Source organism: Leopardus geoffroyi, chromosome C1, assembly GCF_018350155.1.
Source record: "Leopardus geoffroyi isolate Oge1 chromosome C1, O.geoffroyi_Oge1_pat1.0, whole genome shotgun sequence".
Lineage (NCBI taxonomy): Eukaryota > Metazoa > Chordata > Mammalia > Carnivora > Felidae > Leopardus > Leopardus geoffroyi.
Window position 1 is genome coordinate 106,132,109 of NC_059328.1, and position 121,896 is coordinate 106,254,004.

Genomic DNA, 121,896 nt, shown 5'->3' on the forward strand with positions numbered 1-121,896 from the left:
GTGGGGAGGAGTGACAAAGTAGTGATTTTAGGTTCACCAGTTTGATTTTAATTTTTAAAAAATGTTTATTTATTTTGAGAGAGAGCCTGCGCACCAGCAGGGGAGGGGCCCAGAGAGAGAGAATCCCAAGCAGCCTCCCTGCTGCCAGTGCAGAGCCCAGCTCCCCTCCACCCAGATCTCATGAACCTTGAGATAATGACCTTAGCCAAAATCAAGAATCCTGGGCTTAACCCCTTTCGCCACCCAGGCGCCCCGCCCAGTTTCATTTTATTTATTTTTTTTTTTAACGTTTATTTATTTTGGGGACAGAAAGGGACAGAGCATTAATGGGGGAGGGGCAGAGAGAGAGGGAGACACAGAATCGGAAGCAGGCTCCAGGCTCCGAGCCATCAGCCCAGAGCCCGATGCGGGGCTCGAACTCACGGTCTGTGAGATCGTGACTTGAGCTGAAGTCGGACGCTTAACCGACTGAGCCACACAGGCGCCCCCAGTTTCATTTTATATACTGTTCCAGTCCCTGCTACATAACCACATTGAAAAGGAAACTTCTGGAATTTGGTTTCATGCCCACAGTCAATGGAATTTTTCTGCTGCATACGAGGTGGGCAAGAGCATCTGACAATAAGAAAACTTTCAGATATCTGTCCAAGTTCCCACAGAGTGAGTGACCCACCTGAAATACCATACACCACAGGATTTGCACATCTGTATGATTCTTTTTTAAATCTGGGCTTGAAGACAGATTTACCTTCACTCTCTGTGTGGCCACGTAAAATCACTACACCACAAGACATATTTATAAAACGGGTGGAGTAATGCCTGCTATACATGGCTGCTTTGAGAAATACGCATGTTAAGAGATCCCGCGTTCACTGTTAGTTTCATATGGGCTTTTTGATAAAGATACAGAAAAAGGACAAGAGAATTTCTGCCTCCTCGCTCAGGATCAGTGTCTTGAAGTGGTTCCACATACCCACCTCCCAACCAACCTCCCCGACCTTGAATTTGTGCGTCAGAAACTGATCTAGTCCAGACTCTACTGCGCGGCGGCGTCACGCTGCGACGTCACGCGATTCCACAACTCTGGGTCCCAGCCGTCAACCACAACGAAGGTAGAAGGGCCTTGACCTCATCAACAGGGCTACTGGAGGTGGCCGGCAGGAAGAAGGTGTGCCCACAGAGGGATCACTTCCGCTTCCGTTGGCGCAAGCGCTGTCATTTCTTCTGCCACCGTGACTAAGATGGAAGCGTTCTTGGAGTCGCGGTCCAGTCTTTGGGCCGGGGGTCCGGCCCCGGGGCAGTTTTACCGCATCCCGTCCACGCCTGGTGCCTCGGTGGATCCGGCATCCGCTCCCTACGGGGGTCCAATGACGCGCACGCAGTAAGCTCTTGGCGTCCGAGCCTGCGCAGGGGGCGGGACGGTGGGACCTGGTGCGGCGGGCCGGTGCTTAGGGAGCCGGGAAGGCGAGGTGAGGGCCGCAGGGCAAGCGAACAGCGAGGAGCGCGGGGCGGAGAGTCCCGGAGAAGCAAAGGAGGCCTGGAAAATCAGAAGCGGAACCCACTGCGCAGAAGAGGGCTCCGGCTCTTCCAACGTTCCTCCCCTCGCCAGACCTCCCTCTCTCTCTGTGCAGGAACCCCATGGTGACCGGGACCTCGGTCCTCGGCGTTAAGTTTGAGGGTGGAGTGGTGATCGCAGCAGACATGCTGGGCTCCTATGGCTCCTTGGCTCGTTTCCGCAACATCTCTCGCATTATGAGAGTCAACGACAGCACCATGCTGGGTGCTTCCGGAGACTATGCTGATTTCCAATATTTGAAGCAAGTTCTCGGCCAGATGGTGTAAGTCATCTGGAGAAGAGGGAGTAGATCCCAGGTGGGGAGAGGAACTTACTGTTTTGTTTTTAGAAATCCCCATAGAAGTCCTAGAGTGGAGGAGCCTGAGGCTGCAGCAGAGGGCCGGAAAGTTGCTGGGGTTCCGTGGAAGATGAGAGTGCTTACAATACATAGTTTTTGGCGTTAGGGGGGTGTAGAATGAAGAAGATTGTAACTTTTGTGGGGTGGATGGAATTGCCGATTTCCATTCTCCCTCTTTCCTCACAACCAATTCCTTTGAAGGATTGATGAGGAGCTGTTGGGAGATGGACACAGCTATAGTCCCAGAGCTATTCATTCCTGGCTGACCAGAGCCATGTACAGCCGCCGCTCCAAGATGAACCCCCTGTGGAACACCATGGTCATCGGAGGCTATGCTGATGGAGAGAGGTTGATTTGAATACAAATAACTTATTTCCCCACCCACCCAACTACTAATGTCTATGTAGCATCTTCTCTCTCCCCCCTGAGGGAATGCCACTTCTCAGACCCTGTTGTCCCATCCTTCAGCTAAAGTACCTAAGAAAGCCTCAAATGAAATGAGTTCTTTGACCTGTTGTGTCCTGTTAGCTTCCTCGGTTATGTGGACATGCTTGGTGTAGCGTATGAAGCCCCTTCACTGGCCACTGGTTATGGTGCATACTTGGCTCAGGTATGTAGGGGAGAGGGGTTGGAAGACCCAAAAGGCGATGGGGGCTTGTGGTTGTCTGCTTGTTCTTCCTGTGAAATTCCAACGTGGACTAGGCTAGGATCCCTACTGCTGGACACGTGGTTTCTTTGTAGTCTGGAGGCTGTATGTCGTACTTACGTTCCAATGACAGAGTGGTGGCTCAGAGATTCACTAGACATGTGCAAAGAGGAAATGCCCTAGAACTTGCCCTTCAAGTAGGTCTTAGCACAAGTAAGCAGAATTCATTCTGGGGAGGCAGGAGGTGGAATGTCACCTTTTTAACCCATTTATGCTGCTTTTCACACCGTGGAATTGAGACAGGCTGGTATTCAGCCTCTGGTATCTCCCATGTTTTCCCCATTTCCCTAGCCTCTGCTGCGAGAAGTTCTGGAGAAGCAGCCAGTGCTGAGCCAGACCGAGGCCCGAGAGCTGGTGGAACGCTGCATGCGTGTGCTGTACTATCGAGATGCCCGTTCCTATAACCGGGTAAGGAGGGATGTGAATAATAAAGACGACAGGACTCTAACTGGCATGTTCTCTATAGTTGGGATACCTGGGTCTTTGCTTTTGAAGAATGGATTGCCGAATCTCCTATTTTCAGATTAGGGGAAGACTCTCTACTTGACCTTTGAGCAGGTCCCAGGAACTTCAGGTGGGGGTGGGCATTTTTATTGAGAGCTCTGCTTTCTTTCAGTTTCAAATTGCCACCGTCACCGAAAAAGGTGTTGAAATAGAGGGGCCACTGTCTGCAGAGACCAACTGGGAGATTGCTCACATGATCAGGTGATTGACATTAAAATTACAGAAGAAAACATAAGTGGTAGAACAGATGGGAGTCTCCTTGGCTTGCACTAAGCTGGGTTTTTCTGGAGGTCTCCTCCAAAAAACCTCTTTGGCGGGGAGGGGGGTTTGGGTTGGAGGACAGAGTTGCTTTTAGGAATTAATTCCTCCCCCTGTGGCTTCACAATTTTATTATGTTCTCTTCCTTTTTAGTGGCTTTGAATGACATACAGATGCATTATCCAGAACTGAAAGTTGTGCCCTTCTTCTCACTTTGAACTTGGCTGGTTCAAAGGTATACTTTTCTATTGTAAAATAAATAAATCCTTTGAAATGCTGGCTGAGTGGTTTTATTGTCTGACCAGGTCACAGTAAGAGTGAAGCTGCTAATTACTGCCACATACCATCTGCATTCCTGGTCAGAGAACCCTTTGGCTCTTGGTTCTCATAGCAGATACCGGATTCTCTGCAGGACAGCACAGGAAATCTGCCACGGTCTTCATTTGGGCCTATGCCGAAAACAGCTGTGTAGAAGCCAGGCTTAATTTTTGTGGGATAACAAAGGGCTTAACATTTTTCTTCAACATTTATACCCACCCATGTGCTAGATTCTTTTTTTTTTTTTTTTTTTTTTTTTTTTTAAATTTTTTTTTTTTTCAACGTTTATTTATTTTTGGGACAGAGAGAGACACAGCATGAACGGGGGAGGGGCAGAGAGAGAGGGAGACACAGAATCGGAAACAGGCTCCAGGCTCTGAGCCATCAGCCCAGAGCCCGACGCGGGGCTCGAACTCACGGACCGCGAGATCGTGACCTGGCTGAAGTCGGACGCTTAACCAACTGCGCCACCCAGGCGCCCCCATGTGCTAGATTCTTAAAGAATTTCTGGTTTAATGTTGGTTGCAAATGTGATTTTAGTTAAAACACTGTTTCAAAGATAGAAATAGTGTCTGGTAAAGCTGCCCCCAGCGGGACCTGACAGCTCAATCCCTCACCTAGGGCCACCTCCTCACCCTTAGTAGAGGAAATACTGAGTAAATTCAGCATTTAACCTAAATGTTTATTGTCCAGATCTACGATCAGAAAACCTCTTAAAGGTCTTAGGTGTTCAGGGGCACCTGGGTGGCTTAGTCGTTTAAGCATCCCACTTCAGCTCAGGTCATGATCTTAGGGTTTAAGCCCCCCTTCAGGTGAGCACTGCTTCTCTCTTTCCCTCTCTCTCTCTCTGCCCCTTGCCCCCTTGTGCCCTCTCAAAAATAAAGTATTAGGTGATCATTTAAAAGTTTAGGGGCACCTGGGTGGCTCAGTCAGTTGAGCATCTGACTCTTGATTTCAGTTCAGATTGTGGTCTCAGGGTTCATGAGTTCAAGCCCCAAGTCAGGCTCTGCACTGACTGTGGAGCCTGCTTGGGATTCTCCCCTCTTTGCTCCTCTCCCGCTTGTTCACTCACTCTCAAACAAGTAAACTTTGAAAAAAAAGTCCTCTAAGTTTAGCTGTGACTCAAATCATTTGGGGCATTAAGCCAAATTCGACTCCCAAAATGGTGTTAAACCAGAATTTTAACGTTTATTTTTTGAGCAAGAGACTGACAAGCATGAATGGGGGAGGGGCAGAGAGAGAGGGAGTAAGATTCTGAAACAGGCTCTAGGCTCTGAGCAGTCAGCATAGAGCCCAAGTGGGACTTGAACCCACGAACCTACGACCTGAGTCAAGGTTGGACGCTTAACTGACTGACCAACCCAAGGGCCCCTAAACCTGAATTTTAAAAATGAACACCCTAGGTGATTCTGATGCACATCCTCTCTAAACTGCTTTGAGAACTAGTATAGGCAGCAAGCTCAAAGTATTTTTTTTTTAAACTCCAACTATTCCAGAACTTCAGTAAGGTAAGAGTAGAGGGAGAAATCAAAGTATCTCCATTTTATCCATGTCGCAACAAACTAGTAAATGAAAGTAAAAGGAAATCATGAGTTTTCTGTCTTCCACATATTCAGTCTCAACACAGAAAGTAGTCAATAAATACTTGTTTATTGATTAAACTGAATTATAAAAAAAAAACAAAAAAACAAACAAAAAAAAAACTTCCTTCTACTACTAAGCCATGCGGGCGGAATCCACAAAGATAACTTCCTGGCCAAAACCCAGCTGATCCACTGTTGGTCTTATGGTCTTAAAAAAATTACCCATCAGGAAAGTCAAATAATGCAGAGGCCAGAGACCCAGCTCTGCTGAGGCTGGGGCTGCTGCGGAGACTACCAAAGAGGATTCGGTCACTGTAGATAGAGTTGACCATAGTTCTTGAACTTTCTCAAAGGCAAAAGGATGACTTCAAGGTCCGTGTTCTGTCAAAATGGCATCAGGCAGAAAGCTGGGGAAGAGCAGGCCAAGAGCAGATGGATCTTCAGTTCACTTTCCAGATGCCATGGGTTCATGAAGCTGGCCAAGCTGTTCATGGGTGGGAATCACTCCAGTTCACTATATTATAGTGTGCTGGGGTTAAAAAACCAAAAAATGGAGGTGAGGAGAAAGAGGTGGTAACAAATGTCACACCTGTACCACCAGGCCCATCACATCTTGAGCATGTCCCAGTCTGTGAAAGCCTACTACAATAGGGTTACCTAGGAAAAAAAAACAAACCACATTGTTTATAAATCCATTTCCCCTCATTTTATTAAATGTTCCACTTATGTACACTTTAAAGATGAACCACTGACAAGCCCGTGCAGGCTGTCTCCTTGGCTCCCAGGAGGGACATGTTGCTGAAAGACTTGGGATGGATAGAAGGTGTAGCTGTGGGAGAGCTGGGCTTGGGTTTTTGTTCCTTTTCTCTGTATGTTACACAGTACGTTTCAGTTTATAACCATGAGTACATACAATTAAAAAAAATCCCTCATGCAAACTGTAGAAAAATTTTCTTTCCTTGAAGCTGGCAGTGAAAAATAAAGATTCATGTCTTTTTCTTTGTGCACACCCCTGTGTTTCCTCTTCAGGTCCCCTTCTTCTCTAAGCATTAAGAGAAATGAGGAAAGCCACAGGGTTAAAACAGGATTTCAACAAGTGGTTTGTCTTGTTTTATGAAGTTCAACATGTAACTTCTTGTACAGTTAGCTCCTGGCTTTAGGACATGTGATCTCTTGAACAGGCATGCTGTCCACTTAACATGTTGAAGACCCATACACTGGGAATGGCCTCCACCCTAACACTGTGTGATCACCTCGGTACCTCTTGCTTGCTAATGACACGTGTATGATCCTTTGTCCGGAGTGATGGGGTGAGCATGGGAAGAGGGGCCAAGGATCCCAATGCAAAGAATATTGGTTCTGTCATGTTTTTGTTGGAGGGAAGGTGGTGAAGAAAAACAAATCTAATTCATCATTCTGGATGAGAGGTGGTTTCATGCATTTTTAAAGCCACAAGTTTATATCTCAGAGTTGCTGTAGAAACCAACATCTCTGGAGAGGGAAGGAAAGAAAGGAGAAGGAAGAGAGAGTTCAGTGGGATTTTTTTTCCATTTTCATTTTTATATAAAAGTGTTAAGACCACAATGAAAAAAGTTTTTTTTTATCCATATATATAATAAACCAGTTTGTGAGCTACATATTTTTGTCTTTCCCATCTTCAGAAATGTTCTCACATTGACAATGGTTGGAAAGCATCATGCCCAAAGACATTGCCACACAGTAAAACAAACAAAAAAACCCAGATGTACTATGATACAATTGAGGTAAAAGGGGAACAAAAATTTAACATTCGCCCACAAAGAATATTTTTTTCTTTTTCTTGATTTTGTCAGAAAAATACCAAACACAGTGATTTAAGTTTTAAAAAAAAAGTCACGAAAACCGGTTTTTAGCAGAAGTGAACGACCAATGGGCCAGCTCCTTGGCTCAGACGGGATCACCACTGGTATTCCTAATAATCCACAAATCCACAGGGAAGCAGAAGTCAACATTGCGGGGGGAGTGGGGGCATAAAATTAAAAAATATAAACCAAATACCCCACCTGGCATATCCCCTTTTCCCTAAATCCCTCTACCCACCCCCTCACGGTTCCCCTCCCTCCCCCCCACCCACACTCCACACCCGCTCCTGACCCCAGCACTCAAATCTCCATCAGATCTAGGTCAGCTTCTTCAAATCCATAAAAGGACTCGGTCTCGCTTTCACCCTCAAAGAGCTGGTGAAGGCTCTCAGGCTCAACTGTCTCTTCAGGAGATGATCTGGGTCGGGGAGTGGAAGCTGAGGGCTCCTCAGACTGTTCCCCACTCAGCTTCAGCTGCTCCTCTAGGGAGGCGATGAGCTCCTCCTGCATGTCAGCGTTTCTAGTGGGTGAGTTAATGTTGCCATCAGGGCCAGGTAGGACACTGGCCACGAGGAAGGACCGCTGCACCAGCTCTGGACAGTTCCCAATGACGCCCAACACCTCAGCCAGCCAGACCAGCACCAGTTGAAGCAGGACGTCGGAATCACATGCAGTATCTGCCATTTCCCGAGCCTGCTCCTTCCACTTTTTGTGCAGAAAGTTCTTGATGGTTCGTTTGATGCACACATCTAACGGCTGGATTTTGGAGCTACAGCCCGCCGGGACCACTGCAGGCAAGGTGCTAGAGGCACTTAGCATAGCCAGCACCTCTTCCGACAAGTGAGTGCGATGACAGTCCATCACAAGCATGCCTTTGCTGCGCTGGCACGCTGTGTGCTTCTGCCACACTCGGGCTGACCACAGCTCCATGATCTCGTCATCACTGTAGCCACTCTCCTTCACCTCCAGCAGTATCGAGTCCGGCACGTTAGCAGGCTGATCCATTTGTCCTCGGTAGAAAACCAGGGTGGGGAGGACAGTGCCATCGGCCAGAATGGCCAGCACCATGTCACACCAAGGTTCCCCCGTGCCCACTGTCTGCAGGGCATTCTCCTTTCGGTCATCACTGCTTAGCACCTCTGTATCTAGGAACAAGGAGATCTCATCAATAGCCACAATCATGGACAAGGGTAAGTCCTGGTTGTGAATCTGTCGTTGCACGAATTCAATGAAGAGTCCTGCATTCTCTGCCACATCCTTAGGTAGGGTGTGGGCCACAGCTCGCCGGGCATGGGGGGTCAGGTGGTGCCGGAGCATGAAGCGCACAGCCCACTCATAAGAGATCTTAAACCCTCCCTCCAAAGAACGTCCTATTTTGGTAGCTTTCTGGAACAAGGTCTCCTCATTCACAGGTAGCTGCTGCTCTCGCTGGGTTAACACCCACTCAGCCAGCTTCTCTTCTGCTTCTAAGCTCAGATATTTGCCCTCCAGATTCTCCCCCTGGGAGGCCTGGAAGCGCCGAAGCCAACGACGGATCCGTCGCTGTGGATTTCGGAAGTGTTCAGCAGCCTGTTCTGTATTGCAGCACAGGGCAAACAGGACCACTCGAAGCTTCTTCACAGACAGCTGCTCCTTCTTTCCAACTCCACTGCCACTACCACCCCCTGTGGCCTGCTCAGGCTCCTGGATGACCGGGCTACCTTCATCCTGGTCATCCACATTCAGACATTCGGCCCCCTCTGTGGCCAAGGGTGGGAGGGCTAAAAGCTGGGGCTGAGTTGGGGTTGGCGGTGGGGTTGCGGTTGAGGCTGGGGATGGGAGTGCTTGGGCCAAAGGAGGCGGCAGCTCTTCAGGCTCAGCTGGGGTGGCCCCCACAGATTTCACAGTGGCAGTTTTATTAGAGGGGAAGGCAGGAGGAGGATATATATTCTTCAAGCTCCGGTCATGTACTCGGTCACGAGTGTGGCCATGTCTAAAGGGTTAGCAAAGAGAGGAAAAGAAAGCTCAGTTCAACCAGGAAAATGAAATACCACTGGCAGTGATAATAAAAAAAGATGAATCACACTGGAAAGCAGAAACTAAACCATGAAGGGAGTTTCTGTTACCTTGAGTGAGATATCCAAGTGAGTCCTATGGGAAACGGGGCAATAAAAAAAAAAGTTAAACTCAACGAAGAAACAAACCCTCCAGTCTTATATAAACTTCACGTTGGAATGCTTCCAATTTGGTGATGTCTATCTAAATAGTGGATGAGTCAGGCCAGGTAGAGATGCTCCTCACTCACACAGCAAGACCCGTACCCTTAGCTTTTTTTTCTTGTCCCACTCACCCCCACCTGTACTACTCACCCCGTGGCAGGACGCTGCTGGATCTGTGAGAGGGGTTGAATACCAAATGCTTGGCCATGGCATCTCCCACAGAGGTAACAAAGGTACATGAAGTGCAAGCCAGCTTGATTCCACTAAGGAAGAGAATCAAGAGCATACAAAACAAATATAATAGTGACACTGGGAGTAAGTTCTGAGGCTTAATAAAGCGAGTGTCCTTTCTCTTCTCTCTCAAATTAATTCACATGCCCAAGCCCCCACGATAAATGGATTAATGTAAGAACTTGAAAAATTAAGAGTCCATCAGTAAGTTTTCCCTTACCTCACAGAATTTTTAAACAAAGCCAAATACTTGGGGCTCTTGCGTGGAACATGATTGCTGAGAAAGACAAAGAAAAAGTGGCATGAGTTAGGGATTCTACTCGCCAGAGGTCAGCAGTCTCTGACAATGCCCCCCAACAAAAGAGATGCCCCTTCAGTCCGTCCTCACTTCAAACTAAGCCAGTTTCCCTGTCATACTAATATTCCCTATTAGTGTGCATAAAAATCACCAGGAGAGCTATTAAAACACACACTCTGATTAAGTGGCCTGGGGGTGAGGGACAGAGGCTGAATTTCTAACAAGCTCCCATCTATTGCTGCTGGTCCCTGGGCACACTCAGTAGCAACGTCCTACAAAATTAGAGCACTATCAAAGCCATATGAACATGGGTGTGACCTGGGGCACCTGGGCGGCTCAGTGGGTTGAGCATCCGACTTCAGCCCAGGTCATGATCTTGTGGTTTGTGAATTCGAGCCCTGCTTCCGGCTTTGTGCTGACAGCTCAGAGCCTGGAGCCCGCTTCAGATTCTCTCTCTCTTTGCCCCTCCCCAGCTTGTGCTCTTTCTCTCTCAGAAATAAACATTAAAAAAAAAATTAAAAAACAACAACAACAACAAAAAAACCCCATGGGTTTGACTCTTACTCTGCTAGGAGAGATAGACAAACAGCTCTAAGAGTTGGAAGGAGGGAGTGAAAGGAGTTCTGGAGAATCTGAACTCCCACATAGGATCACTAGTTTAACCGTGACTTACTTGATCATGTGGTTGGCATAGGCTCGAGAGCAGCAGGTGCTATAGCGACACAGAGAGCAGTGAACATAAGTGGGGAAATGATTAGGGAAATCTGGGATCTCAAAGCTGCACTCTAGACATGTCTGTCGGCCCATGACACTCCTGTCAAGAAACAAGGAAAATTCTTGTTATCGCCCCAGGAGTCTTCAGATTGTGGGGGCTGCAGACAACAGATGCTGCTAAGATACTACCAGATTACACTGGCTATAGGAATAGTCGTGCCCACCCGGCCCCCAGCCTCCAGAAGAAGGCACTGACATTTTCCTAACAGCTCTCTTCTGGATGTTGCGCCGGACAGGGGGATAAAGGAAGACAGGCAGAGGGTCTGTTGAGGAGGTCAGTGGTGCTGCCTCCTGCAAGGTGCTGGGAGGTGCATCATTGGAGGAAACAGGAACAGTTCGTGGCTGTCCTCGGGAAGCCCGGATTGTCACCTGTGAGCCAAGGGAAGGAACAATTAGACACCACCCATGCCGAATCTCAGGATAGTGACAATCTCTATTCCTCCCCTCCTGGAGCTATAAAAGAAACACTGACAAGCTCTTTACCTTGGTGCCTGGTTTCAAACCTTCTAGCTGCTTGGGTTTACGGAAGGTTTTATGGTGCTGAAGCTTGTGTTCAATTTTGTCCTTTGCAAAGAGAAACTGCAGCCGGCATTTGTTGCAGTGATAAACATTCCTCTTCTGAAGGGAGAAAAAGAAAGAGCATCCCTTAAAGGTTCCCCCAAAACTTTCTTCCTTGATAAGAAGGTAGATCAATGCTAACAATAATTCTTTCCCCCGCTTTCTGTGATTAACTAAAAGAGGAAAAAAGAAATACACAACACAACACCAAAACCTACCACTGAGAATCATCACCTCCCAGGGTCCCAAACAAAGGCAGACTCAGGCAGGATGTCTAGATGCTCGAACCATCCCTTCCTGACCTGGTTTAATAATGTGGATTAGTGGCTAAAGCTTTCCTTGCCCCTGCTTTGTCTTTACAATGTGGACAGTGCTACCTACCTCCAGATATTCTTCTTGTTTTTTTTAAACAGCAATATATGATTAAAAAAAAAATCATACTTTTTATTCTGTACTGCTTCATGTTTTAAGTTTGCCTTCCGTCCCTTTGCACAGAAACCATGTGTTACCAGTTTCCTGGGTATTCTTTCATGGACAGTCTATGCACATAACCACGTAACACACACATACATCTGTAATCACCACCTCCCTGTTTGCCCTTTCGTTTTCTTAACACAAATGATAGTATTTTTTCCATACCCTGCTGTCTTTCCTTGCACACATCACTGTATACAGATATGCCTCCCTGTGAGACAAGTTTGAGGATCCAGACTGCCTACTCTTAGGTCCTTCAGCAATAGGACCCAGCCCTATAGTCTTCTTCCCAGGGTAGCAAGACTCCATTTCCTGAGTACAAGGGACAATATCCATGCTGCTCTTTGGAAACACCTGCGTGGGGGATTACCAGCAGTCACCCCTGTGCAAACGAGTGTGTGAGCCCAGGAGGGAGCTCACATGTGACAGTGGGAGCACATGTGTGCACACCCAGGCAGGTGCATCCCTCTGGTTCTCCATTTTGTGTCTTCTCTATGCACTTTCACTCTCCTCCTCTAGTGGTTCCTTTCTGGCAACAGTTTAAAATTCCAGCTTAAAAACAAAACACAACAAAAGCAACAACAAATTCTTCCTTGCTAACCTATCTCTTCCCCTGGTTCCGCCACCCTCAGTCCTGAAACTTTTAAAAATAAGTTGTCTCCATTTCCTGACCTCTCCTTCATTCGTCCTGCCCAAGTCTAAATTCCACTTTGCTAACTGACCACACAGCTCCTGACTATGTTGCAAAATTAAAGGTTGGCCTCTTAAGTTTCTATGCTGACATCTTCCTGCAACATTTTGATCACATCCTTTTCTTCAAAACACTTTCCTCCCCTCAGCTTCCTCAACATCAGTCTCTTCTGGTTTTCCTTCTAGGACTATGGTCTTGGCTTTGTAGACAGAGTCTTCGGGGGTTCTAAGCATTCATCTTATTCTCAATTGGAGGTGAGGGAGCACAGCAACTTCTACATGTAAAATCACTTGATTTATATAGGGTGCTTGGGTGTCTCAGTCAGTTAAGCATCCGACTCTTGATTTTGGCTTGGGTCATGATCTCATAGCTCATGAGACTGAGCCCCAAGTTGGACTGTGCACTGAGCCTGCATAAGATTCTCTCTCTCTTCCTCTCTGCCCTTCCCCCACTTGTGCACACATATGCACTTGCTCTGTCTCAAAAAAAAAAAAAAAATCACTTGATTTATATAATAATGATTCCTAAGTAGTTTTTCCACGGCCTAGGCTTTTCTCCCAGGCTTCAGACCTGTATATCCAACTCCCTGTTTAATAGACAACTCCAGCTGCTGTCCACAGATACGGCTAACTCAGAATATCCAAACATGTTATCCCCCTCCCACTGCCAACTTTACTTTCTGCAGTGTTTCGATCTCAATAGTCTCACCGTTCGTCCATTTTCCCCAACACAGAATTTTAGGCACTATTCCTATCTTGTTCCTCACTACCTTCACTTCATCCATATCTACACTGTAAATATCACTTACCTTCTCAGTATCTCTCCACTCTATCCTCTTCTTCCCCTCAAAGCCAGTAGCCACTACCATCACTCACCTAAACTGAAAGAGCCTTTGGCCTGTCCTCCTAACTCTGGTTTCAATCTCCTCCAACAATTCATTCTCCTAATGCAGCCGGTATAATCAGGACTAAAAGTAAATTTGAATAGATCACTCAAGGACTTAGAAAAAATCCTTTTAATGCCTCCGCAATGACTTATAAAGTTTAAACACCTTGGGTGCCTGGGTGGCTCAGTGAAGCATCTGACTTCAGCTCAGGTCATGATCTCACAGTTCGTGAGTTTAAGACCCACATCAGGCTCTGTGCTGACAGCTCAGAGCCTGGAGCCTGCTTTGGATTCTGTATCTCCCTCTCTCTCTGCTCCTCCCCCGTTCATGCTCTGTCTCTCTCAAAAATAAATAAAAATGAAAAAAAAAAAAAGTTGAAACTGCTTTTCATGCTTACAGGATTCTCCACCACCCGTGTCCTAGCTTCTGACCCCCCCCCCCCCCCCTTATCCCCTACACTTCAACCACATTGAACTTTCTTTAATTCTTTGAACCTCCGTCCTCTCACTCTGTGCTTGGAGGACATTGTTCATCCCACTTCACGTGGCTCACCTTCATCATCCTACAGGTCTCAAATACTCTTCTTCCAGGAAGCCTCAGCAGGCTTGCAGAATAGGTATACGCTGTTCTACAGCCTATACTTCCCCTAACACAACACTCTCCATGCTCTATTGTACTGTTTAACTGTCTTGTTAGCACGAAATTTCTGGCACCTAGCCCACTGCATGGCATATAATCGAAATCTGATACGAAGTTTTACAAACACATGTGTAGTACCTTCTCTACCAAGATTATCTGCCTAGCTCAGCCCTGGCCTCAGCATCCATAAAATTAAAAAAATGAGAATATGGGAATCGCTTGGTGCCTGGTACCTGGTGCCTCATGTAATGCTGTTGGAATGCATTGCCATTTTTGAAGACCTTCAGGCAATAAGGGCAGAGCAGATGCCGAGTATCCTCATGGATCATCCGAAAATGGACATCTACCTCAGAGTAGAGTGAGGAGCGATATTGACACACCTATGTCACATAAGAGGGAAAATAAGCTAAGAGCGAAGTGAACAACTGAGGCCTTAAAAAAGAAGTAGCAACGAAAATGTCAAAATAAGAGAAAAACTAAGTTCTCCTAAATGTATAGAAATCAAATTATTATTCTTAGTCTGCAATGCAGGGCTGTTTGTGATAAATTCAGCTGTGAATGAAGATAAAAACGGAGAAGGACAAGAACGTCTGAGAACAAGTCATATTGTGGCTACAAGGAGTAAAGTTTTCCTGGTCCATCTCCAGAGGGCAGCTCAGGAGACACACTTCCACAGCATGTGTGTATGTTCTCTGATGGGTTCCCTGGCTGGGTGCCTGCACATGTTCCTTTGATGTTTTTCTCTGGCACAGAAAATCCTGAAACAGGACCTATGTTTATTTTATTTCTTCTGGATCTCCCCAGTGTCCCTAAAACTGAGTGTGTACAGGAGGTACTCAGCAATGTTCATTAGTGAATTCTCTGTATTTAGCCTGAGAGCAAGGTGGCTAAGGCTCCCTAGAGAAAGAGGCAATACCTGGCAGACATAAGGCATCTCTCCAGGCTTATGAGTATCCTTCATATGCTGGAGAAATAGTGGCTCACTCTCAAACGCCCACTCACAGATCTTGCACTTGGCTGTAAGAAGAAAAATAATCAATAAATCCACCTGATAATAAGACCAAAGTCCCGCTGACTCATAATCTTTATTTTCTCTGACTTCTCTATCTTCATTTTCAATAATCAGTAAAATCACTGAGTTTCTTCTTTCTTTAAAATGGTTGTCTTAATGTCTGTGTTGCTGATGACAAAATTTTATGTCTCTAGTTCAGACTTTTTACCAAAGTCCTGTTTGAACTATCTACAAAACATTTTTAATTGGCTATTCTGCCACCAATTCTAACTTAATTCAGCCTCCTCTTCCTGATTTGTTTCCCTTCTCACTTCCCTACCTCCTCCTGCACTTAGGCACGGTCTCTGAATCTAAACACCTGTGTTCTGCCACCATTATTTCACAATGCATCAAGGAATGGTCATTTTGCTATTCTCACAGACAAAAACTTGGTAGAAACCCACAGGATTTTCTATTACTAATCAGCTGGCTTCCGAATATCTCGTATCTCTCTCCAATAAACAGTGTCTATGCTTTACATACCATTGCCAAGTGAATTCTCCTAGAATACTACACTACTTCATTTCTCTGCTCAAGAATAGACACTATCTCCACAAACATTCACCAGACATCTACTGAATGAGTATAAGAATTGATCCTTAAAAGACCGACAATCATGAACAGAAGTTCTTGCCTTGTTACGAGTTGTTGAGATCATTAAACTTTGAAATTAGTCATTCTGTCAAGCTTATAACGTTGCAATTGTGAATTTTTATCAAAAATATCAAAAAAAATTCAGAATTGTTATGTATTTTGAATTAAACAAAGTTATTTGTTTTTCTTACTGTCACTGGAATTATTTTCAAGTTTTTGCAAATATGGAAATAGTAAATTTGAAGCTTTAATCATTTACTGGACAATGTCCAGCACCTGCTTGCCCCAAATAGTGAAACTGAAATAATTCTTTAAAGTAAACTAACAAGGGGGCAGCTGGGCGGTTGAGCATCCAACTCTTGATTCTGGTTCAGGTCATGAACCCAGGGTTGTGGGATGGAGCCCCGCATCGGGCTCTGTGCTGAATGTGCAACCTGCTTAAGATTCTCTCCCTCCCTCCCTCCCTCTCTCCCCTCCCCCCCAACCCCCGCTCTTCTCCCTAGCTTGCACACTCTCTCTCTCAAATGAATAAAAATTAAAACAAAACAAAACAAAACAAAACCAGGTGTTATTAATCCGGGGTCCATGGAGGAGGCCTCATGGAACTTCAGTATCCCCTGAAATTTTTCCAAGAGTACAATGTTTATTTTTCTGAAAAAGCATTCACAAGTTTGTGTTTATCTCAAAGGGGTACGACAACCCATTTAGAAGTACTGCCTAAAGACTCATTAGGTGCTACAAGGACAAAATAAGTAAAAAATTCTGTCTAAAAGGATGGAGAGAAGCTGTGAGCTACATAAGCTGAATGCTGTAAGAACTGCCAGCAGAGGGTCCAAGAGTAGAATGAAAACAGCACACAGGTATGGAAGGTACATGACAAGTTTGTGGAACAGTAACTAGTGGCACGACAATGTTTTCTCCTGTGTTTTTGTCCTTCACCTCTTAATTCAAATCGCTTGTCCATGAGTTACTTTTTTTTCTAGAACACCTTAAACTACTGGTGCTTTCCAACCTTCTGTCCTAGACTTTCTTATTCTGTGTTTTCCCTAGGCAATCTCATTCAACCTTGAAGGCTCTTCCCACAACCTATACATCAGCTCTCTTGGTATAGCTGTCACACATCATCAATAATAACATTTATTAAGCAGTTTCTAACACATAAACACCATGCTAAGATTTAATCTCATACCAAGAATACCAGTGAGATAAAAACCTATGCCATCAGTGAATTTAAGAGGTCTCTATTAACCATCCACATCTGTTCTAGTTCTACATTGGAGGTGGTATAGAAAAAAATCTGAGAGAGAATTAACTGATTTTGCAAAGCAGCCATCCTAACACGGTCCCTTCCAGTACCATTACACTCATGTCTTTAATACCCAACACAGTCTCTTACTTTGAGAAGATAGGAGTGAGCTACTATAGCTTCTGCTTCCTGTTCTCCAAATTTTGAAATAAAGGATAGAGACCTTATACCTTTCTAAGGCTCAGCCAACCTCACCATTCCATATATTCTAAGACCTTATCAAGCAATCAGTTCCCTCTTTGTAGTGTCTTTTTCCACACAGGATCCTCCCAACATCTGACCATGGTTAAGTTGCCTGAAGCATCCTTCCCTCAACTCAACCTCTTCCTCAGTCTACTGCCCTTAAACAAGTGTTTAAACAAAATATAATGCTATTAAGATTATACTGTTACTGTAAGTAAGTGTAATGATTCATTGATGTTTTGGGGACAATTCAGGAAATTTGAAAATGGACTAGGTATTAGATGATATTAAGGATATATGGTGTGCCTGGGTGGCACCAGTCGGTGCCAGTCGGTTGAGCATCCAACTTCGACTCAGGTCATGATCTTGAAGTTTGTGAGTTCGAGCCCCACATGGGGCTTTGTGCTGATAGTGCAGAGCCTACTTGGGATCCTCTGTCTCTCTCTCTCTGCCTTTCCCCCACATATACTCTCTCTCAAAGGCACTATAGCTGTATATTGAAATAGATTTTTTTTTTTTTTTTTTAAATTTATTTTTGAGACAGGGAGAGACAGAGCATGAACAGGGGAGGGTCAGAGAGAGGGAGACACAGAATCTGAAACAGGCTCCAGGCTCTGAGCCGTCAGCACAGAGCCCAATATGGGGCTCGAACTCACGGACCGCGAGATCATGACCTGGGCCAAAGTCGGCCACCCAACCGACTGAGCCACCCAGGCGCCCCTGAAATAGGTATTTTTTAGAGATACATACTAAAACTTTTGAGAGTGAAATGTCATTATGTCTATAATTTAAAAATACTTCAGAAAGGGTGCCTGGGTGGCACAGTCAGTTAAGCGTTCAACTCTTGGTTTTGGGTCGGTCATGATCTCACAGTTTGTGAGTTCAAGCCCCACATCAGGCTCTGCTGACAGTGAGGAGCCTACTTGGGATTTTCTCTCTCTTTCCCTCTCTTTGCTCCTCCCACTCTCTAATTAAATAAATAAACCTTTAAAAAAATAAAAACACTTCAGAAAACACCTTCAGAAAACAAAAGGGAACATTTTTTCAAAATTAAAAAGAAAGCAATGTGTCCCAAAATATGAACGTTAAAAAATAAGCTACTTTTGGGGTGCCTGGGTGTCTCAGTCAGTCGGTTAAGTGTCCAACTTCGGCTCAGGTCATGATCTCCCTTGTTCCTGAGTTTGAGCCCCGCATCGGGCACTGTGCTGACAACTTAGAGCCTAGAGCCTGTTTCGGATTCTCCTCCCCTGTTCACGCTCTGTCTCTCTCTCTCTCAAAAATAAACAAACATTAAAAAAATAGTAATAAGCTTTTATGCAGGATCTGCCACTGGTGCAGAACAGAGGAGTTAAAAAAGAATCCAAGAATAAAACGGATACATACTAAAATATAGAGAAAATATTTACCTCTTTGGGTCAATGATTTCTCAGGTTTTTGATCAGTATAAATTTTAAGTCATAAATTACTCAAAAATTAAAAGTCAGACATAACAAGAGTGGTTAAGTAGACAAAGACTGATGAGGTTCTGATGGTCTGGGGTTTCCCCCACAAGGAAAAACTTATCTTCCTATGTACAGTCATACTTACATGGAATTAACAAAAACCCACCAGCAGATTCTGTATAAAAATGAGGTGTATGCAGTGGTTGTTGCAGATGAGTTATTCAGACTTTCCAAGACTCTGGGGTCCTAATCTAGACCAAGTTGGCTATTTTGCCACTAACTGCATAGTAGTTGATTCCAATATCCATTCTGTTCCCAAATTATTAGTCTGAAGTTCCATCTCATTAATTTTTAAATCTTGATTGCAGGCTGAAATGATTATATTTTGAGTATACTGAGTTAAAATTTCAGCGGTGCCTGGTTGGCTCAGTAGGTAAAGCATGAGACTCTTGATCGCAGGTGAGTTCAAGCCCCACGTTGTAGATAGAGCTTACTTAAAAACAAAACAAAACAGGGGTGCCTGGGTAGCTCAGTCAGTTAAGTGTCCAGCTCTTGATTTCGGCTCAGGTCATGATCTCACCGTTCATGAGATGGAGCCCCGTGCTGGGCTCTGCATTGACAGTGCACAGTCTGCTTGGGGTTCTCACACTCCCTCTCTTTCTCCCCCTCCCCCACTCATGCTGTCTCAAAATAAATAAAAATATTAAAAATAAAAAAAAACCCTGTAAAAGAAAACCAAACCAAACCCAACAATAAACAGTTAAAAGGAAAAAAAGAAAACATTCTTAAATGTTTTATTTTTGAGAGAGAGTACGAGCGGGAAGAGGCAGAGAAAGGGGGACAGAGAATCCAAAGCAGGTTCTGTGCTGACAGCAGAGAGTCCAGTGTGGGACCTGAACTCATGAACCATGAGATCATGACCTGAAGTTAGACACTCAACCGAGCCACCCAGATGCCCCCCCAAAAAAAAGAGGTTTTTTAAAAAATTAAAAATAATTTCACTTAAAAAATTTTTTTTAATATTTACTTTTTAAGAGACAGAGAGACAGAGTATGAGTGGGGAAGGGGCAGAGAGAGAGAGAGGGAGACACAGAATCTGAAGCAGGCTCCAGGCTCTGAGCTGTCAGCACAGAGCCTTATGCGGGGCCTGAACCCACCAGCTGTGAGATCATGACCTGAGCTGAAGTTGGACACTTAACCGACTGAGCCACCCAAGGAGCCCCTCACTTTTTACTTTTTAAAAATGGCTACTAAAAAAAATGAAAATTGCATATGTGGCACGTTATGTTTCCACTGACCAGCATTAGCCTAAGCCACAAATGGCAATCCCTTTACCCTTGCCAGTATGACCAAGGCCAAGGAGATGTAATGAGAAAACAATTCTGCTTAGTAAGAAACAGATTCAGGAAAGACACAGGAAGATCAGGTCTTTCTTCGTCTGTGCTATTTTGTGCCTGAAGATAAGGCCCAAGATGAACATAGCCACTCTACTACAAGTCAGAGACAAGAAACTGCTGAGAAGTAGAACACTCAAGTTCTGGCCTTGCAGCTTACTCTACCTCAAGTCCTCTCAATTAAATGATATAATGGGGGGTGCCTGGGTGGCTCAGTCGGTTAAGCGGCCGACTTCGGCTCAGGTCATGATCTCGCGGTCCGTGAGTTCGAGCCCCATATCAGGCTCTGTGCTGACAGCTCAGAGCCTGGAGCCTGTTTCAGATTCTGTGTCTCCCTCTCTCTGACCCTCCCCCGTCCATGCTCTGTCTCTCTCTGTCTCAAAAATAAATAAACGTTAAAAAAAAAAATTAAAAATAAATAAATAAATGATATAATGGATATCCTTAACATTTAATCCATTTTTTTTTTTTAATTTTTTTTTTTCAACGTTTATTTATTTTTGGGACAGAGAGAGACAGAGCATGAACGGGGGAGGGGCAGAGAGAGAGGGAGACACAGAATCGGAAACAGGCTCCAGGCTCTGAGCCATCAGCCCAGAGCCTGACGCGGGGCTCGAACTCACGGACCGCAAGATCGTGACCTGGCTGAAGTCGGACGCTTAACCGACTGCGCCACCCAGGCGCCCCCATTTAATCCATTTTTAAGTCAAAGAATTTTAATCTGTAGCAAAAGCATCCAGATAACATGGCATATTTCTGTTTATGCATTTGCTCACACAGTTTCCCATCACTCTTCTTACTACTTTTCATTCCTCTAAATCCTTCTTGTATTTAAAGACCCTGAAAGTCTTTTGTTTTTTAAGACCCTAAAAGCTTAATAAGCATGACTTTCTGGGAAATCTAGCCTCAAAGATCTTTTTTCTTCTCTCAACTATTTCACCCATCACTGGTATCATACAATGCACGTGTTTATAATAAATATATGGTCTTGTTCTCATTTTCCTATATTTTCATAATTTTTGTCTCTGCAACACAACCAGAAATCCCCTGAAGGACGACATAGGAGATATTCTAGGAGTCTGGATTCAACTCCTCACAATGGCACCTTACTAGAGATGTATGCTCTGAAGTAAATGGCCTAATTTTTGTAAGCCTGTGTTCAGCCTGTATTTCCTCATCTGCAAGATGTCAAGTGGAGGTAACACTCCACATCTTATCTCACATTTCATTGAAAGCACTATCTTAATGGTAAAGCACTTTATAATGTTACCTTTTGTCCTATGTAAAAGCTATCAGGGCACTAACTAAAGTCGAGGTCCAAATATAGATGACTGCTCCTCCTATAAAAAAGATCTTGGGGCGCCTGGGTGACTCAGTTGGTTGGGCATCCGGCTTCGGCTTGGGTCATGATCTCACTGTCCATGGGTTCAAGCCCCGCATTGGGCTCTCTGCTGACAGCTCAGAGCCTGGAGTCTGCTTTGGATTCTATGTCTCCCTCTCTCTCTGCCCCTCCCCCACTCACACTCTGTCTCTCTCAAAATAAAATAAAAACATTAAAAAAAAAAAAATCTAGGTAAGGGATCCATCATGTTATATTATATACATTACAACACATTACAGTGGTCCTGAACCAAAGCCCCTAACACTTCAGGATCTAGCACTGAACTCAATTCAGGCTTGAAGGGAAGTCTAAGTTGTAAGAATAGATGATGAGTGAAATAAGGAATTGACTTGAAATGTGCCAAGAGCTTCCTCTGTACTGATACTCATATATAAATAATGGGGTCCCCCCAGTGCCATTCAATGAATGAAGAGCAAAGTCTACCCCTAGAGTTTAAGAGTTTCCAAACTTACTAGTCGATTCATAAGGACTATGAACATTTTCCAAGTGGCACTGGAGCTGGAAGGGCGTGGAAAACTGGCGATAACAGTGTTGGCAGATGGTATGACCATCTACCTCACCATTCTGCTGATCAAGTTCTACGTGGTGTTTCATATGGTTCATGAATCTGTAGCACAGCACACGGGGAAAGTACAGAAAACAAAAAAATGAGCCTTGGAATCCCAGAACACACATTACATGTGTCCCCTCCCGCCCCCATACATACAACTTCCCCAGTTTGGGACAGTCTTTTTCTGAGCCCAGAAAAGGGTTCCTAAGAGTTCTGTGGAAAGATGTACTGGTTTCCTTCACTCCACCCAAAGTTATCTATTATTACCACAATACCTCCTCCTTCTAAAGTACCATTTATTGACTTAATGATAATCCTTATCCAGAATGGATAATAGGACTGTTGCCCAAAGAGAAAAACTTAAACACCTAAGAAAATTTCAGTCTTCTTTTGTCCAGGGTAACCTCTGAAGCTACACTTACCGAATGTTGTTTTTTAGCCTTTTGGTACAATGTGGACATCGGAAAGACGTGGCGACCTTAGGGAAGTTTGTGAGTTGGGCCACTTTGCCACCATCCCGTCCATAGTAGAAGTCATCTACTAGCATGATGAGTTTGGTCTGGACAGCATCACCCACATTCTCATTTGGCTCTGGTACTTTGGTAGGTGGGGACAGAGCAGGAATAGGTGTGGAAGAGGGTGTGGAAGCAACAGGAGCAGTTTTCTCAGGGGACGGGGGCTTTGCTGCTGATGGGACACTGGGTTCTGAATCCAGAGACTTTCCTTTCTTCTGGTATTCCACCATTTCTGGGCAACAGTACTATAAAGGAAGATCATTGTAGTTATCCTGGGGCCTGGGATGTGTTAACTCCCCAACCTCATGGTGTGGGAATGGTGTGATTCTAGGTATTCTCAACCAGGTTTCACCCTTCGGTGTTCTACAGTGTTTCCAGGACTCCCACTTTTTCTAGTGGATATGTATTTACAGCCATATGCCACTCCAAACCCCGTACCTTATACTTCTCCCTCCTGCTTTAGATCCTTTAACCACCCACTAGCATAACCTGCCTCTAAACTCCCTGCTAGGAAATTTCAACCTTTGTGTCTGGACTAATACCAAAAAATGAAAAGGCTAGAAATGGGAACTGGTTAATGACTGACTCCTGATTCAGCCAATGACACAATAAATAGAAGATAAACCAAGGCCAACTTGGCTTGAGTCCTGATTATCTAACAAACCTGTCCACCTGTGCAATTTCAAAATCAATCATGACCAAGGAATTAAGGTCACATATTAAGGTTCTAATCTACTAGAGGTTCTTTAAATGTATCCTTCCACATTCCAAAGTATAAAACTCTTCCAAAATAGGCCAAAGGAGAGCATAAAGCTTCCTAATCATTTCAGAGCCCCCGTTTCACAAGTTCCCAACCCTATAGGAAGTATACAGTGGTAGCCATTGAAGCTGGATCCCCATCACAGGTGGTAGGTTATCACTTACACACATGTGACCTCTCAAAGCTTCGGTAACACGGAATTGAGCATTACATCGTGGACATATTTTCCGTCCACCATCCTGGAGGTCGAACACTGGGATGGAAGAGGTCACTGGAAGAAGTGAAAAGCATTGATAAGCTTAGTATGATGATATGTGAAAAAGATGATTGGCCCTTTGAAGAAAGGTTAAACACTTCCTGAAGAGCACATTAATGTTTATCAGCAAGCATGAGAGATCACTATGAGGAACATTCTTTTCATCATTCTTCTACCTCATGGCCAGCAAATCACAGCTCACAGATAAAATCCAGTCAGATGCCAACTTTTGTTTGGTTCATGAGCTAGGAATGGCTTTTACTTTTTTAATTTTTTTGTTAAACAATTTTTTCTTTAATTGTCGTAAAACATACATAAAATTTACCTCTTAACCATTCTCCAGTGAACAGTTAAGTACGCTCGCATTGCTGTACAAGCAATCTCCACCAGGACTCTTTTCCTCTTGTAAAACTGAAAGTCTACACCCATTAACTAATTCCCCATTCCTCCCTCCTCTTAGTCCCTGGCAACCACCATTATACTTCCTCTCTGTGAATTTGACTCCTCTGGGTACCTCATTTAAGTGGAATCATACAGTATTTTTCCTCTTGTTACCAGCTTAGTTTAATACTTAGCAGAATGTCTTCAAAGTTCATGAATGTTGTAGCATGTGTCAGAATTTCCTTCCTTGAACAATACACTACTGTATGCATATATCGTATTTTGTTTATTCATCAGCTGATGCTCACTTGGACTGCTTGGAAGTCCAACAGTCTTTTGGCTATTGTAGGTAATGCTGCTTTGAACATGGGTTACAAATATGAGTCCCTGCTTTCAGGTCTTTTGGGTCCTACCCCAGAAGTGGAATTGCTGGGTCAGATGGTAATTTTATGTTTCACTTTCTGAGAAACCATCACACCAATTTACATTTCCAACAGCAATGCACAAGGGTTCCAACTTCTATACATCCTCACCAACATTTGTTATTTTGTTTTTTGGGTAAGAGCCATCATGATGGGTGTGAAGTGGGATCTCAACACAGTTTTGATTTGTATTTCTCTCATCATTAGTGATGGTGAGGATCTTTTTGTGTGCTTAGTGGCTATCTGTATATCTTGTTTGGAGAAATGTCTGTTTAACTCCTTTGCCCAGTTTTTCATTGAGTTGTTTGGTTTTTTTGTTGTTGTTGTTGTTGAGTTATGCTTTATAGATTCTGCACTTGATCTTAGCCAAAAGGCTGAGAAGCGATGTGCTTTATATATTCTGGATGTTAACCCTTTATCAGATATATGATTTTCTAATATTTTCTCTTATTCAGTAGGCTGCTTTTTCACTCTGTTCATAGTGTTCTTTGATGCCCTTTTAAAAGTTTAAAATTTGAGGTTGTTCCATTTATCTATTATTATTATTATAATATTCTTTTGTTACCCGTGCTTTTGGTGTCATGTGCAATAAATCATTGCTAAATCCAGTATTATGAACCTTTCCCCCTATGTTTTCTTCTTTTATAGTTTTAGCTCTTATGCTTAGGTCTTTGGTTCATTGAGTTAAACTTTTATATATGGTGTATGGGTCCAACTTCATTGGATATGAATGCCCAGTTTTTCCAGTACCATTTGTTAAATGTTTTTTACATTTTTAAATGGCTAAAATGAAAGCGAAAGAAGATATTCTGACACGTGGAAATTACATAAAATTCAGAGTTCACAGTTTTAGTGGAGTTCGGTCATGCTTATATGCATATTGTCTGTGGGTGCTTTTGCACAACAATGTGTAGTTGTAGCAGAGACCCTATTTACTGCATAAAACCTAAAATGCTTATCTGGTTCTTTAGAGAAAAAGTTTGCTGAGCCCTGCTCTAGACCACTGAAAACTCTCATGCTCATATCCTGTCTCCACCTGGAAACCTCCCTACCAATTCCTAACTTTTAAACCTTGTGCAGAAATCCACCTCCTCCATGAAGCTTTCCTTTGATTACACCATCCATCTCTGATCAACCAGTCCATTTCACTCGTCTCCACAGCACAAGAGACACAGAATGGTTTCCTTGTAGCTGATTTAGTTATACTTTTCACAGTGGCCATCCTCTCTCCTACACTACAGTTTCTTGTGAGAACAGACTGTGGCAATTATATTCTATTTTACATCTCTATTTCAAGGCATAGAGTTCTGATATATCGAATGCTTTATTAATGTTTCTGAATGACTGGTCAGGTTACTGTACCTTTCATTGAAGACTCAGGTCCGCTAGTTCTCTGGGAGCCATGGGCAGAGCTGTTGTTGGATACCACCACTGGCCCAGGACTCTGGCCCAGGGAAGGGATGGTGTTAAGGGTATTCACCAGTTTGGCTACTTCATTGCTATTTTCACCTGTAACCCCGGGTCGCTTCACAGTGACAAAGCTGGCAATGCTCACTGCAGGTGGAGAGGGGAAGGAGGGAGCTATGTTGGCCAAGTGATAATCATCTGTTCTCCACCCACAGCCCTGCCCAGTAAGGCCATCTCCACTTCCCAAGGCTCACCTAGCTTGGGATTGGGTGTCTGGCTGGATTGGCCTGGAGGCTGAGAAGCCAGCTGCCCCAGTGAGGTTGGCTGTGTGGCGGTGGGAGTGGTGGAGGTGCTGGGTGTGGACTTGGTTTGCTGGGACTGCGACTGTGGGACGGTGCTTCGAATGGTCAGAGTGGCCGGGATGACGGTGGTGAAGGTGTTGGTGGTGGGCCGCACAGGCATCGTGGAGCCTGGCCTCACTGGGGTCATCTGAGAGAACACTTGTGGGACTCCAACTGTCGGCTTAACAAACTGGGTACCTGGAGCTTCAAAAGAGAAACAAAGTACCACATCTTGGTCAATGAGCTCACCTTTAATACGTTCTACCAGTGTTTACCGGAAATACTGGAATAGGAAAAAATAATTTCTCCAAACTATTTGGTGGCCATCAGAGGTTACCAAGAGTAGCACGTTAGACATTTTTAATGTCTAAGAAAATAGGTATGCAAGCAGATAAAAGAACTTAGCCTAAGTAACCAGCCCTATTAAACTGAAGAAGGAAGATTCCTATCAATTCCTCCCCAAACACCTTACCACACTGCCTTTTCCATCCCAAGAATACAATTAGGAGTAGCTTGACCTCAATACTGAAAGAACAAGGATGAGTACAGACTAGGAGGCAGTATGGGTATATATAGGCCAAAGGGCAAATGTGGTCCTGAAAAAAGCTATCTTTCTTTTTCAGGACACTAAAGGAGTCCTCCATTCTTTTCTATGCATTCAAAAAGACTGACTATGCCATTCTATTGGGATGTCCCAGAGGCGAATGTCCTGGCTCAGCTGCAGACAATTCCATGGACAGGTGTATAAGAAATATCAGAACTAGGTAAGATAAGGTCATGAGACTGAAGGCCAAAAACACTCTGTGGGCTCTGAGAACAACAACGACAACTTAGACCAGCTTATGGAGGTACCTTCACAACAACGAAATTAAGATCTCTTTTGGTCTGAATTGTAGTAAACTTACAGACACTTAATAAAGAACTGTGGGGAAAATTACAAGATTTCAGAAAATTATTTTCAATTCAGTTTCTTAAAAAAAAAATACTAACTAGTCATTGGCAATATTTATCATCAAAGGTTCGGTCATTTGTTTTATACCCAAAATCTATGCTATAAAATTAAAGGGAAAGAAAGTTTATAATCCCACCATGTAAGTGAGTAAACTTACAAGAAATTGGAAATTTGAGAGTTTGCATTAACAATATTCCTTCAGGATAACAAACTTTACAGCTGACAAAAACACCAGAAGCAGAAAAATGACTATATAAACCCTTCTTTAAAGGGTGGTAAAAAGTTAAAAAGAAAAATAAAACCACCATCCTGGCCAAAGGTTAGATATCATTTTTAAAAATTGGGCTTAAATCAGTGTGATCTTATATTTTTAGATTTTCCTTAAGTATGCTTTTTAAATGACCAAGAATACTTTGAGACAGTAAAAACAAATCTTCTGGATGCCAGTTTATTTCAAATGGGTAGACATTTTTCCTTACCTGGGACTAGTGTTATTGGTCTAACTGTTTGGCCTTGCTGTACGTTCAGCACAATCCCAACCTGATTCATCGCATTTTGTACAGGCCGGACATTTCTTACAGGAAATCCCTGCATTAAAAAGCAAAATGATCTTTAACATGGAGATTAGCTAACACTGGCAGATACTACAGTAAGACTACATCCAAAAAATTCCCACTCTTACCCAGTGGTTCTTTTTCTAGAGGTAGAGCTTTTAAATGACCAAGATGGAGAAATTTAGGAATTCTGGCAAAAGTTTTGAGTGACAAAATATCAAAACTGAAGAATAAGCTCTCGTCCATATGAGCAAAAATGAAAATCTACTTCCTGTCTTAAAAAAACAGCTTAAAAAATACCTCATCCACAAACTGGCCCCTAAACAGATAAAGACATAGAAGGGGAAAAAAGTGACACTCTAAGAGTATTCACTGTAGTGATTCAACACAAACCAATTGTTAAGAAATTGTTTCCAAAGTCCACAAACCTCTGGCAAATCTGTAAGAGGAGAGTTTGTAACTCAGGAAGCCACAGGCCAAGAGCAGCACTTGCCTTTAGGTTCCACATCCAGCATCAGGCTTTCAACTTCAACTGACATTATGTATCAAATAATCTGCCTCCTTCTCTTCCAAAGTTCTCCCTGCACTTCACCAATTTCACACACAGATTTCCAAAAGTCAATTAACTCACCCATTATAAGAAAATCAACCCAAGCAAAGGGCAAGAAGCTTTGAGGGCCAAGTATTAACACTTCCTAATCTAAGCTTTCCAACTAATTTCTGCCCAGATCTCAATCAAACCACTTAACAGCCCTCTGAAGGATAGGAAAAAGATATTACCCAGCTGTATGTTATATTGGGCTTTCCATAAAAGTTAGTATCAAATTATAAAACAGCAAATGAGAAAGCCAGGACAAAAGACAGGACTTAAAACTCCAAAGGCTCACAGATTCTTTCTCTCCTTCCCTATCCAGCCCCAGAATTCAGAGTCCTACTCACCTGCGTAGTGATGAATATTGGTTGTGAGGCCACAGGAGAACTAGTCACATGATTGGCATTCTGCATGACCTGGACAGGCCTCAATACTGGTTGAGTAACCATTGTACCCAGACCTGGGGTTGGATTCTGGGTTAGGATGAGCGGCTGTCCACCTTGTTGGACCAAAGAATTGCCAGCTAAGGGTAAAAGAAAAAAAAAATGTAAGAGAAAACAAAGCCACATTTTACAAGAAACACTGGGGTCTCAGATAAGAAATGCGGTCTCAGATATTAAAATATCCAAAACTGTCACGACTCACCTCAGGTTTAACATCACCAACCTCACCAAAAATTTAAGCTTCACCCAAATCTACATCTAACAGAAAAACAGGTAGATAGGGGAGGTTCACTAATATCTCCCCCGTATATCTTAACTAGGGATGTCTTAATTTAGTAAGACTTTTTCTACATGGCTATCATTTGGACTCTGATGATTTAATATACGATTTAACATAATCTCTCCATACCAAACTAGCAAAACAAAGTAACATTTTTTTTTTACATATTTTAACTAAGTGAAACTTATTTTGTCAGAATGTAATTTGCTGTTAGAGAATCCACCTTAATATTTTTAAAAGAGAAGTATTCACCAACAAACATTAATTCAGCAAGTACATAACATCTAAAGAATGATGCCTCTTCCTAGTGATTTCAAATCTTAGAAATGCAACAGATTCTCTAAACAATCAGTGGCTTTTACAGATACGGGAACAGAGAGATTGTTGACAGGCTATCCCTCTCTTTTTTGACATCAGAACTGATAAAGACTTGGCTAAAAACTAACCAACACCCAGTAAAAATGGTATGACTTCATGAAGCAGATGATTCATTCAAAATAAATACTAATAAACTGGCCACTGAAACATTTTAGGTTGTTTTCATTTGTGAAAAAAGTAATTTTGTAAATGTTTTAAAGTTTTTTTTTTTTTTTAACTACATTGGGCTAAAAAAATCATTAATACTAAACTTTACTCATTTACAAAGAATACCCCAAAACCAGACAGAAAATTTCAGAGTTGATATACCTAACTCAAAGATCCAAATAAGATACTATGCCTCAACTTTTTGACTCAAATAACCACAGTGGGATGGGTTCCTCTGAATTGTATGTCCTACTTGACAGATGGAGTCAGTGCAGTTAGCTACAAAGCTAGACCACTGGTACAGGTGGCTATTAATAGGCCAACAATGGCTTGTCCCACTTTTTTCCAGAAATTGAGTGCCCATCAGTGGACTAGACCTCATAGTTATGAGGCCAGCTGAATAGTGATTATGAGAGGTTGACAAACAGAATTTCCAAGTTCTATCAATGCTAATTATATTGGCAATTTGCTATTTTAATTTAAATGTTTTATTATGGAGAAGTTCAAATACACAAAAATAGAATATCATAATGAATGTACCCCATGTACCCATTACTCAGCTTTAACAATTATTAACTAGTACCAATTTTGTTTTATCTGTACCTGCCACCCACTTTCTATAATCTAATAACTCTAATGAATTCTAATAAAATATTTTAAATGATTCTACATTCTTAAGTTTTTCTTTGAAGAAATTCTGCCAATTCATGGGTCTTACAAAGTTCTATCTCCAGAGGATAAAAGAAGCAGGCAATCAGAATCCTTAAAACTTGAAATGCCTATAAAAGTATCAACCAACCAGCACCCTGCCTCAAATAAACTTGGAACCATAGCCATAAACTGATTAAATACGGGTTAGTGATTCAGCAGCTTCTCTCACAATATGCTGTTTTTTACAAATCTGAAGGTCTTCATGTTTCCTTTATTTTTTGTTTACTTACATAGTCTTAAAACCCAGGGATGAGAGCTAAATTGAGTCAAAATGGGCTAAACAAGAGTTGAAAGCCATTATTAGTTATAGAATAAGAAATCTATTAACATTAAATTCACATCATTCACAGCTCAGAATTAAGCAGTGGTTTATTTCACTACATACTATGTCTTTCCAATGCAAACATATACGATCAGTCAATACTACAGAAATCATTTCTAAACGCTGAGTGGTAGATTCTGAAGAACAAAAAGGATTGCAAAAATGTTCCAAAATTTTATTCCTGATACTTTCTTAAAAAAAAAAAAAAAAAGCTTTACTGAGATAACATAAACATACCATACGTATTACCCATATAAAGTATACAATTCAGAGGTTTTTAGTATATTCGAATACAAGCTTTGTGCAACTATCACTTCTATTTAATTCCAGAACATATTCATCATCCTAAGAAAAAAATCTTGTGCCCATTAGCAGTTTTTCCCTATCTCCTCTCCCCAGCCCTGGAAACCACAGATCGTATAAATGGAGTCATACAGTATGTTGCCTTTTGTGTCTAACTCCTTTCATTCAGCACATTTTCAAGGGTTATTCATGTTCTAGTATACATCAGTATTTCATTCCTTTTTATGGCCAAATAATATCCCACTGTACAGATATACCACCTTTTGTTTATCCATTCAACAGCTCACGCTGTTCCATTTGGGGGCTATATGAATAATACTATGAACATTTGTTCAGGACATTTGTGTGTGAACATGTTTCCATGTTTCGGGTATACAGCTAGAAGAATTGCTCAGTCATGTAAGTACACTTAACTTTTTGAGAAATTGACAAACTATTTCCCAAAGTGGCCATACCATTTTTACATTCTCATCAGCAATATAGGAGTCCCAATGTCTCCACATTCTCACCAACACTTGTTATTTGTCCACCTTTTTCATTATAGCCATCCTAGTGGGTGTAAAGTGGTAATCTCACTGTGGTTCTGATATGCATTTCCTCAGTGACTAATGATGGAGAACATTTTTCATGTGCTTACTGGCCATTTATATATTCTCTTTGGAGAAATGTCTATCTAGATCCTCTGCCCATTTAAGAAATTGGATTGTCTTTTTATTATTGAATTGTAGTAGTTCTTTATATATCCTAGTTATCATGTCCCTTATCATATATATTATTTGCACAATTTTTCTCCCATTCTATGGGTGTTTTCACTTCTTGATTATGCCCTTTGAAGCATAAAAGGTTTTAATTTCTATAAGGTCCAATCATTTTTTTCTATGGTTACATATGCTTTTGGATCCTAAGAATCCACTACCTAAATCAAGGTCATAAAGATTTACACCTATGTTTGCTTCTAAAAGTTTTACAGTCTTAGCTCTTACACTGACCATTTAGTTAACGCTTATAAACGGTAAGGAGTGGAAGGGCCACTCCATCCACTTCCATGTGGGAAAAGTACCCAGTTGTCCCGGTATCATCTGCTGAAAAACTATTCTATACCCATTAAATAGGAAAGTGTTGATTACATTTTATTCTTAAGCGATTATCATTCTCCATGGAACAGGTATTTTGGAGTACAGAACAAAACTGTGTCCATATCCTTTCCACTATTCTTTCAAAATAATCTTTACCTTAATTATATTTTAACACTTGACTCATAAAATACACACATTTAAAAGGCTTTTTAAAAATTATTTTAACATTTATTCACTTTTGAGAGACAGAGCACAAGCAGGGGTGGGGCAGAGAGAGAGGAAGACACAGAATCTGAAGCAGGCTCCAGGCTCTGAACTGTCAGCACAGATCTGGATGCGGGGCTCAAACTCACAGATGTGAGGATCATGACCTGAGCCTAAGCAGGATGCTTAACCGACTGAGCCACCCAGACACCCCTAAAAGTTCTAAAGTACAATGATAAACACTCTTGAATCCATCACCCAGCACAGGACTAGACCATTACAAAAACCATCAATGTACTCCTCCTCCGTCTCAACTCCTGGCCTCCCTCCCACATTTAAAAAAAAAAAAAAAAAAAAAAAGTTCTTCAAAATCAAGAGTCAAGAAAATGCTTTCTATATAGAGAGGGCAAAGAAAACAAGAGAAATAGATAAATTATAAAAGCTAAATCTGCCCCCAAAAGAATTTTTTTTATAATATAATTATTGGTGGAGGCGGCTATTGATAACCAGGAGCCCAACCAGTTTTAAATATTTGTTTGTTTATTTATTTATTTATTTATTTTTATTTATTTATTTATTTATTTATTTATTTATTTATTTATTTATTTTTTTGAGAGAGAGTGGGGGAAGGGCAGAGCGAAAGAATCCTAAGCAGGCTCTGTGCTGTCAGCTTGATCCCACGAACTCTAGATCACGATCTGAGACGAAATCAAGAGTCTGGTACTTTAACCCACTGAGCCACTTAGGTGCCCCAAATCCACTCTATTCTGAAGTCTCATCCTTAAACCTAGACTAGCATCTCAAGAATATCAGATAAGGGCGCCTGGGAGGCTCAGTCGGTTAAGCATCTGACTTCAGCTCAGGTCATGATCTCACAGTTCATGAGCTCGAGCCTCACTTAGGGTGAGCCCCACTTCTCTCTCTTCTCCCTCTCTCTCTACCTCTCATGGGATTCTCTCTCTCTCTCTCTCCCTCTGTCTCTGCCTCTCTCACTTATGCCCCCTCTCAAAAAAGAAAAAAAAGAATATCAGATTTAAAAAGTTACAGAATTGCCTGTATTATGCAAAAAGGGGGGTGGCTAGGCAAATTGGATTTATTAATGCATGCTTATCTATGCATGAAAATGTTTTGGAAGAATACACACGACATATGTAACTGGTTACCAGTCTGTACCCAATTTTTTTCCCACTAACATGGGTTAATGTTTTATTTATTTATTTATTTTGAGAAAGAGAGAGAGAAAGAATGGGGTAGAGGGACAGAGGAGAGAAAATCCCCAGCAGGCTCTATGCTCAGTGCAGACCCTTGATTCCATGACCCTGGGATCATGAGCTGAGCTGAAATCAAGAGTCAGATGTTCAACTGACTGAGCTACCCAGACCCCCCATGGGTTAACATTTTAATTTAAATACTAGAAGTATCTGTATATAGGTAGATTTTTTTTTTAACTTTGTACACAGCCCTAGGTGGGCTCAGAAATCAAAAGTCCATTCAAGGAGTCAAGGAGACTAGGTCATGTCAGTGTGTCCTCATAAGCCTTGGAATATCGTACGATCAAAGAAAAATTTAGTTATGCTGGTTGCTAACAGCACTTTGACAGATTATTTAAAGAGAAATACAGGAAAGCAATATAACACAGAGGAAAGGACACAAACTGAAATCTAGACAATTCAAATCCAGTTTAGTCACTTACCAACTATTTGACTTTAAGCACATTGTTTAGACTCTCTAGGCCTTTGGTTTCCACATCTGTAAAATGACAGAATCCTCTGGATAGTGGTTCCTCATCTTTATATATATGTAAGGGCCCCTATCTATAAGTTCAAAAAAATTCTAAGGATGTTTCATGTAATAAAAATAGTATTTTCAGTACCCAACAACTGAAAAAAATGCCTACAGAAATTAGATTTAAGTTCAATAGTACCTAAAGTTGGCAGCAATATGAAGAAAGAGCTATTGGTGGGCAATTATTCAGGGCAATCTATTAGGACAATTTGAGACCATCTATCAAGTTTTAAATGCCTGATCCAAACAATTTCACTTTCTACTGCAGATATGCTTACACAGTGCACACGGATACAATGCCTGAGAATGCTCACCAAGCACTGCTTGTAATCACAAAAAATAAGGACTGTAATAAATATCTAACAGTAGAGGAGTAAATGGTTATAGCCAAAAATAAAACCACCATATGTACTTCTAATGGAAATATAAACTGATATAACATTTCTAGATGGCCATTCCAGGAAAAATATCAAAAGCCTTAAAAACTATGCTGACTTTTGATCCAATAATTTGACATTTATAAATATGTTCTCAGAAGTAAGGAGGTGAGAAAAGACACAGAGACAGAGATGCTCACAATAGCTCTTTAAAGTACAAGTATAGCCCTTTACAACTATTGTTAATAATAAGTAACCAAACAACAGGAAATACAGTTGACTCTTGAACAACACGGGTTTGAATTGTGAAGGTCCACTTGTACATGGATTTTTTTTAAGTTTATTTATTTTTATTAAAAAAAATTTTTTTTAACATTTATTCATTTTTGAGAGACAGGGCATGAGCGGGGAAGGGGCAGAGAGAGGGAGACACAGAATCTGAAACAGGCTCCAGGCTCTGAGCTCTCAGCACAGAGCCCTATGCAGGGCTCAAACTCACGGACTGTGAGATCACGACCTGAGCTGAAGCCGGATGCTTAACCGACTGAGCCACCCAGGTGTCCCTAAGTTTATTTATTTTTGAGAAAGTATGTGTGCATGGGGGAGGGGGGAAGAGGGCAGAGAAAGAGGGAGAGAGAATCCCAAGCAGGCTCCATGCTGTCAGCCAGAGCCTGACATGGGGTTTGATCCCATGGATCAAACCATGAGATCATGACCAGAGCAGAAATCAAGAGTTGGACACCCAACCAACTGAGCCACCCAGGCACCCCTGGATTTTTTTTTAATAAATATAGAATAGTACTATGTTATCTCTCTTTTTTATGATTTTCTGTATAACATTTTCTTTTCTCTAGCTTACTTTATTGTAAGAATACAGTATAATACATATTACATACAAAATCTGTGATAATCAACTTATCAACAGAAGGCTATCAGTATTTAAATTTGGGGGGAATCAAAAGTTATATGTAAATTTTCAACTATGCAGACAGTTGGCACCCCTACCCCCCATGTTGTTCAAGGGTTAACTGTACCAACAATGTTACAGACATACACTGATTAAAATGGGAAGATATTCATTACATACTAAGGGGAAAAAGGAGGCAAAGAGTAATGTAGAGGCTGTATGATCCGTTTTTATAAAAAGTAAATCACAACATATACCATATGGGAGTATATAAAAGTACATATATGTACAAAATAAGAATTACAAATAGTTATCTCCAGGTAGTGAGATCACAGTTAAAAAATTTTTTCCTTCCTTTTATTTTTTTCAGTTTACTTTTTCTACAATACACACATTATTCTTGTATTAATACAGTTATTTTGTTTTTAAAGGAAATAAAACAATTAAAAATAAGCCCTCTGCAGCAACACAATGATTCTATAAAGGTGCTTATTCTAGTTTAGGAATCTTAAGATATAACTTGCCTTCAGAGTGTAAAAACAGTCATCAGAAATGAATAGAAACCAATACTACGCAGCTCTAGTCAATAAATACACTAGAAGGACCACTCTTTCACCACTTCCTTCAAGTAGAAAACAACCCTATCCTATTTTCCATACCCAGGAACCAATGACCATATGAATCTGCCAAAGAAAATTCAGAACAAAGCTGCCCTGGGAGAATTCTTACCAAACTAGTGGGGCTTATTCTACTTAAAAAAATAACAAAAACAATCAAACAGCACCCCCCGCCCAATCTTTTTAATAGTCAGGAATTTTGGGTTTACATTTTCTCTCCCACAAATTACCAGCAGCAAGATCAGCTGCCCTCAGACTTGAAAGACCAGCATCAATTCAGCACTAACTCAGAAGGAACAGCAACACTACTGAATCACTTCCATATCACAGAATCATTACTAAATTCACTCCAACTAGTAGAACCATCTCAGTACCTAAAACTAAACAGGTACATCTGTTCCTAAGACCTCTTTATTTCTCTCTCTCACCCCTCTGGCCCAGGAAGAATTTCCCAATAATCCCACTTACCATTGTTGTTGGCAATTAGTGTGACAAGAGTCTTCTTTGTACTGTCGCTGTTCTGTGCCCCGCTGCTACTAACGGTGGTGGATGTAGAGAGGTGCCCAGCAACAGAAGCATGGGCAGCGATGGGCACTGGAGCCGAGACTGGCTGCTGGCTCACAGAAACTGTGGGGAAGGGGAGGCATAGTCACTTGGAGACAGGGACAGATGACACTAAAGGATATTGTTCTAATCCCTTTCATCTTGTTGTGGGTCTCTACAGCCAAAAAGTTTCCTGCTTTCTTTGCAAATCCAACTGTTCATCTGATTTCTCCTCCTACTTGTCCCTCGCTCCACCAATTAGACACAATGCCTTCTTCATCTCATATTTCCTGGTTAATTTAGATCGCGAGCTCACTGAACCAGTATTTTAAGGTTTTGCTTATAAAGCACAAGCAAATCTCTAGGACTCAAAGGTTTATTATCACCACTATTGGTATTTATAACCATGCATACATAATAAGCCGTACACAAGATCCTGAACTGTGTCCTGTTTCAGCCTAAACCAATGCCATCTTCAGGTCTCAAGGTAGGAAAGATAAAAATAAAGAAAGCAACAGATACAATTTGGCAGGGGGAAAGAACCATCACCCACTCTCTGAATTTAGGGCAATCTAGAATTTGACCCTGCAACATCACGTTTTTGAAAGAGCAGCTAACAAGCCTATGTTTGTAAACTGTTCATGAAGGCAGACACAAAGCAAACTCTGTTCAGCTCACAAAGGAAACCAAGGTCAAGTAAAACAAACAAAGAAGAGAAAAATGACTACGGGATCCTGTGTTTGGGTACATAAATGAACACTGCCACACACACTACTTTGCGTTCTTGTTCGTACATTTGGTAGGAGGACTGCTAAATGATTGCTAAGTATTGGTTAACTCAACTCTCAATGTTTTAAATAAATTGAGCATAGTGTTTCTAGCTTCACATATGAAGAAACTGAGGTATTTTTACAGACTAAAGCATAGAAGAAAAAAAAAGCACCAGCGCCACAACGAGGCATCCATCCTTGGGTTCTTAAACGAGGCATCCATCCTTGGGTTCTTAAAAGTCTTTCTCCACCTCACACTTTCTTAATAAAAATGCCATCCAACTGAGTCAGTTTAAATAACAATCCAAGATTAAAAGAGTTTTTGTTACCTGTAGTAGTTTTATCCACTGAATTATAATCTTCAACGACAGAATCCTCAATGACATCGCTGATTTTCTGCCATGGCTCCAGCTCCTCCTCCTCACATTCCATAAAGAGGTCGGTGTCCGCCATGCTACAAGAAAAAAGGACCAAATAAGATACTGACCTCAATGAGGTGCCTGGGTGGCTCAGTCAGTTAAGCGTCTGACTTTGGCTCAGGTCAGGATCTCACGGCTTTTGAGTTTGAGCCCCATCAGGCTCTTGTGCTGATAGCTGGGAGCCTACAGCCTGCTTCTGATTCTGTGTCTTCCTCTCTCTCTGCTCTTCCCCTGCTCACACTGTGTCTCTCTCTCAAAAATAAATAAACATTAAAAAAAAAAAAAAAAAAGATACTGGACCTAAGAAGATATTGACCTCAAAATGAGAAGTGGTTTTATACAAAATATGGAATCAGATTCTTCGATCTACCCTTATGCTCCCTCTACCCTTTCCCCTAACCTCCCCCTACTGCCACATTTCGAAGGATCTAGAATTATAACTTTTGCTCTCTTAAAAATATTTATTTTGAGAGAGAGAGAGAGCACACACACAAGTGGGAGAGGGGCAGAGAGAGGGAGACAGAGAATCCCAACCAGGCTCTGAGCTGTCAGTGCATAGCCTCACTGGGGATCAAATCTCATGACCTGAGCTGAAATTGAGAGTAGGATGCTTAACTGACTGAGCCTCTCAGGTGCCTCATTGTAAGTTTTATTCTTGAAAACAAATTATGAAAGAGCTCACAGCAATTATTCAATAAGAGGAGTATAAAAGTTTAATCTGTAATACCCAGGGCTATGATCAGGGTGAGGCAAATCATCCAAGTACAGGGTCTTTGATTAAAATGTATGTTTTGGGGGTGCCTGGCTGGCTTAGTCAGTGGAGCACATGACTTTTGATCTGAGTTGTGACTTGAGCCCCACTGTGGGTACAGATATTACTAAAGAAGAAAATCTTTAAAAACAATAATAATAGGGGCACCTGGGTGGCTCAGTCAGTTGAGTGTCTGACTCTTGATTTTGGCTCAGGTCACGATCCCAGGATTGTGGGATTGAGTCACATGTCAGGCTCCAGGCAGGGCGTGGAGCCTGCTTAAGATGCGCTCTCTCTCCCTCTGCCCTTTTCCTCCCTGCTCATGTGCTCTCTCTCAAAAAAAAAAAAAAAAAAAAAAGTAAAAAAGGTATATTTTGCTCATTATGAACTTTTTCGTATTAATAGTACTCTTTTACTATGTTAAAATACTCTTTTATTCCTGAGCCTTTTTGCAGTCTCTTAAATTTTACACCCAGGATAAGAACCTCACTTGTCACACTACATTCCCAGTTTACAAACTTAGGCTGTTAGCTGCTCTTTCAAAAAGGTGATGCTGCAGGGTCAAATTCTAGACTGCCCAGAATTCAGAAAGTGGGTGGTAGTTCTTTTTACCTCCAAATTGTATTCTTGTACTCCACCATGACTTGGGAGCGAGCCTTTAATTTGAAAACACCTAAGTTACATGCTTTTTCTTTTTCAAGTTTATTTATTTATTTTTAGAGAGCGGGAGAGGGGGAAAGAGAGGGAGAGACGGAGGGAGGGGGAGAGAGAGAGAGAGGGGGGGGGGGGAGAATCCTAAGCAGGCTCTGCACTGTCAGCACAGAATTCAATGTGGGACCTGATTCCATGAACCACAAGATCATGACCTAAGCCAAAATCAAGAGCAGGATGGACACTCAACTGACTGAGCTACCCAGTCACCCCTACATGTTTCTTATAAACACAAAGCCTGCACCTCTGCAGTGCAAACAAAGAGCTATTGCTAGGCGCACCTGGATGCCTCAGTTAAGCATCCACTTTTTCTTTTTTAGTTTATTTATTTTGAGACAGTGCAGGAGGGGCAAAGAGAGAGGGAGAGAGAGAAAATCCCAAGCAGCTCCATACTGTCAGCACAGAGCCAAATGTGGGGCTCAAACTCACAAATCACAAGATCACGACCTGAGCCGAAACCAAGAGTAGGATACTTAACTGACTGAGCCACCCAGGTGTCCCAGCATCCATCCGACTCTTGATTTCACCTGCGTAGGGCTCTGGGCTGTCAGCACGGAGCCTGCTTGAGATTGTCTCTCTCCCTCTCTCTCAGCCTCCTCCTCTCAAAAATAAGTAAAAAATAAAAATAAAAAAGAGCTACTGCTATTCTGCCCCCCAACATCAGTAGACTAAAGGTCAACTTCTTTGTCTTGGAATTATAATAGCATTACTGCTCAATGCTCAAATAAATCTTTTAATGCAAAGGCTCTCACAGTGCCCTTAGTATTTCAGAAACTTTTTTTTACCACATCTCTATGCCAAAAACCAACCTAAAACTAGTCTAAATAGTTGGGTCCATAGAACGTGACAGGATTCATTTTTAAGGTGCCCAACAGATGGCGTTGTACCCTTGAAAATTTAAAATATCCAGGCAGCGTGATGGGTACTGAGGAGGGCACTTATGATGAGCACTGGGTGTTTTATGTAAGTGATGAATCACCGAATTCTACTCCTTAAACCAATATTGCATTGTATGTTAACTAAAATTAAAAAAAAAAAAAAAATCCAGCCAACGCCCCACTGAGTTGGCTACAACCAAGTGCCCACAGTTTCAATGGCTAAAGTGCCTAACTCGATTCTAACTGGTCTCTAAATTCTAATTATTTTTGTCTTCCCAGGCCAGGACCATAATGGGGAGAAAATGTGAGCAAGGAAAGAAAAACATATAAGGTATCAACTTAAATTTTCTTAGTTTCATATTTAACATAAATATACAAAACACAATGCTAGCCAGAAACAGAATTAAAAAGAAGGGCGGGGTGCCTGGGTGGCTCAGTTGGTTAAGCTTCCAACTTCAACTTTGGCTAAGGTCATGATCTAACAGCTTGTGGGTTCAAGCCCCACATCAGGCTTTGTGCTGACAGCTCAGAGCCTGGAGCCTGCTTCAGATTCTTTGTCTGCCTCTCTCTCTGCCCTTCCCCTGCTGTGTTGTCTCTCTCAAAAATAAACTTAAAAAAAAGAGCCAAATCCATACCACAGGCAGTCCTTGAGCAAAGACTACACAACACAAACTTCTGTAGTGTCCAGACTAGTTTTACTGAAAAAGATATCATTCTAAGCAACTTTTTAAACTATTTAATCTTATACCAGTTCTCTACTATGTAACTTTCTTAGAGCCCATAACCAACAATTAATGCATGGATATCAAACACCTGGCAGAATGAATATAAACTGTGGATGATAAGTTCTGGGGATGATTCTCAAGCACTTTCTTTCAACTCTGACCAGCTGCAAGCAAACTCCCCATACATATGCTGAGCATCAGAAGAAAACTTTCCTTCAGAGTAAATAGAGGTAGCTGAATGCAAATTGTGGTTTTCAGTGTCATGCCTATGTATATTTTAATAGCATATCCAAAAGGCTGGTCTTTACCTAAACTACTTCTAATATTTTAAGGGACTGAGTGCATGTTTCATTTTATGAAGCAATAAATTTTTTAAAAATATTTTTTAATGTTTACTTATTTTTGAGAGAGAGAGAGAGAGCGAGAGCCCGTGAGCACACAAGCAGGGGAGGGGCAGGGAGAGGGAGACCCAGAATCTGAAGCAGGCTCCAGGCTCTGAACTGTCAGTACAGAGCCCGATGCGGGGGGGTGGGGCGGGGGTGGGGGGGCGGTGGGAGGGCTCGAAATCACAAACTGTGAGATCATGATCTGAGGCAAAGTCAGATGCTTACAACCACCTGAGCCACCCAGGCAATCCAGCAATGAACCTTAAGAATAATATTCAAAGTTTCTTCCGGGGAGCCAGGGTGGCTCAGTCAGTTGAGCATCTGACTCTTGATTTCAGGTCAGGTCATGCAGGGTCGTGGGATTGAGCCCCGTGTGGGACTCTGCGCTGAGCAGAGAGTCCACTTGAGATTCTCTCTCCCCGTCTCTGCCCCTCCTCCATGGGTGTGCCCTCTCTCTAAAATAAAAAAGAAAGTTTCTTCCATCTGATCAAAGTTAAACAATGCTAGTCCTCCCATGAAAAAGATACTCTAATAAACAGAAAGAGTGGGAACGGTAGATTTGAAAAAAAAAAAAAAAATGGCTAAGAAAGATGTTTGTGGCCTAACTACTTTTTATCAAGACAGAAGAACTCCCCATTTATATGTTCTGCCAAGGCATCCAATGTAAATTAAGATTCAAAATGAGCAGAAAATTCAACTCAAAATATTTTTCAAGTTCTTTACAGCAAACAAGACAAATTAACCAATAAGGCTTGTCAACCCAGAAAAAAATAAATAACCAATCTGCTGACTGAGCATATTTCACATCCATCCAAACATCTCTGAAAGACAGTGAAACCAAGTTTTTCAAACAGTCCTCAATTCTGACCTAGACTGTTGTCTCTGAGCGTGATCCTTCATTTTACCATCTATAGTTCAGGGTCAAAAAACTGTGGAAAAGACAGGCCCTACCACAATAGAGATATCAACCTAAATACTTCACAAACTTGAAACATGCAAATTTAGCACCCTTCTTGTAGTTTTCCAGTTATCAAAAAGAAATCTTCATTAATATGAAGAAATGCCATACTTAATATCTCTATCAAGATGATCATGAGAAAACACGGTAACTCTGTGGTGCTCAGTGACCCATGGCAGGTAGCACATAGTTACCTTTCAACTATTTTTGATTAAAGAAGACAGGAATTACTAAATGCCCAGTACTGCAATGTATACATCTTCCCAAACTATCATTCTACTCACGTTAACCTATTTCCACACCAAATCTTTTAATTTAACTTCTCATAAGGAAAACAAAAACAAAAACACCTGGATTTTTTTTTTTTTTTTCTGTCTCTTCTCTATTACTTTGCTTTAAGTGTATTTCTGACTTGGATACTTCTCACATTAACAAACAAACATGTTGAGATTCAATCCTTACCCGAGTTAGGGGCATTTTAATTTCTTCTGAAAAACTGCCAGGCAAAAATGTGAATTTCAGAAAAGGCCAGCACATAGGGAACACAGTGCCACATCAAGAGGAAAATGTGAGATGGACAGAAAATTTGAGAATCATACCAAAACCAAGTGAAGGGGCAAACTTTCATCATATTATAACTGTGAGTCTCTGAATCAAGACTGTTGTGATTCTTTTCTTCTATTTTTTTAAATGTGATATAAATTCTAATTAAATACAAAAGTAGAGATGTATCTATCACCCACCTTCAAAAATTATCAACCCAAAATTGTTTTATCTATGCTTCCCTTCTTCATCTTATATTGAAGCTAATCTCTACATTATTCATAAATATTTTGGCATGGACCTCTAAAAGATAAGGACCTGAAAGATATAACAAAAGAAAAAAAATAGTACCATTGCATGCCTAAAAATTGGTAGTCCCTTAATATCATTTAGTCAACATTCAAATTTCAATTTCTCTCAAATACCATACTTTTTTTTTTCAATATATGAAATTTATTGTCAAATTGGTTTCCATACAACATCCAGTGCTCATCCCAAAAGGTGCCCTCCTCAATACCCATCAACCACCCTCCCCTCCCTCCCACCCCCCATCAACCCTCAGTTTGTTCTCAGTTTTTAACAGTCTCTTATGCTTTGGCTCTCTCCCACTCTAACCTCTTTTTTTTTTTTTTCTTCCTTCCCCTCCCCCATGGGTTTCTGTTAAGTTTCTCAAGATCCACATAAGAGTGAAACCATAAGGTATCTGTCTTTCTCTGTACCATACTTTTTTAAAGTTTGTCTGAATTAGGATCCAAATAAGGTCCATATATTATGATTTGATAAGTTTAAGTCTTTTAATTTATAAATCATTTTTTTCCCTCCCTTGACATTTATTTGTTGAAGAACCAGTTCATCTCTTGTAGATTCTACAACCTGGATATTGTTGATCACATATCCATAGCGTTTACTATATGCCTCTGTCCCCCTGGATATCCTGAAATTGACAGTTGGATCTAGTGGCATGATTATATACAGGATGAACTCTCCCTCCCCCCCGAAGACTACTCTTAAGGGTAGAGTTTTCTTCCATCTGGGGGCATGCTCGATGCTGGATCTAATCATTCTAAATCTGTCCTTCCTTCATTTATTAACTAGAACACTTTTATTTAAAAAAACAACAAGTAGGGGCACCTGGGTGGCTGAGTTGGTTGAGCATTCAACTCTTGATTTTAGCTCAGGTCATGATCTCAGGGTTTTGTGAGTTCCAGTTGACTGTGCAGAGCCCACTTTGGATCCTCTGCCCCCTCTCTCTCTGTCCCTCCCCAACTTGTGCTTGTGCTCTCAAAATAAACTTTAAAAAACAAAACAAAAAACCCAAAAAAGCCAAAACATTTATATTATTTGGTTACCCATGGTGCAGTTCACATAGTAAAATCTTGATTCCTTCTATCTTGCTTTTTTTCCCTTTATTTACCAGTTTTCAAAATAATGATGCAATAGTATTTCACCAAAGTGAATAAGCTTGCTCTTAAACTATCATTATGGTATCATATTTTAAACATAATTTACGTGTTTTGGTCCACTGCAGTTATCTTTATTGATACTCAAAAGTGTCCTATTTTGGCCAGTCAAACTTCAGCTGGCTTCCCAGTCCTTCTGACACCTTAGTAAAGTGTCTACTAAAATCCTGGCAATCTAATAGCTCCAGGATCAGTTCACATTATTTCCTTCCCCAGACCTAGAATATGCCATTTCTTTAAGGAGCTCTGATTCCTATTGGTGGGAAATGATGTTCCAAGACCACAGTCTAGATGCTCGGGACCTTTCTGCTCATTTTATTTTTTAAAAGATTTTTAAAAGTTTATTTATTTATTTATTTATTTATTTAGAGAGAGAGAGAGAGAGAGAGAGAGAGAGAGAACGAGTGGGGGAGGGGCAGAGAGAAGGGGGGCAGAGGATCCAAAGCAGGATCTGTGCTGACAGCAGATAGCCTGATGTGGGGCTCAAACTCACAACCCCAAGATCAAGATCTGCATGCTATTCCAACTGAGCCAGCGAGACGTCCCTCTGCTCACTTTTAATATAAAATTAGGGGCACCTGGGTGGTTTAGTCAATTAAGTGTGACTCCAGATTTTGGCTCAGGTCATGATATCACAGTTCATGAGTTCAATCCCCACATCTGGCTCTGCGTGGACAGGTGGAGGCTGCTTGGGATCCCCCCCCCCCCCCGCCTCTCTGCCCCTCTCCTGTTTGCTTGCTCTCTCCCCCTCAAAAAATAAACTACAAAAAAAATTTTTTTAATATAAAATTATCTCCAGGGGCATCTTGGTGCCTCAACTGGTTGAGCATTTGACTCTTAATTTTGGCTAAGGTCATGGTCTCACAGTTAGTGGGATCAAGCCCCAGGATCCGCAGTAAGTGTGGAGCCTGACTGGGATTCTCTCTCTCCCTCTCTCTATGCCCTCCCCTATGTGTACACACTCTCTCTCTCTCTCTCTCTCTCTCAGAATGAATAAACATTTTAAAAGATAAAATAATCTTCATATCAACCACCGATTATTAGTCAGCTATCTTCAATTTCACTCCCATGGCATTTGGCAGAATGTTCCACATCCACAAAGAACATGTTTTAGAAACTAAAAAAATTCTATTTTCTCCTTAAATTCTTTGAGATTTCTCAGTCTTGTAACATATTTACTGAGCAAAAAATTCTCATTAATCTCATTACTTCCACTCTTCCCCTATCCCCAACCCCTTCCCTTCCCCTAACAAGAAGGCTGGGTCATTTTCCTGAAGGGCAGAATTTACATGTACAGTTGACCCTTGAACAATATGGGTTTGAGCTGGGCAAGCCTACGTATAGATTTTTTTTTTTTTCAATAAACGTACCGGAAAAGTTTGGAGATTTGTGACAATTTGAAAAACCTCACAGATGAACTGTGTAGCCTAGAAATGTCAAAAAACAAAATAAGAAAAAGGTAGCTATGTCTTGAATTCATAAAATATATTTAGATACTCATTTATCATTTACTACCATAAAATATACACAAATTAAAAAAGTCAAAATTCATCAAAATTTACACACCTACAGACTGTACATGGTGGCATTTGCAATAGAGAAATGTAAACAAACATGCAGTATTAAATAACTGCATTAAATTAACTGTAGTATATATTGTACTACTGTAATAATTTTGTAGCCACCTATTACTAACTGCAGTGAGCTCAAGCATTGTGGTATCCCAATGTCCCCTTAAAACATCACTTGAGCAGCTGATCTCTCCAGTAAATTGTGTTATCACAGTAAAAAATGATCTCTCACAGTTCTTGCTATTAGCAGTTAAGTTCTTGGGAAGTCAAAAGTTATACGTAGATTTTTCACTGGGGAGGTTATCGGGCTGTTAATATCCATAACCCCCACACCTTTCAAGGGTCAACTGTACTTAAAAATTTTTAAGGACAATCAAAAAGGATACATTTAGTTTAATCAAGTCCTTTTGCAAGCAACTATTTTTTGAAAGACAGTCTTTTTTTTAATGTTTATTTATTTTGAGAGAGAGCAGGTATCCAAAGTGGGGAAGGGATAGAGAAAGAGACAGAGAATCCCAAGCAGGCTCTGTGCAGTCAGCACAGAGCCAGGCACGGGCTCAATCTCATGAACCCATGAGATTATGACCTGAGCCAAAAATCAAGAGTCAGACACTTAACTGACTGAGCCACCAAGGTGCCCCTAAAGACAGTCTTTTCTTGAATGCCAAAACAACGACAGATCATCTCAAAGATATCAAACAAATTTCTTAACTATTCCTAACAAAAACTTTATCCACAGCATATAAGCTCAAATAGCTAGTAAGGTTCCTTTCCAAGGTGGAAGGGGGTGGGAGGTTTAGATAAAGCAAAAGGCCTACAACTTGACTTATAAACAAAGACCTTATTTCTCCCTTCAATAAAATTCCCAAGAGAGATAAAAAATTTCATCATGTCCCACTGTTCTCCAGCATATACCAGGCACACAGTGGAGCCTACCTGAGGAAGAAACTTGGGTTTGACAGCTGTTAAAGGGAAACCAAATCATAAAGGACATGATTAAGGAATCTTCTTCACACATGCCAGTGGATTTTATCCAACTCAATGATACTCAAAAATGGGGACTACTTGCCCTCCAGAAGACATTTGGCAATGTCTACAGAAATTTCTGGTAGACATAACTATAGGTAGGGCTGGGGAGGGCTGTTACTGGCATCCATCTAGTGGGCAGTGGCCAGGGATGCTACTAAACATCCTATAATACACAGGTCAGCTAGGGACTTACCTGCTCTAAAACATCAATAGTGCCAAGATTAAGAAACTCTGATCAAATGGAATCCATGCTCTGAAATGGACATTTTTTTTCAATGTTTAATTTTATTTTTGAAAGAGAGAGAGAGAGCACGCGCACGCACAAACAGGGGAGGGGCAGAAAGAACGAGAGACAGGATCTGAAGCTAGCTCTGTGCTGAGAGTGGAGAGCCCGATGTGGGGCTCAAACTCACAAACCACGAGATCATGATCTGAGCTGAAGTTGGACACTTAACCGACTGAGTCACCCAGGTGGCCTTGAAGGGGAAATTTTTTTAAAGCTATCATCCCACATTCTATGCATAAAGAACTATCATTTCTTGGGTGCATGAGTGACTCAGTCGGAGCATCTGACTCTTGATTTCGGCTCAGGTCATGATCTCAGGGTCACAGGATCAAACCTGCATCCAGCTCCACACTGAGCATGGAACCTGCTTAAGATTCTCTATCTCTCCCTCTGCCCCCTCCCCAACCCGCACTCTTTCTCTCTCAAAATAAATAAATAAACATTAAAAAAGAAGAAGAAGAAGACATGGAAATTAGGTTAAAGGACTTTGGGAAATTATATCCACAAAAATTATTCACTAGTCAATATTGACAATAACATACTGATAGTAACCAATAAAATTAATAGTAACCATAATTTTAGAGGATTGACTGTTTTGAGGAGAAATTAGGTACTTCGGCAAGAAAAGAATGGCACAGAAGTTGTCAAATGAATATGAAGATAAAATCAAGTTTCACAGATAGATGATTATAACGTGAAACAAACCTTATAATCATCTCACGAACCGTGACATCATGACTTGAGCCGAAATCAAGAGTTGGATGCTTAACTGACTGAGCCACCCAGGTGCCCCTAATCTCCATTTCTAAATTTCTGGTTTTGACCCCTTTACAATTCCACTATGGTTTGCTTCTGCTAAATATATCTACCCTCCTTGCCTGTCCAACTTCCAACTCATTTTCTCAGAGGGCAGTGAACCAAAAGGACATGAAGCAAACTTACTTCTGCATTCTTTCTCAAAGTCTTGTTGTTATATTTGAACTGTAAGTTACAAAGGTAGCTCTATTATCTCAAACACCAAAAGTTATGACAGTACTTAAGTTTAAACAGAAAAATGTTAGCAGATAATTCAGACTCTGCCTCTCATCAACTGGTGTAAACAACAAACAAGCCACTGACAATTATGGTTAACCTTAATCAAATCAAGGGGTGCTTGGGTGGCTCAGTTGGTTGAGCATCTGACTTCAGCTCAGGTCATGATCTCATGGTTGGTTTCTAGGTTCAAGCCCATATCGGGCTCTCTCCTGACAGCTCAGAGCCTGGAGCCTGCTTTGGATTCTGTGTCTCCCTTTCTCTCTCTGCCTCTCCCCTATTTGTGCTCACTCACTTGAAAATGAAAAATAAACATTAAAAAAACAAAAAAACCCCAACAAATCAAGTATTTAAATTTAACTTGCAGTTTGTAGGAAACACAGCAATAGAGGAATAAGTTAAGCAGCCGCACAAGAAAATAATGAGGTAAATCCAGGTGGGACATTCTATAAAGAAATAATCAGACAAATGCAGAATAGAGAACATTCTATAAAAGTAGCAACATGTTCTCTTTAAAAATGTGACACACACACACACACACACACACACACACACACACACACCCCAAACTAAATTAGAAGACACTAGGGGTTGGGGCACCTGGGTAGCTCAGTTGGTTGAGTGTCCAACTCTTGATTTTGGCTCAGGTCAGGATCCCAAAGTTGTGGGATCAGACTGGTGTCAAACTCCATGCTAAATGTGGAGCCTGCTTGAGATTTTCTCTCTCCCTCTTTCTCTCTGCTCCTCTCCCCACCCCCACCTGAACACACACGCACACTCTCTCTCTAAAATAAAAAAAATAAAAAAGAAACTAAAGAGCCATAAGAAAATGCAACACTTGAACCTTTATTGGATTTTGATTCATATAAAAGCTATAAATGACATTTTGGGAACAAATGAAACATTTGAATATATAGACTACATAATATTTGGTAATTACTTTTAGTTTTTAAAAATTTTTTAAATTTCATTTCCAGTATAGTTAACATACAATGTTAGTTTCAGGTCTGCAACAAAGTGATTCAACAATCCTACACTTTACTCAGCACTCATCAAGAGAAATATACTCTTAACAAAAACGATAGGGGTGCCTGAGCGGCTCAGGCAGTTAAGCGTTGGACTCTTGATTTTGGTTCAGGTCATGATCTCAGGGTTGGTGAGTTTGAGCCTTGCATTAGGATCTGCGCTGACAGAACTGCAGAGCCTGCTTGGGATTCTGTCTCTTTCTCTCTCTGTCCCTCCGAGGTCCCTCCCAACTTGGGAATTTTTTTTTTGAATTTTCTTTAAAAGAACAGTTATGTTAGAGTTATATAGGAGAATGTATTTATTCTTAGCAAGTGCCTGAAATATTTAGTGGAAATGTCACGATTTTCAAGTGGCTTAGCAAACATATGCATATTTTAGTGCTTTCTTATAGACATTAGTATGTTAAAACACCATTGTGTCTAGGTAAGAGGTTCACACCTTGTACTCTTTCACTTTCACGTGCATGACGTTTTCTTTAAAAAAAAAAAAAAAAAATGTTTATTTACTTTTGAGAGAGAGAGCGTGAGTAGGGAAGGGGCAGAGAGAGAGGGAGACACAGAATTTTAAGAAGGCTCCAGGCTCTGAGCTGTCAGCACAGAGCCCGACCCGGGGCTCAAACCCACGAACCATGAGATCATGACCTGGACCGAAGTCAGATGTCCAACCAACTGAGCCACCCAGGCGCCCCCGTGCATGAACTTTTCTTAATAAAAAAGTTGCGGGAAATCAGATGAATAAGGTCTGACAATCTAATGTAAAACATGACTATACTTGATAACACTGTACCATATCACTGAAATTTGCTGAATAGAACTTAAATGTTCTCACATGCAGAAAAAATAAATGTGAGGTGATGAATGTGTTCATTAACTAGATGGAGGGAATCCTTTTACAATGTACATGAAATCACCATATGTACACTTGAAATATCTTACATTTTGGCAATTATACTTCAATAAGGTTGAAATTTAAAAAAAAAAGTTGGGCGTAAAAACCACCTATTCATATTTTGGTTATGATATTTTTGCACTACCATATTCTGCCACTATCCTTTTGCCATTTACTAAAATCAAACTGGTAGCCTTGTTGATTTTCTATTTAACTTGTTCTTATTTCTAGGAGCAATTTTCACATAGATTCGCATATACACATTTCTTAAAACATACATAATTAATGTTAGAAAAAATGTATTTAAGGTGGATTATGTTGGCTACCAAGGAGGTACTGTAAGAGGAGACAGACTCTGCCATCTTCCATTAAGCCAACCCATTATTTGACATCTTAGTAACCTATTTGGTCTCTGTATTTTACAGCAGTAATTGTAGGGACAACCTAATTTTTGTATACTTAGACTTTACTCAATAATGTGGCTCACACAGGACTATTAGCAATTCCCACAGTCTTAAGTCTTTGTCATTCATCTTTCCACCCATAATATGGGTATACCAGACATACCTTTCTAGGGAGAAGTGAACTACACCTTAAGCACTGGCAAATATGGTAATCTATACTCAGATCCTAGCTAATCAGTAGAAGTCTACATAATTGAAAAGATACAAAGAGAATCTTTACAAACAACCTGTTATTTAAAAGCGACAAGGTGTGCCTGGGTGGCTCAAACGGTTAAGCATCCGACTCCTGATTTCCACTCAGGTCATGATCTCACAGTTCCTGGGGCTTGGTTTGTGGGATCAAGCCCAACGTTGGGCTCAAGCTGAGGCTGCTTGGGATCCTCTCTGCCCCTTCCCCCTTCCCATTCATTCTCTCTCTCACACACAAAATGAATAAACATTAAAAAAAAAACAAACAAACAACTGGCTGGCTCAGTTACTTGAGCGTCGGACTTCGGCTCAGGTCATTATCTCACGATTCCTTCGTGATTTGAGCCAGCAGTTGGGCTCTGTGCTGACAGCTCAGAGCCTGGAGCCTGCCTCAGATTCTGTCTCCCTCTCTCTCTGCCCCCTCCTCTACTTGTACACACACACACACACACACACACACACACACACAATGCTCTCTCTCAAAAATAAACAAACATTACAAAAACAAAAATTTTAAGAACATACCCTCTTACTCTAAGGTAAGAAATAATAATCCTCAAAACTGGCATCTGTTTTCAAGTTATCTCAATTTTTGTCTAGATTAATTCTAGAAAACCTATAGAGCTGACTACTTAATATGGCTATAAAATTACCGTTAAACCTGTAAGAAGCTTTGTCTTTTGCATGACTGATTTCATCCCTTACAGAATCTAACAGTTGTAGAACCTCACATATAATATTCACAATGTGTTCCTCAACAGTGTTAATAACCTAATGCTCCCAAACACAAAATACTTTCAATTTACCAGGCAGCAAATCTATCAAGAAGCACCCAGATAAGAGCTCTGTGCTCTTTACTAAAACAACAACTAAAGTAAGCAGTAAGTTCTCTATTTTTAAAGGGTTCAATATTCAGGGGTCCCTTTCCCAAGAAGCTTTTCTTCGCTGACAGTTGTGTGACCTATATTCCATTTCTACTCCCTTGATTTCATTTAACTCTTCTAAATACTAGTAATATGTTAGTCTATTTCCCTTTTCTCCTCCTGAGTTATACGTAAAAATGTTTTTTTGTGGATATGGCTTTATTATCACAAACCCGAATGCCAAGAATCTATCAAAGTCTTATTACATTGATATGATAAAGGCACCAAACAGCTCTAGGGTTTGTAATTTAAATCAGAAATCACCACCCTCAGGGTGCCTGGGTGGTTCAGTCGGTTAAGTCCGACTCTTGATTTCGGCTATGGCCACAATCTCATGGTTTGTTGGTTGAGGATCCCAGGCCATCAGCCTGGAGCTTGCTTGGGGACTGATTCCCTGCCTCTCAAAATACATAAATAAACTTTTAAAAAAAGCATTGGGGGTAGCTGGATGGCTCAGTTGGTTAAGCATCCAACTTCGGCTCAGGTCATGATTTCATAGGTTGTGAGTTCGAGCCCCACGTCAGGCTCTGTGCTGACAGCTCAGAGCCTGGAGCCTGCTTCAGATTCTGTGTCTCCCTCTCTCTCTCTCTGCCCCTCCCCTGCTGTGCTCTCCCTCCCCCTCTCAAAAATAAACAAACTTAAAAAAAATAATAAAATGAAAAAAAAGAAATCTCCACCCTCAACAGAAAGACATACAGTAAAACCTTGGCTTGCGAGCATAATTTGTTCTGGAAACATGCTTGTAATCCAAAGCACTCGTATATCAAAGCGAAATTTCCCCATAAGAAATAACAGAAACTCAGATGATCCATTCCACACCCAAAAATACTCATGTAAAAATGATTACAATATTGCAATATAAAATAATAAAGAAAATACAAAATATAAAGAAAAATAAATAAATTAACCTGCACTTACCTTTGAAAACCTTCGTGGCTGGTGTGAGGGAGACAAGAGAGAGGAGGGTTATTGTGTAGGACGACTTTCACTATCACTAATGGAATCACTGCTATGTATTGGCTCAATGCAATCTTTCTCTTTTCGTGCAACTTTAACAAGGAACCTATCCAATGACACTTACTTTTGCCTCCTTTTGAGGATTTCGCGGAAATGTGACATTGCATTGTCGTTAAACAGATTCATCGCTTGCACTGCTACAGCCTTATTCAGGTGGTGCTTTTCTACAAAATTTTGCACTGTTTCCCACATTTTACACATCTCCCTAATCTCATCTGAAGTGAGGGATTCCTCTGCCTTTTTTTCCTCTGCAGACGAGATCTCCTCCATAACCTTTTGCTGTTGCTCGCGATGCAGATCCATCAGTTCATCAGTGGTCAGCTCCTGACCATGTTCCTCCACCAGCTCCTGGATGTCATCCTCGTTCACCTCTAGGCCCATGGTCTTCCCCAAGGACACAATTTCATCGACAACTGGCGCCTCCTGTTCATGAGCAAGCCCCTCTAGGTCATGTCCAAGAACACAATCAGGCCACAGTTTTCTCCAAGCAGAACAGAGGGTTCTCTTGGTGACCCCATCCCAGGCTTTATCAATGATCTTGAGGCAGTTCACGATGTGGAAATGATTTTTCCAAAACTCTCGTAGAGTAAGGTTTGTTCCTTCGGTCACCTCAAAGCATTGCTGAAATAGTGCTTTGATGTAAAGCTTTTTAAAGTTTGAAATGACCTGCTGATCCATGGGCTGGAGGATTGGAGTGGTGTTGGGAGGAAGGAACTTGCCCTTAATGAACTCGAATTCCTCCAGTAAGTCGTCCTCAAAGCCTGGAGGATGAGCAGGAGCATTATCCATGACCAGCAAGGCTTTGAGTGGCAGATTCTTTTCTAAAAGGTATTTCTTCACTGCAGGACCAAAGACCTCGTTGATCCACTCAATGAACAACATACGAGTGACCCAAGCCTTGCTGTTGGACCGCCACATAACGTTTAACTGGCTCTTCTGAACCTTGCATTTCTTGAAGGCTCGTGGATTCTCAGAATGATACACAAGCAGGGGCTTGACTTTAAAATCCCCGCTTGCATTAGCACAAAACAAGAGGGTGAGATGGTCTTTCATGGGCTTGTGACCAGGCATTGCATTCTCTTCTTCTGTAATGTAGGTCCTCTTTGGCATCTTTTTCCAAAAAAGCCTCGTCTCATCGCAGTTAAAAACTTGTTCTGGCAGGTAACACTCAGAAACCATGAGCTTCTGGAACTCAGTAGCGAATGCCTCAGCTGCCTTAGCGTCCAAACTTGCAGCTTCTCCGTGCTTCGCAACACTACGGATGCCACTTCTCCTCTTAAAGTTATCAAACCATCCCCTGCTTGCCTTGAAGCCTTCTTCTTTTTCTGTTGACGTACCTGGCAGTTTACTTACAAGGTCAGTGTACAAGGCCTTTGCCTTCTCACAGATAAAATTCTCAGTCACAGTATCACCTGCTAGTTGCTTCTCGTTTATCCAAACCAGAAGCAACTTCTCTACATCTTCCAGAACACGTGGCCGTTGCTTTGATATTCTCGTGACTCCTTTTGCTGCATCTAGCCCCCTTATTTCTTCTTTCTTCTTTAATATTGTACAAATGGTCGACGTAGACTTCTTATAAAATCTTGCAATTTCAGCCACTCGCATACCTCGTTCATACTTCTTGATGATCTCCTTCTTAACTTCCACTGTAATCATCTCCTTCTTCTTACCACCTTTCTTTTCAACATTTTTCCGCCTGGGGGCCATTGTATACGCTTGCACGGATGTTGACTACAGTACAGTATTAATAAACTCTTGTTACCGTATTTAATGTAATTGGCAATAAGGCAGCAGAGGAAAGGGTCTATATCTGCAGGCAGCCTGACCTAGAATGAAGCAAAGCATTCCTAAGCTTACTCTTGTATGGAAAAGCAAAGGACTGTCCATAGGTGCTTTGAAGTGACAAAACATACACTAGTGCCAGCTGTGGGCACCTTCCAACGTTCTGAAAGATCACTGATTTCTGCCAGATGCTGCGGCCTGAGACCGAGCATCTGGACATGGGAGACCATCACCCACAAGCCCGTAGAGAAAGAAGAACCACTGGCTGAGTTGTGATCATGTGACATTCAGTGTCACATACTACTTGTATTGCAAGACATCGCTAGTTTATCAAGTTAAAATTTATTGGAAATGTTTGCTCGTCTTGCAGAACACTCGCAGAACAAGTTACTCGCAATCCAAGGTTTTACTTGTATGTAGAATAAAGACTGAAAAGTTACCTGGAATATACTTTAATACAATACCAGGCGTTATTTTGTAGTTTACACTCATCACCTCAATGAATTCTCACAATTATACGTCCTAAGTACTACATTTTACAAATGAGGTTTAAAAGGAGGTTTAGAGAGATTAAGTAACTTGCCCAAGGTTAAAGTTAGTAAATAACACACCAAGACTCGAATCAAAGTTTTTCTGTAAAATTCTCCCCCAAGCCACTGCCTCTTCCATTACTAACTCCAACACACACCTGTAAATTCTCCAGAAGTTCCTACATTGAGGCAGATTTGGATGCTCTCAGAAGCAGAAGCATAGAACAACACCCAGTGATTCTCAAATGTTTTGGTTTCAGGACCACTTTACATTCTTAAAATTATTGAGAGGACCTCAAAAAGTTTTTATTTATGTGGATTCTATTTTTTGATATCTACCATGTAAGGCCTTAAAACAAAAAAAGTTAAATACTTATCAACACAACAATAACAAACCATCAAAGTTAATATAAAGAACATTTTCAATTAGAAGTTATCTTTTTCCCCCAAATAATTAGAAAAGTAATATTGTTTTACATTTTTGCCAATTGTTTAGGCATAGCTTAATAGAAGGCAGTTGGATTCTCATAGCTGCGTATGCATTCAGTCCGTTTGCTGTATGTTGTTTTTGTTAAGTATACGACTATCTAGCCTCGCACAGCAGAAAAAAAGAAAAGTCTTCTGAAAACCTTTTTAGATAGCTGTGTATATTGACACAATACTAAAACTCAAAAAATGGTAGTTTCTTAAATAAGTTACATCTTGGAATCTGAATCCCTATCAACCCACTTTTTGTATTTTCTTACATTAAAATCCACTGATGTACCTTGCATTTTGAAAGGATCATTTACCCATGATATTTTGAAACATCACACATTGGTCACTTGGAAAATACAAATTTACTGAAATGTCCAGGTTCCAAATGTTGACACATTTCACTAGAATTATAAATACAATTTAAAAAATACTTAAAAATCACAGTCATTAACACTGATGCTACAAGAAAAGTCTTTAAAGTACTGGGAAGCTGTCAAACCTGAGAGGTCAACTTTTTTAAAAGTTTATTTTGAGACAGAGAAAGATAGGGTACACACGCAAGATGTCAACTTTGAACAAATTCTTATTTTCACGCTCAAATTTTTATCATTGGTAACAAATACTTAGTCAACGGTTTTCCTTGAAGTGACAAGCTCACTTCATTTTCAGAAAATATCTGCCAGGGGTGCCTGGGTGGCTCAGTTGGTCGGACTCTTGATTTCTGCTCAGGTCATAATCCCAGGGTCGTGGGATGGGGCCCCACATCAGGCTCTGTGCTGAGCATGGAACCTGCTTAAGATTCTTTCTCCCTCTGCCCCACTCATGCTCAGTCTCTTTAAAAAAAAAATCTACCAAACATTAAAGTGTGAAAATAACTAGTCAGTCGTTCTTTCAAGTAAAAATGCAGCTCATAACTCAATCTCACAAGTGCTTTTTCTTATGCGAAGGATCATACCTCCTTAGGCCGCAAGTGTCTTTTCTTTAAAAACTAAAAAGACATCCACTCAAGGGTTGAGATTTTAAAATTTATTTTAAAAGCACCTGCAGGACAGGGGCAAACAGAGAGGGCGGCATCCCTGCTGTCCAGGCAGAGTCCCATGCAGGGCTCCATCACAGGAAGGGTGGGATCATGACCTGAGAAGAAATCAAGACCCCGACACTTAACGACTGAACCAACCAGGTGCCCCAATTCATAAATCATTTTTACTGCTTCATCAAGGACATTCTCACATGTAATGTCATGCAACCGCCTTGCTTTGTGCTAAGGCACCACCAGCAGTTTTACCCAGCTTTGCTTTTGGATCATCAGTGCAAATGTCACTGAAAAGAAATGAGTAACATCTTAGTATCACCTATTTTGAAAATAGTTATGACCTCTCAGCTCCCCTGAAAGGCTTTATGCTAAACCAAAATTCTCAATGTGGTAGTTGCCTTAATTAGCCTCAGCTAAAGGACTGTGGGTTAAAAATGTAGAGAAGATGGCACCCCCCCCATCCTGCCCAAAGAAACTTAGGGATGAGCCCCCCCCCCAAAAAAAAACCCCAGCACTTTCAGCAATCTCCAAGGTACTTTTTATGTATCCCTAACAAGTATGCAAACCAGTTGGAATTCAGAGTCCAATTCCCAGGGCCAAGAGCAACCCACGGGTCTGGACATCGGTTTATCAACAAGCAGCCTCCCCTACCCCCCCCCCCCCCCCACCCCGCTTCCTCTCTAGCTAGATGGGAATCCTTAGAAAGTAAAACTCCGTTTCTGTGGGGTTCTGAGCTGCGGTGGATAGTGTCCAAGAGTGTAGAAGGCTAGGCTACAATCTGCACCAAGAAGGCGGTTGTTCTGAGATAGTAAAACGGTCTCCCAATTTCCATCTCGAAAACGAGATTGGGTTAAATGACTTCCAAGACTCTTCTCAGCCCCACCTTTTTCTGAGCTGAGAGTGTCCAAATAAGTGAGAAGAAATACGTCCAGTGTTATTAACAGTTTGGGGAAATCCCGCGTCTGACGGGAGGAAATCTGGGTAACTCGCAGAAAGAAGGGAAAGCAGGTGGATCAACTACATCACTCTTTCCAGTAGGTGATGAGAATCTAGAAAAAAATAGTCCCTGGGATAAACATGGCGCCCACCGCGGCAGAATATAAACAACAGAAATAAAGCTATTCCGCCCCATCCCATTTTATAAATCACGGCGCCATCGCAAAAATATTTTAGGTCCGAGGGAGGAGACTTTGTAAACTAACTGCACTGCACTAAAGCCTAGGATGTACTATTGGACCGAGCAGAGATTACATAACACAAGGGAGCGGCACAGCGATCACTCATTTACTAGCTCGAGCTCAAAAAGAGCGCCCCACTCCTTCGCCGGCGGGGACGCGGCGGGAGAACCGAGCGCTACCCAACCCCCCGGGACGTCACCTCGGCGGCGCCTCGCCCCCTCGCCCGCCCCTCCCGCCGCGCCCCGGCGTCTCGCAGCCGCCCGCGCCCCCGCCCCCGCCCCCTTCCCCGCGGGCCGCCGCCCGCGCCCGCGCCCGCCCACTCCTCCGAGACGCCTCGCGCCAGGCGTGCGTGTGGACGTCGGATGTGTGCGGGGCCGTGGGGCGCGAGTGCGCGCGCGCGCCGCGGCGGACGCCGGGGGGCGGGGGTGGCCGGCAAGCAGGCAGGGGCCGCCCGGCCCGGCCCGCCGCGCGATTCCCGCGGTTCCCGGAGCGCACGCACTCACTCTCGCGCTCGCGCGCCGCACCCCACGCCCGCCGCCGCCGCGGGCCGCGCCGCCACTCGCGGGGGGCGGGGGCGCGCGCCACCGGGCCCCCGCCCCCACCCCTCGCGCACCCGCCCCATCCCCCTCTCATTGTCTCGCCTCGGAGCGCCTCGCCGAGCGAAAAGATAACGGAACCCCCGGGAGAAGGGGGTGGGGAGAGAGAAGGCTCGCCCGCTCGCTCACTCACCTCCCGTGGTCGTCGCCGCCGGTAGTCTGACCCGAGGAAGGCGCCGTCGCCTTAAAGGGACCTTGCACCCGGCGCCGGGAGAAGGGGGTGGGAGCAGGGGAGGGGACGGGGGCTTGGGGGAGACGGCTGAGAGGGAACCGTGGAGAGCGCGTCTCCCCGAGGGTGAAAGGAAACCTCCCTCGGGTTCGAGTGATTTGGGGTGGATTTTTTTCCCGAGGGGGGCGGGGGGGCCCCGAGGGAGGGGGGTGGGGGGGCCAAGGAATGCGGCTCCGTGTACGGGAGCTGGCGCGGGGGAGAGAGACGCCGACTCCCCCCACCGACCCTCTCGCCCCGCGGAGGGATACGTCTCGTCACTTCCGCCCTCCCCCTCTCGTGGCCTTTCAATTGGTTGGAGTGCCTGGAACGTCATGAGCTCATCCTAACCCTTGCCCGGGCTTCTTTTCTAGTCAAGTTTGTCTGGGCCTGCAAATAAATAAATAAATAAGATCATTATTATTATTTTTTAATGAAATAAGGAATAATTAGCTTCAGAAGCAACATCTAAATTTTGGTGAGAAAAATGGGATTTCCAGACAAAATATTCCCAATTCATTTGCCTGGACTTCCCAAGGAAATTTTGGGAATCTCCCCACTTTCCACTCAAGACTTGTACCTAACCTAGAGGGGACTCTCATACCTCAGGCCAGATGGTGAGGCCCAGTGGCACCAACAACTGTCATTGGAACAAAGGCAGCAAAATGGCACACACGCTTCCTCAAGAGACATTCAGCCAAGGAGCCTTATGGCAGTAGCCTTAAGAACTTTTAAAAGCTAATTTTACCCTAACCCTTCTGGAGTCTGTAAAGAAATATCACATGATTGTCTATCCAAGTAATTCATGTATGGAAACTGCTTTGAAGTCATTGTGAAAAGACTCAGCAGAGATCCTCGATTCTAAAAAAATCCATAGATTCGATATCGGTGCTTTTTGCTCCAATCAAGGCTGAGATGGATTGGCCCAAAGAAATTGATTAGTCCATTCAAGACCATCCACCTGTAATTTTTCCCCAAACAAAAAGTAACTTCTTTTCCAGGTAGCTAAGAAATTTCGTCCTTTTTCACTTACTGAGATAATATTTTAATATTTTCTTTGGGTATGTGAGGATGTTGTTGCTCTCTAAGCAATGCACACATATTTGCTCCAGACCAAATGTAAATCAAAGTACTATGTGAGAGACTGGGGAGATTCAAAATCATATTTATTCATTTTTTTAAATATATGTATACTCCATCAGACTGAAAATAGGCAATGGAAGTAGGCATTCCAAATTGCACACATGTGTGTGCATGCGATGCCACCCATTTTCATGCCACTTCATCCCATATCATACCAAGAACATGTGAATAATTTGAACTTGTCATTTTTAGCAAGAACTTTATTATTTGGATTAAAGAAATCAATAATCCTTCTGAAAGTACTTCTGAAGCCTTTCCAGACCTGATCTGGAAAACCCCATGGTGGAATTATGGAATCAATCACCAGAGGACAAATTCTACACGAAGCTCAAATCCTATTTTATGCTTTCCTGCAATAATTGTAATTCATTACAATGTTATTTGCCTATGAAATATTCTTGTTGAAATGTATTTTGCCATGCTGCAGTGCCAAATGCTCTCTGCCAAATAAGGTCTAGTCCAGCAGACTGTACCATGTACTGTTGACCAATAACCATTAGCATACCATACTGAAAATGCATCATGCATCCATTCACTTATTCAACACATTTTTATTGAGTACTTTGCTATATTCAGGCACTGTTCTAGGTGCTGGGAGTACAGCAACAAAGAAAAAATCCCGGAACTCATGAAACTCGTACTCTAGTGAGAAGAGACATACAAAATACACATAAACAAATTGTTCCAATATCTATTGTTGAATAACAAATGGCCCTAAACTTAGTGTTTTAGAACAACAACAATTTTACTATTATCTCTCATGGTTCTGGGAGGTGATTAAGCTAAGTTAAGCAGTTCTCATTTGGAGCCTCATGCAGGGGCTGGGGCTGAAGTCATCTCAAAAGCTTCCTCAAACATCTAGAGGTTGGTGGTGGCTGTTGGTCAGAACAGCTGGCTGTTTGGCCTCTCCATGTGGCCTAGGCTTCCTCATGTCACAGTGGCTGAGTTCCAAGATTGAGTGCCTTATAATGACCAGGCAGAGATTGTATGGCTTTTTGTGACCTAGCCTCAGGGGTCACACAGCATCACTTCTGCCACAATTACAGGCTGCCCTCCATTTGAGGCCAGCCTCAAACATCTCTCAAAGGAAGTCGTAGAAATATCACATTGTAAGAAGAGTATGTGGCATAGGAAATCTTGTTGTGACCATCTTGGAAAATATAACCTACCACACATTACATAAGTAAATATACGGTAGGTGATAATGTGATAGGTGCAATGGATGGGGAAAAAGGCAGGAGAAAGGGGGATTTGGGAGTGTGGTACAGAGGTGGGGGTGGGAATGTTGTTATTTTATGTGGGGTGGCTGGAAAAGTCTCCATTTTTTTTTTTTTTCAACGTTTATTTATTTTTTTTGGGACAGAGAGAGACAGAGCATGAACGGGGGAGGGGCAGAGAAAGAGGGAGACACAGAATCAGAAACAGGCTCCAGGCTCTGAGCCATCAGCCCAGAGCCCGACGCGGGGCTCGAACTCACGGACCGCGAGATCATGACCTGGCTGAAGTCGGACGCTTAACCGACTGCGCCACCCAGGCGCCCCTCCATTTTTTTTTAATATACATATTTTATTTTATTATTTTTTAAAATTTACATCCATGGGGCGCCTGGGTGGCTCAGTCGGTTGAGCGTCCGACTTCAGCTCAGGTCATGATCTCGTAGTTTGTGGGTTCAAGCCCCGCGTCGGGCTCTGTGCTGACACCTCAGAGCCTGGAGAGCCTGCTTTGGATTCTGTGTCTCCTTCTCTTTCTGCCCCTCTCCCACTTGTGCTCTATCTCTCTCTGTCTCTCAAAAATAAATAAACGTAAAATAATTAAAAAAAATTTACATCCAAATTAGTTAGCATATAGTGCAACAATGATTTCAGGAGTAGATTCCTTAGTACCCCTTATCCATTTAGCCCATCCCCCCTCCCACAACCCCTCCAGTAACCTTCAGTTTGTTCTTCATATTTACGAGTCTCTTCTGTTTTGTCCCCCTCCCTGTTTTTATATTATTTTTGTTTCCCTTCCCTTATGCTCATCTGTTTTGTCTCTTAAAGTCCTCATATGAGTGAAGTCATATGATATTTGTCTTTCTCTGACTAATTTCACTTAGTGTAATTCTCTCCAGTTCCATCCACGTAGTTGCAAATGGCAAGATTTTATTCTTTTTGATTGCTGATACTCCATTGTATGTGTGTGTGTGTGTATGTGTGTGTGTATATACCACATCTTCTTTATCCATTCATCTATCGATGGACATTTGGGCTCTTTCCATACTTTGGCTATTGTTGACAGTGCTGCTATAAACATGGGGGTGCATGTGTCCCTTCAAAACAGCACAACTGTATCCCTTGGACAAATGGAAAAGGCTCCATTATTAAGGTGACATTTGGGGGCAGACCTGAAGAAAGTGAAGCCAATTTCAAGTTTTACTCTTATTAAAAGTTAAATCATTGGAGGATTTTGAGCTGAGGAGTGACCTAACATTTTTAAAGGAACACTCTGGCTGCTGGTAGATGCAAGGAGTATGTGCAAGAAGATGACTTAGGAGACTAGTGCAATAATTCAGGTGAGAGATGATGCTGGCCTGGACCCAGGTGGGGACCGTGAGCTGCTACTTCAACTGAGTGAGTTCTGTGGTGTGTCGTTTACTTCTCTGTGACCTATATTTCGGTAATTTCATTTGTGCCCTGGAAGACAGCTTTGACCCATAATGGCTAATAAAATGTGTGAATGATGGTGCTCTGCCTGCCACAAAGAAATAAAGGAAGAACTTCATGCTGATCATAAACGAGAGTTTTTTGGGTTTTGGAGGCACCTTTGAGGATCGAGTTCAGGAAGCAAAGGTAAGGACCAAAAGGCGCTCAGGGAATGGGGTAAGCTCTTTGACATTATAAGAGATGTCCTAACTGTGCCACAGCCTGGGAGGATTCATCAACTGTTGAATGATTAATTGCCAGAAGAAGTCACTAATAGAGACATAACTTCAGGGGATGTAAAGAGAACTCTACCACCTTACAACACTGGAGGAACATCTCCAAAAGGACTCAATACTTAGTGCTCCCATTTCCAGAAATGTAATCCCTGTGCTAAAGAGAGAATGCCCATATTTATTTGGACAGTGTTGGAACATTTTGATGTCCTCAGCTGACACACAATTTTTAGAGTGAATAAGCCTGATAGCTGTGATTTCTTATATCTGACCTATCTGGGTAATGATGGGAAACCAAAGCAGTGAGCAAATAACCTGGATTAAATCCTTAGAATTCAATTCATATGTGCCTCGACAACGTGTTGGGGAAGGGCCTGAAAGCCATTCCAGTTTGGTGTATTGAAGAAATTGTACCCTAATACTGCTGCTAAAAGTCTACCCCAGTCTTCAGTAGCCAACTTAGAAAAATTGAATCCTCTCCATATGGATTTCTAAGAAAGAAGGTCAAAAGTTAATGGAAGTCCCAAGTTGGGCATTTCACAGTTAGATAGCTGGAGAGTGTTTCTTTTCTATAGTTTATGGAAACATTTGCTTCCTTGGCTTATGGTTTCTGCCACAAGTTGAAAATTGGAACCACCTGTAGCTTAGAGAGTGTCAAGGTAGAGAGACAAATGATTTCAACATGTCTTCGAAAGCAGTGATTCATGGGTGCCCCTTTGCCATTGTTTTGTTAATATCCAAACCCAATCAATGACTGCTTAGGTTCAGTGTGAAGCTGACTGCTACTTGCCAGGGTGGGGGAGTAGAGAGGATGGTGAGGTCAGTCCAGGCAGAAAGCAGCTTTGTGGGGAACAACGTCAGGTTTCTTTTAAAACGAGCATCTTACTCTCTGCAACATACATTCAGGTCAAAAACCAGAAACTCAAAGGAAGCTACTCATTTTGGAAGATATAAGAGCTAGAAAAAGAGTGGAGAAATTTTCATCATTTGAGAATCTCCCAGCCCCGAAGATGGACAGCTGATTCAACTTGAGCCTGCGAGTCAAGAAAAGTCAACACATATGGGCAGGAATAGATGCCTAACTTGATAGGGAAGTCATCATAACATAAAGGGCAAGTTTGACCAGCATCAAATAAAAAGTGGGAAACTCAGAGGCTGCTGCTAGGTTTTATTTAAAAGATTATTTGCTACTTCCTTAAGTTTAAAGGAGCTGAGGACTTTCCTGGGCATTCAGAAAATTCTCATGAGGTGAGGAATAAGTGGAGGAAGTTTTCAGATTGGGTTCCTAAAATAAGCGTTGCTCATTAACTTTCAATAAAAAGGAATTGAAGGCTCTGTCTTCAAAATATATTTTGTGGGGTGCCACAAAATATATTTTGTGGTTCAGTCAGTTGAACATCTTTATTTCAGCTCAGGTCATGATCCCAGGGTCGTGGTATTGAGCCCTGCGTCAAGCCCCCCCCCCCCCACCCCGACATTGATCCCATGATGAGTGTGGAGTCTGCTTAAGATTCTTTCTCTCTCCCTGTGTCCTTCTCCTCTGCTAGCACTCTCTGTCTCTCTCTCAAAAAAAAAAATCAACATATATTTTGCAAGAAATGTATTAGCAGCAATTTCATCAGTTATCAAGACTTCTCTGTGAGTTGCTGTATGATTTCATGGAAGGTAATAATTTCATTAAACTTTGAATTATATTAATATTATCTAAGAGATTCTCCTGGGGCACCTGGCTGGCTTAGTAGGTGGGGCATAAGACCCTTGAGCTCAGGATTGTGAGTTCCAGACCCATGTTGGTTGGGTATAGAGATTACTTAAAATTTTTTTTTTTAATTAAAAGAAAAAGAGAGAGAGAGAGAGACACCCAGAAGCAAAGCTACATTTGTTTCATCTAGGTTGTTGCTACGGACTTGAGCAAGTATGGTTATCAAGTAATTAAACTGATTCCATAAAGCTTCATGGAAAAATTAATTGGATTATTTTAGAGACACATTTGTTATGTGGCTTGTTCATTATAATAGATTGAAAAGTGAAATTTAATTAAATTTTCCTTTTTTTCTCTAGTATACATTCTTTTCTAATTTAGCGGTGTTTGTATTTTATTGTAGTCATGAATAATTTCCAGAACACAACTGTGGTCATTAAACAACTTGATTCATTCTTGTGAAGGACATAAGGATTAATATTGTTTTACAGATGAGACTCAGCCTCCAGAATTTAGTTTCGAAAGCTTCTGGTATAGATAAATGATCACATCCCTTGGGGTCTTGTCTTGTTGTTGAGTATGTACAGTAGGAGTTAGAGGTAGCAAGGAGGCCATCTCCTAAGACAGACAAGGATACATTTTTTTTTTCAACGTTTATTTATTTTTGGGACAGAGAGAGACAGAGCATGAACGGGGGAGGGGCAGAGAGAGAGGGAGACACAGAATCGGAAACAGTCTCCAGGCCCGAGCCATCAGCCCAGAGCCTGACGCGGGGTTCGAACTCACGGACTGCGAGATCGTGACCTGGCTGAAGTCGGACGCTTTAACCGACTGCGCCACCCAGGCGCCCCAAGGATACATTTTTTAAAAATGTTTATTTATTTTTGACATAGAGAGACAGAGCGTGAGCAGGGAAGGAGTAGAGAGAGAGAGACATTGAATCTGAAGCAGGCTCCGGGCTCTGAGCTGTCAGCACAGAGCCTGATACAGAGCTCCAACTCATGAACCGTGAGATCACAACCTGAGCCGAAGTCAGACACTTAACTGACTGAGCCAACCAGGAGCCCCGCCAAGGATACACTTTTAATGCCTTTTGTATTGCCTGAGAAATAAAGGTAGTAAGACCTGAAGATGTGAAAGTACCAAGATCTACCAATTTAATTTTTTTTTTTTCAACGTTTTATTTATTTTTGGGACAGAGAGAGACAGAGCATGAACGGGGGAGGGGCAGAGAGAGAGGGAGACACAGAATCGGAAACAGGCTCCAGGCTCTGAGCCATCAGCCCAGAGCCTGACGCGGGGCTCGAACTCACGGACCGCGAGATCGTGACCTGGCTGAAGTCGGACGCTTAACCGACTGCGCCACCCAGGCGCCCCAAGATCTACCAATTTAAAACAATTTTATAGAAGGAAAACGATTCAGCCAGGAAATAGTTCTCATTTCTATGTTTGTGTGTAAATGCATTGATGTGTAAGTCCTGTAAGTCAGGTGTGAATGCGAGTTTCTTCTTTCCTGTGCACCCTGATAGCTGCTTCTCCTATTCAGAGATCTCATTCCTAATCTAGAAAAGTGAACCTTAACCTTTTCTGCATGATGGATCCCTTGAAAACCTCTATGAAAGCTATGGATTAGCTCCCTCTGAAAAATGCACATTTGCACATAACATTTTGCAAATACTTTCAGACTTGAAGCTCATTCATGTGCTTCTGTATTAACCCCAGGGGGAGAACCTCAGGCCTTGAGCCCATTGGAAAAGATCCTTCACTCCCTCTTTTTTCCAGAGAAGTTATATATTTCTCAGTAATCATATGAACATGTGTGCCCCCAAACTGCGTGCTTATTCTCTTTCTTATTATTAGTTATCATTATTCAGCATTTATTATTATTATTGCCATTATTGTTTTTTCCTTTATCTTTGCCCAAGATATTCTTCAATATCTGAGAAAGTTCTGGAACCCTAAGACTCAAAAGATGACCAGATGGGCTAGCTACCTCAGCCAGTTGAATTACCATCGGAATTGAGGAGGTTATCTCCAGTTCACCATGTGGACAAATACACCGGCCCTTCTGGGATGCCTGGCTGACTTCACCTGATTCACTGGCTGTCACTCACTGAATAGTCACATGTTCTCTACATTTCCCAGCTTCCCTTGCAGCTGTATTAGGTAGGGTCTCAAGATTGGGTCCTGGCAAATGGAGATAGGAGTTTAAGTGATGGGTTACTCTTGGTCCAGAGCAATTAAAGGTTGGTGTGGCTCCTTTCTTCCCATTTAGTGAGATGGTAGAACAAGATGGAAGCAGCCTAGATCCCTGAGTCACACCAGGAAGGAGAGCTGAACTCATGAGTTGCCCAAAAATACCCTGGACTTTACCAGAACAACAACAGCAAACCTTTATTGTGCTAAGCCACTGAGATTCTAGGATAAACTTGTTAATTTAGCATAGCCTAATTATACTAATACATTGGTATAAGATTAGATAAAAAAAATAAATTACCACAGAATACTTTTATGACTAAGAATGGGAGTCAATATGGCTAACTGGATAGACTTTGTTATTACCTGCTTTGGAGGGTTATTGTATTAGAAGTATAATATATAAAATCTGAGGATGGTACTTGACTTATATTACTCCACAAATGGTGGGTTTTATTATTAGTTCTTAAGATATCCTATACCATAGGGGCACCTGAGTGGCTCAGTTGGTTAAGCATCCGACTCTTGGTTTTGGCTCAGGTCATGATCTCATGGTTTGTGGGATCAAGCCCCACGTCGGGCCCTACTCTGGCAGTGTGGAGCCTGCTTGGGATTCGCTTTCTCCCCTTCTCTCTGGCCCCGGCCCCGCTCGTGCTGTCTCTGTTTCTCTCAAAATAAATAAATAAACTTAAAAAAAAAGATATCCTATACCATAATGTAAGTGTTTTATGGGACATGATAAAATTTGACTACATTCTGATTCTTTCCCAGATTTCTCACCTTAAGGTATCTCTTCTAAATAGTTTGGGTCTTGGAAAAAAGCAACTTTTATAAAACTGCTAGAAGTAATAATTTCCAAGAAATAAGTAGTTTATTATCTTTAACCAGCCAGATATTTAACAAAAGCCTATTATTTCTTCCATATTTTAATGAACAAAACAACATAACAGGTAACAATATTACCAAGTGCAAAGTTGTGTGGTCCAGACAATTACAGAATAGAACATACAAACAATGCTAATGGTGTGAGACACACAGCATCTTCTGGAAAGAGAAAGGAAAGCAAAATTCAGGCTCAAGTCTTCAGAGAAAGCTTCTTGAAAGGAGTGGGGCTCAGATCTTGTCTTGAAGCATGAGTAGAATGTGAATAAATGAGGGAAAGGAAGGAGGGCATTCTAAGAGCGCAACAGAATGAGCAACGTACTGATCAAACCCATAAAGTTCAGATAAAATAACAGATTGAATCATATAAAATCGCTGGAGGGTTTTTTGTAGGGTAAAAAAAACAATCTAGTATCAGTAGCTTTCTGTTTTTGAACTAATAAAAGTGGCCTTTGCGGAGTGGTACACAGTGGAATTTTCAACTGTATTGGTAATGTTTTCTTTTTTACGCTGAGCGGTAGGTACATCAGTTCCTTGTATTACTTCTTTCTTGTGGTTCTTAAATATTTCACAATTATCTCACTAGAATAAATTAAAGAGGAGCAAAAAAGAAAGTTAAGTCTCATCAAATAATGGAAACAATCCTTGTAGGTAACACTCATTCTCTTTAGAAAAAGAACACTTGGTTTTCTCAGTATTCTCAGATCTTTGCTCTTCTCCCCAGTCTTTTTCCAAGTGGCTCAGGGAGCAAGCACAACTTAGGCCATTGTATGCCAAAGGCGAGGATCCAAGAGACCCCTAAGGGCAGTCAGTGTTTTCTGACTCCTCTGGCCTTTGGAGCAGTTTCCCTTCCCTACCTGGCTGCTCTCAGCCCTGCTGGTGTTTGCAGCTGAAAGGTTCAGATCATGTGGATATAACTTGTGAGCTGGCTTCCCTTTAGTTGCTCAGGCTTGCGGCTCTCTCTCAGCCTCCCCTCAGCTCTCTGTCCTGACTACACTTTTACCTGATGTGCTATGCCAGAGAAAGATGTAGAGCATCCTGTGTTTCCTCACAGGGGCCCAAATGGGAGCAGGTCCCTGCTATTCCCTCCAGGTGTGACTCACCACATCATCTCTAGATAGAAACCTGGAAAGGAGACATTGGGATGGACATTTCCCTTCCCCTCTTATTCTCTCTCCAGCTCGCTCTTTCCGTTATCCCCTAGGTCCAACAAACACAGGCTTCCCTGCCTTCTCCCACTCCATGTCCTTTCACAGAGCAGCAGACATCATGGCCTGGGAGTCATACCCTTTGAGAGACCTTCCTGAGTTAAGTCCTCCAAGCTGGGATCTTCAGGGAGTTAGCAGACATTTTTTTTTTTTTTAATCTTGAAAGGAATTTAGGAAATCTCCTGTCAAGCCACTAACCTGGCTTAGAAACTTCTTGTCTTGCTATAAAATTCTATGTTGAATGTCAAAAGCTGAGTATCTCAGGATCCCCCCCCCCCATTCCTTCTTTATTTTTTCTTTAAAAAATTTTTTAAAAAATGTTTTTATTTATTTTTGAAGGAGAGAGAGAGAGACAGAGCATGAGCGGGGGAGGAGCAGAGAGAGAGGGAGACACAGAACTCAAAGCAGGTTCTAGGCTCTAAGCTGTCAGCATAGAGCTGGATGAAGGGCTCGAACTCACGAGCTGTGAGATCATGACCCCAGCCAAGCCAAAGTCATAAGCTCAACCGACTGAGCCACCCAGGTGCCTTGCCACCCCCCCATTCCTTCTGTAACAAGTCCTTATCTCCCCCAGGCAGATGGATGTCAAGGGTCAACAAGGGATAAAGTCATTTATTCATAAAGGAACAAGAAAAGCACACTGTTATTCAAAATATTACTTTCTAATTGCACTAAAATTCTCCCCTCCCCTGTTCCTCTCCTTAATAGATCTCCAACAATCGCCCCATTACCCCCACAGGTCAAATTCTGAGATTTATTGCTAGGGGTGATACTCAAGATGTTCACAACCAGCTGAATAGCATCCCTGACCCATGATGAACATGTAGAGGAAATAGAACCGGTTAAATAAGTTCCCAGTATTTGCTTTTCTCTCTTCCAAGGCACATCTGTGTACAACCTCCAGAATGTTTTACCCAGGGGCTCTCCTTCCTTAGCCTGCGTTTGCAATGACCCCTCCTGCCTGGTAGGCAAGCTTGGTGGAGTGTGCCTTGTGCACTTCAGAGGCAAGTTAACAAGGCATGACTTCAAGGAACATAAACTATCTCACTGATGTCACAACTGCCTTATAGGCAGGAGGTCTTTGGGGGAAAATGTTCAGGTCCAATATTCAGAGAGTCAGTGAAAAAAAGTAAAAGGAGAGCATGGCAGTGGTTGAAGAATCATGCCAAGCTCTAACTAGCACCTCGTTCAACTTTAAGCTTAGGGTCTTCAACTGTGAAACAAGGTTAGAATTTAAGCACATAAGATGCTTAGCACAGAAAAGTGTTGAGTCAATGTCAGCTATTAATGTAACTGTAATATTTATTATTATAATTTATTGTTGTTGTTGTTACTGAGCCAGTGGCTTACTATTGACTATGAGGAGTATTTCCCTACCATCAGCACCCTTAGCCACACACACACACACACACACACACACACACACACACACACACACCTGTGGGACTTCTGATACAAATATTGAACTAATGAAAATGGCAGAAATGAATGAATGAATGAATGAATGAATGAATGAAGTGTGTGTAATGTGGGCAACAGAGTAGTAAAGATAGAAAATTCAGTCACAGACCACAGCCTTGGTTAGCAAAAGAGTTTTCTCTATGCTGACAAGGGACAAAGTCAAATTCAAGCAGTACAGCCTTTCATATTATCTATACAGGATATACAACTTTAAACATAAGCAATAAGGGAAAAAAGAAAAATACATATTTTAAAATAAATATAAATTTAAAAAAATAGATATGGGGAGTATTTGATTACATAATATCCCAGCAACCCAGGCTTCTTGCGACTGCGCTGGAGACAGGGTCTTCAGACACATTTGGAATGTAGCCATAAGCCCAGGTCACAGAGTAGAAGAGGGGCCGTAGAGAAAGGGGCGCTTGGCAGAACTGCTTTCATATTTTAAGTTATAGCTTTCTTTACTGAAATAATAGCTGTAAGAAGATAAATTATTCACAAATAATAGCAGATGCTGAGATGTGAAGATAAGCAAGAGAGATAATTAAAGGCTGCTTTCTTTAAAATGAGATAAGTATAGAGGCATAAATCAGACTGTCTAGTGCAGAGGTTTTCAAACATTATTTGACACCAAGCCACTAAGAAATTATTCTACATTTCGGCTTGGTACATGCAAACACACACAGTATTCTCTTACAACACAGGTTTCATGAAAGAATATTGATCCTTACTATGTGATAACTTTTCTATTCTTTTATTCTGGGTTCTTCTTTCCTTTCTTCCCTCCCTCCCCTACTTGCCTAGTCTCTCCTTTCCTAATATTCTCGTCGAACTGATTTTGCCACTCGCAGTTTGAAAAATACAGGTCTAGTGGATTTTCCTAATCACTAAATATTTCTATAGGTTGTTTACTCTCCAGAATGCAGTAGAATTCAGCAGACTGCCCCAAGGAACGGTCTCAAGGCTTGCCTTTTGTCTCTAGGATTTAAGAGGTCCTTCCCAGGGGGACCTTGCTTCCGTGTAAGACAGACATGAGAATCTATGCAAGGAACTGCAAGGTCTGAAGACAAGAACCATTTGTCTGGTGCAATCTATATTAATTGTTTTAAATCTCCATCTTAAATATGTAGCACCACCGCTCACCTTTTACACCTAATCCAACACACAACTCTGGTTTGGGAGCACAACTATTCCTTGACAGGCACGAGGGACATCTCTCCCAAGGCCGTGCTCCCTCGGGGGCCCCCTGCCGCGCGGCCCTTCCTGGGCCTCGGGTTAACTTTTCCCTCCAGTTTGGTGGAAGGTTACAGTAGAAGAAAATAGTCCCCACCGTCCAGAAACTTTTCAGGGGGAAAGAGGTGCTGGGCGTGCGAGTGCGCGGGCTGCGTGGGCCGGTATGGCCGAGCAGCGACAGGCCTGCAAGACCGGGCGAGGAGGCGCGTGCCGAGGGGGCGCCGGCGGCGGGGGCGGCCGGGTGGGGAGCGGAGAGAAAGACCTGAAGTCCCGGGAAGGGCAGCGTCGGCCTGTGCGCCGCTGCTGTGCGCCCGCCTGCCGGGAGGGGGCGCTGGCGGCCGGAGAGCGAGGATGGGGCCGAGGTCCTCCCCACCGCCCCCCGGAGGCTTAGTCCCCGGTCGCCCAGAGCCGCCTTTTCTTATTGATAATTTCTTTTTGTCATCGTTGATCTCTTGGCCCCAGACTGTGTTCAGGGAGCCATATTGAGAGTGTAGAAAATGAGGTGACCTGGAGAAAAAATTAAAATGTGATTTAAAAAATAGAGTTCTTCCTACTTCCTTGTTGTCTCTCTCATTAATTTAGATGTAAGTTACATTTGGAAAGGCCTCAAGATCAGGTTTTCCAAGGCTTTGTCTTCTGCCCTCACCTGACACTTAGAATTAGATTTTGTTGTGATGGTAATTTTGGCAAATGGAGGTTAACTCCCGCAAACATCACCCTGGTAAGTAATGAATATTTCCATGGGTGAAGACTGAGTTTTTGTTTTACTTCATTTTAATACATGTCTCTTCTTTAAGTGGGTAAAACTATACCTAGGTCAGCCCAGGTTAATTCAGATTATTTTTTAAAAACCTCGATGGTAGGTACTTTACCTAGTTTCTTCTTATTCAGATTTAAGGAATTTTGTTTTATTGCTACATGCATTTTAAGTATCCTTTGTTCTTAGTGTAGACAGAAAACGGCCTGTCTCTCTCTCTCTTCTTGGTTGGCATGGTCAACAGACATTTGGGGAGTACTTAGTTTAGGACGCTGTTGGGCACTACAGATTAAACAATCTGACATACCTGTTAATTTCATTAGAAATAGCATTTTGGATTTCATATACATATAGTCTATACCATGCTATGTATCAGAAATCTTTGTGAAACGTAAACTGCTTAAATGTGAGAATCCTGTTTTATTCTTCAGTAAAATGGAGTTAATCTCCTTATAGTGTTGTGCATTTTAAGGGGTTTGAGATATAATAGGGACTCATTAAATGACAACTGTTAGTATTGTTTATCTCCATATTCTCCAAAGTGCTTTGCACATGGCAATCAATAAATATTGGTCAAATGAATGAACATGCCATGTCCCATACTATGCATGTAGTATACTACATACCAGGATGGGAGCTCTCTAGCACAATGACTTCATTTCATCACTGAAGCTTGGGGTGGAGGTATCCGTCCTGCAGCCCTTTTACCAGATTTGGACTCTCTTGACCTTGGAATGTAGACCACTTCAAATTTTCAGGGGAAAAAAAGTACGTAGTTAACAAATAGGGCCTAACCTCTTGTCAGTATGGAACTTGAGAAGTTTGTTTAAATATGGAAACATTAAACTCACTTGACACAGATCAGAGGGAAAAAGGTTTCTATGCATTTTTCAAGTTATTCATGTCAAAAGCGATTAGTGGGCCCTGGCTTCCATTACATCATTCATTAGGAGAGTGACGGCTGGAAGCTCCGCAAGTCACATGATTCAATGAAGGCGCTGACTGAATTTTCTTTGTGTTTCTGCCCTTAGCTATACTGAGTTTTTAGTATGTTTGGAAAAGGTGAAAACAGAACGTGGAGATGGGGTTACTTGAATGCTGTCAGACTGCGAAGCGGTGGAGACTTGAAGAGATTTACTGAGCTGTTTCCTTAAAGACTTTAGTGAATTAATTAAAAAGGTTCTGAGAGATAAAACATGCCAGACCCCTACTGGGTAATAAAATTATTCTTTCCTGTTGATGTGACGTGACAGCTGAGCACAGCGCGTGTAAAGCTTCAGGGGGAATAATACAAGGGCAGTGCTGATGTGTTCAAAGACATGCAAGTGTTCAACTCTGTCTGGCCCTGACCAATGAAGTCGGCTGGATCCCATGCTCGTTTTCTTTTGCTCAAGCACCTGAGCTCAATAGAAGCTTAGACTTTGGTGACGTGCTGAACTACTTGGTGAAAATGAAAGCGCAACTTCAGAAGACCTTCACAGATTCTGATGAGTAGGTACTATGTTTCATGTTTTAGTCGTTGCTTTTGGAATGCATACCTGAAGATGGTCCTCAGTTATCAAGCCAGACCTGTGCCACTCAGTTTCCAGAGCTGAAAAGTGAACTGTAAGGAGACAAATATCCCTAGAATGTTCGAGACAAGTAGATGAGTTACAGAAATAGTCTAAAAGTTTTGATCAAATTATGGGCAATGTTTGGGTCTAGCTGGTATAGAAATGGTATACATTCTTTTCCAGGCAACAGTGAAATCAACATTGTCAAAAACGGCAGCCAGCATTGAAGCTGCAAACCATCATTGTTAATATATAGCTATAGTCTGAAATTGAATATGCTGTGGCTGAATATAACACATTCATTCAACACATATTTATTAAGTGCTAGGCCTTGGAGATGCCTCAGTTTTTATAGTCTATAATAGTGCTGCTCAATAGGAATATAATTTGAGCCACTTGGGTATTTAAAAATTTTTAGTAGCCACATTAAGAAATTTAAAAGAAACCAGTAAAATTAATTTTAATACTATATTTTATTTAATCAAATATATCTAAAATATTATTATCTTGCTATGTGCCCGACATAGAAATTATTATTTTTTAAATAGTTTATTATTGGGGCGCCTGGGTGGCTCAGTCAGTTAACTGTCCGACTTCGTCTCAGGTCATGATCTCATGGTTCGTGGGTTAGAGCCCCGCGTCGGGCTCTGGGCTGACAGCTTGGAGCCTGGAGCCTGTTTCAGATTGTGTCTCCCTCTCTCTCTGACCCTCCCCCAGTCATGATCTGTCTCTCTCTGTCTCAAAAATAAATAAACGTTAAAAAAAATAGTTTATTATTATTTTTAGTAATCTTTACATTCAACATGAGGTTGAATGCTCTTCTGACTGAGCCAGCCAGGTGCCCCGTGACCTATATATAAAATATTAATAAAATAGTTTATGTTCTTCAGATTCCGGTTTTTCTAATTTGGTGTGTATTTTATACTTAGAACATTGCATTCGCCATGTTTTAGGTGCTCAAAAGCCACGTGGCCAGTGGTTACCATATGGTACAGTCGGGGTCTAGAGGGAAATACAGGTGAGTAAACAGGTGATTTCAACTAAATGTAAGAAAAGCTATGAAGAAACAAGTGTAAGGTATAAAGGTCCCCAAATCCTACAATTCTCTGTGCTTCTCTGCATCCTTCTCCCTGCCCTGTGGAATGTGTGGCTTGAACTCAACACCCAGAGATCGAGAGTTTAATGCTCTACTGACGGAGCCAGCCAAGTGCCCCTCTTCTTCCTGCTTTAGTAGAATTTAAATGGGTTTAGATAAAATTTAAATGGGATTAAAATTTTGTGCTATAGTTATTTACTTCTGTGGTTCAAGTTCTCACTTAAAAATCAAAAGAGCTTGACCCTGTATAGGATTAAATTGAAGTGCTTTTTATTTCAGCATGGTCTTCAGTTAACTCTTCTTGTAGATTAGAGACTTCTAAAGAAAAATACGTATTACCTTCTCCTTCTGGGAGGAAAACAATCCCCTTTCACATTTTGTAAAGGAGAAAATGGTGCAGCTACTTACACAGGATCACCTACTGATTTAAAACAAGTCAGAAGAACCCCACTTGCCCACGATGGTACCTCTTTTAGGTAGACTGCCGTTGCCTCCTAGCAGTAAGGACAGTGAGGTAAATTAATTATTCAGTATCTTCGGAGGTCAAGAAATAAAGGAAACCCCTAATTAAATAAACCTTCAGGGTGCTGAGAGCTTATAGTTTCCTTAACTTTGCATACTTCCTTTGGAGGACCAGTTCTCTTGTTTGAAGGAACAGCCAACCCAGGCATATGGGCTGTTCCCTTTTACTTCTGGGAAAGTGGAATAATGTCTCCAATATAGACAAGTCTGCCAGGTGTCCACACTCTTCCGACCTCCGGTGAGAGAAGTGATAACTCAAGAAGTACTTCCAGCACAGAGCCACAGTAGACAGCAACACAAGACAAATGAGGGAGGGTCTCATCTTCGAAAACATGTTTCTATACAGAAAAGACCCCTTTCCAAAAAGGTTTGGTGTTCAGATTCAGAATCAGCAAACACTTGTTGAATAGATATTACATACAAGGCACATCTTTCTACTGTACCATTTTAATGGGGTGCCTGGGTGACTCGGTCAGAGGAGTGTGCCACCTTTTTTTTTAATGTTTATTTATTTTTGAGAGAGAGAGACAGAGCTCGAGCAAGGGAGGGGCAGAGAGAGAGGGAGACACAGAATCCAAAGCAGGCTCCAGGCTCTGAGCTGTCAGCACAGAGCCTGACACAGAGCTCGAATTCACTGACCACGAGATCATGACCTGAGCCGAAGTTGGACTCTGCCACCCAAGCGCCCCAAGCGTGTGGCTCTTGATCATGGGGTTGTAAGTTTGAGCCCCATGATGGGTGTAAGGATTACTTAAATACGTAAAAAAATTTTTTTTTAATTATACCTTTTTAGGGGCATCTGGGTGGCTCAGTCGGTTGAGTGTCCAACTTTGGCTCAGGTCATGATCTAATGGCGGTTTGTGAGTTCGAGCCCCATGTTGGGCTTGCTGCTGTCAGTGCAGAGCCCACTTCAGATCCTCTGTCCCCCTCTCTCTCTGCTCCCCCTGGCTCCTGCTTGCACTCTCAAAAATAAATAACACATTTTAAAAAATTATGCCATTTTAATATTTGAATCTAAGAGAAGCTCTTCAACTTTTTCCAAAATGGGATTTCATGCAGAAATGAGATCCTGCAGAGTGAGGACTGACTATAGGAATACTTTACTACTCATCGTGTGTCAACTACACTCAATTTTGAAAAACTCCAAATCAAAAAACTTTAGTATTAAGGTACCTCTGCAAACGGAAACAAATTTCCTGACCTTTGACCATTGTTCTATGAACATACAAACTCTGTGTACCACATTCCATCCCAGCACGTTGTTCCTACCTTCTAGCTACAAAGGTGTACTGAGAATGTCTTTCTGAACAGAATTATTCTCATGAGGGAAAAAGTAGAAGCATGTATTAGTTAGGGTAACTGCTACAACAAATAGACCCAAGTAAGGAAAATGGCCCAAATATAATAGTTTCTTTCTTTATCCTTCTCCCCCACCTTTCTTTTTCTCTTTCTCTCTTTCTTTCTCAAGATTTTTATTTAAAAAGAAAGATTTTTATTTTTAAGTTATCTCTACACCCAACCTGGGGCTTGAACCCACAACCCCGAGATCAAGAGTTGATACTTTACCAAGTGAGCCAGCCAGACGCCCCCAATTGTTCATTTCTTGTTTCTTGGATGTCAGAGCAGCCCTCCTCCATGCAGCCGTGTAGGAACCCAAATTAATGAAGGCCTGCAAAAGGCTTGGAAGAACACACATGGGAAGTTTTGTGGGCCTAGAAGTATAGTACACCCCTCAAAATAGGCCTTTTGGACTGGTACCAGTTTGGTGCAGTTACTGGGGTATGACAAGATAAGTACAGAAATGCAAAGTAAGCCTTTAGAAAGTTTTATAAGTGTTTTGATTGAATGATTTTATGTCTGCTGAATTGGGGCTCAATTTATGTCTTTTAAAAATGTCTTTGCTTTAAAATTTCATTTTTTCCAGTAACTGTTTGTAGTGTATTTTACAAAAGTTTTGGTCTACAATGAATTAGAAGGAAAAAAAAAAAACAATATGGTCTGAGAAGCATGAGTACACAATACTTCCCTTCATACTCCTTCAGCTAGAACTTCGTCTCATAGTCATGTCTAACCATAGTGAAGGTTAGAAATGTGGCCTAGCTATATGCAAAAAGACAAGGGGAGAACAGAGGTGTTGGTGAGCATTAGAAGTCTCCGGCACTCTTAGCTCACACACCCGGAAACACAGCCTAAAGTGTGAAATGGAAGAGAGAGAACTAAGTCCTCCAGTGAGGCTGAGTAATGGGAGGTGTATTGTCTTAGTTTGTCCGTTGCCAGCCATTGGAATTACTTACAATCCAGAAGGATGTGGCTGTGAAGGCCACAAGGGGAAGTGTTATCTTTATTTACTGTGCTCATTTCTCTCACACTCTTTTCTTTCCATTCTCCCAGCCATGCCTTAGTTCATCCTTTCTTAAACTATCAAAATAACCTCCTAACAGAAGTTCCTACTCCCAGCCGCACATCTTTCACCCCCATCTAATGTGAACCTTGTCATGATACTCTTCCATGATTCCCCATCACTTATGGGCTTGAGTTAGACTTCTCTCATAAAAATCCCACAAGGCCATTAATATTCCAGTCCCTTCCTACCTGTTAGGCCTCATCTCCTGGCCAGATGGACGAATGAAATCCTGCCTTTTGCTCTTTTGTGACTCCTTGTGACTCTTCGAGTCTTCCCAAAGGAACCAACATCCATCTTGCTCTCTTGTTGTCACAGGACTCTCTCTGAGCTTTGACAAGACTGGGGAGGAAGCCAGAGAGGAAGGCTCAGGTCAGCAGAGGGCTTAGCTTAGCCCATCTGTGGGAGAAAGATGGGGCATTCAAGAGGAAGAAAGGCAGTTAACAGGTTCAAGGGAACCTTACTTAGCTCAATTCCTAAGTCCCAAGTCCATCCCCAGAGCTAGGCGTGTCAGCCTACCATAAAAATGAGGCCCAGAAAACTCCAGGAGGTTGATAAGACTTTCTAAAGTATGATAAGAGTCTCTCAAGAGAAGAAATGGAAGGTATAGCCCCCTCCCTCAAGGAATTCATCATATAATACATCCATTTGAACAATCAGCAGGCAGGATTGTATATGGTTAAGAGCATGACTCTAGAGTCAAGCTGTGTGGGTGTGAATGGTGGTTCTGTCACTTACTGTGTGACCTTGGGTAACTTATTTAACTTCTCGGTGCTTCAGTTTCTATACTTAAAATAGGAGTGATAATGCTACCTACCTCATAGGATCATCATGAAGATTAAATGAGGTAATATTTCTAAGGTATTTAGAATACTATCAGGCTCATAATAAATGATTCAGTGCTTTTAAATAAATAAATATCTATAATTAGAGATTTCTAGATAACATATATGTGAAACACTCATTGTGTGGCTTACCTCTGTAAGAATTCAGAAATGGGAAAAATGATAAGAAAAAAGAAATTAAGAAGGGCTTCACTGAGGTAGTAAGACTATAAGGAGTGAGCAGGATTTGGGAAGACAGAGGTGTGGCCAGATCCAGGCGAAGGAGTAGAGGCAGAAACTGGCATGGTACAGGGGCAGGTGGTGGGGAATGAGAAGAGACAGCAGGGCAATAGAATTGGAATTGGGGGGCAGAAAGAGGTCAGGTCAACACCAGATTGTATAGGATTCTGAAAGACTTTAAGAGACAACAGATCGTTGTTGACATTTTTTCAGAGGGAAATGACATGATGAAAGTGGTGTTTTGGCAAGATTCATCTGGCAGTGGTTTTCTGGAAAGACTGGAGAAGAGAGAAGATCAAGAGAAGAAAGGATAGTTAGGAGGTAGTTATAACAATTCTGGCTTGAGGTGGTGAAGACCTGATTTAATCTTGCACTGACATGAGGAGATGAGGGGAATTTGTGAAATATCTGGTTTTAAATTTCTTTTCAGAAAGTAAAAGAGTAAGATATGCTTAGAGTCTTAAAAAAATTGAATAGGACATTAAGGTATAAAATGAAAAGCAGAAGTCTCCCTTGTCTTTGCCATCCTTAGTCTGGCTTTACAAAGATAACCACACTTAAAGGTTTCTCGTGTACTTCAAATAAGTTTTAAGCATATACCTGCATAAGAACAGTGGGCTATTTTTCCTGGTGGTTATGTTCTGTAAAGTTGCCTCCAGCACTGAATTAGCAAATACCACACCGTCGCTCCTGGGGGAAACACAGGGTTGGGTTCTCGAGAGTTTCTGATCATAACATTTACAACTGATCAACACATTATTTTGTTATTTATGTGTTTCTGTTTAAAGACACCTTATTAAAAAAAAAATAAAGACACCTTATTTAATATGTATTGTTGATTCATTAATGTTGAACTCATGACCAACAGTACTATGACTCATGCCTGAAAGGAACTTATCTAATGCATATTTTCTCTGGAAAGCACATTGAAGCTCTCTTGTGCTTGGGAACACTAGACAGCCCTTCGGCACGACGGCTGGGGGAAGGGCATTTTAAACAGTGAAATCACCAACAGAAAACACCAAAACCATGTGAAAAACATGATACTACAAAGACCATGAGTAGGACACTTGTTTGTTGGATCAGAACTAGAAGAAGGCAGAGCATTGCTTTTTTGGGGCTCAGCTGGGAATCAACCTGTCCTGTGATTCAGATTGTTTGCTGCTCTGCCCACATCTGTGGATGACCATGAAAGTGTTATGAGTATTGATTGGGGGCTACAAGTAACTTTCAGCGAGTAGGCAAGTTGACAAATACAGAACCCACAAATAATGAGGATGGACTGTGTTTGGAGAAAGGACAAGCTTCATGGCCATATGACCTGTACAGTGGCACATAGCTGCACTCATTGTGCATATATATATATACCTATATACTATATATGAACACAAACACCATATCTTGAAACTACATTCAGACACTGTCTGTAGTAGCACTGCTCTAAGCCAAAGGATACACTGTATTTCAAATAATGATCTTTATTGCCTTCTTGCTCTCCAAAAAGTTTGTACTGATTTTCACTCCTAGCAAGAAGATCTGGGCATTTTCTCACAGCTTGCCAACTCAGTAAATCTCCAAATTTAAAAAATTTGCCAATCTGATTGTTGTAGTTGTTTTGATTTGCATTTATTTAATCATGTGTGAAGTTGAGCATATTTTCTATATGTTTATGTTTAATCATTTTTTTTAATTTAATGTTTTATTTATTTTTGAGACAGAGAGAGACAGAGCATGAGCAGGGGAGGTGCAGAAAGAGAGGAAGACACAGAATCCAAAGCAAGCTCCAGGCTGACAGCTCAGAGCCCAACAACGCGGGGCTCAAACTCATGAACTGTGAGATCATGACCTGAGCCGAAGTTGGACACTTAACCAACTGAGCCACCCAGGCACCCCAATGTATTAGTCATTTTTCTTTTTCTCTTTTTGTGATTTGCCTGTTGCTCTCTTTTGTTCATTTTCCTATTAAGTTGTTTGTCTTTAGTATTTCTTTATATAAATTAACTAGCTCTTTGCTTATGTATGAGTTATTATCTCTGACTTATGAGTCTTTTGATTCTATTTGAAGCATTTTTGGGGGGACTACTTCTTAATCCCCTTCCCCTATTTCTCCCATCTCCTCACTTTTCCCCACTGGCAACCACCAGTTTGTTTTCTGTATTTATGAAAGTGTTTCTGTTTTATTTTGTTTGTTTATTTGTTTTTTATTTTATTTTTTAAAGATTTCATTTTTTAAGTATAGCTCAAACTCACAACTCCAAGATCAAAAGTCCCACTCTCCACAGATTAAGCCAGCCAGATACCCCCATTTGTATTGTTTTATAGATTCTGCATATAAGTGAAATTATACGATATCTCTTTCTCTGACTTATTTCTTATTTAACTTCTTTGTAGAAATTTTTTAAAAAATATTTTATTTTTAAGTAATCTCTACAGCCAACGTGGGGCCCCAAATTACAACCAGGCCCCCTCTGTCTTTCTTATTTCACTCAGCATAATACCCTGTAGGTTCATTCATGTTGTCCCAAATGTCAAGATCTCATCCTTTTTATGGCTTCATAATATTCCACTTTATGTATATAGCACATCTTCCTTATCCATTCACCTCTTGATGGACATATAGGTTGAGAACCTTGCAAATGAGAGATATTTTAAATTTCAATCAACAGCACTTGATGACAATTAAATTTTTGTTTAATGTTTATTTATTTTTGAGAGAGACAGAGACAGAGTACAAGTGGGTTAGGGGCAGAGAGAGGGAGACAAAATCTGAAGCAGGCTCCAGGCTCTAAGCTATCAGCACAGAACCTGATGTGGGCTCAAAATCACAAACCACGAGATCATGACCTGAGCCACAATTGGATGCTTAACTGACTGAGCCACCCAGATGCCCTGATGACAATTTTGATGTCGGGAGCCTGGGAGATGAAGATGGGTGTTTCCAGGTTTGGACACTAGTAACAATGTTCTTTCCAGGCTCTTCCAGTGGGGGTCCTCCAAGCAATAGGCCCTTCCCGAAAAGCCTAGGGAGCCAAAGTTTCAAAATCAAGAATTTATTAGAGTTTACTGCTTTTATTTTTATTTTATTTTATTTTATTTTATTTTATTTTATTTTATTTTATTTTATTTTATTTTATTTTATTTTATTTTATTTTATTTTAAGAGAGAGAGTGAGATCAGGAGACAGGCAGAGAAAAAAGGAAACAGAGAATCCCAAGCAGGCTGTGTGCTGTCTGTGGGGAGCCCGAGGCAGGGCTCAGTTCCACAAACCATGAGATCATGACCTGAGCTGAAATCAAGAGGCCAATGCTTAACCAACTGAGCCACCCAGGTACTCCCCCCACTTTTATTTTGAGAGAGAGGGAGAGAGAGAGAGCATGCTAGTGTATTTTTTTTATTATTTGCTTTTAAAAATAAACTCTACCCTCAACATGGGGCTCGAAATCACAACAGTGAGATCAAGAGTCACATTGCTTTACTGACAGAGGCTGCCAGGTGATGCTGTTTTTTTTGTTTTTTTTTTTAAATAATTTAAGAATTGTTTCAGATTTACAGAAACATTGCAAAAATAGTAAATACTATAAGAGTAAGTGTTCTTATATGCCCTACACCCAGTTTTCCCTATTATTAACATCTTTTTAAAAAGATTTTTCGTGGGGCGCCTGGGTGGCACAGTCGGTTAAGCGTCCGATTTCAGCCAGGTCACAATCTCGCGGTCCGTGAGTTCGAGCCCCGTGTCGGGCTCTGGGCTGATGGCTCAGAGCCTGGAACCTGTTTCCGATTCTGTGTCTCCCTCTCTCTCTGCCCCTCCCCCGTTCATGCTCTGTCTCTCTCTGTCCCAAAAATAAATAAACGTTGAAAAAAAAAAAAAGATTTTTCGTTTTCTTTTTTAATGTTTATTTATTTTTGAGAGAGAGAGAGGGGAAGAGAGAGAGAGAGACAGAGAGAGAGAGAGGAGGGGCAGAGAGAGAGGGAGACAGAGGATCCAAAGCGGGCTCTGCGCTGACAGCCTGGGAGCTTGACACAGGGCTCGAACTCACAAACTGAGAGATCACGACCTGAGCTGAAACCAAGAGTCAGATGCTTAACAGACTGAGCTACTCAGGCACCCCCTATTATTAACATATTAGTGTGGTACATTTATCACAATTGATGAGCCAATAGTGCTGTGTCATTATTAACTAAAGTTCATGCTTTACTCAGATTTCCTTGGTGTTTGGTCTCACACTCTGTTTCGGTTTCAGGACCCCATCCAGGATAACATATCATATCTATTTGTAATGTCTACTTAGGCTCCTCTTGGCTGTGACAGTTGAGTTTCCTGCTTTTTATCACTGCCATCCCACAACAATTCACTGACTAATGTGAGCAAAACCCTCTTGGAGCCAGCTCTGCCCAGGACACAGAATCAGCAAACAGCTGACTGTAAACTGTCATCTCTTCTCTCCCTCATGCCTCGAACCCCTTTCCCCGAGGCTCTCAGGCATTCCTGTCTCCCCGTACATTCATTCCAGTGCCCTGTTCATTCCTCCTTTGCCCTCTGATGTCAAGGTATTGAAGGTAGGTCTTCCTTTGAAGTAAAAGGTTGCTTTCTAGAGAAAGCAGAGGTTCGGATCCTCACCCCCCCCCCCGCCCACACACACATATTCCTCTAAAATTGGCTTATTTGTGTGTGTTTGTTTACACCCTTAATTAGTCTAGCTGGACGTTTTTTTTGGTAGCTAATCTCTGGTATGGTTCTAAGCAATACTGGAAGGAGACACTGAGGACTGTAATTAGTAAAGACAAGGAAGTTGAGAAGGAGAGCTGGTGTGAACTGGGGAAGTTAAGGTGCCTCGTTTGCATGCGTCTGAAATAAAGGTGAGATGCACAAGTGCAGAAGTCCTAGAGGAAGTTAGAAATACAGGTTTTGTACACCAACAAGAGGTCAGCATTTATTTATTTATTTTTAAAATTTTTTTTAACGTTTATTTATTTTTGAGACAGAGAGAGACAGAGCATGAACGGGGGAGGGGCAGAGAGAGAGGGAGACACAGAATCGGAAACAGGCTCCAGGCTCTGAGCCGTCAGCCCAGAGCCCGACGCGGGGCTCGAACTCACGGACCGCGAGATTGTACCTTGAGCTGAAGTCGGACGCTTAACCGACTGAGCCACCCAGGCGCCCCCAAGAGGTCAGCATTTAAATATGATTCTTGTTTTTGTTTTAATGTTTATTTATTTTTGAGAGAGAGAGCACAAGAGCGGGGTAGGGGCAGAGAGAGAGGGAGACAGAGGATCCAAAGCAGACTCCACGCTGACAGCAGAGGGCCCAACACAGGGCTCAAACCCACAAACTGCAAGATCATGAACTAAGCGAAGTCTGACACTTAACTGACTGAGCCACCCAGGTGCCCCTTAAGTATTTTTTTTAATTAATTAATTTATTTTGAGAGAGAGAGAGGGAGAGAGAGAGAGAGAGAGAGAGAAAGCGCGCATCAGCGGGGGAGGGGCAGAGAGGGAGAGAGAATCTCAAGTAGGTTTCGAGCTGTCAGCGCAGAGTCTGACACAGGGCTTGATCTCACAAACCGTGAGATCATGAAGAAGTCAGGATTTCAAATAGAGATGTGAGTTATCTGCTTTTGCAGGTGTCAGTAGAAGGCATGGGAGTGAGGGAGAAGAGTCACGGGCACAGGAGAGAGAGCCTCGCCTGTGGTTAGGGGACTGGGCAGGAGTACCCGTGATGGAGACAAGGGAGGCACTGGAGCAGTGGTGTGGAAACCCATGGGGGTGGGGGACAATTGTGGAAGAGTAGGAAGCAGAGGAACAAGACACATTCAGTAGAAGGGACACCAAGAAAAAGGTCATCAGTTTCTGAGTTCAACTGTAGAGGAGGAACAAAGGGACTTGGAACCATTGGGTTTAAACTGACACAGGCACTGATGTAGAGAAAGGAAAGAAATAGTGTGATAGCTACAAGTTACAAAGAGAAGGGTCTATGGTTCTCCTATCCATTTTTCAGGGCAGAAGGAAAGAAACTCAGGGAGGGAATTATTGAAGATGATGGAGGGAAGGGGAAATTGGTGGAAGTTAGGTTCTTGTGGTTTCCCTGCTTCATTAGGATATAAGCTCCTGAAGGCAGCTTCTGAAAGCAGAAATCTGTTTTGATTTCTGCACTATTCCAGAAGCCTAGCACGGTGCCTGGCACCTGGTAGGTGTTCAAGAGACATTGCTGAAGAGTTGAGAAGAAGAGGAATTGTCTAGACACTAGAGAGACTGGCTTTAGAATGAAGGATAAATGAATATATGTATGTCTCCCTGTTAGACCACAGGGAGGAGTGAGGAGCTGGAGGTAGATAAGGAACTCGTGCCTGAAGCAAGCTCCTGGGCTGGGAGACTTGGTACCCAGTGAAGATGGACTGCAGGAGGGCAGGCTGGGCAGGGAACTGAGGGCAAAAGGATCCTGGTTCCATCCAGGGCAGCCACGAGCTGGCCTGGGACACCAGCTGGGCTCTTTTCCCAGCCCTTTGCATTCCAGCTGAGTCCTGTGCACAATGAAGAAAGGGAACTGACAGTGCAGTGACATGATTTAGGTTAATGAACCACTGGTCACCTGCCAAGAGGGTGGGAAGTTGTTTTTCTTTCTGCCCGCTTTTGTAGAAAAGAAGTTTTATGAATGATTCATCTCATCTCATTATTCAGAGCACAAATTCATGAGCTGATAACAAGAGATTAAAACCCAAGGAGAACATTTCCACCCCCACCCCACCCCCACCTACCACCAATTTCTGGTGGATGGATATGTTCACTGTCTTGACTGCAGTAAGGATTTTATGGATAAAGATATCTCAAAACTGTCAAATTGTACATTTACATTTATGCAGTTTACTGTATGTCAATTATACTTCAATAAAGCTGTTTAGAAAAGGGAAAGAATCTCATAGAAAAATTTTTATAATTACAAAGTTTGTGTATTTTAATTTGTGCATGCTTGCTTGTATATATCAATTCATCTAATTTATCTTTGCAATCAAAGAGAAAGTCACTTTTTTAAGTGTTTATTTTTGAGGGGGGGCACACAAGTGGGGGAAGGGTAGAGAGAGAGGGAGACACAGAATTCGAAGCAGGCTCCAGGCTCCGAACTGTCAACACAGAGCCAGCCACGACACTTGAACTCACTGTGAGATCATGACCTGAGCCGAAGTCCGACCTCAACTGACAACAGACTGAGCTACCCAGGCGCCCCAAAGAGAAACTCATTTTGAAATAAAATAATTACTTTGGAAAAAACAAAAGACAACCAAGGAGACAAGATACAAAGAGTATGATTGTAGGATAAAGTAGCCACTTCCTGGGGGGGGGGGGGGGTGCGGATGAGATAAGAGGCAGAGAACTGGGGAGAAAACTCTTCAGTTAGCTGCTGTGAGAATGTTGTGTTCTTTTTGTACTTTATTTAACTGGCTGACTCCCTCCTTAAGACCATGCTCTCCTGGTCCCCATCAATATACAGAAAACCTTCCCTTTTACAGCCTAGAAAGAAAGATGTTTTTCTCCTAGGGAATCAGTTGCTCTGCTAATCTGCTGGTCCCAAGGTCTCATTTCTTAGTTCTCCTGAGGCATTACAGAACTTGAGAGACACCAGTACAATTCACTGAATGGATGGACCCAGCAGCTGGTGTCCCTGTCCCCAGGATTCAGTGAGGAATGAGACTCTTGCTGAGGCCCATCCACTTTAAACTTCTCTGAAAAGCTTTTGGAAATTCAAATTTAAGTGGCTAAGGATTTAAATTACTCCCAATTGGTCTCTGCCATCCAGTGTAGTCTTAGGGCTTTTATGCCAGACAATATGGGTGAAACAGTGCTAGATTCTTTTTTTTTTTTTTTTTTTAATTTTTTTTTTTTTTAACATTTATTTATTTTTGGGACAGAGAGAGACAGAGCATGAACGGGGGAGGGGCAGAGAGAGAGGGAGACACAGAATCGGAAACAGGCTCCAGGCTCTGAGCCGTCAGCCCAGAGCCCGACGCGGGGCTCGAACTCACGGACCGCGAGATCGTGACCTGGCTGAAGTCAGACGCTTAACCGACTGCGCCACCCAGGCGTCCCTGCTAGATTCTTAATCCTAAAGAGGCAGAGTTGGTTCTTGATCTTGACTTCCAATTCAGAAAGGCTAGAAACTAAAATCCCTGGGGCAGGGATGACAAGTCAGTATTTACTTTGTGCATTGGAACTGGTCTCCTTAATAGAGTACATTCATAAGTAGCCAACTCATTTCCTAAACAGGTGCCAAATTTACCAAAAATCTCCACAGGATTCCAGGGGGACCCTGGATGCAAGGGTGCCAGTAAGTGCCTTCTAATTCTTCAGGCTTTGGCTCAAAAGCTACCTCCTCAGAGAGACTTCTCCAACCATTCTCTATACCTAGTCACCATCATGACGCCCCTTTAAAATTTTCTTCATAGCATGTATCAGCATCTTACCAATTAGTTTCTGTCTCTCCTACACTAGAAGAGAATCTCCATGGGAACAGGGATGTTACCTCCTGTGTTCACCCCTGTATCACCGCAATAATGTGGAATAACGGCTTCCCAAAGGTGGTCACGTCTTCATCCTTGGAGCCCCTAAAATATGCTACCTTGCATGGCAAAAGGGACTTTGCAGATGCAATTAAGTTAGGGATGGGGACTCAAAGATGGGGAAGTACCTGGATTAGCCAGGTGGGCCCCTGTAATCACAGGTGTCCTTCTGAGATGGAGGAAGGAGGATCAGGTCAGTGAAGGAGCTGTGACAACAGAAGAGGCAGCCAGGAAGTGGGAGAGAGGCTTGAAGATGCTGCGTTGCTGGCTTTGAAGATGGAGGAAGGTGCCATGAGCCAGAGTACAGACAGCTTCTAGAAGCTGGAAAAGACAAGGACACAGATTCTCCCAAGAGCCCCTAGAAGGAATGCAGCCCTGCTGACAATTTGATTTTAAGATTTCTGATCTCCAGCCTGTAAGACGGCAAATTTGTGGTAATTGGTTACAGCAGCCATAGAAATTCAGCAAACACACTGACTGACCAGCTTCTTTATATCAGGGACCCTGGCCTCTAATAAAAAGGTACCAGGGCGCCTGGCTGGCTCCGTTGGGGGAGCATGCGACTTCTTGACCTTGGGGTCATTGAGTTTGAGCCTCACATTAGTTTTAGAGATTACTTAAAAATAAATAAACTTAGAAAAAATACTTTGCAACTTTATAGTGTTGTACAGTAGCAAAATGTGTTCGTATTCTTAATCTCATTTTATTTTCACAATTCTTATCCTTATTTTATAGACAAGGAAACAAAAAACTCAGTTACCCAAAGTCCCACAGCTTTTAAGAGACAGAAAGTAGGTACAGAACCAAAATCTTTATCTTCTCCTTATTTTGCGTAATGTGTAATTATCCTTATGTCAACAATGAAGGACAAATAAAAAAAATCATTTACAATCCTTTCACTCTAATAGACCAACCAGCTTAATTTTTCTATGTCTCCTTCCAGGTCTCATCTACATAAATACACATTTTCAAAATTTTTGTGATTGGGGGTGTCGCTCAGTCAGTTAAGCATCCGACTTCAGCTCAGTTCATGATCTCACGGTTCATGAGTTCGAGCCCCACATCAGGCTCTCTGCTGTCAGAACAGAGCCCACTTTGGATCCTCTGTCTGCCTTGCTCTCTACCCCTCACCCCCTCAAAAATAAACATTAAAAAAAACTTTGTGATTGTAATGTGTGTGTGTGTACACACATATACATGTAGTTTTCATTTTTTGTTTAACATTATTTTATTGCCTGAGTGTGTCAGTTTGGGTCCTTTGGGAAAGATGCTGAGACAAAGTTAGGAATGTAAGGAGTTTATTAAGGGTAACACCTGTGAAAGAGGGAGGAAGCAGGACAGGGCAAGGGGACCTCCAGTCACCATGCAGATGTGACAGACTCTTGGCCCACCCAGCACAGAGATCGGCACAAAGACTGCCAGTTACAGGAGTGCCATGTTGAATGGAAATGGCTAGGTGCTAGGACCCAATCACACTCAGTCATTGGCTGGGGCTGCCAGGGAAGAGTGTGCTTGCAACTCGAATGTAACAGTGCACCCTGAAGGTGCCGCAGCTTGAAGTGGGGGAGGCTGCACTTCTGGCAGCTGAACAGAAAGTACTCTCTTGGAGGGAATCCACATGGGCACCTCCCTGGCTGCTAGAGCCCACCCGTTGTGTCCTGTGGCTTCACTTCTCCCTGCACATTTGGTAAGTGTTCCAGGGGCCTCTCCTCCTGAGGAGGAGCTCGGAGGCTGATGGTATAAACTACGGTCCCCACCGCTGCTATTAGTCCCAGGGCTGCTGCCGGTACTCCTTGTTTCCTTCCTCCCCTCTCTAAATCTTCCTCGCCCTCAGCCATCACCTCTACTGGTCTCAGTGGTATAGCCACTTGGTGCCCAAACCCTGATTCCGGAGGGATCTGAGGGGTCTGAGGACCCTTTGTAGGCCAGGGTTGCTGTACTTTTCCATTCATGGTCATAACTAGGCAAGGGAGGACCGAGAGTGCCCGGGTAGGGTACATCCCACTTTACTGGGATGCTGGTAAGTTACCAGGACCTCCATCCTGCCCCAGATTTGTTTGTTTAATTAAAAAAAATTATTTTTTAATATTTATTTTTGAGAGAGAGAGAGAGAAAGAATGAGTGTGACTGGGGGAGGGGCATAGACAGAGAGGGGGACAGGGGATCTGAAGCAGGCTCTGCGCTGACAGCAGCGAGCCTGACGCAGGGCTCGAACTCATGAACTGCGAGATCATGACCTGAGCCAAACAAAGTTGGACGCTCGACCTTCTGAACCACCCAGGTGCCCCTGTCCTGTCCCAGCTTTGTAAGAGCAGTCCTATCTCTTCCCTGATTAGGGTCAATTACCCCTGATAACACAGTAGTTTCTTGCCCTACCCTATGCTCCCTGTACATATATAAGGAGTCCAGGGTGCCTAGGTGGCAGCCATGGTTTGTAATTTAATGGGATCCTTCTGGAAAGAGTATGCCCCTTTGTGAATTAGAAGTTCTAATCCTGCAGAGCTCAGAGCTGCAGGAACAGGAAACACAAAGTCCCCCAATAGGTCACTGAGAGTGATGGTAAGTGGGTCTATGGTCTGAATGTTTGCATCCCTCCAAAACTCATACGCTGAAATCTTACTACCCAACATAATGGTGTTAGAAGTGGGGCCTTTGGGAGGTAATTAGGTCATGAGGGCGGAGCCTTTGGGAATGGGATCAGTGTCCTTACAAGAAGAGGACCAAGTAAAGCCCACTCCTCCTTCTGCCATGGGAGAACACAGTGAAAAGACAGCCATCTATGTGCCAGGAAGCAGTTACCAAACCCCAAACTTACTGGCACCACGATCCTAGACTTCCTAGTCTCTAGAACTGTGAGAAATAAATGTTTATTGTTTATAAGCCATCCAGATGGTGGTATTTTGTTTTTGCAGCATGAACTAAGACAGTGGGGCTACTCCTTTCCTGCCCCAGGCCCCACTCAGAACTGGCCATCTTGTGTGGCACCTGGTGTATGGGCCAGAGCAGTGTTTCTAGAATAGAATGTGTTGCCTTCACAATATGAGGAAGCCTCTGAAGTGCTGTGATTCCTTCTTTGTTGTAAGAGATACAAGATGCAACAATTTGTCTTTTACTTTGGAGATGTCCTGGCACATCCCTTGAACACTGGATTCCTGAAAACTTCACTGTGGTTTTGACGTGGTAGGCCCCCGAATCTTTGTTGTGATTATCTTCCACACTCCTCTGGAGCAGATGGGTCTTCTGAGGCTTAGAGTATGCAAACTACTCCTCATCCCGACTGATCAGCATGATGACATCAACAGATGAAAGGGATGTTCTGCAGGACGTCCAAACAGTCCTGTTTCTGACTACATGGGGTGAATCCATTGTAAGCTGGATGTTAGTCAGGATTCTATTTATTACCTGGCCTTCATAAGCTCTACTCAACAGGATGGGTGAGATGATGCTTTGGGTCTCCAGATATCAAGGTCAACTCAGGTTCTGTGAGCAACAGCCCTCAAAATGCCTGGCTGTTCTCCTCTCCTGTGTTTACAGTCACTTGAGCAAAGAGTCATAGACCCCTTTTTGGAAGGGCTGGGGAATTATTGTAGCACATACTTACCACGGTATTGCCAGTCTTGGAGGCCTGGCCACCTCTTTAACCAATGAATTTTGGATCTGAAAACTGACTCAGGTTGGCAAGCTAGAAAAGGGATCATGAGTTTTTACTGGGACTTCCCTCCCTAGGTTCCTGCTTGTCTATTTCTTTCAATTACATATATTCAGTAATACCTGTGCTTTGATCTTGCCCCCAGGGATGCCGTGTTCGATTAACCATCTCCACAGCTCTGTGTTATGCTCCTGGGGCTGTCACTCTAACCTTGCCAGTCATTAGGATAATTGTAACCCCCCAGGCTTCTGGCAGTTAAGTGTTAAGTGCTGCCCCTTGGCCTCTATTGCTTTGGGACTCCTTTACTTCTGTTGCTATAGAAGATAGCTGTGACAGTATCTCCTCCTGTTAGCTCTGGTTTGCAGAAGAAAGCCACACAGAGTTTCACAGTGATGCTGGTAGTACCTTCTCCAGCATATTCCTGATGGCCTTGGTAAAGGAGTTCCTCCAGACCTTCTATGGAACATTGTGTGGTAGAGCTTCTGGCCTCTCATAACAACTGATTCTAGCATGTGCCCACTACACCGAGCTATGGCAGTCCAGGGAGATGCACTTCACTCACCAAGGCTCCTCCGTGTTTTTAGGAGCCACTGAGGCAGGTCTTTACCAGCAAGTTAAATTCTACCCCAAGAGTGGGCCCAGTGAATAAACAGTCTGTATCTAGTCTTGTATTTCAGCCACTTGATTAAACGCCAACCCCATAGATGGGGCGCCTGGGTGGCTCAGTCGGTTAAGCGTCCGACTTTGGCTCAGGTCATGATCTCGCGATTTATGAGTTCGAGCCCCGCATGGGGCTCTGTGCTGACAGCTCGGAGCCTGGAGCCTGCTTCGGATTCTGTGTCTCCCCTTCTCTCTGCCCCTCCCATGCTCATGCTGTGCCTCTCTCTGTTTCTCAATAATAAATAAACGTTAAAAAATTTTTTTAAACACCAACCCCACAGATACCCCCCAAATCTTACCAGTATATGCTGGCTAGTTCTTATGAGTGCATAAGTTCTTATACAGCACATGCAGTCCTGGGGGTATAGTTCCTTTCTTCCCTCGTTGGGACCAGCATGTTCTTGTTAGACTATGCTGTAACTTAACCCTAAGTAAGTTCTTGGCAGTCAGGAGAAGGGGTGGGGGCAGATTCTGGCAGGGGAGAGGCCTCTGTAGTGTCTTTTCACAAGGAGGGAGTGCTGGATCTTAATAGGGAGGTTTGGGCTCCTTCTTAAGGCTCTGAGGGTTTAGAGGAGTGTGAGAGCCAAAATTTTGGGATGCACCACTTACACACCTCCAATTCCATGTTACAGAGTTCTGGGTTTTCCCAACCAAGGCTCTGATCTTGATTACAGATCTGCCTCCTGGAGCTCTATTAAATCCTGAGTTTGGTCTTCAGCTTTTTTTGCTCTCCCACTGCTATAGATAAGGGCCTCTTTGTAACCCATCAAAGAGGCTGTTTGGCCTTCACAGTTAATTTTCAATGTTTGGTTACTGCTCTCAGCTTTTCGTTATCTCTTGGCAGGGCTCAATGCAACTTAATAACAGCCAGCCAATTCCACTGTCCCTGTATTCAGTACTACCCCTCTGCCTTCCCCACATGCCTGAATTGTTACACCACAGGAACATTTTCCCACTGTACCATCCATGAAAGCAACTGGGTCGCCATCTTGTCTCAGACTATCTAGCCCACATACTATCTGGGAGGGGTTCTTACTGCCAGCCAGGCAGTGAGTAGTGCAGTTCCCAAACCCCATCTGACTGCCTGCTTTTTCAGACCACTCTGGGAACCAACCTGAGTCAATTCAGGCGGTCTGGGAAACAGATGCTGAGGCAACATTAGGGGTGCAAGAGGTTCACTGGGTATTAATGTCTATGAATGAAAAAGGGGAAGGAAGCAGGAAAGGATACAGAAGGCTCTGATACCCCTGAAAGGAAAGGACGTAGGAAGCAAAATTGGTTAAGGAGAACCTCATGATGCAGATCTTTCCAAGCTCCAGTCAACCCAATGGAAAGCTTCAGAACAGAGTGTCTGGTAGAGAAGTCTCATAGTGAGCAGAAATGGCCAAGCCCTAACCCCCATACCAGGCCTGGGGACAGTGGGGCCTTACCTCTGACACTGTAATGGATCCCAAAGGTGATGTAACTGGAGGCTGACAGCTGCCTGCACACCAGTAGTTGAATGGCAGATTCTTTCGCCAAGGGAGATCTGAGCCACACGGTCCCCGTGGCTGCTACACCAGTTATTTTGTCTCGGAATTCAATGTTATGTCCATATATCCTCTTCCCTCTCTCTGTATTTGAGATGTACATTCAAAAAAAAGAAATTCACATAAAGAATCTAAGCAAATCCGGCAGTTGGTGGGACTGTGCCGAAACTCTCTGCCACAATGGACTGGGAGGGAACTTGGGGCTTGGGGAATGTGTATGGGTTTACGCTGCCAAGCTTCTGCCTCCTTCACTGATGAGGAAAGGGAAGTAAGATGAGAGGTGGAATCAGCTGTTGTTTGGGTGTGTGGAGGCAAGCTGGCTCTCTCATCAGAACGGCATCTTAACAACTCAGAAAAAAAATTATGCAGGAGGAATCTGTTCCTTTTAATTTCCCTTGGAATTGAAAATATCTAGTCTTCCTGCTCTTTTTTTTCTCCTTTGAAATGATACTCTTATTTTGAATGTATACTGGAGATCTGGACATACTGGAATTTGGTTGCTCAGAGAGTTAGAGGTGGGACAGCAGGGAGGACAAATGGGTGAGCAAGTGTGGGATGACACAAAAAGCTTGGGGATGGGGTTTCCCTTGTTAGGGATCATCTCTGATTAGGCCTTAGGCTGAAAAGGTTGCTTGGAATTCTTTGTCCCAAACAGTTACCTTGTTATAATATACATCAGATAAGGTTACACTTACTCATGTTCCCAGCCCTCTATAAGAGAGGAGTTGGAAGACAGAACATGACTTTTTTTTTTCCCTCCAAGAAGCTCAAAGAAACAATGTAATTATGAAATCTGGGATCATCTTAATATTTCAGAGCAAACGGTGTCCCAGAGATTTTAGGAGACATAGCTAATACTATAGATTTCCCAGAAGTAAAACGTGAATACAGGTCTCTGGCTCCTGACTCAGGGCTCTGCCTCAATGATGCCCACTCATAAAATCTCTGTGGAATGAGCGGAACACATGGGTCAGAATGAAATATCTTTGGGGGACTTTTGGGAGATCCTGAACCCAAAGGTTGGAAGAGCATATCAAGTGAATATATAAAGTGAACCTTTCTTACTATCTTTCCTAATAACACTCATAACAGAAATTTTACTCAACCAGGAAAAGCCCCAAGCCTTAGTATAATTACATGTCATTATTGCTCTTGGAGAGCAAAATACTTGTAAACAAAGCTCCAGAAAGACATGATGAGTAGTGTGTGGAAGGACATCAGGGTGAGTGGTCCCTTTCTTTCTCTCCCTTTGCTACCACTGCAGGGCAGGGCTTACCTCAACCAAGTCTTGCCATTGCATTCTTCATATTGACCCTGACCTAGATTAACCCCCCCCCCCTTTTTTTTTTTTTTGAGAGAGAGAGAGGGGGAGAGAGAGAGAGAGAGAGAGAATCCTAAACAAGTTCCAGGCTCAGTACAGAGTCCGACATGGGGCTTGATCCCATGACCTTGGAATTATGACCTCAGCCAAAATCAAGAGTCAGATGCTCCACTGACTGAACCACCCAGGCACCCCTAGATTAACCCTTTTAAGTACTGCTACCTTCTCACTCAAAAACCTTCAACAGTTCTCCATTACAAATAAAGCCCACATTCCTTACCATGATATTCAAGACTTTATATAATCTATTCTATAATCTACCTCTCCAGTCTTATTTCCCACTATGTCCCTGTCTCTTTGATCAGGCTGCAGGGTCTCCTTCCAATTCCCAAAACAGACATTTATGCTTTCCTGCCCCAGGGCCTTTGCACAATACCTGGTCCTCATTCTTCCTCCCCTTCACATACCTGTTTACTCAACACTTAGATTAAATACTACCCTCTTCTAGTTGAAAGGGAGGCTTTGTGGTAGCACTTCATTTGAACCATTTATTTGGCACTTATTGTATTCTCCTGTAGAACAGTTCTAAAACGGGTTTACAAAGTCTCCAGCTCTCAAAATCACCCTTTTCTCTGACAGGTCAAATGACATGGTGAACTAAAGTGATCTTCAACTCCCCACTCCTTACCTGATCTTCCAATTTAAGTTCCACAGACTTTTCCTTTTCCTCTAGGTCCAGGCTTTGCTAACTCACACATACTCTCCCTTATTTCTTGAATCTTGCTAGCTCTTCTGGCTTATTCTCAAAATATAACTAAGTCTCTCCTTCCTAAAAAGAAATAAAACAAACGTAAAACTTCCCTTTTATTTTACCCTGTGTTTCTTTAAGTCAAGGTACCCTTTCCTTCTCTTGATATATAGTACTTCTGTCATTGCAGTCTGAGCTGAGGGTCTGCCCTCGACTGAAACTTACATCTGGGAAATCAACCATAAATTCAAAATGTCAAATTCCCATCTCTTCTCCTACTCCAACACCTCTCTTCCATGGACTTTTTCACCTACCTCTCTGAATCCTTCCTCAGTGATTTTTGTGTTTCTCCCATGTGTTCCCTATTTTTAAAGGTTCGTTCTTTGGTCCTCTTTGTAAACTTGCATATCTCTGAGGATGATTCTTGGCTCTGTTTCTACTCCTAACTTCTCTTTTAAGCTTCATTTCCAGTTGTTTGCTAGACTTTTTTTTTTTTTTTTTTGGTGGATGTCCACCTACTTTCCAACATGGCAAGTTCCAAAGTTAATTTATTATATTCTTCCTCTTCTGGGTCCTCCCCAGCTCCCTTTTGTCTCCTGTCCTTTCAATCTCAGCCAGTGGCAACACCTTTTTCCAGTTATTTATCTTTAGTTACTCTTCCTGTGCAGCCCTCCCTGCCACTCCTTAGGGATTGGCCAGAGATTTAACAGGTGATTTAACAGGTGATTTTTTTTAATGTTTATTTTTGACAGGGGGGGGGGAGAGCGAGTGCGCGTGTGGAGGAGGGGCAGAGAGAGAGGGAGACACAGAATCCAAAGCAGGCTCCAAGCTCCAAGCTGTCAGCACAGAGCCCGACTCCGGGCTCGAAATCACAAAACGTGAGATCATGACCTGAGCTAAAGTCGGACACACCACTGACTGAACCACCCAGGTGCCCCAAATTGCAATACTTCTTAAGGAGAGGGGACCACAAACTCAGGACAATGACCTTGGTGTCACCTTTACCGCCTGTGCCTGATGGTGTTGTCCCTCTGAGATTGAGTGCTTCCTTCAGGAACAGACACTGATGGTGACTCTGAGGCCTCCTGGTTTTTCCTTGCAATCTGTGGCCAGAGCGCTGGGGTGGGGTGTCTCTTTTTACCACCCTAACTTTGTGTTTACTAATTTACTACAAATACACTAAGTATCCTAATTATTAAGGGGTTACCCATGAGACTTTAGGCATTTCCACTTTTCCAGTGTCTGGATCAATTAACAGTCTCCCATTGCAAATATATACATACATACATATACATATATATATATATGTATATATATATACACACACATATATATGTATATATGTGTATATATATACATATATATATTTGCAATGGGACATTGTTGTTATATACATATATCATATATATATACATTTATATGTGTGTGTATATATATATATATATATATATATATATATACACATATATACATACACATTTTTTAAATCTTCCCACTGGTCTGGAGATAACACATCCTGGAGGGGTGTTTCCTCTTGGTTCCCCACCCCACACCTCTTTGCGGTACCCACCCCTAGGCACTGGCAGGTTTGAGGACTCTAATCCCTGTAAAGGCTTCCCTAGGAATGCAGAGACTTTGCATCCTAGCCACGGAACTGGTAGGTGGACTTTATCCTCCAGGACCCACAACTAGCTACGCTGAGATGAGGGCGGGGGGGGGGGGGGGGGGGGGGGGGAAGGAAATGAGCGCCAGTGAATGCACCAGACTCTGTCAGCTGCATTTAAGATTCCTCTCCAGGGGCGCCTGGGTGGCTCAGTCGGTTGAGGGCCGACTTCGGCTCAGGTGATGATCTCACCGTCTGTGAGTTCGAGCCCCGCGCAGAGCCCCGCGTCGGGTTCCGTGCTGTCAGCTCAGAGCCTGGAGTCTGCTTCCGATTCTGTGTCTCCCTCTCTCTGCCCCTCCCCCGCTCATGCTGTCTCTCTCTCTCTCTCTCTCTGTCAAAAATAAATAAACATTAAAAAAAATTCCTCTTCAACCCGAAATAGGTACAGAATAAATATTTGCTGAGTGAGAACAATATCCAGTGCCCAGCACCCCTAAGGTAATCTCCTTTTTACATATGTCTCCGGTTAAAATCTAGGCAGCTAGCTGTAAGGCTGTTGACCCACAGCTAGCTTATTAGCAGGGGGCCCATAGTTTGCTGAGCCCCTGACCTGACTTTACTCTTCTGGGGTCGGCACCAGTCTCTCCATGTCTCGGAAATGGATTCACAACCTGGGATTGAGTCCCCTTTTGTTTAGAGTGAGGGTCGTTCCTATTCATTGCAAGCGCACATCCCCCTTCAAAGTAAAGTTAGATTTATGTTTGCCCAGTTCCCATTCATTCTACAAATTAAGCGCCTACTGTGTGCCGGTCCCTGTTGTAGCATCCGGGGTTGCGGCGAACAAAACAAGAGATCCTTCCCCTAGTGGAGCTTAAGGCAGGACGAGAGGCACACGATGGATACGATTAAAAAATTAAATTATATAATTTGGAAGATAAATCCTACGGAGAGAGAGGTTCCAGGCTGGACAATGATTTGTGGAGGCCAGGAGAGGGGGGCCGCGGCTCAGGCTGCGACACGAGCTGAGGTCGCAGGGCGCTGGCGGAGCGGGGAGACACCCTGTGCAAAGGGGCAGCGGCGCAATCCGGTCGGTGCGGACACAGGTGAGGGCACACAGCGGTGCAGACTGGGGCCCAGCGGAGCAGGGCGCGGGGGAAGGGCTGCCTCCCACCGAGGCCAGAAGATGCTCCGGCGCGCGGCTCCCTCCTGGGGCCCAGCCGCACCGACCGCGACGCCCCCAAAATGGCCTCCCGTGCACCGCCCCCCAACCCGCCCGCCTGCCCACGTGACCCGGCGCGCCCACCCCGGCCCGCGACCCCCGGTCCGGGTGCCTGGGGCGAACGGCCCCGCCCCCCGCGGGAAAAGGACCAACCAGAGGAAGGGAAAGGCGGGGCGGGTGGTGACGGCCAATGGGGGTGGAGCTCCGGAGGGGAGTAACAGGTTGGTGGCGCCGGGTGTGAGGGGGGAGGACGGAGGGAGCGCAGAGGGCCTGAGGGGGAGGGCTGGCGAGCGGCGCGTGCAGCTCTGCCGGAGCCCGGGAGCGCCGAGCCCGGCTGGGGTGAGTGGACGCCGAGGGGGCAAGCCCTGAGGGGCGGGGCGCGAGGCGACCTGGGGTCCCCTCTCACAGGGTACAGGTGCTGAATGGAGAGAGGAGGAGGGGACGTGAAGCTGGGGTGGGAGTACCGATGACGAGCGGGCTGCTGCTCTCCGGTGCTAGGGCCAGGTGCCTGGGACTGTGCCAGGGGAGGGGCACCTGAGCAGGTGCCTGGAACTGTGCCAGCGGAGGGGCACCTGAGCAGGTGCCTGGGACTGTGCCAGCGGAGGGGCACCTGGGGCCAAGGCTGCCCCCAGGACGTGAGAGAGTAGCAGGGCCTGGTTCTCTCTGGAGGTCAGACGCCGTCCTGGCTGCAGAATTTCTCTCGGGAGTCCGCGGTGTTCGGGGGAAGGAGTTAGTCTCAGCTGGGGACGCCTGGGCTGCCGCCTGGGCTCAGACGTAAGGGGGAAGGCGCCCAGAGGTGCTCTTTCCCTGAGCTGCCCCCACCCCCCACTGCCCTTCTGAGCTGGCGCTGTCACCTCCCTCTGGCTTTGAGGTGTGCGGTCTCGCTCCAACCATTCACCTCTAGGTGAAGGCGCTGAGCAGTAGAACAAGACGGCACCCCCATCTCCTTGAGAGGTGTGAAGCCTTTCAGTTCCTATCCCCCTTTGCCTTCATGCCTGGGAGAATTTTGTCTTCCTCTTGAGAGAGTGCTCTCCAAGAGAGGGATATGAGGAAGCATAGGTCTCTAGGCCTACAAAATATGTAGAAACACTTTCTTATGGGGCCCCTTCCTGGGGGCTAATATCAAACACTCCCCCCAAGCACACATACTTTCATCTGTGGTTCTCAATGGGGCCACTGGGTGAGGTTTCTGCACCTAACCAATTTCTCTGCTGCCTCCCAGCAGAGCCCACGTTAACTCCTTGAAACGCTACTGTGCATCCCTGACTCCCGGACGTGAAGGCTGTCAGACTGGCAGTAGGCACCATTGGTGTGGGCCGTAGGCAGGCCTCTGTAGGAAACCACAAGACTAAGGGAGTAGCACCTCTAAGTCTTCAGGCTGCATGAGAGGTGCTCATTGGGGCCCAGACGAGACTTCTGAGGCAGATTTCCTTGCCTTAGGCAGGTAAAGGAACCAGAGCCAATCTTAGGTTGGCCCCTTTGATGCCCTGCCGGAGGAAAGATGTAATTGGGAAATAATTGCAACTGCTGTGTTGTCCACAGATTGCTGACACGTGCCTCTGCACCTCTTCTTTCATCCTTGATATTTGGGAGTGGGGGGCTGGTTCTAGGGGACTGATAATGCAGAGATTTCCCGGACTCTAAGAGGATTCTGGCTTCCTAGAACCCTTTCTTCTTTCCCCAGGCTGATCTGCCTGCTATCAGCCTGGTGGGAGGTGAGGAGAGGGTAAGGCTGCTGTTTTTCATGCTGGGGAGGGGAGAACTAAGGGCCAAGGAGTTGGCCAAGGCACATGTGGGATCAGGAATGCAACTTTGGGAACTTGAGAGGGAGGGGTAGGGGACGATGAGTCTTCCTGTCACGCACTGGTCTGACACTCACCAGGTTCTTTGTGCCTCTGCTCCTTCCTGTTCCCTCTCTACCTTATGCCTCCTCCTTCAGAGCCTTGGCCTTGGCATCTAGGCTGGACAGTCCCTGCCCATGGTTTTGCCCCTTGTCCTCTGTGGTGTGGAGTTTCTCTGGTCTGCTTTATGAGCTGCCAGTGGAATCCTTCTGGCCCTCCCCTTTCCCTTGCCTCTCAAACCAGTCCAGCCAGTTTGCAGGGCCCAGTTTGTCATTGTGTTTTTTCCTCCACTGGCCAAGCTGCTCTAGCCTGGCTCTCAGGTTTCGGCTTTTTCAGTGGACCAAGCCAGGGGTCCACTTGAGGTGGTTCTTTTTGATCCACGGAGAACCTTATTGTCTTTGTAACTCTTTCTGAGAAAATAGCCATGGATCAAGGTCACTGAGCTGTCCTATCCTGTTTTGACCATTTGCTTCCCTCGTTACCTCTGAGGAGAATCTAATCTCCATACCTTTCATTCTTCCACTTTCTAAATCTGCCAGTTGGGTATGTCTAGCATGTTGCTTGGCTCTGTGTGTGTGTGTCAGTTCTTCCTCTGCACACCCCAAACCTCCCCACCCCCCACTTCTTGCCAGAAGCCGAGAGAATGTCACTCCTAGTTGGAAGCCAGATGCTTATGGCTGGGCCAGAGGTGACGGATTTGGGGCAGGGCAGGCTAATGAGTAACTCAGGGAGAAGTGCCTGTCTGGTACAGGTGCAGGGTATCCTCCCCACTCCTTCCGGGCAGAAATGGCAGAGGCAGACAGATGAAGCTGACTTAACTTGTGGCCTGGGCTCTTCCCAGAGTACATTTGGTGAGGAGTGTCCTGGGCACATGCCAGAGGAGGGAAAAACAGGGGCAGGCAATGAGAGGGAAGGCTCTGTACTCCATGTTGCTTGGCACTAGATGGCTGTTTACCTGCCTCTGGGGCTTACCTAAGACCTTGGAGCCAGCTGGCTCCCCTGGCCACGCCCCACTGCCCTCTGTAACTGAAGGCGGATAGGTTTCGGGTTTTCCGTGTTGAATCATTTAAAGCCCTGCTTTTCGACCCACCCCAAAGATCCCTTCAGTCCCGCTGGCCCCTGACCCACCTGTCCTGGGTCTAACACTTGGTTGAGGTTAAGGAGTCACTGGGACCAGGGGCATGTTCAGCGCTGTCTCTGCACAACTTGGTGCTCTTGTGTGGGTGAGGGGCTGGGCGCTCTGTGGGCCTAGCCTGGGAGCTCCTTGACCCGGATCTGGAAGATCAGTAGATGTACTGACAGAGTCGAGCTGCATTATGAATAAATCATGTGACTTCTGAGAGCTGGCAGTCTAGAAACATCTGGTTCCAAAATTATGATCGAATGGGGCAGGGAGTCCAGGCCAGGAAGAGGTCCTGTCACCAGGGCAAATGAGAAATGGCTGTGAGGGACCCTTGGGCAAATCTCCCTACTGCTGTGAGAGTCTGCCTTGGTCCAGGATACAACCTTTAACAAATATTTATTGATGTGCACCATGTCACCAGGCCCTGGGGCCACCGGAGTCAGTTGAGAGCCATGATCTTTGCCCTCCAGGAGTTTATAGTCCACTGGAGGAGACAGACAGGAAACAAATCATCACCCTAATAAATATAGAAAAATAAACTGAGGCAGGGGCACCTGGCTGGCTCAGTCAGTAGCGCATGCAACTCTTGTTCTTGGGTCATAAGTTCGAGGCTCACTTTGAGTGTAGAGATTCCTTACAAATAAAATATTTTTTGACATAATTAATTTAAAAATATTTTATTTTAGAGGGAGAGAGAAGGAAAGAGAATCACAATCATTTTTTTATGCTCAACTGACTGAGCCCCCCACGTGCCCCAAAAATAAAATCTTTAAAAACAAAAAACAACTGATGGGCACCTGGGTGTTAGTTAAGCATCTGACTCACAACTGATGGGCACCTGGGTGTTAGTTAAGCATCTGACTCTTGATTTTGGCTCGGGTCATGGTCTCACCGTTCATGAGATCGAGATTGAGCTCCACATTGGGCTCTGCTCTGTAGGTGGAGACTGCTTGGGATTCTCTTTCCCTCTCTCTCTGCCCACCCCCCTCCCCCCCGCCATGCTCTCATTCTCTTTCTCTCTCAAAAAAAAAAACAAACAAACAAAAAAAAAACAAAACCTGAGGCAAATTCATTGAAGGATGACTATAGAGCATATAACATGGTTCTGACCTAGTTTGTGGGAGGGTCTGGATGGGAAAGGTTCTGAGGAAGTGACATTCTTCTGTGAAGCAGGTGAAGCCAGGAAGGTCTTGGTGGAAGGAACAGCATGTACACTGGGTAACTTTTATTGTCAGCTTTGTGACAGGCATACACTGCTAGGTATGTTTCATGTTTCATATCTTGTCATTTTCCCTCTTTTTATTAAAGTGGAATAAATAAATAGAGTAGAGTAAATAAAATGCAAAAATCTGAAGTGTAGAACTTGATAAAAAAATTTTTTTCCATTCATTTATTTTGAGAGAGTGGGAGGGAGGGAGGGAGAGAGAGAGAGAGCACGAGGAGGGACAGAGAGAGAGGGGGAGAGAGAGAATCCCAAGCAGCCTCCCACTGAGCGCAGAGCCTGACGTGGGACTCAAACCAATGAACTGAGAGATTGTGATGTGAGCCAAAATCAAGAGCTGGGCACTTAACTGACTGAACTACCCAGGCGCCCCAAACTTGATAAAATTTTTACACATGCAATTATTGTTTAATTCTCACAGATATTACCTTATGAGGTGTTATTATTATACCTGTTTTACAGATGAAGAAACTGAGGCTCAGAAAAATTATGATTTGCTCATGGTTATATAATATCAAATGAAGAGTGGGGCTGGGTTCCTTTTCTTTAAAAAAAAATATTTTTTTTAATGTTTACTTATTTTTGACAGAGAGAGAGAGAGAGAGAGAGAGAGACAGAGCATGAGCAGGGGAGGGGCAGAGAGAGAGGGAGACACAGAATCTGAAGCAGGCTCCAGGCTCCGAGCTGTCAGCACAGAGCCTGATGCAGGGCTTGAACTCACAGACTGCGAGATCATGACCTGGGCTAAAGTCGGACGTCCAACCGACTGAGCCACCTAGGCGCCCCAGTTCCTTTTCTATTAGATGAGCGGTTTGTAAAACTGACCCCTTGTAGCTTCTTTTCCGGTCCCATCTCTTACTTGAATTCTAACAAAGGACCCAGCCAACTAAATGTCCTTCTGTTTGGAGTATCTGAGGTAGGTTGAAGTCCTCCCGGATGCCTGAGTGGGCTCCTTTAGTTCAGGGTAGCTTTGAGGTGTTCGTGAAACTCTTGAGACTCTGTGGACTATTTCCTGGGGGGTGGAGGGGCATTGCTTTCATTGTTCCCTCCAATGGGGTCTCAGAACCAAAACGGTGAAGAACTATTGCCTGTAAGGGCTCCTTCCCTCCCTGGAGGGGAAGGGCTGGGAATGCTAGGAATGCTCTTCCCACCAAGCCCTTTCTCACCTGGAGCTAGGCCGCTCCCTTCCCCACTCACCCCCAGTTTCCTGGGCTTCCTAGCATATCTACAGTCCCTGAAGGGGGCCTTGCCAACTTTCCTTGGCCCAGGGCTCCACTGGGAGGTTGGGCTGGGTACATTTGTGTGTCTGTCTGGCACATTCGATGCCCCGCCTCCAGTGTGGTGCCAGTCTCCGGTAGAGATTAGTCGCAGGGCTGGGGAAGCTGGAGTTTTTATTTGCTTGGAGGAGAACCTGCCCTCCCCAGTTGCTGGAGCCAGAGCGTACCTAGAATACATTCCATTTTGCTGACTCTAATCTTAGGCTAATGTGGACCTGAGGAGTTGGCCCATGGGTGGTCTTCACTCTGGCCCTCTGGTGGGACAAGTCTGCCTAACCTAGGGCCCCTTGGACTGGAACTCTTAAATGTTACTTGAATCTTTTTTTGAATAAGCAATACATTTACATGGTTCCAGACTTAAAAGGGACAAACAGACACACAGTAGAAACCTAGTTACTCTCCCATCTCTTTCCTCACTCAGCCCTCAGTTCCCCCAACCCAGAGGCATCTCTGCTATTCTCCCAGAAATGGGAGGGCATACCTTATGGGTCTTCCGTACTTTAAATGAGCTCTGGGAGTGGAGGGCCCCTTTTATCCATTAGGATAGAGGTATCTGTTAGGTAGGGTTTGGGGTTGGAAGAAACACATCATGGTATATGTGTATGTGTGAAGGTCAAGCAGTCATTAAACTCTTGACGAAGTCAAGCTCACTAGGACTGTATTAGAGGAAATGGATTCTTCTAAGTCAGTGGGTCTCAAAATCTGGAATCTGGACCAGAAGTATCAGTATCATCCGGGAGCTTGTTAGAAATGGCAAATCCAGACGTACTGAATCAGAAACTCTGGGGATAGGGTCCAATAGTCTTTGTTTTCATAGGCCCTTGAGGTACTTCTGCTGCTCAGATGAAATGCGAGAACCACTGTTGTATGTAGAAGAAATGACAAGGCAATGAGCCCCACAAAAGCTGGACAGGTGTTTCTACTTCCAGTCTCTCAGCCTAAATTCTTTTCTTGATTTTCTAGGACCCCTTTTTTCATGGAGCCGGCATCCACCATGGCTGAGCCCCGGGGCCCTGTCGACCATGGAGTCCAGATTCGGTTCATCACAGAGCCAGCAGGGGATGCAGAGATGGGCACCCTACGTCGTGGTGGGCGACGTCCAGCTAAGGATGCGAGAGCCAGTACCTATGGGGTGGCTGTGCGTGTGCAGGGCATTGCTGGGCAGCCCTTTGTGGTGCTCAACAGTGGGGAGCAAGGCAGTGACTCCTTTGGAGTCCAGATCAAGGGGGCCAACAACAGAGGGGCTCTGGGAGCTCTGAGCTCCAACTCGGAACCCCCGGAGCACTCCTACTCTCATGCCAAGGAGTTTCCTGCACGCTCACAAGGCAGCATGTCTGATGAGGAGTCTGGGGACCACTGGAACGGAAGGCTGCTCCGATCCCGCTCCCAGGCTTCACTGGCAGGCCCTGCCCCTGTGAGTCCGAGCACCCGGAGCACCAGCCTGCTGGAACTGGCCCCTCAAGGAGCTTCTGCAGGGACCATCGACACTGCTCCCCTGTCTTCAGTGGACTCTCTCATCAACAAGTTTGACAGCCACCATGGGGGGCAGACCCGGGGCCGGACTGGCCGGCGCATGCGGACACTGCCCCCTGAACAGCGCAAGCGGAGCCAAAGCCTGGACAACCGGCTCCCACGGGACACCCTTGAGGAACGGGAGCGTCGGTCCCCCAACCACTGGGCCCCTAGCACAAAGCATGACAGTCACATGGGCAGCTCCAAACAGTTGGTCCAGAGCCAGAGCCCTCTTGGTGGCTTTAGCCGTTCCCGTCAGACCCAGGACTGGGTTCTTCAGAGTTTTGAGGAGCCACAAGGGAGAGTCCAGGACCCTGGCATACTACAGGTCAGACCCCAGTCCCCTGTGGCTTCTGCTTCCTGACCCACTAGCTGCAGGACCCCTTGCTGATTCAAATAGCTAAAGGCAGAAGGTTTCTACTTTTGTCCTCCACTATATCCTTCTACTAAACAGATGATATTCTCATGAAAATGGAACGAACTATGAAGTCAGCCTTCACAAGCATGAGAGTTACTTATTACTGCCTGGAAATTAACTGTGCTCGGCCACTAGCTTTTGCTAGGTCTGCAGAGTAAGTAAGGCGGGCCTGGTAATCGAAGCAGCTCCCAGTGCTCCTGTCACAACTCCCGGCTTTGTCTCCCACTCAGGAGTGCAAGTGAGTCGGGGAGCAACTTCGTGCAGACGCAGTTAAGCCTGTTTTAAAAGTAACTCATTTACAAATTCTAGTACCTGAACTATCATTGGTGACAGATAACTTGTGACACAGTTCACAGCTGGTTGAGGTCTGCTTGTCAAGGAAAATGTGGCTTGTGGCAGTAGTGAGAGGCATACTCCGCTCAGATGTCTCCTGGGCTTCCTGCTCAGGCCTCAGCAGTCTACTCTTTTCCCCACTTCAGGCTTGTTCATCGTGGTGGAGGGCCCCATCTCCCACCTGCCGCTGCTGCGCCATCTGAACGCCACACACGCTCCTGGCTTAATCTTCCTATTTCTCTGGGCTTATGTTTTGCAGTTCAAGTCAACTCCAGACCTGCTCCGAGACCAGCAGGAGGCTGCCCCACCAGGCAGTGTGGACCACCTGAAGGCCACCATCTACAGCATCCTGAGGGAGGGGTGCGTGGGGGCCCTCCCAGGAGGGCAGTCACATACCTCCCTGCTCCTCCTTCTAGTTTCGTTCCCCATCTTCCTTGCCCTTAGCTCCCCTTTCCCTCATCTCTGCTGCCTCTTCCCTCCCTTAAGCTTTGCTTCTGTTCTTTCATCCTCCAGAAGCTCAGAAAGCGAAACGTCTGTGAAGAGGAAGGTCAGTTTGGTGCTGGAACAGATGCAGCCCCTGGTGGTGAGTGGCTGCTTCCTGGGCGGGGGGGTGGGGGGTGGGGGGTGGACAGGGCTAGGGCCTTTGGGGCCTGGGGTCTGGATTGGACTCATCCCTTCCCGCCATATCCTTGGCAGATGCCTTCTGGTTCCACTAAGGCCCTGGGCGGGCAGGGGGAACTCACCCGAAAAGTGGAGGAGCTACAGCAAAAGCTGGAAGAAGAGGTGAAGGTGAGGGGAGATTGGAGGCGCAGGGGGAATGCCGGACACGGGAGAAACCGGGGCCTGGGCTGCTCTTCCAAGCAATGGAACAAGCACTTGTGTGTTCTGTGACACCAGAGGCAAGAGTGTGTGCTGGGCCCGCCAAGGACGTCTGGGGTTCTCTGGAGCTTAGGAATAGGGGTGCAGTCATCAGGGCTCTGACCACCTTCCACCCGTTTCCTTTGGAAGTTCCCGTCCCGGCTTTGCTGCGCACTGGCTGTGTATGCCTTGAGCAGATTACTTACCTGAATCCTTTCCATTGACATTATAATGATAGCAGTATGCAATAGCTGTCATTTATTGAGGATAACTTCTTGTAGTAGGTACTGTCCCAGGTAATGCATCGTAATTATAGGGATCTCGTAAGGGAGGTATTGTGAACCCTTTCATGATGAGAAAACTGAAGATCAGAGAGGTTAAGTGTGTTGTTCAAGACAATAAGTTGCAGAGAAGAATTTGAAAATTCAGGTCGGTCTTATGCTAAAGGTTATGTATTAAAAAAATATAGACTGCTTCTACCTCTCAGGGTATTGCCCTGAATGTAGTTGGTGCTCAGTAAGTGTTGGATTTTAATACCCCTTGTTTCCTGGAAAGCAGTATAGTGTCCTGGTTAAGTGGTCAGCTGTGGAGTCAAACTGAGTTCAAATCCTGATACCTTAACTTGTTGGCTGTTACCCTGACCTTAGGCAGGTTCTTTAAATGTTCAAAGCCACTTTTTCCTTAACTGTAAAGTGGGGATAATAATTGTACTATATTACTTACCTATGGCTGTGTAACAAATTACCTCAAAACTTAACAGCTTGAAATAATCATCTTCTGGTGTCCGAGGGCCCAGAATCTGGAAGCAGCTGAGCTAGGTAGTTCTGCCTCAGGGTCTATTATGAATTTCCTGGCAAGGTATTGGCTGGAGCTAGTCATGAGAAGACAGTGGGTGTTGGTTGGAGGCCTCACCTCCTTGCCATGTGGACCTCTTCATGGGGCCACTTGAGCGTCCAATATGGCAGCTACCTTTCCTCAGAGTGAATGATTAAGAGAGAGGGTAAGGATTGGAGGCTGCAATGCCTTTTTATGACCTGGTCTCAGAAGCTACACATCACGTCTTCCTTTTCTGTTTGTTAGAAGTGAGTCCTCAGAGCGCCTGGGTGGCTCGGTTGGTTGAGCGTCCAACTTCGGCTCAGGTCATGATCTCGCTGTCTGTGGGTTCGAGCCCCACACTGGGCTCTGAGCTGACAGCTCGGAGCCTGGAGCCTGCTTCGGATTCTATGTCTCCCTCTCTCTGCCCATTCCCTGTTCATGCTCTGTCTCTCTCTCTCTGTCAAAAATAAATAAACATTAAAAAAAAGAGAAGAGAGTCCTCAAGTCCAGCCCATACTGCAGGGAAGAGGCTTCACCTTTTTTTAAAAAAAATTTTTTTTTTTTTAACGTTTATTTATTTTTGAGACAGAGAGAGACAGAGCATGAATGGGGGAGGCTAAGAGAGAGGGAGACACAGAATCTGAAACAGGCTCCGGGCTCTGAGCTGTCAGCACAGAGCCCGACGCGGGGCTCGAACTCACGGACCGCGAGATCATGACCTGAGCCAAAGACGGACGCTCAACCGACTGAGCCACCCAGGCACCCTGAGGCTTCACCTTTTAAAAGGAATGTTGAGGAATTAGTGGATGTACTTTAAACCATCGCAAGTCCCAAGACTTGTGAAAAGTATTAAATGCAGATAATAAGCATAGGGTCCCTAGTACAGTGCCTGTCATTTAGGGAGTGTCATTAAATGTTAGACGTTCCCATTACTCCTGGTCCTTCTGAGAGGTTTTTCCTACTCTCCACCTGTTTTTCTCTCCTTGCCTTTTCCAGAAGCGACAGAAGCTAGAACCCTCCCGGGTTGGGCTAGAGCGGCAGCTGGAGGAAAAGGCAGAAGAGTGCAGCCAACTGCAGGAACTGCTGGAGAGGAGGAAGGGGGAGGCCCAGCAGAGCACCAGAGAGTGAGTGCTGCCGAGTGTGCACATGGGGCTGCTTGGGGACTAAGGCCAGATGGAGGTTGCCCCTGGGTGAGAGAGACAGGGGGAAGTCTTTAGAAGCAGACAGAGACAGTTTAAAGATAGGACCTTTCTGTTTATGTTATTGGTCATGGTGGTGGTGCCTGAGTTGGGTTACCTGGATTTGCCTCTCTGCTTCAGGCTCTAAATCTGTAGAATGGGTTAATAATAGTACCTACCTCACAGGATTGTTCATTCAGCACATGTTTTGCCGTGAATACTGTGTGGCAGGCAGTGATCTAGATTCCTGGGGTACATCAGCGAACCGTTCAGATGAGGAGCACTGCTCTCCAGAAGCAGAGCTTCTAGTGGGGGACAGGGCAGACCGTAAATAAAGAACATATTAGGTAAGTACATTTGCAGCATGGGAGAAGGTGATAAGTAGAAAAGTTAAAGCAGATCGGTGGGCCGAATGGTGGAGGCACAGTGGAGGCCTCATTAAGATTTGAACAGAGACTTTAAGGAGGTTTAAATGAAACGATACGCATAAAGTATTTAGAAAGCTGGCTGACACCTAGCACTTGATAATGTTATCTATTGTTATTAGTCTCCAGAACATGAAGCTCCTTGTGGACCAGGGTGAAAGGGTACGACACAGGCTGGAGACCCAAGTGATGGAACTGCAGGACAAGCTGAAGCAGGCCCAGGGGCCGGAGCCTGCTAAGGAGGCGCTAATGAAGGTGGGGGCAGGATGGCTCCCCCTGCCTCTGCTTCCTGTCATCTGGAGCACCTTCAAATCTGCTCACTCACACTTTCCCCAACGCATGGGCAGTAGGTAGCTGATTACAGGTACCCCTTAGCGTGCTTTCAGACAGACTCAAAGGTGGGCTGGGGTTAGATCCCAGAATGGTGCGTTTCCTTTTTCCTAAATAGGCATCTCAGAGGCCCCTCGCACCTGGTACTGAGTCTAACATGTACAAGGTGCTCAGTCAGTGTATCTGATCGGCTGACTGAATGAATAGCAAGGCAGATCCTATTACAGTCGCCCCTGTACTTCCACCCTCATTTCCCTAGGACCTGCTAGAGACCCGGGAGCTTCTGGAAGTGGTCTTGGAGGGCAAACAGCGGGTAGAGGAGCAGCTGAGGCTGCGGGAGCGGGAGCTGACAGCCCTGAAGGGGGCCCTGAAGGATGAGGTGGCTTCCCGTGACCAGGAGGTGGAACAGGTCCGGCAGCAGTACCAGCGAGACACGGAGCAGCTTCGCCGGAGTATGCAAGACGCAACCCAGGCATGTGGCCAGAGCAGGGGCCGCCAGAAGTGGGCACTCCCCGCCCCAAGAGGGGCTGACGTGAGGCCTTGGTATTTTGAGACTTTTCTAGTTGTAACTGCAACTCCTTCTAAAAGATACATGTGAGGTGTAGTGAAAACCTTGGCCAGGAAACCTGCAAGGGCAGAGAGAGGGAGTGCAGGCCAGGAGTACCGTGAGGGTGTGTGACCCAAGTCCCATGGGGAAATAACTGGGGGGTAGGGGGGGCTTCATCTAAACAACAGCGGGGTGGACTGTGGCTTGGGAAGAGCTTTCTGCTAGCATCACATCAGGCACCGCTGGGGGACAAGGGTGTGCAGCTGGTGTGGTGCCCTGTGGGCCCAAGCCTCTATTTCTACACACTTACACTTGATCTGAAGTGCATTTTTCCCTCTGAGCCTCCTGACCCCCAATTGTCCCCTTCTCTAGGATCATGCTGCATTAGAGGCTGAAAGGCAGAAGATGTCAACCCTCGTGCGGGAACTGCAGAGAGAGCTGGAGGAGACATCGGAGGAGACAGGGCATTGGCAGAGCATGTTCCAGAAGAACAAGGAGGAGCTTAGAGCCACCAAGCAGGAGTGAGGACTTTGCCTCTTTCCCGGGAATGCTTATCCATGATTCCTACATCCTGCTTCCTTTCTACCCCTGCTGTGCCCTTCACTCTGCTGACAGTGGGTGCCCAGGCTCCTAGCCCCTGGGGAGGTGGTTTGCATTATCCTGCTCACCTCTTCCTGACAGGTGGTCTGAACTTGTTCCTTTTCCCTTTTCATTCACCTGACTGGGCTCAGACTCCTGCAGCTGCGGATGGAGAAGGAGGAAATGGAAGAGGAGCTTGGGGACAAGATGGAGGTCTTGCAAAGGGAATTAGGGCAGGCTCGGGCTGGTGCTGCAGACACTCGCCAAATGGAGGAGCTCAGGAAGGTACTTGGAGGGGTGCCTGGGTGGCTTAGTTGGTGGAGTATGGGACTCTTGATCTCAGGATTGTGAGTTTGAGTCCCATATTGGGTTCAGAGATGAAAGAAAGAAAGAAAGAAAAGAAAGAAAGAAAAGAAAGAAAAGAAAGAACTTGGAATTGGAGTGTGGAAGGGCAGGTTGGGCTGGCAGACACTGACCAGGCCTCTACACTGTTGTGGCTGCCTCCTATGTGCTTGGTTTTCAGGACCTGTTTGGCCGTATCTCTGCCCCACACATTCTGATCCAGCCTGGCTGCTCTCATTGAATATATAGGTTTCTAATGTAAAGGACTTTTGGTGGCCAAATTGGTGGCTGCTGGCTACCTCCCAAGAGACCTCCTGGGGCGCAGCATTTAGATGGATTTGTGAAACTTCAGGGTCATTTTTGCAAGCTTGGAGTTTGGTCAGATAGCAAGAGTTGCTCTGTTTTGGAGCAGCGGGGGGTGGGGGGGTGGGATATGGACTCTTTACCTACATCTATGAAACAAACATTTACAGTTAGAATGCCAGCTTATTAACTCGTAATGTGAAATGTTGTCACACAGACTGGAATACTTGTATTGGCATAGCAGGCTGGCCTACTTGGGAAGCCAAGTTGTAATTTGAAGGCTGCTTAGAAAGTATAGCATCTAGACCAAGGGAATTAGATGTTTTATCATGCACGGATGTTTTATAAATGATAAAGTCACCAAATTGAAGTAAATATAAATAATTTCTTCATACTCTTTGTATTAGTTTATGAAGGACAAGAAAGCAAGTAATTATTTTGGATGATTTAGAAACTTAGAAAATATTTTTGCTAGTATAGAGAACTGGCATTTATGGCCTCCTGAAGATTCTTCTAGGTTTATAATCTTTGATTCACTATGCTTGATATGTAGTTGGTGCTTACTTAACAAGTATTAATTGATCAATGCTTGTGTATCATGCCTTTACCGTAAGACTGCCTAATTTTAACCAAAGTAACCGTATTTATTAGAGTAAACAAGTATAGTTGTGATGCTTTTCCAGGTAAATAAAAGTCTGAGCTTACACACATATTTGGTGAGAAAAACATAATAAACCAAAACCAAATATACTTCGGTGGCTGTGAAATGAAAAGTGCTCTTAAATTTTTACTGTTATTAATATGAAGTTAACAAAAATTAAGGATAGTCTGAAGTCTATTTGCTATATTAGTCTACATAATTCCTCTGGACAATCTCAGTTGATTGATTATGCTAGATAAAGCTAAAAAGCTAAAAAGTAATAACCAGAGCTTCATTTACTCATATGTGAAGTATGTTTTATCAGTACTTAATCAATAACAAAGTATATACATTAGGAAAACAGACTTTGTCCAATGTAGACCATACACTGTGCTGTTTTTCTTTGTTTTTAAATTTTTTAAAGTTTATTTATTTATTTTGAGAGGGAGAGAGAGACAGAGAGAGCGAGTGGGGGAGGGGCAGAGAGAGAGGGAGAGAGAGAGAATCCCAGGCAGGCTCTGTACTGTCAGTGAAGAGGCTGACGCAGGGCTCAAACCCACAGCCTGCAAGTTCATGACCTGAACTAAAACCAGGAGTCAATGCTGAACCGACTGAGCCACCCAGGCGCCCCTGTTTTTCTTTTCCTTTGTAGTTTTGTTAGTGTCTTACATTGAAAACTCACAATATATTATATATCCTTTCAGCCTAATTATGGTAATTTCTGAATTTCAGAAGTAGCTAACAGCTAAAGAACTAGAACCAGAGTTCATATTTTAATTTTTTTCTCCCACCCCTCCTAATTTTTTTTAAAGATTTTTATTTTGAAATAATCTCTGTACCCACTGTGGGGCTCAAATTTACAACCCCCAAGATCAAGAGTCACATGCTCTGCTGACTGGGCCAGCCAGGTGCCCCAATATTTTAATTTTTTAAAAAAGAAGTAGGGGCGCCTGGGTAGCTCACTTGGTTAAGTGTCTGACTCTTGGTTTTGTCTTAGGTCATGATCTCACAGTTTGTGAAACTGAACCCCACATTGGGCTCTGTGCTGATAGCATGGAGCTTTCTTGGGATTTTCTCTCTCTCCTCCCTTCCCCCCCCCCCCCCCCCCCCGCTTGTGCTCTCTCTCTCTCAAAATAAATACACCTTAAATTTTTTTAAAAAATAAAAAAGAAATAAAAGCAGCCCCACTATTTATTGTGTTGCATTTTTTGGTTTTCAGTATATTTTCTTTTGTTTTTGAAACAGCCAATCCTGTTTTGTTCACACCCTCATCTATTCCATGTAATTTTTTTTATGGAGATTTATTTCACATACCATAGAATTCACCCTTTTAAAGTGTATAGCGTAGTAGTTTTTAGTGTGTACACAAAGTTGTACAACCATATTACTATCTAGTTACAGAACATTTTCATCACCTCAAAAACGAACCCCGTATCCAGTCACTTGCCCCAGCCCTTGGCAGCCACTAATCCATTTTCTGCCTCTATGAATTTGCCTCTTCTGGCAAATCATATACATTACAAATCATATACATATACATTGCATGTCTGGTTTATTTCACCTAGCATAATGTCTTTTAAGGTTTACCCATGTTGTAGCAAGTGTCAGTACTTCATTACTTTTTATGGCTGAATAATATTCTATGTGGATATACCACATTTTGTTTATCTGTTTGCCAATTGATGGACATTTGGGTCATTTCTATATTTTTAGCTCTCATGAAATAATGCTGCTATGAACATTCATATAACATGTTTTCCCAAAAAATGTTTTCAGTGCTCTTGGATATATACCTAAGAATGGAATTAATGGGTCAAGAAACTGCCAAGCCACTCGGCCAAGCGGCCACACCGTCTTACGTTCCCCCAGCAATGTATGAGGGTCCTGGTTGCTACACAGTGTCCTATCCAAGGGTGGCTCTCTCTGCCCTGTCACCGTTCCCCTTCCCTTCTAGGAGCTGCGTCGGACACAGCAGGAACTTAAGGAGCTGAGGGAAGAGCAGCAAAGCCAGGAGGTGGCTGGGCGTCACCGGGAGCGGGAGTTGGAGAAACAGCTGAGGGTTGAGGTTGATCGAGGCCGGGAACTGGAACAGCAGAACCTCCAGCTGCAAAAGACCCTCCAGCAGCTGAGACAGGACTGTGAAGAGGCTTCCAAGGCAAGGGGAGTGGGCACAGGGCTTAGGAGGTGGAGGCTGAGGGGTCTGGAGGGCTGAGGAGCCAGAGGGCGAGGAAATTACCTACCCTGGGTATGTACAGACCAGATCCTTGGTCATAAGTGTGCGGTGAAAAGCAGCCAGGGGTTGGCAGGGGGAGGCAGGGCTGCACCTGATGGCACGCACCACGTCTCCGTAGGGGTGGGGTTCTCAGGGGGCACTACCACTGTTGAAATCTGGCTCTTGTGGGCTCTCTTTGGGGTGGCTTTCTTGGTGGTGGTCGGTGGCCTTGAGCCCTGGGGTCTGAGCTGCCACTCCCCCAACTGGCCGCAGGCTCAGAAGGCAGCAGAGGCAGAGGTGGAGGTGCTGGGGCAGCGGCGGACAGCAGTGGAAACGACGCTTCGGGAGACCCAGGAGGAAAATGACGAATTCCGACGGCGCATCTTGGGTCTGGAGCAGCAGCTGAAGGAGGCCCGAGGCTTGGCGGAGGGTGGGGAAGTGGCGGAGGCGAGGCTTCGTGACAGGGTGCAGCGGCTAGAGGTCAGTGCTTCTGCCCACCTTGGCGGCTTCTTCCTGGCCGTCTCTCCCCTCACCCCTGGCTAAACACTCCCCAGCAAAATCCTCAGCTACCAGTTTTCTTTTGCCCCGAGTGTGCTGGTTTTTGCCTTCCCAACAACCCTCTGTTAAAGTTAGGTTTATTTTCTGGAGTGTGCTTTGGTATGAATGTCTTGGCCTTTGTACTGGTATTTTTGTCTCTTATCTCTCACCCTGTGCTTGTCCTCTGTGTCTTAATTCCTTTGCTGGTTCCTCTGAGCCCGTTTGCATTGCCCACCTTTTTCATAAACCTCTTTTTCTTCCCTCCTATCTACTCCTCTCCAAATGGCTTTCCCTCTCCCAGGCAGAGAAAAAGCGGCTTGAGGAGGCCCTGAACACAGCTCAGGAGGAGGAGGGGAGCCTGGCAGCTGCCAAGCGGGCACTGGAGGCCCGGCTGGAGGAGGCCCAGCGGGGGCTGGCCCGCCTGGGGCAGGAGCAGCAGGCCCTGAAACGGGCCTTGGAGGAGGAGGGGAAGCAGCGGGAGGCGCTCCGGCGGGGCAAGGCTGAGCTGGAGGAACAGAAGCGCCTGCTGGATAAGACTGTGTGCCAGCTGAACAAGGAGGTGTGGCGCGGGGTGGCCCGGGCTCTTAGGAAGAGGCACAGCTCTTTCAGAAGCTTGCCTGAGCAGGGGAGGAGGTCAGAATGTGTGGTTTTTGCTTTCCTCAAGTTCATTGCTGGGGAGGCCAAGGCCAAATCTTCAGAGAGGGTGTCCTTTCTATTCTTTCTCTGTGCCCTCGACCTCCCCTCTATGTCCCATTTCATTGTGGTCTTGATCCTTGGAGAATGTCTCCTGGGATTCTCCCTGAGACATCTTTAAGACCTGAACATAACAGTCTTCATTAGTAGAATTTTCTATTTGGGGTAGGGAAAGGAAAGCTCTATAACCCCTCCCTAGATGTCTTTAAGACCTAAATACAGGAATTTTCGTGGGTGGGATTTATATTCGGGAGAGGGCAAGGAAGAAGGAAAAAAAATAAATAAATAACTTTTTTTCAGGTAAGTTTCTCTCCTAATATCTTTGTAAAGCTAGAGAAAACACCTAATATATTTCGTCAGCTCTAAAATGTACTCTGAAGTTGATTTGCGTTGTATAATTTTGATGGGATGTTACAGTTCAAGTGGCAGATTTTTCTTTCTTAGTCGTACATCTTGTAATCATTGGCCTCTTGGGTTTGTTGAAATATGGTCAATTAGGTTTACTCTGTGTCAGACACTGTTGTAAGTACTTTACATAATTAGCTATCATAATTCTCACAACTTTGTGATGTAGGTACCATTATTTTCCCATTTTACAGTTGGGGAACTGAGACCCAGAGAAGACAAGCTGTGGTCACACAGCTAGTAAGTGGTAGAGCCAGGATTTGAAGCCAGGCAATCTGTATATTACTACTAGCCATACTAGGGACCTAGGGCCCAGGGGAGAGCAATGGAGGGCTGCTTCGGCAGGAAGGAGGGTCTGGGGTGTCTGGGCCCAGAGAAGGGACAGAGGTGCAGTGCTGAAAGGCTGTTTTCTTTGCATCTCAGCTGGAGCAGATTGGAAATGACTCTAAGCAGGCCCTGCAGCAGCTCCAGGCCCAGCTGGAGGATTACAAGGAGAAGGCCCGGCGGGAGGTGGCAGATGCCCAGCGCCAGGCCAAGGAATGGGCCATTGAGGCTGAGAAGAGCTCTGGGGGGCTGAGCCGGCTTCAGGACGAGGTAGGGGCAGAAATGGCAGGAGGGTGGGAACTCTCCCAATGTCCTTGGTTTGCAGGTCATTGCCTCTTAACTAAACCTGGGGCCAAGGGATCCTGGGACCCCGGTTTAGGTCTAACCACTTAGAGTGACATAGTGAGGTAGGGAGTTGTCCACTCTAGGTACCGATAATGATAGGAGGTGCCTTGTCTGTAGAGCAGTGACTTTTTTTTAACTTTAATTTTTTTTATTTTAGAGAGAAACAGGGTGAGAGAGAGTGTGAGTGGGGGATGGGGCAGGGAAGAGAGAGAGAATCTCAAGCAGGCTCCAGGCTCAGTGAGGAGTCCAACGCGGGGCTCCATCCTACAACCCTGGGATCATGACCTGAGCTGAGATCACGAGTTGGCCTCTCTGACTGCTGAGCCCCCTGGGCGCCCCTGTAGAGCAATATTTAAACTGCTGCACATTAGAATCACCTGGGGAGATTAAAAAAAAAAGATCCCAGTACCAAAAAATTTCAACACTGTAATGTTAGTGGAAGTATGGTATCAATATAGAGGCATGTTTGACGTACAGTAGATGCTTTAAATATGATTGCTAGTTGTAGGGTCGCCTGGGTGGCTCAGTTGGTTGAGCGTCTGACTTCAGCTCAGGTCATGATCTCACAGTTCGGGAGTTCAAGGCCTGCATTGGGCTGTATGCTGACAGCTCAGAGCCTGCAGCCTACTTGGGATTCTGTGTCTCCCTCTCTCTCTGCCCCTTCCCCACTTGTGCTCTCTTTCTCTCAAGAATAGATAAACCTTAAAAAAAAATGTAAATATGATTGCTAGTTTTAATGCTTCACAATCTTTTACAGTAACAATGTGTTATAAACTTGTGTTTTGTCATGACATTAAACCTTTTTTGTTAAAATACCTAAAATCCTAATACCCAAGCTGCAGCTTGTATCACTTAAATCATAACCCCTAGGGCCAGGACCCAGGATGAGTTTTCTAAAAACCACTTAGGTGATTCTAACTTCTGTAGGGCGTTAAAACAATAAAGAAAATGGACCAGGAGCTCCTTTCTGCCAGCTAGATAGGATGTTGCCCGGATCCCTGAATGGTTGAATAAAACCCACCAGATCTTCAAAGAAAAGAAAACAAACTAAAAGTCAGCCTGCTTTTGATTATCACCTGCTCTGACGGTTCTAAAGAACATCAGTGATGAAACATTTCTCTCCGCAGGGGCGGACTGCTCCCACCCCCGAGTCCCCACCTTACTTCTCTGGGCTGTTCCATTTTTCCTTCTGTCCAGACCCAGAGGCTGCGGCAGGCCCTGCAGGCATCCCAGGCTGACCGCGACACGGCCCAGCTGGACAAGGAGCTGCTGGCCCAGAAACTGCAGGGGCTGGAGCAGGAGGAGGAGAACAAAAAGCGCTCCCAGGATGACAGGACCCGGCAACTCAAGGGTCTTGAGGTAATGACATGGGGGGGGTGGGTAGGGGAGGGGTGTCCAGGTCCTGGCATAGCTGGGACTTCTGTGGGGAAAGGAGCCGGGACAAGCCAAGCCCCCTTTCTATGCTAGGGATCGAAAGCTGGTAGCCCACTGCTGATGGAGTTTGACCGTGGTGGTATTCATTTTGTTTCCTTTCGTGTTTTCTTTTGTTGTTGTTGTTAAACACTTTTAAAGAGAATTTTTTTTTTTAATATTTTTTTTTGTTTCTAAGGGGTCTCTACACCCAGTGTGGGGCTCCACCTCCCAACTCCTGAGATCAAGAGTTGCATGCTCTCTGAGCGAGCCAGTCCGGTGCCCCTGACTGCAGTGTTTTAAATGGCTTTGAATTAATTGCCAGTGTTTAGAAATGTACACGTCACATAAAAGCTCTGGCTTCGTTTATACGTTTGGAAAATTCTGTAGCAGCGAGCTTCTGATCCTGAGTTATCTGCATGGCAGCAGTTGGCTGGAGGATAGCAGTGGCTCCTCTTTAGAGGCAATAGTGCTCTTCAGGTTGCCATATTTGGCAATAATAATAATAACAAGACAATAACAGCAGCAAACACATATTATGCTATGTGCTGGGCACTTCAGACTTATTTAGTCTTGAGGATAAATAACCCTGTGGGATAGGTGGTCTTGTTTTCTCCATTTTATTGTTGAGGGAAGCTGACACATAGAGAGGGTAAGCAACTTAGCCATGGCCCCTCTGCTAGGAATCTGATTTTCAGACCCAGGCAGTTTGGCTCCAGAGACCATACCCTTAGTATTTACATGGGACTGCCTGGCTTGAGCATGCTTCCTTAGTCTGTACCCTGGCACTTTGGTTTCTGACTCTCTCCATCCCAGCCTTGGCTCAGGCACTTTGCTTTCTGTCTGCTTTCCCATTAGGGAAACAGGGCTACCCCAGTGAGGAATAGATTCTGGGGTTTGTCATCTTGCCAGGGGACCAAGGCTAGAGCAGGTGCCCTCTCCCTCTTTCCCTTGATGCCATGCCTGGTCAGCAGAGGGTGCTAGCTCTATGGTGGCTCTGGGCAGGGGCAAGGACCAGCTGCTTATGGGGACATGTGAGACAGGTCTGTGGAGGCGGGGCCTTGAGAGGGTCCTGGTTGGGTTTGGTATTCTGGTGTCCAGCATGTGGGGCAGAAAGAACCTGTTGCTCCTCTGCCACAGGAAAAAGTCTCTCGGCTGGAAGCAGAGTTAGATGAGGAGAGGAGCACTGTGGAGCTGCTGACGGAACGCATGAATCGTGGCCGGGACCAGGTAAGCCCTTCTTTACCTATCCCCTGCATCCATCCCTGACTACAGAACCTCTCGGCCCTCTCAAAAACACCTCCACCCTCCCATGTTTCATAATCTGGAGAATTCTGGCTGCAGAATCTGTGCATGGCTGGTGCTACTTCAGGGTCTCCTCTGCTTCAGGACGGGTAGAAAGAATCCAGGGATTTGAGTGGAAAAAGGAATCCTGGTGGCCTGGGATTACTCTCTGCCCTGAATCCAGGCTACTTCCATTCAGAAGGAATGCTAATTCCTGGTGTGATGGAGGAGGCCCTGTTTAAATTCTGTGGCTCGTCCCATATGAAAAGGCTGATTTTTTTAGTCGCCTGAGAATTATGGGGATTCAGAGAGCATCATGCAGTTTACTCTGCCTCATGTGGTTCAGCTGCCTAGTTCAGTGTGAGCGCTCCCCAAATCTGGCTCCTCTCACCCCTCCCCACCAGGTGGACCAGCTGAGGACAGAGCTCATGCAGGAGAGGTCAGCTCGACAGGACCTGGAGTGTGACAAAATCTCCCTGGAGAGACAGGTGAGCTGGGGAGTAGGGAGTCTTGGGGACAGACCCCAGGAGGCAGGTGAAATGGCCATAGGAGGGGTTGGAAGTGGAATGTGACTGTGAAGATTTTCTGCCCTTTTTAGAACAAGGACTTGAAGAGCCGGTTGGCTAGCTCAGAAGGCTTCCAGAAGCCCAATGCCAGCCTCTCTCACCTTGAGTCCCAGAATCGGGAGTTGCAGGAGCGGCTACAAGCTGAAGAGAGGTGACGTGAGCCCTTCTTCTCTCCTTCTGGGCTTTTCTCCTCTGAGGTTCCCTCCATCTTGCACTTCGGACATGGCCAACCTGGCCTGATCTTTAGGGGGAACTTTTTTCCTTGGTAAAGAGCAAGAGAGTTGCAGGCCTTCTGAAATATGAATGACCTCTTCTCTCCCGGTTCTTTGGATCTGCCCTGGATCCTTTCCAGTGTGATGTGACTGAGAAGAGCTCACGGAGGCCAGAGGGGGCCAAGCAGGTGTTCCTTTAGAAATGGCGACAGCCATAGACACCCCCTTCCACACCCTCTTAGGGAGAAGACAGCTTTGCAGTCTACCAACCGAAAACTGGAGCGGAGGGTTAAAGAGCTGTCCATTCAAATTGATGATGAGCGGCAGCATGTCAATGACCAGAAGGACCAGGTAAGGATGGCAGCCAGGGCCAAGCAACCATATGGCAAGCATGTATGGAGCATTTGCTTGAAGGCCAGGGGAGGACCTATCTCAGAGGTCTTCCCAGCTTCGACTCCTTGTATAAGGGTGGAGATGAGACTGGAGGGATTGGATCAGAGCAGTCACAGTAGCACATGCATCGAGTGCCTGTGATGTGCTAGGTTCTCTTTCTAAGTGTTCTACATGTATGAACTCATTTAATCCCCCCAAACAAACCTGTAAAGTTAGGGAACTTGCCCATGGCCATAACATTTTTCTAGGGCAATGATCCCTTGTCAAAATTGCTACAGGGGAGGGTCCCAGCCCACGGTAGCAGCAGATGCTTTTCTAATGTGGGGACTTGGTATCCTGTCCAGCTAAGCCTGAGGGTGAAGGCTTTGAAGCGGCAGGTGGATGAAGCAGAAGAGGAAATTGAGCGACTCGATGGCCTGAGGAAGAAGGCCCAGCGTGAGCTGGAGGAGCAGCATGAGGCCAATGAACAGCTCCAAGCCCGGATCAAAACCCTCGAGAAGGACTCCTGGTAATGGCTGCTTTTCTGACCCCCGCTCAATCGGGGTCGTGGTGCAGGAAGGGAATGGGGTCTCCTGGATAGGGAGGAGGATCCCTAAGGTGGTACTTGGCAGTCACTCCTTCCTGGCTGGAAGCCTGTATGATTATTCTTTAGTATCCAAGCCCCTGGTCTATATCCCATTTCCCCAGATCTCAGATTGGTGGGCGATCTCGTGAGTACCTAGAGGCCTTAGAACAACTGGGAATTTCCTTAGCATGATAAGTGTGGCTGTCTCAATCTTTGTCTCCCTCCCTTACAAATATTCTTCTCTCTGACTCAGGCGCAAAGCCTCCCGGTCAGCTGCTGAGTCAACCCAGCATGAAGGGCTGAGTTCAGATGAGGAATTTGACAGTGTCTACGACCCATCCTCCATTGCATCACTGCTCACGGAGAGCAACCTGCAGACCAGTTCCTGTTAGCTTGGGTCCACAGGGGACCAGAAACCACACTTGAGGCCTGCCCTGCCATCCTGCTCTGCCCTGCTAAGCCTCGGATTCCTCATTCCTGTGGGGAGAGAGGGGGACACCCAATTATTCAGCCCTAAGACTGGGAGGGGTGTGAGTGATGCTGATAAAAAAGGCATTAGCACTAAGCTGGTGCATGGGCTTTCCCTCTCCTCTGGAGTAGTGGGTATTTTAGGCCAACTGAGCCCTTCCTTTAAGTGCCGACCCTCCCTCTTCTCCCTCATAGCAACAGGATGGTCAGCATATGGACTGAAGAGGATTGAGCAGGATAGGAAGGAATAGATGTTGCCATGTATATAAAGCTTTATTTCTTTAGCCCTTAACCTTCAGGCTCAGGGAAAAATACCTTTTGCAGTTCTGCTCCCTCGACCCCTGCAACATGTTTTCCTCCAACTCTGGAGCAGGGTGGAAGGAACATTATGGGTAATGTACACACTAGTGTGGCTCTACCCAGTTCTTGGATGCTTCTCTTTGCACAGTCATGGGACCTATATGGTAGTCCCCACCTCTCTCCACTCTCATGTATTTTGTCTTTCCTAAGCCAGTGGATCCAAGGGATCTGTTCTCCCCTCCCATCTTCACCATTCCTACCTTCCTTCTTTCCTTTTGGTGCCTTAGCCAGGGTGAGGAGATAAGGATGTTCTTCTTGCCTTCTATACCCACACATTCATACCTCTCCAAGGGCCAATCTTTCCCCAAACAGGGCCCTCAGCCTTTCCTGCTGCCCCAGTGAATGGTCTAGAGAGCTGCCCTGGGGGAGGGACTTTGGTAGGGCCATGATAAGGTGGTGGGGCTTGGTTCTGCTCAGGGTTTCCATCTTTCCTCCTCTCCCTCTGTGACTATGCATGTGTTCATAAGGGGGTTGCATCTGGGAACCCTGATAACTGCCTACATGAGTCTGAAAAGCAAAGGTCTTCCTCGTGGTTTCTCTGACCCAGATGTGCCCAACCTTAGTAGGGAACCAAGGGACCCTCATTATCTCAGGAGCTTGAACCTGATACAGGGCTTCCTGCCTAGGGTTAAAGACTGACTCTTGGTAGAAATGAGAAGAGGCAATGGAGGATTTATTCCTCCCTTGGGTCCTGGGGAGAGCCCAGCCCTGGTGGGGAAGAGGTAAGGGAGATGATTCACCTCTCTTATTTCCTAAGCAGGCTCTGTAAGGAGCCTGGGGGAGGGAGAAGGCTGTTTTCACTAATGACTTATATTCACGATTTAAAAAAAACCCAAAACTTCTATTCTGCAAATTAGATATTTTCCCCCAAATGAATCCAGCCTTGATTTTATTTTAAATTAAATATTAAAATGATATATCTATACCAAAATCCTTGACTTCTCATTCTTTTTCCTGGCTTATTTGGAGGTCTGTTTTATGAAGAAACCATTTTAATTTTAGAATTTAGAGGCTGAAGCTGGGGTTTTCTTTACCTCACTTTTTAGAGGCCTTTACAACAGGTCAGATGGAACC

The 121,896-nt window shown here is 44.0% G+C and overlaps 3 protein-coding genes and 2 long non-coding RNA genes across 12 annotated transcripts; 2 read left to right on the plus strand and 3 right to left on the minus strand.

Annotated features, from left to right (window-relative positions):
• Nucleotides 1-1,207: 1,207 nt before the first annotated feature.
• PSMB4 (proteasome 20S subunit beta 4) lies at nt 1,208-3,660 on the plus strand. The gene is made up of 7 exons (XM_045479208.1): nt 1,208-1,381; nt 1,632-1,838; nt 2,115-2,261; nt 2,442-2,523; nt 2,911-3,027; nt 3,236-3,324; nt 3,535-3,660. Exons 1-7 carry the CDS (start codon nt 1,242-1,244, stop codon nt 3,545-3,547), a joined length of 795 nt encoding a protein of 264 aa, XP_045335164.1. The 5' UTR covers nt 1,208-1,241; the 3' UTR covers nt 3,548-3,660.
• Nucleotides 3,661-5,354: 1,694 nt separating this feature from the next.
• POGZ (pogo transposable element derived with ZNF domain) lies at nt 5,355-58,164 on the minus strand. Of its 7 annotated transcripts, none has more exons than XM_045479211.1 (20): nt 57,823-58,164; nt 37,167-37,291; nt 35,993-36,151; nt 28,322-28,497; nt 27,308-27,416; nt 25,790-26,080; nt 25,491-25,709; nt 23,234-23,340; nt 22,217-22,554; nt 21,697-21,851; nt 14,789-14,889; nt 14,106-14,252; nt 11,108-11,242; nt 10,821-10,993; nt 10,524-10,664; nt 9,773-9,829; nt 9,472-9,584; nt 9,229-9,253; nt 7,416-9,095; nt 5,355-5,939 (listed from the first exon to the last, which is right to left on the minus strand). In XM_045479211.1, the coding sequence occupies exons 2-19, from the start codon at nt 37,288-37,290 to the stop codon at nt 7,424-7,426; spliced, it is 4,242 nt and encodes a 1,413-aa protein (XP_045335167.1). In that variant the 5' UTR covers nt 37,291; nt 57,823-58,164; the 3' UTR covers nt 5,355-5,939; nt 7,416-7,423. The 7 variants fall into 7 exon arrangements, with proteins under 7 accessions (XP_045335167.1, XP_045335169.1, XP_045335166.1 ...); XM_045479213.1 differs by having other exon boundaries at nt 25,491-25,682; nt 57,823-58,141; XM_045479210.1 differs by lacking the exon at nt 57,823-58,164 and adding an exon at nt 51,995-52,253.
• Nucleotides 58,165-73,811: 15,647 nt separating this feature from the next.
• On the minus strand, nt 73,812-77,422 carry LOC123598695. Its single transcript, XR_006712749.1, has 3 exons — nt 77,154-77,422; nt 76,128-76,240; nt 73,812-74,533 (listed from the first exon to the last, which is right to left on the minus strand). It is a non-coding gene; the product is annotated as an uncharacterized LOC123598695 (long non-coding RNA).
• An 11,372-nt stretch (nt 77,423-88,794) lies between these two features.
• LOC123598696 lies at nt 88,795-97,311 on the minus strand. The gene is made up of 4 exons (XR_006712750.1): nt 96,886-97,311; nt 94,423-94,563; nt 92,315-92,497; nt 88,795-89,922 (listed from the first exon to the last, which is right to left on the minus strand). It is a non-coding gene; the product is annotated as an uncharacterized LOC123598696 (long non-coding RNA).
• A 222-nt stretch (nt 97,312-97,533) lies between these two features.
• Nucleotides 97,534-121,644, plus strand: CGN (cingulin). Of its 2 annotated transcripts, XM_045479218.1 has the most exons (21): nt 97,534-97,643; nt 103,731-104,607; nt 105,290-105,390; nt 105,544-105,613; nt 105,727-105,819; nt 107,701-107,828; nt 108,430-108,562; nt 108,897-109,109; nt 109,557-109,705; nt 109,916-110,048; nt 113,003-113,203; nt 113,534-113,740; nt 114,099-114,356; nt 115,319-115,489; nt 116,762-116,923; nt 118,115-118,204; nt 118,663-118,746; nt 118,857-118,975; nt 119,279-119,387; nt 119,774-119,937; nt 120,248-121,644. In XM_045479218.1, exons 2-21 carry the CDS (start codon nt 103,744-103,746, stop codon nt 120,384-120,386), a joined length of 3,588 nt encoding a protein of 1,195 aa, XP_045335174.1. In that variant the 5' UTR covers nt 97,534-97,643; nt 103,731-103,743; the 3' UTR covers nt 120,387-121,644. The 2 variants fall into 2 exon arrangements, with proteins under 2 accessions (XP_045335174.1, XP_045335175.1); XM_045479219.1 differs by lacking the exon at nt 105,727-105,819.
• Nucleotides 121,645-121,896: the final 252 nt, after the last annotated feature.

Bases quoted from the DNA above. Each gene is read 5' to 3' on its own strand.
- PSMB4 (XM_045479208.1), top strand. From the start codon at position 1,242: ATGGAAGCGTTCTTGGAGTCGCGGTCCAGTCTTTGGGCCGGGGGTCCG. The intron at 1,839-2,114 runs GTAAGTCATCTG...ATTCCTTTGAAG, and splicing joins CAAGTTCTCGGCCAGATGGT to GATTGATGAGGAGCTGTTGG. The intron at 2,524-2,910 runs GTATGTAGGGGA...CCATTTCCCTAG, and splicing joins ATGGTGCATACTTGGCTCAG to CCTCTGCTGCGAGAAGTTCT.
- POGZ (XM_045479210.1), bottom strand. From the start codon at position 52,200: ATGCAATGTCACATTTCCGCGAAATCCTCAAAAGGAGGCAAAAGTAAG. The intron at 22,555-23,233 runs GTAAGTGATAAC...CTTCCTTTATAG, and splicing joins CTTTGAGAGGTCACATGTGT to TACTGTTGCCCAGAAATGGT. The intron at 9,096-9,228 runs GTAACAGAAACT...CTAACCCTTTAG, and splicing joins ACTTGGATATCTCACTCAAG to ACATGGCCACACTCGTGACC.
- CGN (XM_045479218.1), top strand. From the start codon at position 103,744: ATGGAGCCGGCATCCACCATGGCTGAGCCCCGGGGCCCTGTCGACCAT. The intron at 105,614-105,726 runs GTGAGTGGCTGC...TATCCTTGGCAG, and splicing joins AACAGATGCAGCCCCTGGTG to ATGCCTTCTGGTTCCACTAA. The intron at 108,563-108,896 runs GTGGGGGCAGGA...TCATTTCCCTAG, and splicing joins CTAAGGAGGCGCTAATGAAG to GACCTGCTAGAGACCCGGGA.